Raw genomic sequence first — 144179 nt, forward strand, 5'->3', positions numbered from 1 at the left:
AAATTTTTATTTATTCAAATATTTAGGTTAATCAAATAATGTACATAACGAAAATTCAAATTTGGTATAGTACACACAAGACACATGTACAGAAAACACAATTAGTAGACATACTCAATATAATATTAAATAAGCAGTTCTATATAAACATATATATCAACATTCCAAAACATATTAATGTTGATATACAAAATATTTAACATCTAGAATTCATAAAAACGAAACTGAAACGAAGTGTTCATAGGTCCTACGTAATAGTTGCAGAGACAAAATATTCAGAAGACTAAAAGAAGCTAATTCTTCAATATATGGAAGACGCTCTTTTCTTCATTCTCCACAACAAATCTTATGCGATCATCGACAGCCAATCCATTTTCTTTGCAGAATTTCTTCCAACCACAGGTCAAATAACACTCATAGGCACTTCTGCCCGTCCAACAAATTTTGCAGTTCTAGAATTGAGATTGGCCATTCGTCAGCGTGTAGGTTTTGCGTCCCTTCATCAAGCATTCTTTTACAAATTTGGAATCCAGATACTACATTCAAACAAAACGTGTTAAGCCATCATAAATATGAACAAAATTATAAAAACATGATTATACATATAAATCTTACCAAAGAAGATGCTTTAACATCATAATTGCTTAATACTTTCTCAAAATTAGAAACTGCAACTGGAACTTGGGTGTTTGAAGCATTGGCCGAATTTCTGTTATAATCCATTTCTATTCCTTCGGCCGAGAAGATCCTATGAAGAAATATATTGTTTCCTACATAGTTTAAATGTAGGTAACACAGACCAGCCCTCTTGGTGAGAGGGATGTTATAAAAAAGTGCACTTTTTTGTAACATCTCTCTCCCCGAGAGCCTGTCAGGTCTGCAGCCCAATACATCCCAACCCCTCGCCCCAAGTGTCCCCCCACTTCGCAAGGCAGGTTGTTGTCAGTGGGTATCGAACCCCAAACCTAACCTTTAACACCCTCTCAACAAGAGAGATGTCACCAGTTGTGCTGCAGACCTGACAGGCTCTCGGGGAGAGAGATGTTACAGTCAACCCATAATATGTAATGTACCTACTGAAACCAAACAGAATCATCCTCAAAGACTCATCTGTATCGACGTATATTTCAAACATCTCTGACAGAGGATCATACAACTTGACCGCATAATTAAACGAAAGTTTATCCTCACAAAATATTTGGAAGTAATCCGGTAAAGTTATCAACAACTATGACAATAATCAAGAGATAAAATATATTAGCATGAATGACTATACAAATACAGTTCTAAATATAATAAAATGGATTAACATTGCATATCGTGGCTGGGATGAATTGCACCCTGAATGCTTGGAAAAACCTTATTGAGGACAAAGGGTTACATGCAAGAGAATTCTTTCTTTTACCAGGATACTCAACCTCCATCCAGTCCAAATCAAACACCCTTATACGAAAATAACAATCTCCCCAATAAAGGGTAGAGACGTAGTAAACATCGTTCAGGTTATAAAAGCACAGAATCTTCTGAACAACAAGAATCTGCCTCTGAGCCAAAAGAGCTTCTTTAAACTCTATATTTATCACATTTCCTTTCGGATCACTAAAAAAGTTGGTCCCCATCAGTAGTAATTTGCCCCATTGTTCATAAAAACCTTCTTCAAACTCGAGACACTCTTGACATATACCAAATGAGAAGGATTCATAAAAATCAAAACTTTGAACAAAAAATTTTAAAGATACTTCAAGCAGAACACCATCGTACAAAAAAATATACACTTTGGGCCAGAAAGTATGTATTCATATCGAAAAAAGCAAACTTTAACTAAATGAAAGAAGATAATCGACCAACCTCTGAGGGCTCCATCACCATGACTAAGTTCTGGTAAAAGTTTGTGAAGCTGATAGACCTGGATGAAGACATTTTCAGGTTTGGACCGTGCTGTAACTGCGAAGGATGATGCTTTGTTTCTTCCTTTCTGACCAAACACACGCACATTGATCCAACTTACCTTTTAAGGAAACCAAACGTAATGTTTGCACCAAATGAAACCTCCTAACGAAACCAATCAACGTGCTTCACAAAATCACCCCTCGATAAGACATGTAATAACTTCATATTGCCGGCATCTTTTCATATTCTGATACAAATATTATTTTTATTTTAATTATATTAAATTGGCAGAAAAAAAACGTTTATTATAGCATTTTAATGATGTGCTGTTAGGTTAAAGAATATCTGAAATCTTAATCGCAAAACATACAACATTTAACTGAAATTAACATTAAATTGAAATTAATTGTGAAATTAATAAAGCAATAAGACAATAATATTAGAAATATAACAACATTAATATATAAGCATAATTAATTCTACAAAAATTATATGAAAATTATATTTATTTAAGGAATATAATTATTACATATTCTTAAATTAAGATAAAAAGTCTTTAGAATCATTTAATTATAAATAGTAATGGGTTTATAAACAATAACTTTGAAATCTGATTTCAAACAAGAAAATTCAAAATAAAAAAAATTAAGACATGTTTTTTACTCTGTAATTTTTACTAGAAATCTAAACTTATTATCACAAACAATGTTTTGTTATTAAACTTCTAAAAAACATCATAGTGTCATTTCTTAATCCAAACAAAATAACAATCTATCTCACCACAAATTGATGATTTCAAATTACTTAAAAACACATGACATATAACACATAATATATATCAATAATTAATTATACGTAAATATATAATTATATCATTGTTGAATAAATCTTATCATTGAATATATTTAAATTGGCAATTAAAACTTTTAAAACTTTTAATTTAAATTATTGATTTATTAATAATAATATTAAAATCTATTTTCTAAACAAAAAAATTTTAAAAACCAAAAACACAACCCGTGTGTCCGCGCGGATCTCATGCTAGTTATACAATAAAAAAATATAAATTAATTTATACTATTACTTATTTTAAAAAAATTGTCTAAAGGTGTTAACATTTTTAGTGACGATGTTGTTCAAGAATGGAAAAAGGTTTGTGACCTGCATTTTAGTTATAGAATTCGTTATTTCTATTTAAAAAAACTCAAACGGTAATAGAAACTTGGAATTTGTACTCTATTCACTTAGATGTATTTAATATTCACAGGAAAGAGAGTAATAATTTAGAGGTGATACACTTCTTTATTTTTATGGATTTGAGAGAGGAAGAAAAGAAATAATAGCAAGATTTTTTTTTTATTTTCCCATTCTTTTTCATGGGAGAAGATTTAAAAGTGATACTTGCGAGATTATAATTATACCTTCGCTTCATTTTTTTTTAATTCAATTTAATTCACGAACATTTTTTTTGTAGTGGTGCACATTTCAAATAATTAATATCCAAAATTTTAAAATTGTTATAAAAAGAATAAAAGTTGAAAAAATAATTTTTAATTGTTATTTTTTTATTAAAATATTTTTTCTAAATACTTTTTTTATTAAAATATGTTATTTTAATTTATTAATTTTAATATTTTTTATGACATAAATCTAACTCATCTAATTATAATTTTAAATTACTTTCAAAATCAAGGATAATCTTGTTTTTTTTTCATTAAAGCTAATTTTTAATCTATCACATTAATCAAATCACTCATAAACTTTTACTAACTATACTTTTAAATCCACTCACTTTCATTTCCAAATCCCTTAAAGTGAACAATACAAACTTCATCATCTAATCCATTCAAATTCATTATTTTTCTTTCCCTCAAATCAATTCAATTTTCACAAGTGAACACCATTTTTTGAGAAGATGGATTTGGGAGAGAGTGAGTATAAAGTTGGATGAATATTAGTACATTTGGAGATGAAGTTTGTATTGTTTATTTTAATGAATTTGAAGGTAAATATGAGTGAATTTGAATGTGAAATTTCTTAGTGATATAATAAATTTAAAAAAGTAATAGATAAAATAGGAAAATTACAAAAATTCCCTTGTTAATATTATTTATTATTATTATTATTATTAATACTTCTCTTATTATTTATTATTATTATTATTATTATTATTTATTTCACACCTCACACTTCATCACCAGCTCAAGCCCAAACTAAACCACTAAACAGATTAGCCACCACTACCAAAAGAACATTCATGCTTTGCAAACGGATTAAGTAAAAACATTCTATATAAGCAGTAATTACTCTTGCCTCTCCTCATTATAGCATAATCTCTTTCTTAATGCATCCCACAAATCATTATCCTTGAACGCCCCCAAACCGTTTAAAACAAACACATAACTACTCACAAATCCATCTCTATAAATAGTAAATAGGTGAAAAAGAATACAACATAACACATAGTTAATACATAAGTGTTAATTTTGTCTTATAAGAGAAGTTAAGAGTAGAGAGACCAAATTTCTACGTTAGCATCTTTTGCCTTCGAAGTTGGAAGTGAAAGGAAACATTTCTGTTGCTTCCAAAACCCATTCTTAACTCTCTTACAATGTTTTCTTCTTTGGAAGACTCACCCACTGCAAGAGGCTATCTAATTGGGAGCACAATTTTTCAAACTGCGGCCAGTAACCATCTCTCGTACGAATCTTACTGCTGTGCAACAAATTACAAAAAGAGTTATGCAAAAATGGGAATTAGTTTGATACTTAACAAATTTGTATACATATTTTACCTTTCAATCATTCTTAACACATACAAAAGATTACATTTTTTAATGATCAAAATATTCTTAAAAACGAGTTAGCAAGTGGTGTATCTGGTGAAAAAATGCATTTGCCGATATAATTTCTATAAAAATGGACAAGTAGTGTGAAAAGGTTTTGGAGCATTCTTTGTTGTTTACTTGCATTTTCTTTTTCTCCATTCCAAATACATAGTCTGCATTTGGAGTTTTGTATGTACTATATCAAGAAATTATGTGGAGTGAGAAAGTAAGTATTGTCGAGCAAGAAAACTCCAACAGATAGTAAATTGAGATGGAAAGATGGTGGCAGTTGAACTGTACAAATGGCTGAAACGAAAATGTTAGAATTGTTTGGGAAAGTGACAAATTTGTTATGCATATAGGCTGCTGGGAAATAAAATATTCCAATGCGACCGCTACGTGACATGTGGCACTCATCTGCAATCCAAACGGTGAAACATCTGAAAAGAAAAAACAGAGGAATTTGCAACTAAGTCCAAATGGAACATTGTTGGGTATACAAATGAAAATATCAAAATCTTGTTTGGATACATTATAACAAAAATAACTTTTTGTTAAGTGGGTAGACAAAATCTTCCAGAGACATACATTTTCATGTGATTAACAACAATAAAAGTTGTTTATTTTGAAAAAAAAAAAATCTTTTAATAGCAATCAAATTAATTATGATAAATCGACAAAGTTGTTATAAGTAAAATTATATTTAGTCAATTTAAGTAAAATATAATGTTTAAATGAATGAAAAAGCGTGATTAAAATCTCATGATTAAGATCTCATATTTTATATATAAAAAAAGTACGATAAAAGTTAACTTTATTACAAAAGTTACACAACGAAACAAATTTCTATGGCGTCAAGTGTTTATAATAAATATTAAAACTAAGAAAATACATTTTCATCAAAAGGTTACTTTTGGAAAAATCAGGTGAACTTAACAAGAACAAGTGTGAGAATAGGAACTTCCATACAGATTAAGTACTTCATGTTAGGCCCAAAAGATTGGTTCTTTGTCCCAGAAAACACTATGGTGCATTGTGAGGCATAATAGAGTATGTGTTTCAGATATATACATTGGAAAGTGGCATATGATAAGGGATAACAAGAGTATACGTGTCCGAGAGTAATTTTGGATAAAATTAGTGATGGACCTATTATTTTTTACGAGTAATAAATATTTTAATATTTTTTTATAAATAAATTAGGTGTGAATATCTGTTATTTGCGCAAATTAAAATTAAAATCTAATTTATATTTTATTAAGTTAAATTTATATATATATATATATATATATTAATTTTACTTATATTTTATTTTAAAAATTTATAAAATATTTTTTTTCTAAATATTGATGGGTATCCATATATACTCATAAATTTTAAAAATTCAAGAAGATTTTTTAAATGGATATCTACATATGGGCCATTAGTAATAAACGAAAAGCAAATACTAACCTATCAAACAATAAAAAACTTCCGGAAAATATTTTTCTTAAAAGAAGGTGATTTTTAGAAAAAAAATTCTAAAATTATTTATTATATTTTGAAAATTAAATGAAAAAAAAAATGAATGAAGAAATGATGAGGCTCTAGGAAGAAAATGATAATGTGCAAAAGTAATTTCCGTAAAGGAAAAAAGTCAGCTACGTTTTCAAATAAATGGGTTGACCGGGCTTCACATATAAATATAAGTTCCAAACACCAACTACGTTTTTAAGTCTCACGGTTCAATCTTCTAGCACTCAGTTTTGCGTATAACATAATGATATACATACATGGTTTGGGATTTTGATAACACATCTAAACGAAACAAGTTATGCCATTGCATTGCACAATTCAAATACATCATATCTACCAAAAATGCTACAAGGGAGACTTTCGGGACCCAGTAGAAATTGAGGAGTATGGGGAGGAATCTTTGGTTGTGGTTGTGACGGCAGATGAAGTGTAGGAGAATTGGGTTACCTCCATGGGAGGTGCATAGTACATTGGCACCGGCAACTTCGATGGAAGACTTGGCAAAGGAGCTTCAAAGTTAAGCACACTAATCACTTGCCTAATGGAGGGTCTCATGGTATGATCAGGGTGACAACACCACAACCCCACAACCATCAAGCATTCCATTTGCTCTTCTTCAAATTCCCAATTCAGTTTCTCATCAGCTGCTTCCACTACTTTCCCTTTTCCATACAGGTTCCACACCCACTCCACAAGCCTAACTTTACCAGCCTCTTCTTTCACCTCCACTGGTTTTCTACCACATGTGATCTCAAGTGCCACAACACCAAAGCTATACACATCAGATTCCTTGCTTGATTTCCCTGTGGTCACACACTCTGGGGCTAGGTACCCCATCGTGCCTGCCAAAACAGTCGTTTGTGAACCCAGTTCATGGTCTACCAGCCTCGCAAGCCCAAAGTCACCAAGCTTTGCATTGAAATTACCATCCAACATTACGTTACTTGACTTGATATCTCTATGGACCACACACTGTTCCCACTCTTCATGAAGATAAAGAAGTGCGGATGCTAAACCTAAGGCCACCTTGTATCTCACCCCCCACGAAAGCATCACTCTATTTCCAAATAGATGAGAATCAAGGCTTCCATTTGGCATGAATTCATAAACAAGAAGAAGCTCACCTTGTTCATGGCACCACCCTATGAGTTGAACCAGGTTTCTGTGTCTCAGACGGCTGATTACTGTCACTTCTGATATGTACTCCTTTTTCCCCTGCTTTGACCCTTTCGAAACCCTCTTCACTGCCACTTCAAGGTTGGAATTCACAATCAAACCTTTGTAAACTCCTCCAAACCCTCCTTGTCCCAGCTTTCCTTCTTCGGCGAAGTTGTTGGTTGCGTTGCTTAGTTCCCTGTAGGTGAACCTCTTTGGACCAGTTCCTCTCTCAAACTCATCGTCTATGGAAGCATCAACACCGTCCTCGTTTACACCCCTTGGTCTATTTCTCCTTCTCCAAAAGGTAAACCATATTAGACCTGCAGCACAAGCTAAACAACCCAAACCAACGCTTATACCAACCACTAAGCCCACCTTGACCTTTTTCCCACCATCCTCATCCAAGGTTGAACTGAATGACCAAAGCAAAATGTTGTGTATCTCAACCCATGTTCCCGTTGCTGCAGAAAAGCCTATTCTAACAAACTCTGGCAACACGTCCCTCAAATCAACAACGTAAGAAAGACTAGAACTGCCATTGAAGGTTGGATTTTGAGCATAGGTAAGGAAGACAGAGAGAGTTTTGGATGTGGAGTTGTACCATATCCAAGCATTAGCAACAGACCCGTTCTTAATGTTGCTCTTCCAAGTGACGTTTGCAACTGATTGAATGGAGTTTACATTGATCCCTACGTGGTCTGAACTCGGATCCCATGCGTTCATGAAACTGTCGAACTCAACTGCCACCATCTGGTTTTTCTTCGTGTCGAATGCGGAATCCGGGCTGAACAGGCCGAGGAACCCACCAGCGGAATCGTTGGGAATGGAAGAATCAAAGGGTGCAAGGAAGAAGGCTAAGCCATCACCAACAAATGACTGGTTCACAGCTCTCATGACAAAAGAGAAATGGGTTGTGAAATCGGTGAGCTTCTTTGTTTTTCTATCCCAAATCCTCACTGGTTGTTCATACGAGGCTCGACCAACGCTATCTGTGATGGGGCCATCGAGTTGGTTCCTCGTGAGCTGAAGAACACCGTTTGAGGGAAAGGCATCACCCGTGAAGTTTATTTGGTTGTTCAAGTTTGATTGCTGGAAGCTGGAAAAGTTGAAGGAGACTGACTCTACAGTGTTATGGAACAAAGTGAAGAAGATGATACATATGAAGAAAGATGTTTGTTTCTGGGTTTGATCAGAGCATGAAGAAGAGGAGAAGAAAGCCATGGTAGAGAGGGATAGAAGACGAGTTTGATGGTGTTGAAGTGAACAAAGAATATAGCAACTATATGCATCCACGAATTCAAAGTTTGTCGATTAAATTAATGGAATAATGATGATAACAAAACATGTTTTGAACTGTTCCTAAGTAGGTATTAGGTGAATTAAAACTATGTTGCTTTCACTAATTAATTACTAACATATGAACATACAGACTCTTACACTTACTCTGGAGGAATCGTTCTAAGCTTTTATTGTCCTGGCCATAGACAACATGTTCGGTGATGCGAAATTTCACTCCTTTGTCTTTTCCCGTGTCTAGGGATAACCTGCCATCCTTTTATATATAAATCAAAATCAAAATACTAAACAAAAACATTTTAGGAATTATTGTTAATAACAAGAGTATTTTTTTTAAGTATTCGGTGAATTTTTTCATAAATTTTTCTTACACTTTCTATAATTGAATTTTAATATTTTTAAAAATCGCAATGATTAAAAATAATCTTTATGTTATAATATAAAACATAATATAAATTTCTAAACGTAATATATTTGTATGCTTAGGTTTTTCATTACAATAAATTTTAATTAAAATATATTTTATGAATTTAATTGTATTTATTTTTATAAGTTAACATCATTGCTAATAACAGCAATCATATAAAAGAATTAAAGTGATAAGTTACGAGTAAACAAAAATCAATGTTCTTTCTTTTATCAATTTCTTATTAAATATATTGGTTCCCTAAGCCACACATATAAAGATTAAACTAATTGATTGAGGGTATGTTTATGAAATGATCAAAGATATATATATATATATATATATATATATATATATATATATATATATATATATATATATATATATATATATATATATATATATATATATGGAGGTTATACATAGAGTTGGGTGAAAATTGCTTAGTAAAAATTGAAGGTGACATGTTGAAACGGACAAGTTCTAATTGCTTAGCATGTGTCTTCTTGTAAACTACTCCAAACGGATTTTCAATAAATAATATATAATAGACATCAATGTTTTTATTATAGTGATTGTATAATTGTTTATATTGAATTTTATTTATAATTTGTAGTGGGAAAAAATTTGTATACGAAATTCCATGCTAAAACTGAATAGAAAACGGGTTTATTTCATCAATGTTATTGATTTTATATTTAAATTTATTTTCTATTCCTGGTAATTTATTTTTCTTTCAATTTATATTTATTGTATTATTTCAATTCTCAGATTATTCTTGTTATACAGATTCTTCTAAGTTATATTTTATGATTATACTTTGTAAAAAAATTTATTGATCTCAAATTTTATTGTTTACTTTAATTTATGTAATTTTATATAATTTCATTTTTGTTTTTGAAAATAGGTCTGGATTGTCAATCTAAACAAAAACAATCCCATAAAGTATCATTTTTCTTTTGGTCGGATTACTTCAGTTTTAATTTTTAAATTTTTTTATAGAAAACAAATTGGCATTTTTGGTAGACCCAATGTTTTCCACAATTTGTTTTTTTTAAAAAACACATAATTTGACTAGTTTTGAATGTGTAGTTAAGATTGGATTTAGAATGTAGAGTGGAAAGATAGTAATGTGTATAATGGAATGTTAGGTTTATAAGGAGGGGGTATCACTGGGGAGATACAACACCAACCTGAGCTCAACTACATAAGACATTGCCACCACTCTCAACCCAAAACCTTAAGGCAGTGGGTTTATAGGTCTTTATTCTTATATAGTGCTCTATTTTCTCATTTCTGATCAATGTAGGACTTAGACTCACACTTGGATTCTTAACATGAAAAGATATAGTCCAAGTGTCTCGCACAAGTGTAGGTTAAAGTAGAAATGCACAAGAAAGTGTTAATATTAATTGTGGCTAATAGGTCCATTACTAGCTAGACCTCTCCATTAAATGAGGCCAAATCAATTATTTTGTGGACGATGAACCTTATTTTGACACAAATAAGACCAATTATGACTAAAAAAAAAGGATGAGAAAAACAATTAGGAATGAACCATTAAGAGATATGACCCAATTGGCATACAATGTCAAAAGAAACAAATAAATTAAATTTGGGAAAGAGATATACCATAAGTGAAGAAAGATAAAGTAGAATATTTAGAAACTCTAATGAATAATAAACAATTATGTGAAATGTACGAAGAATGATGTGTTTTACGTGGGGCATCCTTATGTACGTAATTATTACAACAAGAGGAATTTAAAGATAAAATGCTTAATCAATGCATCTAAAAGCTAATATATTTGTTATATTTTATTAAAAAATAAATAAAATAAGTTAAGTGATATCATAAACTACTTTCCTTTAGAAAAAAAGAAGAAGAAGAGGGAATGTGAAAATGTTTACGATCATTAGACTAACAATTGTATTCATTTCAAAAATATTATATAGGAAGCAATTGGACAAGGTCATCCCGATGTTTTAGATAATATCATTGAAGATTTATATGGATCCTGACTCAAGTTACTTGCAGCATTTGTACCAATGATGACTGATGTGACTCAAGTTCTCAACCTAAGCATGTGAGATTGAATTTTTAAAATGATGTAGATCAATAAATTTGGGAATTTGAACAAGAAAAAATAAATTTTCTCAAAAATTGGTTAACTACTATGTGAGTTTCTTAATAAAAAAGAAAGGTGATGAAAATCCCTGAGTGTGCATCATCATGTTTGATTTATCAACAATAAAGATCTTTGAGTTAGAGAAAGCTAAGAAAATGAATAATCACCTGTAAAACTATGATTTCAAGGGTGAAAAAAGTTAAAATGTTGATTCAATATAATTAAAAATCCATTATATAATGATATATTATGAATCACCGTAGTAAAATCATTAATTATTGAGAAGCAAAAATTTATAGATAATAATAAAAATTAGTCGATAATTTGAGTTTATTGACAATAAAAAATTTGTTTGTAAAATGTTCATCGATAAATAAAAAGAATAAAAAGATGTATCAGTAATTATTAATAACCAAAAATTCATTAGTAAATATTTATTGGCATTTATAGACAATCTAGATTTGTTGGTAAATATTTTTCGATAATTACTAACAGATTGATAAAATTGATAGATAAATATCGTGATTGTGTCATTTTTTTTCTTCTATCTCCTCCTTTTCTTCTTCCTCTCTTTTGTTTCCCCTTCCTCTTCCCTTTCCTTTTTCTCCTCTTCATCTTCATTTGCCACTATTATCATGCCCACTACTGTTACTTTACCTCTATATTGTTGTCTCCACAACTGGTTTTAGCTTCTTCTCTTCCTCTTTCTCTTCTCGTTCCCTTCTTTTCACCCATCTCATTCAAGTTATAAAATAAATTTCTTCAGTCTTGGTGAAAAATTTATTATTCCTTTTATCAACGAATTTTACTAGCATATATTACATGAATTGGTAAAAATTCAAATTGGAAAGTTTGTCACTTTTTTTTTTATCCATGGAATTTACCAACAAAACATTTGTCAATAATGACAATTATAATTCGCTGACAAATACATTATCGATAAAAATTTTATCGGTAATTGTTGGGTATTGGGCTCCCTTCCTATGTGGAGAAAAGGCCCAAAATTTGAGAAGCCCATGTCTCACTTAAACCTAGTGGAGAGGAGGCTATAAAATAAAGAGAGAGGCAGAACAATAGAGTAAGAATACACTGAAAGCCCTAACACATAGAGGGAGAGGTAGAGGGAAAATTCTGTTCACGTTTTTCATAGAGCTGTCGCAGTAAATTCGGCGCTGCGGATTCGTTCACCGTTGGATCGGGCTGAAATTTTTACAGCAGGTTCGGAACTCATTGCTCTTCATTCTGACCGGTCGGATCTTTGATACGAGGTCTGAGTTGGGAGATATTAATTTCGCACTGCAGCAGTGATTTGTAGAGGTTTTCCTCTCTTGTTCTTCTCTATTTGAAAGCTTTGTTGCTTTGTTATTTGGTTGGGTGTTGGCACTAATTTGTGCTATTGATTAAGACTCTTTTGTACTCTTGTTGATCATAGTGAAGCTATTTCTTTGGTCTGGACGACTCGTGGTTTTTACCCTTGATTTGAGGGGTTTTCCACGTTAAAAATCTTGGTGCCTTTATTTGTGCTTTTGGTGGTTTATTATTGCTGCTCTTTGATTATTGCTCCTCATAGATTCTTGCAAGTTAGGGGAAATTATATCCGCTGCATTCTCTGGTATATTGTTTGTTATTGTTTTCCCCATCAGAGTGGCATCAGAGCTCTTGGTTGGGCTATATTTACTTGCTTGAATGATGGAGGCAAATGCAAAGATGGTTGCTTTGAATGGTACAAATTATCATTTGTGGAAGGGCAAGATGAAAGATTTATTATTTGTCAAGAAATTGCATCTTCCGGTCTTTGCTACACAGAAGCCAGATTCTATGTCTGAAGAAGAATGGGACTTTGAGCACCAACAGGTATGTGGTTTTATTCGGCAATATGTTGAAGATAATGTTTATAATCATATTGCTAATGAGACACATGCCAGAGCTTTGTGGGAGAAGATTGAGTCTTTGTATGCTTCTAAGTCGGGCAATAATAAATTGTATTTGTTAAATTGCTTGATGAATTTGAGGTACATGGAGAATTCTTCTATTTCTGATCACTTAAATGAGTTTCAAGGGCTCCTAGATCAATTGTCAGGAATGGGCATAAAGTTTGATGACGAAGTTATGGGATTATGGTTGCTTAATACTCTACCAGAGTCTTGGGAGGTATTTCGGGTTTCAATTACAAACTCTGCCTCGAATGGTGTTGTTTCTTTTCAGATGGCAAAGAGCGGTGCTCTTAATGAAGAGATGAGAAGGAAGGCACATGGTTCTTCATCTCAGTCTGAGATGCTTGTTACAGAAGCTAGGGGGAGAAGTCAGAAAAAGGAACATAAAGGTGGTAGAGAGAAGAGTAGGAGCAAGTCCAAGTCAAGATACAAGAATTTAGAGTGCCATTTTTGTCATAAAACTGGGCACATTCAGAAATACTGTTTTAAGTGGAAAAAGGAGAACAAAGACAAGAAGGGCAAACAGAGAGAGAATGATCATGATGATGATGATCGTGTCACTACTGCTACAGATGGTGATCTTGTTCTTCTTCGTGACTTTGAGTCCGTTAATCTTGTATCTGATGAGAGCATGTGGATTATTGATAGTGGTGCTACACTGCATGTTACACCTAGGAAGGAGTTCTTCACATCTTACACTTCTGGTGATTTTGGAGTGTTGAAGATGGGTAATGATGGTGAGTCTAAAGTGATTGGTGTTGGTGATGTTTGCCTGCAAACCAACATGGGAGTGCAGTTGTTGCTTAAAGGAGTCAAACATGCTCCGGATGTCCGTTTTAATTTAATCTCTGTGCAGTTGCTTGATGATTGTGGTTATGACAATCACTTTGGTTCTAGTAAATGGAAGCTCACTAAAGGTAACTTGGTTATGGCCAGAGGGGAGAAACAATCTAAATTGTATTGGACTAAAGCTTTGGTTGCTAAAGACAGTGTGAATGCTATGTATATGGAGGCATCTTTGTGGCACCGGAGGCTTGGTCATATAAGTGAGAAAGGGCTTAACTGCTTAGCTAAAAAGGATGTGCTTATGGGATTGAGAAATGCAGAATTGGAGAAATGTTCTCATTGCATGGCTGGTAAACAAACCAGAGTATCTTTTAAGAAGCATCCACCCTCAAGGAAGTCAGAATTGCTTGAATTGGTGCATTCTGACGTTTGTGGCCCATTAAAGGTAAAGTCATTTAGTGGTGCACTTTACTTTGTTACTTTTATTGATGATTGTTCCAGGAAGCTATGGGTCTATGCTCTTCAGCGGAAAGGTCAAGTACTTGAAAAGTTCAAGGAATTTCATGCTATGGTTGAGAGGCAATCAGGCAAGAAGCTGAAATGCATCCGTAGTGATAATGGTGGTGAGTACCGTGGACCTTTTGATGTTTATTGCAGGCAGCATGGTATTAGACACGAGAAGACTCCTCCTAAAACTCCTCAGTTGAATGGTCTAGCGGAGAGGATGAACAGGACCTTGGCTGAAAGGGTTACATGTATGCTTTCAGAAGCAAAGTTGCCTAAGCACTTTTGGGGAGAGGCATTGCTTGCAGCTGTGCATGTTATTAATCTCAGTCCCGCAGTTGCTTTGAATACTGAGGTGCCAGACAAAATTTGGTTTGGTAAGAATGTTAGCTATGATCATTTGCGTGTCTTTGGTTGCAGGGCATTTGTTCATGTTCCTAAGGATGAAAGATCCAAGTTAGATAAAAAGACAAGGCAATGTATCTTTATTGGCTATGGTGAGGATGAATTTGGCTACAGGTTTTATGATCCTGTTGAGAAGAAGCTCGTTAGAAGTCGTGATGTACAATTCATGGAAGACCAGACCATTGAAGACATTGATAAGGTGGAGAAGACCACACCCGAGAAAGATAGTAATCTCACTGATGGTAATCCGATGAGGTTGCCCACTCACAATTTGGAGAATGTTGAAACGGAAGCTCAAGACAATGAGCAACATGGTGATGTTGATGATCAACAGTTTGGAAGTGGAGTAGAGGTTCCAATTGATGATGCTCAAGAGGAACATGATGATGATGACGATCTTGGTGATATACCTGAATCACCTCAAGTCCAACTCAGGAGGTCTAATAGACAAAAACAACCTTCTACAAGGTATTCCTGTGATGAGTACATAACCTTGACTGACGGTGGAGAACCTGAGTGTTTTGAAGAGGCTTTGGATAGTGAAGAGAAGAAACAGTGGCTGGATGCAATGCAAGATGAGATGAAATCTTTGCATGATAATCACACTTACGACTTGGTGAAATTGCCTAAGGGCAAAAGGGCATTGGAAACTAGGTGGATTTTCAGGGTGAAACAAGATTCAAATTCTACGCTTCCAAGGTACAAGGCCAGATTAGTGGTGAAAGGTTTCAGACAGAAAAAGGGTGTTGATTTCAATGAGATTTTCTCACCTGTGGTGAAAATGTCATCCATCAGAACTGTGCTAAGTTTAGCTGCTACTCTTGATTTGGAGGTTGAGCAGATGGATGTGAAGACAGCTTTCCTTCATGGTAATTTGGAGGAAGAGATATACATGAAGCAACCTGATGGTTTTCTTGTTAAAGGCAAGGAAGAATATGTGTGTAGACTAAGGAAGAGTCTATACGGTTTGAAGCAGGCTCCAAGGCAGTGGTATAAGAAGTTTGAGTCTTTTATGTGTGAGCAGGGTTACATGAAGACTACTTCTGATCATTGTGTCTTTGTTAAAAGTTTTTCTAATGATGACTTTATTATCCTGTTATTATATGTTGATGACATGCTTATTGTTGGAAAAGATATTTCCAAAATTGACAGGTTAAAGAAGACACTTGGCGAGTCTTTTGCCATGAAAGACTTGGGAGCTGCTAAAAGGATTCTTGGCATACATATCTCACGTGATAGGAGAGAAAAGAAGATTTATCTATCACAAGAGCAATACATTAGGAAGGTGTTGCAGAGATTCCAGATGGAAAATGCTAAAGCTGTGAGTACTCCTCTTGCTACTCATTTTAAACTGAGTGTTAAACAGAGTCCTTCAAATGAAGTTGAGAAGACCAATATGAGTAGAGTTCCTTATGCATCTGCGGTGGGCAGTTTGATGTATGCGATGGTGTGTACAAGACCAGATATTGCACATGCTGTTGGTACAGTTAGTCGATTTTTGTCAAACCCAGGTAGAGAGCATTGGAATGCTGTGAAATGGATTTTGAGGTATCTTCATGGTACAGTTGATATGAAGCTTTGTTTTGGAGGTGATAAACCTACTTTGATGGGTTACTCAGACTCAGATATGGCTGGGGATATTGATTCCAGAAAGTCCACTTCGGGCTATTTGATAAAGTTTGCAGGAGGAGCTGTGGCTTGGCAATCAAGACTACAAAGGTGTGTAGCGTTGTCTACTACAGAGGCAGAGTTCATTGCTATTACTGAAGCATGCAAGGAGGTGTTATGGTTGAAGAAATTCTTGCAGGAGCTTGGTTTTAGGCAAGATAACTATTCATTGTTTGTTGATAGCCAAAGTGCTATCCATCTTGGTAAGAATCCAATTTTTCATTCTAGATCCAAACATATTGATGTGAGGTATCATTGGATACGTGATGCTTTGGATGCTAAGTTGTTGGAGTTGGAAAAAGTTCATACAGATGATAATGGTGCTGATATGATGACTAAAGCATTGCCAAGAGGAAAGTTTGAAGTTTGTTGTGAGATCGCTGGTTTGGCGGTTATCTCCACATAGTTGTGAGGGGGAGATTTGTTGGGTATTGGGCTCCCTTCCTATGTGGAGAAAAGGCCCAAAATTTGAGAAGCCCATGTCTCACTTAAACCTAGTGGAGAGGAGGCTATAAAATAAAGAGAGAGGCAGAACAATAGAGTAAGAATACACTGAAAGCCCTAACACATAGAGGGAGAGGTAGAGGGAAAATTCTGTTCACGTTTTTCATAGAGCTGTCGCAGTAAATTCGGCGCTGCGGATTCGTTCACCGTTGGATCGGGCTGAAATTTTTACAGCAGGTTCGGAACTCATTGCTCTTCATTCTGACCGGTCGGATCTTTGATACGAGGTCTGAGTTGGGAGATATTAATTTCGCACTGCAGCAGTGATTTGTAGAGGTTTTCCTCTCTTGTTCTTCTCTATTTGAAAGCTTTGTTGCTTTGTTATTTGGTTGGGTGTTGGCACTAATTTGTGCTATTGATTAAGACTCTTTTGTACTCTTGTTGATCATAGTGAAGCTATTTCTTTGGTCTGGACGACTCGTGGTTTTTACCCTTGATTTGAGGGGTTTTCCACGTTAAAAATCTTGGTGCCTTTATTTGTGCTTTTGGTGGTTTATTATTGCTGCTCTTTGATTATTGCTCCTCATAGATTCTTGCAAGTTAGGGGAAATTATATCCGCTGCATTCTCTGGTATATTGTTTGTTATTGTTTTCCCCATCAGTAATACATATTCTAATATATTAATAGATGTTATCAACAAATCCGTTAATGATAAACATTTTCATCTATAATTAAAAGTTTTAAAAATTATCTGCAAAATTCATTAATAAATTTATATATAACTATAAATTTAGTTCCATTGATAAATTTCTGACACTAATTAAAATGTTCTTGTAATGGACAACTTTTGATCAAGTTTTAAATTTCTCAAATCTCAATGTTTAAGTTTTATGTGTGAATTTCTTTTCTAGAATAAAAGTGCTAGAGTTGGTCAACTAACTCATCATATTATTTTTTTAAAAATATATTTTTCACCTTTTATGTTTTCATTTCGCAAACACCATCCATTATTTGAATATATACGATTGACCTAATCCAAGACATCGATAAAAATTTTCCAACAAGCGGCCTGCATTTTGATTTTATATTTTGAAAAGTTTTGATGAAAACACACATCATCCTATATAGATACGCACAAGTGTGTGTGTGTATATATATATATATATATATATATATATATATATATATATATATATATATATATATATATATATATATATATATATTATAACTGAATGATACATGAGTAACCGACAAATTTATATCTTTTGTCAAGTTATGAAATAACTCAATGGAACAACAACAAGAAATAAATTGTAAATGTTAAGGATGGCGATAATCAAACAAATAAATCTAGTGCCGGCAATTTTTCTCTGACATTTAAAATAATAAATATAATGAAGTTGTTTTCTAATAGAAGCAGGTTTGCAAAGTTGAATACCATTTGTAAAACTGAGAATTGACTCTCTCATCTGAATATGTTTGAGCGGTTTTTCATGATTATTTTTTTGAAAAAACAAGAAGAAAGTAAACAATTTCTTTTAGTTAAATTTTTTTTATTTTATAAGTTAATTTATGTAATTTTTCATTATAATATCATAAGTTAACTTTAGCTTATGAAAACAAATGTTTATTTTTTCTTAAGAGTTTGTTTAAATATAGCCTAGTTCATGTATGCATCCATGTGGCTAGTTACTTACATTAATGTTATTTATATAGGCCACTTATTTGAGACTATAAATATCACTTTTTTTTTTCTAGACTCTTTCGTACCTTTATTAGACCTACATGTATTTTATTTCTTCAACTGGATTCTTCTACTCAACTTTTTATTTTTTGTTATATGCCGTTTTTTTAATTTTATTAACGTGAGTAGACTAGGATTTTTTTTTTTTCAAACTAAACCTTTTCACTGTTCAAGTACAATTTATTTTTTTGCGAAAGACTAAATTTTTATCATACTTTTTATAATTTTATAGATTTGTATATTTATTTATAATAAATTGCTTTATTAAGAATTTATAATTTTTTATAAACCACAGTGAACATAAATTTAAAAAATATATTTAATTTAATATTTTCAAATTAATTGGAAATTACAAATTTGAAGAGTGATTGTAATAAAATTTTAATATAGATCTTGTAGTTTTTGGACTTCAATATATATGTTGGACAGTGATAAAAAAATTCATGTCAAATTAGATTAAATTTTTATATTATAGTAAATAAAGTTTATTTATACAATTATAGTGACAAAATTACAGTATGATTGATAATGAGTTAGAAAATAAAAAACAATTATATAAAATATATCCAAATAGTATTCTATATGATAAAAATAAACAACAAATAAAAATATTAACAAATTATTAAATGTGTCTTAGAAACAATGTGAGAGACTATTGAATAAAATCACAAAAAGAATAACAAATGTATAAGTAGAGTATGATAAGATAAAAAAATATCTTAGAGATTTAAGAAAAATTTTCAAATATCATTACAGACAATGGTTAAGAAATAACGAAAATTATTTTAACGAAACAAAAAATTTCTTCAAATGAAACAAAAACTAATAATATATTAAAGAAGATAATTTTCTATATTACCTAGTAAATGAAAGATTTATGCTATTAAACACTTAAATCAATAGTGTTAAACATTCTCATGTGAAAGGAAATTAAACAATAAATAAAAATATTAAAAAAGAATAAAAATGTGTGAGACAGAGAAAATATTTAATTGACATACATTATTTAACATAATTGCATAAAGATTATGATAAGATGAAAAATTTGGAGATGCGAATGATTTTATAACAAACCAAACAATTAAAATAAATAAAAAGTAGAAAGTGAATATATATATATATATATATATATATATATATATATATATATATATATATATATATATATATATATATATATATATATATATATATATATATATATATATATATATATATATATATATATATATATATATATATATCATTCATCTACATTTTTTTATATTCTTCATCCATATTCCTTTGTTTTTTTTTTACATTCATCTCCTTAATTCATTATAATTATTTATTTATTTTATTCGAACTTTAAGATGTTGTATAGTTGCTTTAAAATTATTATCATTAGTGTCGACTAAGCTGATACAAATTAAACTAATAAAATTCTATAAATGATCCAAATCGACGCTAAATTACTTTAATTAAAAATAAATTTAAATATTAGTGATGATAAATTACCATGAAATTAAATTGCAATTCAATATCAAATTACCATGAATAAAGTGGAGAAAGGTCACTTTATTTGCAACTTAATAATAATAACTAACAACAAACTGGCTTCTTGAAAAAAATAATAATAAAGACACTAAATCAAACGACACACTTGTTCTCTTTCCCACTATTGTTCACACGTAACCAAGTCTAGTAGTAGCTAGAAGTGAAGGTCCAAGAAAGAATGTTGTGTATTTCAACCAATTGTCCTGTGGCTCCCGAGAATCCAACCCTAACCCATTCTGGCAGAACAGTCCTTAAATCAATCACAAACGAGAGACTAGTCTCATCCACATTGCTTCCAGGGTATGTTAAAAGCACGTCTAAACTTTTCTCCACAGGATCATAGCTCACACTGGCGAATGCAACAAGCACGTTCCCGGCAATGTCAGTTTCCCATTCCTCCGTTGTCACCGAAGCAATGGAGTTAACATCAATACCTACATGGGCAGAGGGAGGGTCCCAGGGGTTCCCACCGAAGGAGTCAAATTCCACAGCCACTATTTGATTCTGGTACACGTTTAGGGCAGTGTCAGGGGTGAAAAGTCCGAGGAATCCACCACTGGAATTTTGTGGGATGTTGGAGTTGAACGGAGCGAGGAAGAAGGCAATGCCGTCTGCGAAGAGGCCAGGACCGTTTGGCGCCACAACAAAGGAGAAGTTTGTGGTGAAGCCAGCGAGGTTCCCAGTTTTGGCATCCCAAAGGTGCACGGGTGCAGCATAGGACGCTCTTCCGGCGCTGTTCTGTGTGAGAGGTGTAAGCTTTATGGTCCCTTCTGAAAAAGAGGCATCACCTTCGAGGGCAATGGCGTTTGTGTACGACCCAAAACTGGAGAACGAAAAAGAAGCTGAGTTCACGTTTTTGGTGAGTCCGAGGAAGGAAACGATGATAGTAAAAAGAGACAGGAGGTTTTGAGTTTGGGTTCTTGAGTTGTTGATGGCCATGGTTGTGAAGTGTGAATATATTGATAAAGTTATTGGCAATGTTCCGCTTTATATAGACATGGTAGAGGTTTTGGGAATGTAAAATGAAGGGAATAAGAAGGGCCAAAAAGTTGATGAAAATAATGGAGGCAGGCCTGGGGCCAGCAAATATTGATTATCGTATGAAGAAGCCAAAAATGACTTGAATAGGACACATAAGATAGTGTTTGGAGCAGTGAAGGTGATTAATATAATGCTATTCTGACTTTGAATGCAATCAAGTTGGCATATATTACAAGCAAGAGTGGAAGTAAAAGTTAAAACCAAGCACGATATAACTGGACTTACAAAATCTATCTTCTTTTGTCTCCGATTTGGAAGGGTAAAAATATGACTAGTCTCATGGGGTGGTTTGCTTTCTGACATGGTGACACCTCTCCAGATTAAAAAGAAAAATATTAATAAAGATATTATATATCTCTTGCCTATATTTATATTTATATTTATATTTATATTTATATTTATATTTATATTGATAGAGATATCATATATTTAATTTTCTTTTATTATTATCAATTATTTTATTTTATTTAGTTTTTACTTTTTTCTCTATATGATGGAAGATTTTACTCTATATATTGAACAAAGATTTTAATAAATCAAGAAGCAAGGAAGCTCTTTTTGAGTTATTTTTCACCCAAACTTTTCTTGTGTTTTTTTGTAGGCATCCTTTCTTCTTTCTCTCATTGCTTACACATATCTAACATGGTATCAGAGTTAGATTAAAGCCTATCCTAACGAACTTTTTTGGACATTCTGTTCCACCCGATATTGGGTCGTTAACGGACTACCCACTAATTTCGTAATTCACAATATATCAGTGAAGTGCAAATCTCACCTTACAAGCCGGTTTTGTGGGGTTAAATAAGGTTTAAAGCCCACTTCAAACCCACTTCTAACATATATTACAGTTTAAATAATAATATTTTAATAATATGTAGATCAAAACTAGTACTTTGATATTTTTTCTAAACACTATATCAAATAACTTCTTTAAAAATATAATATCATTTTAAATTAAAAAAATAAAATAAATATAATTAAAATATTATTATTTTTAGTTGTATTATAAGTGTTTTTTTATGATGGCATCACTTTATATAGATCAATGTACTGTTTCAAAAATAATAATTAGTATTATTTAGTTAAAATACACATGATATAATTTATATATCACATCATTTAATTTTTAAATTATAATTAGTTTTACTAAAATAATTTAACTTTTAAATATGTATTTAAATTTTATTTTTAGGAATTATAATTATTAATTTCTTCTTAAAGTGTATAAAATAGTAATTCAACTAAATTAAAAAAACATTTGAAATCGAAATAAGGTCGGACTAATATTTTTTACACTTTACTTTTTAGTTAGATCAAATTATCCAGAAACTCATTTGAAGATTTATAAAATAATATAATTTTTACTCTACAAAATTCACTCTATATTAACCTTCATTTATATTATAGTTATGATGTACTTTATTGACATTAATTTGTATACGGATAATATAAGTCCTTGCTTAAAAAGATCTTATATCAGTCCAAATATGCCTTATATAATATATCATATTATTAGTGCCGATTCACAAGATCTACATTATACTTTAAGTTTTGTCAAAATTGTAAACAATAGGGTTGATCAATCCAACATATGTCTGTAATAGTATGTCATTTATTTTGCAATTTTGTAATGAGTGTTGATATGTAATATATATGCAACAACACTATACAATTATTCATATCGTAATATATTGTTATTTTATTTTCAGTAGTAATATACAGTTTATTTCAATTTAATATTAGGTATAATTACTGAATTGGTACCCCAATTTTTTGGTAAAGTTCAATTTGGTACTTATACTTTTGGTTTGTTTAATTTAGTACCTCAATTATCTAAAGAAATTCAATTTGGTCCTCTCCGTTAAGTTGGAGTTAACACCGTGTCCGTACAAGACACGTGTCAAGCCATGGAATTTTTAATCTTTTTTTAAAATTTTTTTTTTTTTCAAAAAATTTAAAACTGTCACGTGTCAATTTATCATCGTGCCACGTGGCAGCTTACAATCATGACACATGGCAGTGGTAATAGTTGTTTTCAATTTAGTATCCCAATTTAAATTTTTGATTCAATTTAGTACCCCAATTTGTTAAAATGATCCAATTTCGTCCGTTCCAATTTGAGACCAAATTAGTAACTAAGTTTAATTATAATTTATATATACATGTTAAAATAATTTTTTTGAATTTATACATCAAATCACTACACCTAAATATTCAAATTATTTTATTTTTTACAAGTGTAAAAAATTTCATGTGTAAAAAATTACAAAGGTTAAAATGTAAAAAATAAAATAATTTAAGTACTTAGGTGACATGATTTGTATATATTAGAAAAAGTTATTGTAACATATATATATATATATATACACATATATATATATATATATATATATATATATATATATATAAGTTGTAATTAAGTTTATTTACTAATTTGATCTCAAATTGGAGAGGACGAAAAAAAATTGGGTACTAAATTGAACCAAAAATTTAAATTGGGGTACTAAATTGAAAACAACTATTACCACTATCACATGTTATGATTGTAAGTTGCCACGTGGCACGATGATAAATTGACACGTGACAGTTTTTAAATTTTTTGAAAAAAAAAATAATTTTTTTTAAAAAAAAATATTTTTTTTTAAAAAAATAATTTAAAAAAAAAATAAGTTTTTTTAAAAAAATTAAAAATTTCATGGCTTGACACGTGTCCTGTACGGACACGGTGTTAACTCCAACTTAAGGGAGATGATCAAATTGAATCTCTTTAGATAATTGTGGTACTAAATTGAACAAATAAAAAATATAGATACCAAATTGAATTTTACCAAAAAGTTAGAGTACCAAATCAGTAATTATACCTTAATATTACTATTAAAATGATTGTTATTTGATTCAGAAAAGAAGTTGAATGTCAAGATATGATTTCACCTTTTTGCTATCAGTCGGTATATCCACCAAAATCAAAGTGTAAAGTTCCTAAGGAGTAGGATTATGTATGTGTTCATGGTGAAAGTTAAAACAAAATAATTTCATGAGTATCTGAAGAAGGAACATGTATTTTCTTTGGAAGAATTCCATTGAGTATGGAAAACCATTTACAATTATGGTTAAACTTTCATGAACCGAATGTCTATAAATATTTTTAAAAATAAATATATTATTAGAAACAGAATTTATTCGAGTGAAATAATACGTAAAATATATATAATTAAAATCAATCTAAATATAAAAATAAAATAATTAAAATTAATAAAAATAGTTAATAAAAAAACGATTAGTTAATCTGAGGGATAATTTAAGAACATACAATTCAGAATAACTTGAATATTTAAGGATGTGTTTGGCAGTAGTCAAATCTATATCAAATATCATGAACTTACGAATTTTTGAAGTGATTTTGTTACAGAAAATGAAGTATTACAGGTTTTAGCCGGAGGAAAAAAAGTTCACAAAAATTAACAAAGTAAAAACCATGACTATTAATTTAAGGGTTAAATATGTTTTTGGTCCCTAAAGTTTCAGTGAATTTTGAAATTAGTCCCTCATCAAAACTTTATACCAATTTAGTCCTTCATCTTTTAAAATGCGTGAATTTAGTCCTTTTAACCAAATTTTGTTAAGTTTATCTGACGTTTCAAGCGCATCTCATGATAGTATTTAAATTATTTACACTGTTTGACACATTTTTTTTTTAATGTTAACTTAAATACTATCATGAAATGTGCTTGAAACGTCTGATAAACTTAACAAAATTTGGTTAAAAGGACTAAATTCATGCATTTTGAAAGATGAAAGACTAAATTGGTCAAAAGTTTTGATGAGGGACTAATTCCAAATTTCACTGAAACTTGAGGGACAAAAACATATTTAACCCTTAATTTAATAACACCAAGCTTGGGCTTATAAGGAAAACATAAACACTCATACAGAAGACTTGGCCCTCTTACTTATTATAGATCATTATTCTCTTTAGAGGAAGTAGGTCTCCTAGATACGTGAAGCGAAAAACCAAGAGAGAATATCATGAGTCTCAACGCTGTCACCGGTGGCAGCAGAGAACCCAATTCTCACCCATTCCGATAGAACACCACTCAGATCAATTGTTTTTGATAACAGAGCAACAATGGGGGGATGAGTATTATACGAAACGCCCACGCTCAACTCTTTCTTCCCAGAATCGTAGATAATGCTACCTTTTCCAATCGAACCTTCAGGAACTGAATTAATAGGCCAATCTATCGTCTCCACAGACTCAAGACTGTTGATGTCCACACCAATATGCGGAGCAATGGCAACAGGCTCCGGATCCCATTCATTTCCGAAGCTGTCAAACTCAACGGCCACAATCTGATTCTTGTCGGCGTTGAAAGCAGTTTCGGGAGTGAAGAGTCCGAGGTATCCCCCAGATGAATTTTTGGGAATGCTCGGGTCAGCATCGAATGGTATGATGAAGAAGGAGAGGCCATCGGCGTGGATTTGTGACCCAGCGGAATCAACGACGAAGGTGAACACAGTTTCGAAGTCTGCAACTTTCCCTGTGCTTTTGTCCCAGAGACGGACGGGTGGGATGTAAACAGCACGACCAACGCTGTGTTTACGAATGATCGGAGCGCCGTATGATCCACTGTCTATTCTAGTCAATTGTATTGCACCGTCTACTGCGCGGGCATCGCCGAGGAAACCAATGTCGAACTGTGTTCCTGGCTCGAATTTCGAGAAGCTGAATGAAAGTGAATCTGACTTCACGTTGTTTACAAACAACACAAAACAGAAGGAAATCATGAGAAGGGGAAGTGGAGTTCGTGTTTTAGCCATGGTTGACACCTCAGAGAGATTACTTGGAAACTTAATTGATTGATGGTGCATGGAAAAACACAGAAATTTGAGTTATATATAGGCTCGCTGATCCCTGCTAAATCAGCAAACTGAATAAAAAACAACTTTCCCAACAATGCACCTTACTTAGTAATGTGTGGTCAAAACATAAAAGGTGAAAAATCCTAGGAATGATTTATATATCTCTCTCCAAAGATTTTAGTCAATATTACTTTGGATCACCGGCGCTTGTCCTAAATATATGTCATTCTTTGATCACTACAACAGCAAAAAGTGTTACATATTTATTAGTTTATCATGAACAAATATTTACCCAAATGAGTAAAAAAATGTCTACCGTTAACTATACTTAAATGAATAGGTACATTGTGAATGTGAAAAAGACTTCACCCTTTGTTCTAATCACCGTTCACCCACTTCGCTGCCTAGTGTAAACTATGTAAATCGTTTGGCCACTTCCTCTCCTGCACAATTTCATTTTCTCAGCTCAGCAAAAACATCTTTGTGTATATCTAGTGGATTAACATTTACCTTTCTCCAAGCCATGGCTGCTTTGTACAACACAAAGCCCGTTTTTCTGCTCCTCATCCCGTTCCTAATGCTGCATCGCAGTTCAGACACAAATTTCAATTTCCCCAATTTTTCAGGGCCATACGCTAACACCCTTATAACCTTCCAAGGCGATGCCTTTGCATCAAGGGGTGTGATACAACTAACAGAAGTCCTGGATAACGGCACAATCGTGCTCCACAGTGCTGGCAGAGCCACCTATGCTCTACCCGTGCGTCTTTGGGATGCAGAAACTGGTAAGACGGCAAGCTTCAGCACTACCTTCACTTTTCAGATACTGAATGCTCCAAATTTAGATTTTGGCGAGGGGATCTCTTTCTTCCTTGCACCGTTCCGCTCTGACATGCCCCGTGATGCAGTTGGTGGATACCTTGGACTTTTCAGTCCCCACACCGCTCTAAAAAACACCCGCGGAAACCATATAGTTGCCGTTGAATTTGACATGCACCGAGATGAATGGGACCCTCCTTTTCCCCACATAGGCATTGATATTAACTCCATTTCTTCTGTGACAACAGTGGCCTGGGAAAATAAACAGCTTGGGGTTGCAACAGTATCTGTTACCGTTGCCTATGATCCTGTGGCACAAAATTTAAGCGCGGTTGTAAGTAACGACGGACCTAGTATTGGGCACGTGATTGATTTGACGACCGTTCTGCCTGAATGGGTGAGCGTAGGGTTCTCCGGTGCCACGGGACAGCTGATTGAACTGCACAAGATTCTATCGTGGACTTTCAGCTCTAGCATCGATTAGGAAAATGGCGTCTGCTATGCTGATAACCAGATACATATGTTAACATTTACTCTATCTTATCTTTTAAAATAATAATCACTTAATGACAGTTTCATTGATATTACAACAATAAAACCTTTCGGTTTTTATATTAATTATTATTATTATTGCTATTATATTAAGAAAAATGATATTTTAATCTACTTTTTTTATCCACTTTTAACTCATCATTTTAATCATCATTAGATATTTTTTTTTTTTTAGTGATGTGATGATCTAATAACGATTGAAATGATAAATTAAAAATAGATCAAAAAGAAAAATGAAATTGAAAGAAATAGGAAGAGATATTTGAATATTACCGAAGAAACTTTAAATATGATGAAGTAATAAAAAAGAAAATGAAATGTATAACAAATTTAAAAAAAAATGTTGAAATATTTACACAAAAGAAAAAAATTCCCTTCATATGTATTATAGATGACAAGATCATTGAAGTAGTTTTGCATTTTTGTCTTCAGAAAGGAGGATGAGAAAATTAGAAAATAAAAACATTTAATTATTAAAAAACACAAAATTTAAGATATTTCTTCCCATAAAGAAAAATTTTACGAAAAAAACGAAATGTATAATTAGTTATGCAATAAAAATTAATAACACAATCAATTATATTAAAAATATAATTAAGTTTAAAAAATAATTGATGTGGTTAAATTATTATTAATATTTACATATTTTTAATATAAAAAAATAAAATATTAATGATACAAAATATTTTTTTTCTTTCTTAATTTATATGATAATATTTTCGGTTTTCTATTTTCTTTCTATTTTATCCTCATCTAAACAAAACATAAAAGAAAGGTTAATAAAAACACACACACATATATAAGTATTTCCTTTTGTTGAATTTTGAGAAATGAAACTGAAAATTAATTACTAGCAGCTGCCTTTTGGAAAGCCAGTAGCCTTTTGGAAAAGGCATGGTATTAGAAAGTTTGACTAGGAAGGGACACTTGAGCTTTTCCTCAAGACACTCGGTAAATTGTGTGAAATATTGATTAATATGAGAAAATTACATTAGTCATGTAGAGTTGACTTTTCATTGGTAACATAAGCTTTTAGCCAACTCTAAGTTGATTTTTTTTTCTTGCAGTGACCATTACCATTACAACCAACCATCATCAGCATACCAAACTGAGTACATTTTGTACGTTGGTTTTGGTTGAGATTTATAATTCCTTAATAAAAAATAGAATGTTAATTATTTCTCAAACAATTTTTTTTTTATTTATTCCCATCTTACTAAAATTAATTAACTTATAATTCCCATTCAACTATTTTATTTAGGTTATTATTTAAATATAACTATTTCATAATAGTAATAATAATAATAATGGATACACAAATTTATTTTCTTATAATTACGATACATTAGACAAGCTATTAAATGAGTCAATGACTGTTAATCATGAGAAGTGTAATATTTCTATCAATGATTATAAAGGATGTACCGATATGTCGGTAAATACTTAATAAAAGTACTAATATAATTTTCTTTATAAAATTTTTACAATGTAAATAATTGATAAGTCACAATATCTACTAGTTTAAAATACTTAATACTTTATATTATTATCTGTCCATAAATAACAATAAAATAAATAAAGGACAAGAATTTGATTTATACCTTGTATGTCACGTAATCAAAGTCAAAATATTACTAGTATAATAAAACTTCATTCCAATTGAACAACAATGAAAAGACGTTGGAAAAGAAAAATTAGAGTATTTCGGAGAACTGGACTGAAGCATGCAACACCTACGAAGAAGACATAGAGATGCATTTTGGGGGAACCTCAAAATTAATCCATCAACAAGAACAAGTTAGCAAGGCATTAGTTGGCATCTTAAATGCACCATTTAACTTATATAGACATTGATTTTTTTATCCCAAGAACCCCAAAGCAACACTTCATTTATTTTTATGCTTTATACATTTTTTATAGAACGATGATATTTTGACTACTAAATTTTGACAACTTTCTCTTACAACAAAATGATGTGTCATTTTTTAAGAGATTTTGAAATATTGAGAATGAGAAAATAGAAAAATGAAAAATCACTTAGAAAATATTACCTAAGGTTGTAAGAAAAATTTGTCAAAATTTAGTAGTTAAAAAATCATTTTTCTTTTCTATATATTTCTTCTTTTTTACCACTTTCTCTTTTCTTCCTTTTTATCGGCTTTTTTGTATTTTTGGGTCTTTTTAACCGGTTATTTGTAAAATGGCATCGTTTATTTTTTTTTTTTGTAAAATAGGATTAAGTCGTGGTAGGGGAGGATGACATTAAAGGTGAAGTCGTCCTCCCCTCAATCGGTTTCAACTTTTTTTTAAAAAAAAAATAAAGTCGTCAGGTGCAACAGCGGTATCTGAAAATCTGAGGTTGAAGTCGTCTTCACGGCTGACGACTTCTCCCGCTCTTTCTCTCACCCTCTCTCACTCTCCGCCATGGAAACAGACGAGAGCTCCGCCTCCACATCGGAGCCAGACTCCGACGACAACCACCGCATCCCGACCAACCACCACCTCAACCCTCCCTCCGGCCTCACACTGCACGAGTTCAGCTCCCTTGTCCCCTTCATCACGGAGCACCACACCTACCTCGTCGGCGCCGGCCAATGCCCTTCCCTTCTAGCCCAGCGCGTCCAGGTTCCACCAGAAGCCGTCTGGTCCGTCGTCCACAGTTTCGACAAGTCCCAAACCTACAAACGCTTCATCAAGAGTTGTGTCGTCAAAGACCTCTTCCACTCCTCGAAGTCATGAATCTGTGTCGTTCCACTCCCCGAAGTCGTTAGCAATGAAGACGATTTCAATATCAGATTTTTACAAACCGTGTTTGCATCTGACGACTTTGTTTTTTTTTTTAAAAAATGAAACCGGTTGGGAGGAGGACGACTTCACCTTTAATGTCGTCCTCTCCCAACGACTTAACCCTATTTCACACAAAAAAATTCAAACGACCCAATTTTACAAATAACTAGTCAAAAGGACCCAAAAATACGAAAAAGCCCTTTTTATCCCTTTCACCATCAATCATACGGTACGTACAACCCTAATGACTAATGAGTGTGAAAAAAGTCTTCCTGCACATCCTTGTTTGAATCACCTCTCTTCCTATGCGTCGTCAAGTGCCAACTATGCAAATAGTTTGGCATCTTCGCTACCTACACAATTTATTCAATTTTATTTTCTCAGCTGACCAAAATCTCTATCTTTATATGTAGTGTATAGACACTTCACCATTCTCAGTATCATATGATATAATCTTTTATAGCCATGGCAGCTTTGTTCAACACAAGGCCCGTTTTCATGCTCCTGGTTCCATTACTACTGCTTCATCGTAGTTTAGACACTTCTTTCACATTCCCCAATTTTTCAGCGCCGTACCTGAACAGCCTTTTAGCCTTCGAAGGCGATGCCTCTTCATCAAAGGGTGTGATACAACTAACAAAGGTCCAAGATGGCAGAGTGGTGCCCAACAGTGTTGGCAGAGCCACCTATGCTCTACCTGTTCGCCTTTGGGATGCACAAACTGGTAAAGTTGCAAGCTTTGCCACTTCCTTCTCTTTCAACATATCCTATGGTCGAATCAATGGAGATGGAATCGCTTTCTTCCTGGGAACAACCGAATCTACCATGCCCCTAAGTTCATTTGGCGGCTACCTCGGACTCTTCGATCCCAAATTTGCTTTTAGAGACACCGACCAGAACCAAATAGTTGCTGTTGAATTTGACATGCACCAGAATCCATGGGACCCTCCTTTTCCCCACGTAGGCATTGATGTCAACTCCATTTCTTCCGTGGAATCGGCGCAGTGGGAAAGTAATCCTGGATTGATAACAGCATTTGTGACCGTAACCTATGAAGCTGCTGCACAAAGTTTGAGCGTGGTTGTCAAGAACGGACCAACGATTAGCCTCATGATTGATTTGAAGACGGTTCTTCCCGAATGGGTGAGGGTTGGGTTCTCCGGCGCCACCGGACGGTTGACTGAAGTGCACCAGATTCAGTCTTGGACTTTTAGTTCCAGCTTCGATTAGGACAGTGGAGTCATAATGATGTTTTTATGTCTGGTTGTGTCTAGGGTTTAGGGTTACACTTTGTTACCTTGTTATGTCTCTCACTTTCTCGGCCAAAACACGTAAATTTTCTTTTAATTATCGAAATGGGTTAGTTTAGAAAAATATTAAAGAAGTGCGATAAATCTGGTTAAGGTGACACAACTTCTATATTTAGAGTACTTTAAACTAGAGTTATACCAACTTGTTTCCATTTTAACTTAAAAATACTTTTAATTAAAGTTGTACTATTTTAATATGACTTATTTTTAGAAAAGTTGTACCTTGACATGATTTATTCGCTTTCGTAATTTCTTAAAATTTGTCTCATTTTTATAATTTTGAATAAAAAAAATAGCACCATTTTTGGTATTTTTGTTCATTTTGTGAATGTTTTAAAACTGTTAGATGATATAGCTTAAAAATTTCCGAAAAAATTGCAAGGCACAAAATGCATAGCAGAATTAGAGACCATAACGGGATTGAATAGAGATGGGTTTCGCTATCCCTTACCTATTTATCCTAGATAATTTCATTCTCATCTTAGTATTTAAATTTAACGGGTATCAAATTTTTGTCTTGGTCTCCACTAGTTAATAAGCATATACTCGTATTTGTATCCATTTTCTTACTCTTTCAATATCAATTAATTAATTTTTATACAAAAAAATATAGTAAGAGAAACATAATATTATCAAATATTCAATATTAAAAATAGAATTATTTTTTAAATATCAAATATTTAGAAATAAATTATACGTGTATATATTTCAAATTAGAAGACCAAACAAAATTTCTTGAGAACCAAAACATTATTGAATTTGCGAACATTAATGAAACCTAGTTGATAAAATTTAAAAATATTTAAAAAAAATATAAAAGAAAACAAATATCCAAATTAAAAAAAATCTAATGAAATCTCTCTTTTTATGCACTAATAAAAGTTATAATACATTATTTGATCAAAATCACTTAAAGAACTAAAATTAAAATAATAATAATAATAAAATTTTAAAATAGATATTTTATCTTTTGTACACTAATATATGTTGAATGGTGACAAAAAAAATTCATTGACAATTACATTAAATTATTATATTATAGTAAATAAAATTTATTTATATAATTATAGTAATAAAATTTCTCGTATGGTAATGAGTTAGAAAATAAAAATAATCATATAAAAAATATTAAAACAATATTCTACATGATAAAAATAGACAACAAATAAAAATATTAAAAAAATTTATCAATTATGTGTCTTAGAAACAATTTGAGACATCGTTGAATGAAATAGCACAAAGAACAACAAATTTATAAGTAAGGGTATGATAAGATAAGAAATATATAGATATATGAGAAAACTTTTTAAATATCAGCATGGTCGATGATTGAGAGATAACAAAATTTGTTTTAGCGAAATATAAGACCTCTTCAGATGAAACAAAAATTAATAATATAATAGAATAAATAAGATAAATTTTTTATATTACTTATTAAATGAAATGTTTATTCTATTGAACACAAAAATTGAAACTATAAAATATTATAATGCGAAAAGAAAATATACAATAAATAAAAATATTCATATGTATAACATAAAAAATATTTAATTGACATATACATCATTTGAATATAATTACATAAAATTTATTATAACAGAAAAAAATATTTTGGAGATGTAAATAAATTTCATAACAAACCAAACAACTAAAAGAAATAAAAAATAAAGTGTGTAGTATATATATATATATATATATATATATATATATATATATATATATATATATATATATATATATATTTTAATAATTTCAAGAGAGATGAAACATGACAGGATTAATATTACGACAGATATGGAACATGAAATATTAATATACAACTTTAAATATAATTTTTTAAAATTTAATATTTTTTTTAATATATTTTATGTATTTGATATTCTAAATTTTTTTTATACATTTATATCTTTATATATAAGAAAAATTCTTTTTTTTTCACATCTATTTTTCAATTTTATCTTTTAAATATTTTTAATAAAATTAATTATTTTATTAATATTATATTTTAAGTGATCATTTGTTTAATTTAACTTTTTTTATTTGATTATTTTTTTAAACTTAATAATTATAAATGAAAATTAATTATATTAAAATTATAAAATTATTTATATTTAATTTTATAATTATAATAATAACAAGAATTATAATTTTATGATTTTTAATTATCATAAAATGTTTTTACTAGTTTATATAAAAATTATGGGATTACGGTTCTTATTTTTGTTTAAAAATATCAAGTTGGTCCTCCAACTTTTTTAGTCTAAATATGATTCCAATTTTTTAAAAAATGAAGCAATTTGGTCTCTCTCTTTTTTTTTTGTTAAATTTCTTGAATAGAAGGTTTTTTTAACAAGATTGAAGTTGTGAATAAGGATGATTTCCTTTGTTGGTGTAATTGATATAATCCTAGTGTCAATTTTGATGAAAAATTCTTTATTCGCTTCAAGAAATTTAACGAAAAAGATCAAATTACATCTATTTTTAAAAAAATCAGGACTAAATTAAAACTAAAAAAAACTAGAGGACCAACTTAACATTTTTGGATGAAAAAATATACCGAAAAGATAATTCAACCAAAATTTTGACACCCCAAAATATTGGCTGAAGATCCGCCATTGTTCTCAAGCTCCTTGAGATTCTCAAGCTCCTCAAGGTTCCCAAGCTTCTCAATATTCTCTTCATCTTACTACTCTCCAAAAGTGTTACTTCCAAGTTGGACCTTCATAACCTTCATGCCACCTTGAGAAGGGTGATCAAGATATCATATATTTTCTTGTTTTAATTCTATATTGATAGAGATATAATTTATTTTATTCTCTTTTATTATTATTAGATATTTTGTTTTATGATGATACATATTAGGTTTTATTTCCCCCCCCCCCCCCCTATATTATGGGATATTGTAGACAAGTTTCTAATAAATCAGTATGCAAATTCTCTTTCTTATACTTTCAATAAAATGTTTTTGTTCTAACTTTCTCCCACTTGTGTTTTATCAAACATTAACATAAACTAAAAATTTGCAAGTTAATGATATACTTCTTGAATTGAGCGCTTATCACAAGGTCACAAGTTCATTTCTCATGGGTAATTATTCAGGGAAAGATTATTGTGGGTTGCACAATTGTCCCATGGTAGAGATCAGGTGACCGAGTCACAACCCAAGAGAGGGAATCCTAGTGGGATAATTGTCGTGACATTTAGGCTTATGCTTTGACTAATTTTGTTACCGCTTTCTTATGAATTAAAGTTTTTAAAATTTAATCTATATCATTTTAGTTATATTAAATTAAATTGGATTCTTCTAATCAATTTAAATTCAATTCAATTCAATTTTATAATTAAAATTAAATTTAAATAATATTTAAATGTAAATTTGAATTTGTATGATTTAATTTTGATGTAGTCAAGCCGATCTAACATTGGTAAGACACCACGTAAACTCAATCTCATGTAAATCCAATTTGACCCAATTCTAACCTAGCCTAACATGGGCTTTACATGTCCTAGCCCAATTTAATTAACTTGGTTCAACCTTTACTCAATCCAACCTAACCTAGGATCGACCAAACTCAATCTAACTTAACTTAGGTCCAGTCCAACTCAACTTGCTTGACCTACCTAAATTTGGGTCGATCTGGATTGACTTGATTTTAAATTACTGAGACCAACTCAACTCGACATGTCTTAACTTGTACCCAATATGACATGGACCCAACTTAGTCGAACCTGACCTTAATCTGACTTGACTTGACCTAACTTTGACCAGACCGACTTGATCTTAGCTAAGCTCGACCCACCCAACCTAACTTAGACCCATTTCAATCCATCATGTTTGAGCCTAGATCAAGTCAACATGAATTTGGCTCAACTTAGCCTACTTCAACTTACATAACTTGGATCTAACTAATCCATACCTTTCCTGACTTAGGTCTCACCTGACTCAGCCCGATCTCGACAACTTGAGCTCTTCTTAAGCCAATCTTGTAAGACTTGACTTTGCTTTATATGGGTTTGAACTAACTCACCTTGACTTGGTCATAAGTTGGTTCAACTTGTCATAGGTCTAACTCCATCTAACCCAACCTTGCATGACCTCAAGACCTAGCATGAATTTGTCTCATGGAACTTGTTTAATCTTGCATAGCTTAAAGAAATTCAATCTCACTTAATTTAAACTTTTAAAATTCAAAATATTAATTAATAACTAATTCATATCTAATTTGTATCAAATCCAAATCTAATTAATTAGATTCGTTTACAATCCAAAATCATGCATTTAAAAAATATATAATGTAAATTTAAAATTAATTCATTAAAATGAACTGAAAGTAATAAAAACCTAAATAATGATAAATTGAATTTGAAATATTTGTTTGTTTTCACCTTTATAGAGTTAACTTTCAATCCTAGAATTTACTATTGAGACATTCACCTCTTGTCTCGCACTCGAACATTGGAAGTATCAGCCACCTCTTTATTAGATGTTGCCATAAACGACAGAAATGTTATTTTAAGTGATGATATTCTTTCTATCTAGTCTATATTAGAATATATTTTTTTTATAAATAGTTATAAAATAAAATTAATTTATAATGATTATTTGCAAATTTTTATTTTTAACTATGCATACAATTTTGAGAAGTTATTTTTATTCTTTATTTATTTATTTTTCAAAACAAGATATAAAGAAATGTTACGGTAATTAGATGAATATATTCTTTCGTATCTAGTATTAGGAGGAAATTTTAATAATTATTTCTTTATAAAATAAAAACAATTTATAAAAAATATTTTAAAATTTTAATTTTAATCTATGCATATAATTTCAAGAACTTGTCAAAACACATCCTCATTAAATAAATTTAATAAGTTAAAAGAGTTTTTGTATTTGACGAATGCCTTTCACTTAGCTGTAAAGACGTCGCCATTCCCACTTTTAATGGTTAACAAACACAATCCTTTCGTCGAACTTTCAAGGAGAAGTGGGTATTCACGTTGCAGTCCAAGAAAGATATATTTGAGACAAACACTAGTTTACAAAAGTTATATATATATATATTGACAGAATATTTCGATACAGACGAGAATATACGAAACGATATTTTTATTCATTTTGCCGATTTAGCAGAGCTCAGCAAGCCTATATATAGCTCAAATTTCTGGGTTTTGCCATGCACCATCAATCAACTAAGTCTCCAAATAATCTCTGAGGTGTGTCAACCATGGCTAAAACACGAACTCCATTTCCCCTTCTCATGATTTCCCTCTGTTTTGTGTTGCTTGTAAACAACGTGAAGTCAGATTCACTTTCATTCAGCTTCTCGAAATTCGAGCCAGGAACACAGTTCGACATTGGTTTCCTGGGCGATGCCCGTGCAGTAGACGGTGCAATACAGTTGACTAGAAGAGACGGTGGATCATACGGCGCTCCGATCATTCGCAAACACAGCGTTGGTCGTGCTGTTTACATTCCACCCGTCCGTCTCTGGGACAAAAGCACAGGGAAAGTTGCAGACTTCGAAACTGTGTTCACCTTCGTCGTTGATTCCGCTGGGTCACAAATCCACGCCGATGGCCTTTCCTTCTTCATCATACCATTCGATGCTGACCCGAGCATTCCCAAAAATTCATCTGGGGGATACCTCGGACTCTTCACTCCCGAAACTGCTTTCAACGTCGACAAGAATCAGATTGTGGCCATTGAATTTGACAGCTTCGGAAATGATTGGGATCCCAAGCCTGTTGCCATTGCTCCTCATATTGGTGTGGACATCAACAGTCTTGAGTCCGTGGAGACGATAGATTGGCCTATTAATGCAGTTCCTGAAGGTTTGATTGGAGAAGCTAGCATTAGATACGATTCGGAGAAGAAAGAGTTGCATGTGGCCGTTGGTTATGGTACTCAACCCCCCACTATTGTTCAGCTGTCGGAGACAATTGATCTGAGTGGTGTTCTGCCGGAATGGGTGAGAATTGGGTTCTCTGGTGCCACCGGTGACAGCGTTGAGACCCATGACATTCTGTCTTGGACTTTTGGTTCGCGTATCTAGGGAGACCTAGCTCCTTTAACGAAGATAATAATAGTGACGTACGTGAGAGTCCTCAACTCATTTCTACGATTTTTCAGTCTCACTGTTGTATGGATTATGCCCTAATCTGTGTTTCCTTAAATATTGGACCGTCATTAATCACTTTCCTCCTTGCTAAAATTTCGGTGCATGTGTGTGTCCATGAAACTTTTTTTTTCATGTCAACCAGAATTAAAGTAAGTTTTATATTTTAAACCAAGATGAATTGATAAATATATATTTTTTTATTAGCTTATAAATATATTTTTTTATTTTCTCTCTTATAAGCGTTGATTATGTACATGAATTATTTTTTATAAAATAATAATAAAAATTAGTAAGAAAAAAAATCAATCTGACATAATATAAAGAAAATTATACATTGCACTTCTCATATTTCCTATCTCTATCCCAAACCTTAGAAAATTATTTTATATTCTTCTTAAATTATTTTATACTTTTATTAGTCTTCTAGAATCAAAATTGCCATCTCTCACCATCTATCACAACAAAAATCAGGACGAGAAAAAAATCAAAACTAAAACAATATATATATATTTATATATATATATATATATATATATATATATAAGAGTTTTGGAGTTATCACCTTAATTATTTTGAAAAATCATAAATATAAATAAAAACAAATTTTGTGTTTGGGAGTCGGTTACACATAGGGAGGTGTTAACACCTATAACACTCGTCCTAAGATAATATCTTTAATTAAATATACAAATGAATGTAATTTTTTTAATGTTTATTCTTTCCAAAAATAATAAAAAAATAAAATTTAAAATAGATTTTTTTTTTGTTTATTTGGTCTGATAAGAATTAATTTTTGTTGATATGTATCTCCATTTATAATAGAATGCGTAATTCTTTATAGAGAAATTATTAAGAAAACTATTTGAAAATGATTTGATTTTCTTTAAGTGAATCTAATAAGGATTGACATTACTTTTACGTATCTCTATTCATAATGAAAAATCACAAAGTACATAATTCTTATAGAAATATTATTTGAAAAACTATTTTTTTATTTTCATTGACTTAATTGTTAATTCTGAATACATTTTTTTAATATTTTTATTGACTTTTTTTTTAATTCTGAAAAACCCTTCTTTAAATTTTGGGTATTTTAAAATATTTAAAATAAGTGTCACGCGACGCGAGCGGTTGTTGCAGGTGGCATCAATTGTCCCATGGTAGAGGTCAAGTGGGTCATGTCACAATCGAATCGTGGGGCTTTGATTGTTACACTCTTAAGTAAAAAGAGTTGCGTCCTAACTATTTGTTATAACTTTTGGTTTAGTAGTAAGCGTTCGATTCTAACAATTGGTATTAGAGTCAAGGTAACGAGTTTGATTCCTGGTAATCGGACACTAAAAATACACAAATAAAATTATTTTATTTCTTAATCCCTTATACTTCTTTTTCTATATCTTTAGTAGAAAGAAAAAAGATTTTCTAACAAGTGTCACGCGACGCGAATGGCCGAATAGACACTAAAAGAAAAATATTTTTTCATTTTTCTTAATTTGTTTATTATATTTTTTATCTTTTATATTTTTTTAGTATTAGGTGTCATTATTTTTAATCATCAATTTCGTTTTTTATGGGGAGTTTGTGAAGAGGTGGAGTTAAATTAAAAGAAAGGCAAAGATGGAATAAAAATAATGAGGCAGAATTAATAAAATGTAGGCTTAGATACCTTTTTCGTCCTCATTTTCGTAGTGTTTGTTGCGGATGGTCCTCATTTTGACAGAATGTTTAAAATGGTCATCATTTTTATCGAATGTTTAAAATAGTCCTCATTTTCGCAATTCGTGTTTTATTTGGTCATTTTCTGTGACGTCGTTTAAATCAGTAACAGAGCATTATACTGGTGACATTGTATTACGTTGCATTGGGGTGTGTTACGTGTACTATACAAGTGTGGTAATCTAGAGACCATGCAGAACATCACAACAATCCAAACACAAACAAACCCCAAAATAAAATTATGAAAACCCTAACCCACGAGCAAACACAACCCAGAAAACCCTAAACCCACTAACCTCGTTGATGATGATTAACTGGAAAATTAAAATAAAGAGCGCGACTGCAATCCAACGATGAAATGGCAAGTATTAGCTGCTTCATCTGCAAATTCGAGCTCAAGAAAGACGAAGATGAAGAAATCGCCTCCAACGATGAAGAGCGCGACTGCAATCCATCTCAAGCCCTAATTGCAAAATTTCCCCCAAATTGAAAAATTAACGTTAATTAGCCATCTGTACAGTACACTTAACACACCCCAATGTAACGTAATACAAACAGTGTCACTTGTATAGTGTTTCATTACTGATTTAATCGGCGTCACAGAAAAGGACCAAATAAAACACGAATTGCGAAAATGAGGACCATTTTAAACATTGGATAAAAATGAGGACCATTTTAAACATTTCGTCAAAATAAGGACCATCCACAATAAACACTACGAAAATGAAGACGAAAAAGATATTTAAGCCATAAAATGTATGATGTAATGAGTAATTAAATTAATGTGTAATAGATGTAATATTGATGAAAAAGATGATGACTGAGGGAGAATGATGAAGATTGCAGCATAATTTTGTACCTCTATACAGTATGAAAAATGTTAAAACAACAAGTGAATTTAAATCGCAGTATGAGAAGTAATAAACAAATCAATAATTCAACACATTATAATAAAGAACTTACGTGCAATGGAACTTGCTCAAGAATCCAACTTAAATAAAAAAAATGTTTTATTTATTATTTATTATTTATTTTCTATTTATTATTATTTATTTATTTGTTATTTTTTTTAAATAGATTTTTATTAAGTCAGATGAAATTGAATGTTCACAATTAATGTTGAGTAGGTGTAAAATAAAAATTTAAGTGTTGAAATATCATCACGCTAAAATAATATTAAAGCAGATTAAATTGTTAATAGTTTATTATTATATGAATAAAAGATAATAAAATTAGTTTTCTTAACTCAGAGAATAGTAAGAACAAATGTCAGACATCAGAAAAATATATTTTAAGAGTTAAAATAATATTTAAAATTTGTTTGAAAGACAGAAATTATTCTTATATATTCTGAAAGAAAACGGAAGTAAGAAATATCAACAATTTTTGAATGACTATTGTTCTGTTAAATTCCTTAATTAACAAGGACTACCTAGATAAGCTTAACTGCAAACTCAAATAATTTCTACATATCCAAAGTAGGAATGGGCATGCAAAGAAAAACTAACTTAATAGAGTAATAGAAGGGAATTAACATAATACTAAGGAAAATGATATTAATAATTTTAAAGGTGAAAACCTTTTTAACGGGAGCAAGGAAAAATTGTGAAATGTATTTCAATAAAACATCTTTATTATAAAGATAGAAATACAAGTAATATCGTTTTGTCAAGAGGATTTCCGAAAATCTCACAACTTTCGTATGGTTATCTCTTAGTTCTCACTGAAATTAGTGGAATATATTTTTTTTTTCAAAAATAGAAGATTTTTTTTTTAATGAAATGAATTGTAATTTTCTCTAATTTTAGGATGAAAAAATCATTCATGAGATGATTTTTTATTAAGAGCTGATTAATAGAAAATCGTATCATATTTACAATTATCTTGATGAGTATATCGTAACCGACATAATAAGTCATCATTAAAACCTATTTTTGTATTAGTGTACATCTAATTCTTCATAGGAAAAGACTTATTTAAAGCCTTATTGAGAGTAACTATTTTTGTCTTATCCTTCCTAATAGTCAACATACCATAAAAGTATGATGAAATTTAGGCATGTCAAACCAAGTCAAGCTCGTTGGGCTGCCCTGCCAGCTCGCTCTTTTGGCAGGCTGGGTTGGAGTTTCCGCCAACTTGCTGTGGCCAGATCTGCTTAGCCTGTCTTGGCCTATCGACCTGTTTTTTTTTCTTCTTTTATTTTTTTATTTTTTTATGTTTAAAAATTAAAAATAAATACATATTCTATATAATATAAACAAATATATATATATATATATATATATATATATATATATATATATAAAGAAATTTTATAAACAAAAATTTAAAAATAATTAAAAGAAAATTAAAATAATTAAAATTAAAATTAAAAAAAAAAGTAGCGAGCCCGCCGACAGGCCTATTCTGAGGTAGGGCGAGTTATAGTGTCTAACCCGTTTTTTAGTGGCGGGCCAACCTGTCCTAACCCGTTTTTAGCGGGCCAAGGGCGGGACGCGCCAAAACGGGTCGGATTAGTTATTTTTGCCACCCCTAATAAAATCTTTCTTTGTATACTTTATCACAAATTCACCATTTTTTTGAAAGTCTTCTTGTTTGTTCACTAGTATCATGTTATTTTAAAAATAAAGTATGTTGTTATTAGAAGTTGTTGTGCTCGATCTATATAGATAAAACACCAATCGAAAGATTTTGGCATCTTTACACTATAAGAAAAATAGTTTATAGAGGCAGATAATTGCTGGCCTTTAAAGAGAACCGACATTATGTTTTAAAAAAATTAAATTTTTAATGTATTTAGAGTCCTTTTACAACTGACGGGAAGTTTTGGTAATTTTTTCTCTTTCCCGTTACATCTTTGTTCCCGCTACAGAAGACCTTATTTTTTCCCTCTTCTCTTTAGATAAACATCTTTGCTGCAGAGGAGCTCATTCATTGTTGTCATCTGATTTCTTTCTCTATTGCTCATCAATGGAATCATTGGAAGTCATATTTCCTGCTCCGGATTGAAGTCATCCTCACAGCCATCTTTTTCTCCTCCTTTAAGTAAGTCATTTTGTCTTTCTTCTCCTATGGAATCATTTGTCTTTCTTCTCCATGTAAATCATTTTGAGTTTTATAAATCCTAATCCCATCTTCAATTTCTTGAACCCTAGCTTGATTTCTACCATTAAAATATACAAGAGCTCATTCTTTCATCTCAACAGAAGCCAAATTTTTTGCTCCCGATTGAATCCATCCTCTCTTATCTGGAGCCATCTTCTTCTCCTTTTGGTAGGTATTTTTACTATGTTTTTTTACTCTCTGTAGATTATTTTGAGCTTCTGTTTATAAATCTTAATCTTATCTTCAATTTGATGAACCCTAACTTGAATTTCTACCTTCCATGTGTGATCCTTAATTTTAGGTTTGATTAAGTTTTTCATTCCAAAAATTTAAGCTATTTTATCTTTTGTTTCTGTTAATAAAATCAGAATTATTAATTTTATCACGCTTTATGTTAATTTTCTTAAGTTTATTTATTATGTGCTCACTGAAACATAAGACTACATTCTCAAGTTGGAGGAAAACATGATAAAAAAATACTGTGAATTTTTTTCGGTTGAATTTTGGTTTGGTTGGTTTAGGTGGAAAGGCAAGGATGATACGATTATCATCAAATCAAAGGTGGAAGGAGATTCTCACTTCTTTTGGTTCGTAGTTCAAAGGTTTGATTTGGTAGTTGAATAATCACAAAAAACCTTATAATGTTATGCTTTAACAACTACTCCATCCACTGTTTGGTATTTAGTTGGCTTAGTGTTTTAGCTTTAACTAATAGAAAAATCATTAGGGAAATTATTTATTATTTATGATGTTATTAGCTATAGTGTTAGTTGGCTTAGTGTTGTAGGCCTAGTGTAAAGAGAAATCTGCAGCGTGATGGTTGCAGTTTTACTTGAAAAAAAAATAAGGGTTTCAAAACTAGGCACCTTAACAACACAACTTTAATACTTTTTTTCAAAAACAATGTAGAAAAAAGAATAAAATAAACCAAACATAAAAACATTTTTAACAAAAAGTGTACATGCTACAACCTCTCAAGTTCGATTTGGTTGAGTATGTAAGAAATAATCTCAGTAACTCTATACATCACAGAAGATTGCCATGCTTTTTAAATTTTTTCAAGTCAACCACTTTAAGTCCAAGATAGGTGATATTGCATAGGAGTCCAAATAAATGTTTGTGGCTTCCACCCAATAAAGGCAAAGTACTAATCATCATCACATCACCCTTCTAACCATAAAACTAATCTAGTCAGGTACATGTTTAAAACAAGAGAAATTTGAAGTAATCCTTAAATAATTATCAATTCAAAAAGGAAAGTTCTCTTTTCATTAGAATAAAATGAAATGGACAAACTGTTGGTAGAAAATTTACTCCCATATTAGTTAACCTTACCCTCATATTTGATCTGAAAAGTAAGTGTAGACAAACATACTTACTTTTAATTACAAGCAATGCGACTTTTAACCTGAAGATTTAATTATATGGTAATATTTAAACACTTGTGAGACATAAATTGAGAGTTTCTATTACTGATTCAATGAGGAAAAGCCAAAGATGAGTTTAATTAGCATGTGAGTTATATATATATATATATATATATATATATATATATATATATATATATATATATATATTGAGGGAATGTTTCGTGTATTTGAAATCAATCTAGAATGCAATCATTAAATAAGCACTAATTCATTCATACATTAAAGGAATGATCACTCCCACCTCACAAGGATGGAAACCTCATCCCTGTCTTTGCAGAATCAACTATTGAAATGGACTTGTTATGTCTTCTCAAGATGACAATTTAATGAATTGTCATTCCTTCATAACAGAGGCAGGAATGGTCTCTCTAATCATGAGTACCAAATCTTTCGGAAGGGAAGTCCGAAAATAAATAACAAAATTCTAAAAATGAATTATAAGATATCCATCTATAGAAGACATTAATCATATAGAAATCAAGATTCCATATGATACTTATTGCAATGTTTCCTTGGTAAAATAATATTACATAATTTAGAGCTTGCATTTTAGATTCTAATTTTGTATATGAAATTTAAATTTTTTTAATCTTATATCTCTTCCTTTCTAATTACTTAATGATTACACATGTTTATATTTAGAGATGGATAAATCTTGGATCAAGTTGCCACGCAATACACCAACGTATTTGGTGGGACTAAATAGCTTTTTAGATTTTGCCTTTCAACATGGAGCTAGTGCGAGTACGATAATATGTCCATGTAGTAAATGCGGTTTTAGGAAGTGGAGAACTCGACAAGAAGTGTATGACCATTTGGTTTGTAAACCCTTTTCCTCAAGGTTACACATTTTGGTGTCGTCACGAGGAGACAATGTTAGGGGAGCCTGTATTGGTGAATGGAAATGGCATTACAAATATAGAAAATGAAGATCCAATGCAAATAATGATAAATGATGCATTTGGATTATTTGGCACATGTACCAATGAAAAGTCATTTACATCATCATTTGAACATAGAGATGAGGTTGAAGGAGACATATTGGAATCACAACATGGAGGAAATATTATGCCTAAAGATTTGTTTGATTTACTTAAAGATGGGGACCAACCACTCTATGATGGATGCACAAAGTATTCAAAGTTATCTTTCTTGGTGAAATTATATCACATTAAAGTTTTTTGTCAAATTAGCAACAAAGCAATGGACATGATCCTTAAGTTGTTGCATGATTCTTTTAAACATGCAAACATCCCTTCATCTAATTATGATGCAAAGAAGCTCCTCAACAAGCTTGGCCTTCATTATACTAAAATTCATGCTTGTCTTAACGATTGTATGTTATATTGGGGAGAAGATGAAGATAAAGAGGAATGCAAAACATGTAAGAGTTCAAGATGGAAGAAAAAGGGTCATGAAACTACTAGTGAACACAATTTGATAAATGAGAAGCAACATAAAAAATTGCCAGCAAAAGTTTTACGGTACTTTCCGTTGATCCCACGGTTGAAAAGGATGTTTATGTCTTCAAAGACATCCAAGAGTATGGTTTGGCACGCTGAGAATAATACCAGTGATGGATTGATGAGGCACCCCAAAGATTCACAGGCTTGGAAGACTTTTGGTCTAAAATATCCTGATTTTGCTTCGGATCCTCAAAATGTACGATTGGCCTTAGCAAGTGATGGTTTTAATCCCTTTGGATCCTTGAGCAATAGTTATAGTATTTGGCCATTGGTTCTCATTCCATACAACACTCCTCCATGGATGTGTATGAAACAAACAAACTTTATTCTCTCAAGCATAATTCCTGGAAAGCGAATGCCAGGTAATGACATTGATGTTTACATGCAGCCCCTTATAACAGAGTTGAAAGAGTTATGGGAAAAAGGTGTTGAAACATACGATGCTTCAAAGAATGAAGTGTTCATGATGCGAGCATGTCTTTTATGGACCATTAGTGACTTTCCTGGTCTTGGGATGCTTTCAAGATGGAATACTTATACCGGCTTAGCTTGTCTATCTTGCAATTTTGATGCAACTTCACTTCGTCTTCCATTTAGTAATAAATGGTGTTTTGTGGGTCATCGACGATTTTTGTCTAGAGGGCACAAATTTCGATTGAACCGAGTCCAATTTAATGGAAACATTGAGGATAGGGATCCACCAAAACAATTATCTGGCTCAGAAATTTTGGAACAAGTCAAGAATATGAACATCACATTTGGGAAGAAACCAAAATCATTAGATAAACGAAAGAGAAATTGTGGAAAAAGAACCACTACATATCAAACGCAACAATGGAAGAAGAAAAGCATATTCTTTGAACTTTCATATTGGGAGTTTAATTTGTTGCGACACAACTTGGATGTGATGCATATTGAAAAGAATGTATGTGACAATATAATTTTCACATTGGTAAATGACAAAGACAAAAGAAAAGATCATGTTGAGGCTCGAAAAGACTTGCAAGCAATGGGTATAAGAAGAGAACTTTGGCCACCAAATGATGAGAAAAATTTTCCCGCAGCTTTGTTTACACTACAAAAAGAAGAGATAGACATTTTGTTGTACACCTTGAAAAATGTTAAGGTGCCAGATGGATATTCAAGCAACATTTCAAGATGTGTTGATATAGATCAAAGAAAGATTTTTTATATCAACTAAGATTTAACTTTTACGTTTAGTATAGTTTGTATTTTGTATAACTAGCCTTTAACTTTTTTGGTTGAGATTGTGTTTCAAATAGTTTAGTTTATTCAAATATATTTCTCCATAATAAATATTGACTTCCTTCATAGTATAAAATTAACAAATATATAAATTATAAAATTCTTGTAACCTTGACAATTATTGTTTTTACCTTTTATTTTCTAAAACACGTTGCATATTTCAAGAGTCAAATTCCTTTGAATATTGGTCGTTTATTTTAATCACTGATTGATCCTTTTTATATATAATATATATTACTTAAAAAAATGTTCATATTATTTTACTAAATTAAAAATAAAAATTATTTACATCCTAGATTTACAAGATTACCCGTTATTAAATTTTTTTAATTCTTAGACTTCCTGGCAGTTAAAACCGCCACTAAAAAATTTTAAATTCCTAGACTTAGTGGCGGTTATAAACGCCACTAAATTTTTTAAATTCTTAGACTTCCTGACAGTTAAAATCGCCGCTAAAATATTTTAAATTCCTAGCCTTAGTGGCATTTATTCTGACGGTTACATTAAACTAACGTTATGATGACTTTGTGGCGTTAAATTCGGTGGTAGTTAATTAACTGACGGTAGAGAAAATAGTGGTGGTTATAACCGCCACTAAATAACACAATTAACTGACGCGAAAATTCAAAATTTTAGTAGTGTTATAAATCACATTCTACTTATATATAATCACAAAAGTATTCTTAATCTTAACTCTTAAATAATATAAGAATAATAAATATATCGAAAAAACATGAGAATGAAAGTGTTTGCATATTTATAAAATAATCTTTCTATATTTTAGCATCTGAATTGATTGATAATTAATATTGCTGGTTAGTTTGTGAGATAATAAATTTACTTCAATGATGTTGATATATAATATGTAATTCTTCATAATTACAAATATAGATGAGATATGGAATAATAATTTCACTAAATTGATAAAAAAGTATGTGAGAGTGTGATTGGCTAGCGGCACACATGTTTGGAACGATTTCTGTGGCTGGCAGGTTTGCGTGTTATGGTATTTTGCGATGCCTCTTGTGCAGTTGGTTGTAGGGCGTGAACGTGGGCCAGGAGTTGCGACTTTGGTGCTACTGGCGTAGTCTTGGTGTGTATGTGTTGGGCTGCGGTTTTGGCTGCATTCAAATTTGGCAGTGCTAGAGGAACACTATTGGTTCGAGGGATAAGTATCTTTTTTCTTTAGGGTTTCATATCCTTTGGGGTTGCTTACAAGATTAGGATCAAGGAAAGCCTCATTCATCTATATCTTCTTCAAATATAAGGGCACAAAAAATGTACATTTTCCTAGGTTCTTAATAATGCTTGTGATATTCATTTATCATGATTACACTCTCCTCACATAAAGGGATATATGGTCTCGATCAAGATTGTTGAAGAAGATTATCTTGTTGGTTTAGAAGAGTGTAAAAATGATTTGCATGTGAGTATTTAATTAACAAAAGGGGATAAACCTATCTCGTATTTAGATCTTTGTAAGAAGCTTTATGTGGCCTAGAAACAATTAGGTCAACAGAAAGCGATTCTTCTTGAAAAAGTTTTATGAATTTGCTTTTTCTACACTTGAGGATATGAGAAGGGTTTTGGCAGTTGGACTTTAGAATTTATTTCCTAGAATCCTTCACATTTTTGCTTGGACTAAAGATTTGTTCCGACTTCTATGAAGCTCACGAAAATCCAACGTTGGGTGCACATGCATGATTTTTCTCTAGAATATTGGCAGTCAAAGGTGATTTTCTTAAAGGTTTGTGGTATTGACACACCCTTATCTTTAGATAATCACATCAAGAACAAGTCTAGAAGTTTCTCTACATGTGTCTTGGTTGATGTTGATTTGTTATCTGATTTGCCTAATTAAATTTTGGTGGAAATGTTAGAATTCACGTTTATTGTTGACGTGGAGTATGAGGATTTGCCTCCTCTTTTTCAAATTGTAAAATGACTGGTATGATCTATCTAATTGTAGACGATTACAACAAGATGTCAATATAATTTCTGGTGGATAGAAAAGAGTTGATGCAAAAATACAACTTTATCGTCCTAAGGTAGTTGGTACCTAGGATGGAAATAAAGGCTCTCTAGGTTCAGTTTTAAAGTGTTTGGCTATTGTGGAGTCTATTTTGGAGCCTATTGTGAAGTATGTGATGAAGTCTATGGTGGAGTCAATGGTTAAGCTTGTGGTGAATCCTATGGTAGACGTTGTAGTGGATCCATTAGGGGAGCTTGCGTTGGATATGGATGTTCAGCCTAAGCCAAATCATGATAATGTTTGTGTTGTACATGAATCTTCTATTGTTAAGAATATAAATATAGATGTTTCTAATGATGGTGGTGTGTTAGTGGATTCTGATTCCTTGACTCCTATGCCTTCTTTGGAGGATGTTACTCCCATTGTTGATATTTTACAGGGTTTACAATATTTAAATTCACCTCATTATAATTCTGAGGCAATTTCTTTTTTTTTATGTCTAACAAAGTTCTTTTTTTTAGAGGAATTGAAAATAATCTTTAAATGAGCTAATATGCTTGATGAGAGAAATATTCTAATTATAAGAAGGACGATAAGTCACTTCAAACTACAAGAAAATTCGATCCAGGTAAGTCAAAGCAAATTAATACTAAATCTTCCAAATTAAAGATTTCTAAATAACTATAATAAGTTTTAAAGTCCTTTTATGAATTGTGTACGAATTTAACATGTCGAAAAATTTGATTATTGAGTTTTAATTTTCTACTTGATTTACTTTTTTTTTCATCTATGCATATTTCTTAATTTTTTTATCATAGATATATTTTATCTATGTGTGCAATGTTATCATGGATTTGGTATGGTCTCCATATTTTCCTATTCGTTTTCTTTTTCTTTTTTTGTTTGATAAAATCTTCATTTTATTATGACAATGATATTTAACATTGAGCTTATGGGAAGATTTGACAACTGGTCTATACTTAGCACATTCGTTTGCACGTATCCTAATTTGGTGTGGTCACATGCAAATTCATAATAACATTATATTAGTCACCTTCACCACTCCTAACACCATGTTCTACGCAAGTCATTTGGCCTTCATACATATATGATATTAACATTTAAGTTTCTTATCTCTATCATTTTCATCAACTTGTTTGGCGAACACATTAGCGATGAGATGTATAAAATAGTTACGTGCCCCCATGATAAATGGAGGAATAAAGAATACCCGCATAAAATACTTACACATTATCTACCACCAAATTTTCATATTAGGAGCGTGATTCAAACTATTCCTCATATCATATTATATAAATCCAATTCTTACCGATTAAACCAACTTTAGTTGGCATCAAATTAGCTACACAAAAACATAATCCCATATTTAAAAAATGTTAATAATATAGTGTCTCGTCACATAGCACTATTAATTGATTCATTAAGTGTTGCCACACAAGTCCATTTGGACTAAATTGCTAATGCCACGGTATTTATTAAAACTATAGCGTCATCCCTCTTCAATTCCATGCATATCGTTACCACATCAGTGCATTTCTAAGCATTAAAATAAAACTTCAACTTAATTCTAAAGGTGCTTGTTTGAAACATAAACACATTTTACTAAATATTTTATACTTGTGTGTAGAAGCCTCATAAAACATTAAACGGAACTGTAGATTGCTAAAAAAACATTCTGAAAACAACTTTTCAAGAGTTTCAAAATGTCAATCTGCATCAAACCATTTTTTTTTATGACTAATATATATATTTTTACAAAAAATTCAAGTGTAAATACTTATGGTTGGCTATCAAGGTGAAGTTAGTTAATCACAATTAGCTTGGCAAGTTATTGGACTTACTAGTTTTACTACTAAGAATCAATATTGGTCTCTTATTTCTTAAAACAAATTGACCAAGTCAAAATTTATCAAAGCAATCTAAAATTTATGAGAACAGCGAAAATCAGTATTTTATTTTTACTTGAAACAATTTTAAGAAAAATGAAGTCAAAAAATTGAAAAAGTGTATAAATTATTATTTTATTTATTATCAATAATAATAATGATGATAGTTTATTTCATCTAAAACGTATGGTTTATACATTTATATTAATTTACAGTTTTTAAAATCTTAAAATTTTATAATTTATATATATATATATATATATATATATATATATATATATAATATCAATTTTTTTACTTTATCTGTAAACTTTTTATTATTAATAAAATTTATTTATTTTATTAAAATGTAAGCTTAAACATTGAGATATATTTAACTTACACTTTTTTATATGTATATTTTGAATATTAAGTAGCTGTCTATAACTGTAAAAAGTATCTGCAAAATAATGCTTCATTTTAGTTTTAAAGTTATAATCTTATGACATTATATTAATTTAGCATTATTTAATTATTAATAAATTTTAACAACTCGTCAATCATTGTTGAAATATAATGTCTTAAATGATTTAACAACTACTCCAAATATGTTGTTGATACAACCTTGTTAAGAATTGAAAGCAGTGAAATTCGTCAACAATAGTGAATATGAGTATGTGTATATTATAGTTTATTTTACTTAATATAACAAAAGCTGGAATAGCTCAGTTGGTTAGAGCGTGTGGCTGTTAACCACAAGGTCGGAGGTTCAAGCCCTCCTTCTAGCGTTTTTCAATTTTTTCCTTTATTCTGATTTCTTTTGCCTAGCGTTTTTCATCTTTTTGTCTTGATTCTGATTTTTTTTTTCCCCTGTGATTCTATTTTAATTGTATCTTATTAGAAAGATATAAAAAATAATTAAAAATTTCTTGATGAAATGCTTCTCTTTTAATCCAACAAATTATTACATTCATATCCTTAAAGGAATGGAACATTAGTTGGCAAAAGATGATGACTCAAAGAAATAGTTGAATGCATTGATGGCAAGTGGCAAAATATGTTTCAAGCATTTGAATTACCCTATCACCTTTCAATTTGTGGCCAAGAAACCCTACTTCTGGATTGGCCTTTCAAGGCCTACGTTATTTCTAATATTTGTGCATCTCAATTTTCATGCTTTCCATCATTTTCTTTTTCTTTACAAATGAACAAAAGTTTTTGCGTAGCAGAGCTCATCACCTCTAATTTTCTTACCCACCCTTATCATAGACTAATACCAAATTTCAAAATTTAGCAGATACTATTTCATATCAAAAAAGAATTAAGATTATCAGATTGAAGGCTCATCAACTTGTTCAATAATAAAAGAATATTATTAATAAAATTTAAGTTTAACAATCATGGTATAAAACATTGTCATTCCATTATAAATCATCGTAAATATGTTTGTTAAATACGATGATAGAATAACCCTTTTTACATTACATATAGTATTTGGTCATATATATTAGCCATTAATGCAACAGCCTCTTTCATTTCTCCTTCAATTTTATAATATTTTTTTTTATAATATATTTATGCAATATTATTATTTTAAAAAATAGCGAAAGGTCCAACGGAATCCAAAATCCGAAGGTGGGTCCCTCCCCGTGGCGCCAAGCGAAAAACCGATTGAGAGCAGTGATTGGGATTGGGATAACAAGGCATCGAACGAGTTCATCTTCACAACCACACTCTGTATCTCTCTGTGTACGAGAAATGGCGATGGCAATGGCGCTTCGCAGGCTTTCGTCTTCGGTTGAGAAGCCTATGCGCCCTCTCTTCAATGCCGGTTCCATCTACTTCAAGGTTCACTCTCTCTGCGTCTCTTCTTCTTGCTCTTAATCGCTTATCGTAATCTCAACTTTTCTTTTTTTCACTTTTGTAGTCGTCTTTGCCTGACGAAGCTGTCTACGACAAGGAGCGACCCGGGGTTACAGTGAGTCCATCTTTAGGATATAATCAATTTCACTTTCTAAAAGTATCTATATTCATGATTTCATGAAGAAAAATTGCGACTTTGCAGTGGCCCAAGCAGTTGAATGCTCCACTGGAGGCTGTTGATCCTGAGATTGCTAATATCATTGAGCTTGAGAAAGCTAGGCAATGGAAGGTATGCATATAATTATTTTATGGTCATGTATGAGTATGTGGTGTTTCCTCGTTAATTTAGGATTGAATTTGAAACTCTTTTCTCTTTTTGTTATTATTATAAGTTATGACTTATGATGTATAGTGTATATTTTAACTTTTTTTTTTTGGGTGAACTGTGAAGGGGCTGGAACTAATACCCTCAGAAAATTTCACTTCTGTGTCTGTCATGCAAGCGGTTGGGTCTGTCATGACCAACAAATACAGTGAGGGTTATCCTGGTGCAAGATATTACGGTGGAAATGAGTATGTTTGTCTCTCACCTCTTGCTTTTACATATTTTCATAGTAAAAAACTATTATTTTATTATTTTATTTTAATTAAAAAATAAAAAATTAATCAACTTTAATTCTACTTTTAGAAACTTTGTTAACTTTGTCAAAATCTTGTTTGTCAAAAGATAATTTCCCTTTTCATAATCAGGCTCTTCTGGGGTGAAGTGACTAACTAGAGAGGAAACCAAGAATTTTTAATTCAGGACAAAATCAATTTTTATATTTAGTGCACATGCCCAATAGAGAAGAGTTAGCAAACAAACAACTATACATTCTTATTAAAATTTATTGAAATTAGTTAGTGAAACTGAGTATAATCCATAGTTTTTGTGATTTCTGATAAATTTGAATTAACTTGTATAATCTTTAAAAAAAAAGTATTTTTCTTTATACATTTTTTTTTTCTTTTACAATCTTATTATTGATATATATTATCATTAATTTCCCAAATGACTATTTTTTATAACTACTAATTTTTATTGAACAATCTGAATGAACTGACTTTTTATTTAGTGAGATTTCCGTTTCTAACCATGTTTTCTTCATTCACGTTACTCGAATTCAGAACTTTGATCATGAGACCGGTGCCACTCTGAGAAATGACTTGTCGATGTACAAATATGAATTTTTTAGAAGATTAACAGTTAATTTTCTTATCAGGAGTATTACTTATTTTATCTTTACTTTCTTTAAAAGAATCAAACCCGGCTTCATAACTCATCGATCAGCACATGATGTATATATAGTTGTTGGCAATTGGGACTTTATTCTATGCCGAATGCAAATTCGAAAACTTGTGGATCTTTCCTTTTCAGGTATATTGACATGGCTGAAACACTGTGCCAGAAGCGTGCCCTTGAAGCGTTTAGATTGGATCCCGCTAAATGGGGAGGTAAACACACACACGACAAAAAAATAGCAGCACAGTAAAAAAATACCCTGTTTTCTATATTTTGGGCTTTAGCAGAATGTTGTACCATTTGTCTTTTCTGGTTATTAGCATGCAAGGGAATGTGTCTATGAGTTGCGACTTATATAGGTTTCTAGAGGTTGCAGTCTGACATGGGCTTTGGTGGTTAAATTTTGAAATGATCACCCAGGAGCTCTCTTGATACTCAATAAATTCATTGAATGTATTAGGTGTTTGCTTAAGTCTTCTGATGTCACTGAACCCATATAAATTGCAGTGAACGTGCAGCCTCTGTCTGGGTCTCCCGCAAATTTTCATGTTTACACTGCATTGCTGAAACCCCATGAGAGAATCATGGCACTCGATCTCCCTCATGGTGGCCATCTTTCTCATGGATATCAGGTACTTTGAAGTTTGAACCTCCACCATGCTTTTCATCATAATTTATTAACTAGCCCTACCTATATAACATTATTGTCTTTTTCTTTTTCTAAACCGTTACTTTTTAAACATATTTAACTATTTATATTTTTATTTGAGTCATTGCGTAAACTATTATTTTGTGGCAACCTTTCGTACAACAATCAACTTATCTTGTTTTCGTTTTCCAGATAAGCTCTCTTAATTATTTTCTAAATTCATGCTAGAAGTTCTCTCAAATCCAAATTCATTTAGTGTCTTCCGTTTATTTACAACTAATATTGCTGCCACTACTATGCAGACTGATACCAAAAAGATATCTGCAGTCTCCATATTTTTTGAGACAATGCCATATAGATTGGACGAAAGTACAGGATACATCGACTATGACCAGGTATCATTGCAGGGTATATTTTGTCTTGGTTGGGGTACCGTTGGCTACATTTCATAGATATATTCCTGTCACCTTTTATGCCATCTCAAGGATTTTGTTATGTGAAAATCTTGAAATTCAGTTGGAGAAAACGGCTACACTCTTCAGGCCAAAATTAATTGTTGCTGGAGCCAGTGCTTATGCACGCCTGTATGATTACGATCGTGTACGAAAGGTAACATGCATGCATAATTTGCAGTAGTATTTTATAAATAGATTGTATGATATAACATGCATGTATTATTTTTACCTTTTACTTTGAAGGATTGTATGGAAGTCCCAAGGTTAAATTCCTGAAACATGTTACAGGTTTGCGACAAACAGAAAGCTATATTATTGGCAGATATGGCACATATCAGTGGATTGGTTGCAGCTGGTGTTATCCCGTCACCTTTTGATTATGCAGATGTAGTTACTACCACAACTCACAAGTCACTTCGGGGACCACGAGGAGCTATGATATTCTTCAGGAAAGGAGTTAAAGAAACTAACAAACAAGGAAAAGAGGTAAATTCCAAGGCAAACTTAATTTGGCCTTCTTTTATTTTGATTTCCATACTCTTAAATTTCAATTCCATCTATAGTATAGTTTGTGTTGTTTCCAACTTGAACTGATCTAAATTCATAACAGTAGTTCTTCTTTTAATTTGAAGGTACTCTACGACTATGAGGACAAAATCAACCAAGCTGTTTTCCCTGGACTGCAAGGTGGCCCTCACAACCACACTATTACTGGTTTAGCTGTTGCATTGAAGCAGGTAAATAAACGGATAACATCACATTTTTAGACTTACCAGTATAGGGACAGACTGAGATGGAAGGGTTGTGTCACTGGCTGTTTTTCTTCATATTTTTGTATCCACTTACAGTTACCAATGAATTCTTTTTGTAGTAAGATTTTTCTCGTTACTTTATGCAATCCATAGAAACTACAAGATATGGCAAATGGATGGGGTGAATAAGTTATAAAATGGACATTAGTTTGTAGCTTTATCTAATGATCATGTATATCTCTTTCTCTTTGTGGTTGTGAATGCAGGCTACAACTCCAGAATATAGAGCATATCAAGAGCAAGTTCTCAGCAACAGCTTTAAATTTGCACAAGTACCTTATAAAAGAGATCCTCCTTTTCTTTATTATTTTGGATCATAATCCGCAAAGTGGTTTCAAATTTGCTTTACGTATCCAACAAATTAACCTAATGTGTTTCAGGCACTGAGTGATAGGGGCTATGAGCTTGTTTCTGGTGGAACTGATAATCATCTAGTTTTAGTGAATCTGAAAACTAAGGTAATGGGAATCCCCTTTGGCATTTCATCTAATCTTCATTGACTCTGAACGAAAAATCATCTCTTCAACTGCTCGTTCTTTGTACAATAGTCATAAAACTGATCTCAGTTATGAATATACTTCTCACATTTGTAGCTTCATTATGGAGAAATTTGCTAAAATAAGCAGTAATTAATTTGAATCTAAGGGGCCAGTAAAATAGACAATTTTTTTTTAAATGTGCAGGGTATCGATGGCTCCAGAGTTGAGAAGGTGTTGGAAGCAGTTCATATTGCAGCTAATAAAAACACTGTTCCTGGAGATGTGTCTGCTATGGTTCCTGGTGGCATCAGGATGGGTAAAGGTTCTTTGTTGTCTGTATTACAATTTTCATGTCTTAAGTCACTGAAATGATCTCTTTTGTGGAATTCAGGAACCCCTGCTCTTACTTCTAGAGGATTTGTTGAGGAGGATTTTGTTAAGGTGGCAGAGTTTTTTGATGCAGCTGTAAAGTTGGCTTTGAAGGTTAAAGCAGAGAGCCAAGGTTCTTAGATCTTCATTATGCTTCCTTAATTTGCGTTTGTTTCTTTATCTGGACTGAAATAAATGTTTTTAAGCTCATTCTGTTGGCTTGTTAAGTGTATACTAAGCTAATAAGTGGTTGCTGTTGAACTTTTCTAATCAGGAACGAAACTGAAGGACTTCGTGGCCACAATTCAGTCATCTTCTACCATTCAATCAGAGATAGCAAAACTCCGCCATGATGTTGAGGAGTATGCAAAACAATTTCCAACCATTGGTTTTGATAAAGCAACCATGAAGTACAAGAATTGAGAGAAGAAAATTTTCCATTAGGTATGTGTAATTCTTTACTCATTTTCTCCTAATTTATTCATTTTCGTTTATTTGGTCATATAACACAAGAGGCAGTTGGACACATATGAAAGGTGGTGCACTATGGATTTTGTTCTTGTCTCATTCAAACAACATTTCATTTCATATTGTCTACTCAAAGCTAAAATTTACAGTAAAAGAAAAGCAAAGCGATGCCAATTACTGTCATTATTCTCTGATAAATTAAAAAACTGATATAAATGAGTGATTCTTTTTACTCATTTGTATTGTCCGGGACAGGAAAGTTTTCAACTATTTGACATTTCTAGAATTAAATTTTCTCATCTAGAACATTCAATGTCTGATGTTCTCTAACAGATGTTGGTTTGCGTTGTGGCAGGTCATTCAATGGTCTTACTGGAAAAGCAACTCAACACGATCAATTTTCCTGATTCATGGTAGCCGTGGACGACAACATATGCTTTAAAAAAATGTCAAAAGCCTTTGTATGTATGAATCTAGAAAATCTTGATCAGTATCTTCTTGAAATGTATAGATACATATGTAATAAAGGCTTGAAATACCAAATTTCCTGAACAGATTTGTTGAACCTACCCCTTTTAATGTTACTCCGATCATAAGAAGTGATTGTATTTTCTAAAAGGTCAATTAGCCCTCCTCTGCATAGAATCTCGCTGAATACTGATGTTAATTCTTTGATCACCTTGATTATATTCCTTAAAATATGGAAGCAGTTATGGCAGTTTCAATGAGTTTGAATACCTATGTCTTCGGGAACCGTAAAGGTTAGCCATATTTGACAAAATGTAAAGAGGCTTGAAAGTAGACTTTAGATACTAAGAGAAGTAAACATAGAAATGAAGGAAAAAAATGAACGAAAATGCTGAAGGAAATAGAAATGCAGGAATTGAGAGAGATGCTTAAAGTAATGCTAGATATTTTTTGTCAATCAAATTTTAAAAAATCTAAATAATATTAAAGTGTATACATAATTTAAAATTTGTCCGAAAATATTTATAAAACAATATTTTAAAAATCTTATTCCTCATGCAATAATAGTATCGTTTTTCTTTTTCTTGAAAAAATAAAACTCATGTTATTATCTAATTCTCTGGTTTATTAGGAAGATTTTTTCATATATAAACCTTTTTCTTTTGTTCAATTTAATACAAATCTTTGACTCTAATATTACTTGTGAGTAAATAGAGAGAATTTATAGGAAGGTACATTAAAAATCAAACATATCTTTATTTTTATATAATACTTAACTTTCTCGTATTTAAATTTAAACTCACACTTATGACCAGCATATGGACAAATAAAATGAAGGATACCTTGAGCAGGTTAGGTATTTGCATGGAGTTAATCATTTTTACAAAGCACAGATATTGTCACTCCTTGAATACAGTGCTATAGTCCAAGCTCAATTGCTATTTCTACCAAAACTTTAGGGACAACGCCTAGTTTTTGTTTTTTTTTTCAATCTTCATGCTGCTGATTGGATAAAGAAATGAAGAGATGAATAATTGATACTTGTAGATATTTGGTATTCTGAAAATTTAATACTTGTTCATTATATTACCTATATCGTGGTATGGTACATGTCACCCGACAAAAATTAAATTACATTTTTATTGTTATTGGGTTATGAGATTTTTTGTTGCTGTTGGTATGAATGAAGTTCTTTTTTTCAGCTCTTTGTTATTGAATAGAATATAGATGAAGTAATCGAATAATATCTTATATTTTGATTGAAAGTGAGAGGTCACTGAAAGTGCGTTGAGGTTCTGTTGCAAGCTTTTTTGTTTTTTCGATTTTATCTGTATTTTATTGGTTTAATTAGTTGGATGGTATGCATTCTGGTTCAAATTTGTCAGTTTGTTACTTACTTTTAATGTGTTAATTAAGTCTCAACTTTTGAAAATTGTCTCAATTAAGTCCTTTTTACAACAAAATTATCACACCACTAACTTTATTCATGACTTCTACCACTAAATTTTAATATAGGTTTAATTACTCGCAAGGTATCCAGTTTGGGTCAAGGGTGTCAAAATGATATCCCGCGAAAAAAAAAATGTGTCAATTTGGTACCCAAATAAGTTTAAATGCATCAATCAAGTTCATTTTCATTAACACCGTTAAAGTCATTAACGTTGACCAATTAAAAGAGTCCGTTGACACAGAAATTTGACACGTGGAATATCAATTATTTGTGACGTGGTAATTTAAATAAAAAATAGGAATTTTTTAAATGAATTAAAAAAATTGTAATGTTCGAAGTGGCCCTGAGTCAAGAAAAAAAGAAAAGCATAGTGAGAAGTGAGAAGGTGATCGAGGTTCATGCGATTTGGGGGTTTCTGCAATCTTAATCTCATTTTGCTCCCATTTCCACCTAGTTTTCACCATCGACGCTGAATCTGTGAGTCCTAAATTCCCATTTCCTCTCCCTTCCAATTCATGACACAATCACGTTAGACCAAGCTTCTAATTTTTTCCTCTTTCATTTTTTTTTTCGCTTTTATTCTTTGAACTGTACAGCGACATTTATTGCCACAATAGGGTAATTTCGATTTCAATGTCAATTTCTAAATATTCTGAATTTTTTATGTTTCTTTTTAGGTTTGGGATTTTAGGGTTCTGAAGTTTCTACTCCTAACCCTGGGGGATATTGATTGGGAGGAGGGGGAAAGGAACTCGGGATTAGGGTTTCCTTGGAAGCTTTAATTTTATTGGGAAAAATCAAGAGGGTATATTTGGGACTATGAAGAGGGTTAGGTTTAGAGGATACACTATTTTTTTATGCCCACGAAGAACACGCACAACCCTCATTGCAAAATTGATCAGAAAACACCTCTACAACTACAAACCACACACCACGAAACCACCTCATTAGGTCAGAACCAGCAAGCAAATGGAGAGGAAGAAGAAGATGATAACAACCACAAATGACTTAAGGCAAATTCAAACTTCACTATTCATTAAATAATTTGTACACGTAATACTGTACCATTATTTTTTTACACATCTTCTTCTTTCAATGACACGTATCTGTTATGCATTGTCACGTCACCATAAATTTAACCCGTTTTTTACAATCTAATGGGATGCACCTGATTGATGCACTTAAACTTATTTGGGTATCAAATTGACACATTTTTTTGCGCACGGTACCAATTTGACACCCTTGACCCAAACTGGGTACCTTACGAGTAATTAAACCTTTAATATAAGTATAAATATTTAATTTTGTAAGTCATTTTAAATAACAATACTATTAATAACATTAATAAAAATTTTTTAATTGAGACATCATTTCAAAAGTTGAAACTCAATTAATATATTTTTAAACTTAAGTATCAAACTAACACGTCTAAATAGAAAATGGATTTCTTCCAACTAATTAGACCTATTTTATTTTAAAATGTACATTCAACAACATACTATTCTTTATTTATGTTAATCACTTTTCTAAAATACAAAAATATCAAACATATATTTTTAACTAATATATATATATATATATATATATATATATATATAATTTTTATTTTATGTTTACATTTATTTTTAATTTAATTTTTTAAATGAAAATTATTTAAAATTAAAATAATTATTTTGTTAATTTTATTTTTGAGTGATTGTTTTTTTAAATATAATTTTTTTTAAACTTGAAGGAACACATTCACAGATAATTAGTAAATCTTGGGGATTAATAATATAACATTTTCCATTAATATATAGTTAGTGAAAAATATAAAACGCAGAGCATAAATATGATTGGAAAACGTAAATATTCATGACGATAGTGCAGGTGTAGTTAGAAACCTTTGTAGTGTAATTTTCATTTCCAAACTCAATTCCCTTTGTTCTCGAACTCTGGTGGTGCTCATCGCGCCCAAACCGTCTCCTCAGTTCCATAGCCAATTGAATCTCGCCTAGCATTCAAGCTCACCACCCCTAAGCTCGCCGTGATCAGCAAGGTCGTCGCGACTGTCAAGCTCATCGCCAACCAGTACGTGCCGCCACGCCATGGTCACAACCTAACTCCTCGTCAAATAGCCAAGGTAATTCGATTAAAGTAGTTCATACACCCATTAGGTTTTACTGTGTAAATACCTTCTATTTCTGATGTTGGTGTCGCCACATCAGTCAATTGCTTGGTATTCGGAGTCACTTGCATCCTTGTTCTCTAATTTCTCAGTCACTGTGCCGACATTGTCCTTGGTTTCTGGATTTTTTAGTCCAGGTTTAATATGTACAATGTATGTCTAAAATTTGTATAGCAGGTTAGGAATAAAACATTTTTGTTTTGTTCATAGCATGCCAATGACCATTACAATCCTGTACCGCTATTTTTTTAGTTTACCTGCTTCTTTTTTGGTTGATAATGTTGTTATAATTCTGTCTGCAACATAAGATCTTTTTTATTAATAACATGGATTGATTCAACAGATATGAAGTGTAATTATTTTTCCTCATTATTATGGATTTTGCAAATGGGATGTTATTTCGACCAAAAGTAGTAGGAGAAGCAAAGTTTAGGGCTTTGTCATGGTTCAGCCCAGGGGAAAAAATTGGCAAATGTTAATATGTGCAACCCAAACTGTAGGGAAAGCTTCTCTAGTTTATTTCAGACTGGAGGTGGGTAGTGTCACTCTCCTACTAGGATGACTTTAAACTCGGAATTTTAGTTTTGCTGTTAGGAGGAGAGCCAAACCAAAGAAGAGTATTGATTATCAAAGGTGTGAAATTTGCACCTTGTGTTAGACCTAGTAATGCGTATAAAGTAAAATGCTATTCGTGTTGTCAATAGGGTTTAACATGTAATTTGACTAATGGATTTGTGTTTTATAATTTCAATGTAAGGTCCTCCATTTCTATTTATTACCCTATTTATGGCTAACAATACTCATGTGAACATGGTTATGTCTATGCAGTTTGTAAGTTGTGGGACAGAAGCAGCCTATTTCATCCAAAGCCCAGTTGACAATTTCATTGTTTCGGAGAGAGATGATGCTGCCAAGGGCATTGTTGGCTAGATTCATTCAAAAATCATCCACCGTTTCTCCTTTCCAATTCAATCAACAGGCATATTATTGTGTTTTTATTGTACTAGTGTCCTGTTTCAAAATCTATGCTTATCTCATGGATTTGGAAATTTTGCAGAGAGCATTGCATAGCAGGAATAAGAAAGCATTGGAATTCATTGCTAAAGGCTGGAATGCTTTGAAGGAGGTTGATAGAGTGATAGATTATTGCGAGCTCAATGATAAGCGCCTCATTCCTCTTCTCAGGGTAATGAGTGCTTTATCAACCTATAGCTATTTGCTTCTTTATTTGAGATTTCATATAAGAGAAACAAATAAGTTACTTATTTGAGGTACAATGTTAGACAGCTAAGGAGAATTTTGAGCTTGCTTTGGAAGCTGATAACACCAATACCCATGCTAGGTATTGGTTGTCCAGATTGCATATGAAGTACCATGTTCCAGGAGCTAATAAAGCCGTGTATGTGAATTCTCTCTCCTCAGCTTGTCTTTTCTCTTCCTCTCTTGATATACTCCATTAAGTGCAGAAATCTTATGCCACAATTTTATTTCTATTATTTATTTTAAATTAATAAGCACGGAGCTTATGATTCTCTAGAAAATTGTTCAAGTCAGGCTACTTTACTATGTGAACTTAGCTGAGTAGCAATCCACAAAGGCCAAGTAAACATTAGAATTGGAAAGGAATGGCTCAATACATTATAAATCTCATTTTTCATAGTATAATGAAACAGATTTTAAGAAATTCTCTATTGATTTTTTCCTTCTTGTCATCAATGTTGAATGACCAGTGTCACTTTTGAGGTTTTATTATTTAATGTGTTTTTTATCATTTTTTAAATAATTTCTGTTGACAGTGTAGTGTACCTATCCACTGATCAGTGGTGACTATTTTGAGTTGTTTTGTCCTTGATTGTTTTATTGATGTCAAATAAAAAAATATTTACAGTTCTATCTACCATGAATTCATAATCGGATTTTCCCTTTCCCCATGCAAACAGAGGTGCTGCTTTATTGGTAGAAGCGGCTGAAATGGGTGATCCTGATGCACAGTATGCACTGGGTTGTCATTTAAGAGTTGAGGTGAGGGCACTCTTAACCTTTATATTGTGGTGAAATTGATCAAGTATATATGTAGCAAGCTTTGCTAACTTTGAGTTTATGATTATAATCATTTGTTCTTGAATCGCTTAACGACTATCATTACTGTTAGTTTCTTTTTTCTTTTCTTGCCTGATTATGGAGCACCACTTCTTTAATTTATTGATCTGATCTTGATACATATGAGACAAAACCATGTATAATATGAGATAAAACCCTTAATGGACCAGAAATAGAAATTGTCCTCTTTCTGGATAATTTCTAGAAAGGAGTGTGATTTAATTCTATTCCTGTTTGTTTTCAATAATATTGAAGAAATATTTCTCAATTTGGATATACAGAAGTGGAATTATATATTAATGTTTTATGATTTTTTATACATATCTATATATTTACTCATCTTATATATATAATATTCTATATATTTGTGGAATAATTGTTCCACCTTACCAAATATATATCATATTGGATACATATATAGTCTTTATTTGTCATACACACACATATGTGTGTGTATATGTATGTATGTATGTATGTACGCATAGTTTATTTTGACCGATTGTATTACATTTTTACGAAGTATGTCACTCTTAAATTTTTTTTCCATATTTACATTATTGAATACATTGGAAGTATGAAGATCATGAGAACTCTTTAGTTTTTATTTTTTTACTAAAATATTTTCTCAAAAAAATAATTTGGAGACAGAATGATTATGTCCACTCTGATCAACAAGCATTTTATTATTTGGAGAAAGCTGTGGACCAGGTACGTGACTTTATGGAAGGTGTCTTCTTACCATGATTTAAGAATGTTCATCTAAACCTTACTTGGACTGTGCTATGTTCTAGTTGCATCCAGGTGCTCTATACCTTTTGGGTGCTGTATATTTGACAGGCGACTGTGTCAAGAAAGATATTGCTTCTGCATTGTGGTGTTTCCACAGAGCATCTGAGAAGGTGATAAGAAACACAATATACCAATTAATCAAATTTAAGCCACTGGTTTTCGAGGAAATGCTTGCATCTGGTTCTATATTTTTACTCACTGTTGATTTCTTTATGTTATTTTCTCATCTGTCTGGTCAATTAGACTTTGAGTTCAACATATATTAGAATTCAGATATCATTTGATCATATATGCTGTTGTGGTTAATTTGGTTCACATACTTGAATTTAGAGATGACAAAAAATCAGTGACTTTCATCTCAGCTGAAGTATATGTATATATATAAAAAAAGATCTCAAAGAGGAAGAAGGTTACAGTCTATGTTCCTTAGAAACTAGGTACCCAAAACACCTTTTATAAAAGCTGTACAACAAAATAATACACCTATTTCAACATCTTCCCTCGAGCTTGAGCTTGAGCATATAAATTGTATGTCTTAGGATATAGACTTTGATATCATCTTAAAAGATATACTTTAAGCCTAACGAAACTTTACAAACCAGTTTTGTAAGATGAGTTTTGCATCTTATGTAATAATTATTATTTGGTTATATCTTATGTAATAATTATTATTTGGTTATATCTTTAGTTGACGGAAGATCTCAAATAGTATACACTAAGCTTAGAAACATAAACTAAATTTTATGTCCTCTTGAAGACTTAGAATGTTTTCACACCGGTCATTATTGTTGTTGGTGACTCCAATACTAAGTTCCTTGGACAACAACTTTTCCCTAATGAAATGACAATTAGTCTTTGTGTTTGGTTCTCTAAGCATTGGATTGGAGACAATATGAAAGACAATCTGATTACCACGATATAGTTTCATTTCATTTGCTCAACTTCACAAAATTTCAAATCTAGTAGTAGTTGCTTAATCTACACAAGTTCATAGGTGGCCAGAGCCATAACAACACTTTCCCCAATCCACATCTAAATGATGCCATTGATTAGACCTAAATGAAAAATCTATCCCCGCTCAACTCAGCAACAACTATGCTGGTGAAGAGCCAGACAGAACCTTCAGCTCTTCTCAATGGTCACTGTAGCAAAGATGAGAATGTTGCAGTTGGTAGGTGCTTGACTAAGATGAACTGACGATACATGACACATATCTCGACACTACTGATATGTATTTTAAACGTATCTTGACACTGCTATGTTGAACGTATTGGTGCATCAAATCAAGGCGCTGGACATACTAGACATAATAAGATTTGGAATGAAAGTGTTGTTAGTTGAATATTAAATGCAATATTAAAAGTTGTTAGTAGTATATTAAATGTATTACTAGAAGTTATTAGAAGTTGTTAGAAGTTTTTAGAAGATTTTAGAGATTTCTTGTAATTATTACTTTAAGGTTTGAGTTCTCTATATATAGAGAGGTTGATGTACTGTTTTAGATGAATCAACAAAAATAATAATCTTCTTTCTTTCAAATTATTCCTTTCAAGTGAAGGCATTAGGGAATAAGCTGCGATAGCAATTATAGAAAAGATGACCAATGTGATTTGGGCACGTGACTACTTATAAAACCCAAATACGGACAGTAGATTAAGAGTAGTCAAATCTTTAGAAGTTGGTGACAGAAAAACTATAGATAAATAAAAAATATTTGTAGTCAATAATTTGTCTGTAGACATGACATATGACAACTTTGTTTCATTGTTTAATCCACGTAGCCAACTCCATCTAGTTGGAAAATGCTTGGGAGCTATATGAATGCGTCGTTGTACATTAGTATATGTATATATTTCTCATGATCAGGCTTTACCTAGCTAATGACTTTATTTAATTACTTCAGAATGATCTATAATGAAAATACATCCTCGCTTAGCCAATTTTAGCACTTAATGTTTCACTTTAAAAGTTTTATTATTGTAAGAGAAAAATTGCACCTGAATATATGCTCCTTGAAAATTGTTTGGCCTTATTAATCTACAAGAGTTTAACCCAAATAGAGGGTTATTGCCTGTGCTATTTGCACGTGTAAACATGATAAATGTTTACCTGCTTGTTTCAAGAGTTTGCTTAGGTTTCTGGTTTTACACATGTAGGGCCATGCTGGGGCAGCTATAGCATGTGGATCTCTTCTTCTTAAAGGTAAGTTTGTCATTCTATGTTACTCTCTACTTCCGTTCACCCAATTATGTGGTATATCATCGTTACATGCCCTTATGGTCGTAGTAAGTTCGTGATTGGCAACTGCAGGCCCTTTTAGCTCTACTAATGATAATGTCTACCTTAGAAGCTAAATTTCTTTTTGTACATTTAATACTAGTACTGATATGTGGGTGGATACATGTTTAGAAGAACAACATGCCATTGCCAATTGATCTCATACTCAAATACTTGTTTGGTAGAATGAAGAAGAAAGGGAGAGAATTCATATAGAAAATAATCTTTAAAAAAATGGAATTCGTTACGCTTTTTCTCATCTACTTTGTTCATTTCTACTTCCAAACATCTAAACGTTCAATTTTAGATTTTGAAGGATTTTAGCGTGGACGAGTAAAATAAATATCCCACCATGAGTCAGAGAATTAGTGCTGTTAGATATTTCATAGGCTCATTCAATGGTTGAGATTAAAGCTTATTTACTAGATGACATAATATATTGTTAAAACAAATAAATAAAAACTAATTAAGCAAGAAGAGAACTCTCTCCCTCCAAAGAATTCTACAAATGTTCTAAAATCTCACTTCATTCAATATAATCAAAGTTTCTCTAACAAAAATGATGTGACTATAGCTTACAACCATCTCTTAATGACATTTTAATGTGTCTAACATGAAATGTAAATGTAGAATCTAAATACTTTTAAGTGTGGACGAAATTTGAAATAGACAAAGGGAAAATTTAAATTTTAAAATTCAAATTTTTTCTAATATAGTCGTTATTCATGCTTCATTTACTTGCCGGGCTTCTTCTTGATCTTTCTTTGGCTTTGACTTCCTTGCTTGACCGAAATTTGAGTGGACTGATTTGGGCTAAGAATGATTGCTTCTCGGCTGTTCAATGTTGACACCCCTTACTTTGTTGGATTTAATAGCCCAATTAAGAAATTATTATTTATACCTATTTTAACAAATGAAAAAAAAGAAGTAAATTTTTAATATCTAAAATTTACAATCAAAATAGTACTCCACTCTACAAGTATTTTATCTATACCATTAATAAATGTATTCTTCCTTTTAGTGTAAATTTTTTCCAGTTTTATCTTTTTAGTAATTTTTTTAATTCAAATAATTACCCATAATAGAAAAATCATTTATACTATGACATAAAATTACCTATGGTAAATTTTTGCCCAAAACTTCCATTCTGTATCTATCCTCTCTTCCAAACTAAATTTAATTCTCATATTATTCATCTTTATTCATTATCCCCACCAAACATGGAATGAGTGTTGAGTCTATAATATAAGGCCCCCGCAGAACATGTAGAATGTCCATATAAAATGTATGTAGAAAAAAAAGCAGTTTTTATGAGTAAGGAGAAAACATAGGTTGTTGTTATACAAGTAATGTCAAATTCCGGTATAAGATTGATGGTCCCTGAAATAATTGACTGATTCCCTTTGAGTATGCCTTGTTCCGTGCAAAGAGAAGATAGGATTTACATACTGCACTTCTGGTTGGATGTTGTGGCTTGCATTGCGCACAACTTTTGATTATCTTGTATAGTGGTACTAACGAAAGAAAATATTGTGCGTCAGGTGTTGAGATTCCAGAATCGTTAATAAAATTCAGTAAGAAGAGAGGTGCAGCAGCTCATAGACGAGGGAAGAGTAAGGGAAGTGTTGCAATTGAGCCGGTAGAGATGGCAAGAGAAAAGTTTGAAATTGCGGCAAAAGCAGGGTGTAATCTTGGATTCAAATGGCTTGCAAGGTTGGAGGAGGAAGAGAGACGGGCACTCACGGAAGGGCACTGACAAGTGCGGTGCTTTTTTGTAGCAGAACCTATGAATATCATTTAGCTTCTCTGAATTATGTATTCTAGTCACTGAAAAAACAATAAAGCAGTAGATTAGTGATATTTTAGCAGGAGTTAAGCTCAAAAGGTGCCATTTCATTATTTCAATGTTCTGAAAATCTATCCTGAAAAGACCAGGTCTAGTCCCTGTATCTTAGGGTACATCTTATAATTACTACACCAATAGATATGATTGATGAATGTCTAATATGAGAATGTTAGTTATTTTAAACTATTTTGAAATTAATTATAGAAAATATGTTATATTTTTATCGGCAAAGTTCAGATATTTTGATATTCCAATTATTTTATATAACTAGGATATAATTGTTCTTAAAAATATTAAATTTTTAGTTATATCTTTATCTTTAGTGACTAATTTGAATATAAATATTTTATTATTAAAAAAAATTTATTAACTAATGTTTTTGTTTATTTTCGCATGAGTTTAAAGGAAAGAAAAATGAGTGTTTTCGTTTATTAATAATTAATATTTTTTTGTTTTTTATTCTTTTTTCTTAATCTAAAAACAATTTGGAGTATATTTTTCTTCTCTCATTTCCTTTTATATTCTCAAATTTATTCTGAAATCTATAAATATAACAAAACATGAGCACAAAAAACAACCCTTTGTCATATGTCGGGTTTTTTTTACTAAAAGGGTATTTTTTTTAGGTAAATTACTATAATGGACAGATTTAAAAAAAAAAATTATTAACTCTGAGATAAGAACACGACTTATTTTTGAAAGTAGAAATCGTGTGCACGGGAAATACTTGCTTCACTCAAACAATCTAGTGTTAAAAATGTACGCCGTATTAAATTTTAAAAAAGGGTTTATTATTTTAAAAAATACTAATTATTGTTACACAACACATAAGTTACATTATTATAACGTGAGGTTGGAAAAACTTAAAAAAAAAAAAAATCAAATCAATGGTTAAGTGGCTTAGTTAACAAATCAGTTTAAAAATTGGTCAGCTAACTTTTAAAAAATATATAAAAAAAGTACAAGAAAATCTATAGATAAAAAAAAAACAGAAACAACTAAAATTTAATAATTGGCAAATAAAAAAGGTCAAGTACATATCTATAACAGAAAAACAATATTAATTTAGTCTAGTTGATATAATTGGTAAAAGAATTTCAGGAAACAATCATAGAAGAGTTTCATAATTCAACGTTAAAAATATAAAAAATTCTAAAAACAATACATATATTAAAAAGGTTGATAAGAAATTGCATTCACACTTCACAACACATAGCCTGAAAAGTAGAGAAATTGTCAACAACACATGTTGGGTATCGGGCTCCCTTCCTATGTGGAGAAAAGACCAAAAACTTGAGAAGTCAATGTCTCACTTAACTAGTAGAGAGACGGCTGCAAAATAAATAGAGAAGCAGAACAATAGAGTCAGAACACACTGAAAGTGGGTAAGAACTTGTGGACCAACCCGGTCCATCATGGGTTCGGGCTGGGTTGGGTTAACATTTTTTTATAAATTTCAGTACAAGCTAGTTTTTGACCCAACCCAGCAAGAACCCGGATCACCCGGGTTGAACCCGTGGTGAGCCGGGTTGGCTCATCAACCCACCCGCAAATAAATGATTACACAATTGTTTTTTTTACTTGGGTTGGGTTGGGCTATTTTTTTTTTTCTTAGCCAACATATTGGGTTGACAAATGTAAACATAATATTTTTGTGATTTTGATTTGTGTTTGGGGTTGAACATATTTTGGATTGTATTGAAGTTTATTTAGATTTTAATTATAATTAAAATTTAGTTTTTCTTTTTAGACGGAAGAAAACAAAATTGTATTTTTTTAAATTAAGTGAGTCAGTGAGCCACCCGTTTAATTCACCAACATGTGGTTGTCGGAATAAGTTCAAATTTTTTTGACTCACTAACAAGTGAACCAAGTTGGATTGATTCACTAAGTGATCAACCCGTGGTGGACCGGACCAGACCGGCTGGATAACTTATTTTGATAACTCTACACATAAGGATCAAGACCATTAGCTCTTAAGCTAATAATAAATTTGAATCAGAGCAAATCTCGTTAGCTTTTAAGTTAATAATATTTTGGATAATGATGAATCTTCAAACTATATGTTATGGATGTCAAAAAAGATTTACAGAAGTTTTAAAGGATAAAATATACAAAATACATTAAAAATTTTTGAAATAATTTCATTGATATATTACTATACATGTAAGAAAAATTGTCTAACCATAAACCAAGCTCCGCCACTAATTTCAGTGCTGAAGCCCATCATTGGTTAATAATCAATCGAGATAGAGTCCATTATAGGCTAATAATGAATTGGTAATGGATGAAATAATTGAAAGTGTATAATGGAGAAAACATAGGATAGAAGAAATGAGAACGAAGGAAGGAGATGAAGAGAATAACGTGGATAAAGGAGATGAGAAAAAAATGTAGATGAATGCGCATAGATGGAAAAGATAATTGTTGACGAAAGAGATGAATATGTGTGAAGAAGATTAATGTGAATGAAAGATATGAGTGGAATGAGATTTATGAATGTGAATAAAGAATATGAGTGTGATGAATTATATAGAAAGTGAAAGAAAAGAATTATGAATGAGAAGATTTATTATCTTTAAATCTGCATAATTAGATTAAAGTGATCTACAATAAATATCCAATATCAAAAACCTATAACTTAGTGTGGCACTATCTTAAATAAATTAGGTTAGCGTCCACTAAATCCATCACTACAAAAAAAATGCGTTTTAGTGACCACCCATTTTGGTCGCTAAATGACCAAAAATTGATCGCAAATCGTTTAGTGACCGAAATAGAAACTAAACAAAATTAGTGGCGAAAATCCTAGTCGCAAACCACTTAGCGACCGAATTTAAATTTGGTCGCTAAATAGCCACTAAAATTATGGTCACTAATCGGTCACTAAAAATTTGGTCACCTTAAAGCATTGGAGACCAATTTAGCCACTAGAATTTCAGTCTCTAATTCGGTCGCTAAAAGTGACAAATTTTAATTTAATAAATCTATTTTTGTCGCTAATTCAGTCACTAATAGATACAATTTTTAATTTAATTAAAATAATTATTGGTGGCTAAATCGGTGACTAATTTACTAATTAAATGAAGATCAAATCAGTGAAATAATTGCTAATATATCTATAGATTACTAATTTAATTTAATAATTTAATAAATCAATTGATAATACTTGCTAATATATCTATAGGTTACTACTGATACAATTTTGATTATATTAGTTTTTTCCTACATTGTCAATTCTAAATATATTAGAATTTCTCATTAAATTAAAAAAAAACCACAATTGTAAAAAATTTATAATATATAATTAAAAGTAACAAATATTAAAAGTACAATGTTCATATTTAAATTTAAAGATACAAATAAATACAAAGATTTATCGATTCCTATTTTCATTAATTAATTTTTATTGTTGTGAATAGTTTAAGTGTTCTCCTTCTTCGATTCCTATTTTCATTCCAAAATCCTATAATTTAAAGTTAAATCACATAACAAATAACAAGGTAAAAATAATAAAAAATTTAAGTTAACCACAATAAAAAAAATTAATAACACATAATAATAAAATTCATTCACTAATTCAAAATTATAAAATATTTCACAACTAATCAATTACATACAGTAACTTCTAAATTTTGAAAAATAATAAAAAAGTACAAAACTCTTCAGCTACCAACCAACATCATTCATCCTGCAAGCACAACCACGCCGAAACGACAACTCTTCTGTCGTCACCCAACACCATTCATCTCGCAAGCACAACAACACCAAAACGACGACACCCACCTTTCACGGAGAACACTAACCACCATTACACAATCCATATGTACCTTGCCACCGTCTACAAAGTCAATGTAGTTCCCCAAACAAAGTCAAAAGCACTGGAAACCAAGCAGTGAGTAAACCCCTGCACAAAAGTGAAAGTGCCGGTGACGAAAGTGAGATTCAAGAAGACGAATAAGCAATTATATTGTGGAAGAAGACAAAAAATGGATGTTCATAGTGGCATTAGATGAACTTCCCATGGTGGCCAACATTGTCCACAACAACTTTGTTTGAACGAGGAAGGCTTGGTTGTAGGGTGTGGTCTGAGTGAGCACTGACCGCAAGTTTGAGACGTCTCATGAAGAATGAGTTGCGATGTCTGGCCACCTATTTTGGTTTGAGAGGCCGCAAAAATGATTTAGGGAAACAATAAAAAACCTTATACTATTAAAAAATATTGAAATAAATATTTATTTGTAATTAAAGTTATTTTTATCAATCAAATTTAAACAGCAATTACTTAAAAAGAATTATAAAAATAATAAAATATTAATAATTTATAGTAATAAAAATCTTATATTATAAAAAAAATTTAAACAAATATTTTTCTATAACTAAAATTATTTTCATAAATAAAATTTAAATGAATGAATTGATTAATTAACTCAAAAGTTAAAACAATTATAGAATATTAATAATTAATAGTTTCGAATTGGAGTGCGTTAAATTTGAGATGTAAATGGTTTCGAATTTTATTTTCTTTAAATGTTAGTAGAAGGAAATTTGAATAGGAGATGAACTAAGATTTTCTTTAATTTATAAATTTTAAAGAAAATATCAATAAAATTTAAAAATAATTTAAGTATGATTTTATAAAATTATAAACCGTTAACATACGAAATTTTTATTGCAATATTAAGTAGATTTTAAATTTAACTTTTAGAAATCTCTATAAAATATTAAAAAAAAATCTTAAAATTTATTCAATATTTTTAAGTAAAATAAATATAATAAAAACATTACTTATAAAATAAATAAATAATAACAGTGTACAAGTTAGAAATATGAATAATTTTGATTCTGAATGGTGGTGGTAATGTTGATTATGGTAGTGGTGGTGGATGTGGTGTTGGTGGTGGTAGATGTGGTGGTGATGTTGGTAGTGATGGTAATGGTGGTGGTGATTGTGAAATCAAATATATTATATTCATCTTAAATTTGTTAACACACATAAATCAAGTCCCAATATATTTTTCGTAAGATTTAGATTTAAAATATTATTTTAACTAATTGTCAACTTCTCCTAATTGGTGGTGGTGGTGATGTTGGTGATGAAGGTGATGGTGGTGGTGATAAACATGGTCCTGACAATGGTGATGGTGGTGGTTGTGGTGGTGATGTTGGTTATGATGGTGGTGGAGGTTGTGGTGGTGGTGGATGTGGTGCTGATGGTGGTGGTTGTGGTGGTGGTGATTTGGTTATTGTGGTGATGTTGGTTATGGTGGTGGTGACGATGGTGGTGGTGGTGATGGTGGTGGTTGTGGTGGTGGTGATAGAGGTTATGGTGTTGGTAGTGATTGTGGTGGTGTTAGTGGTGGTGATGGTGGAGGTGGGGAAAAAAACTTATGTGTAGCAGCAAATTGTAAAAGTAAATAATTTAGTTATTTTATAATTTATATTAAATACTAATTTAAATTTTTTATCATGTTAGTTTAATCTAATTACATAATTTTATAAAAAAAATGTATATGGTTTAACAACTAAAAATATTTGGTTGCTAAATATCATATTAAATATATTTTATAAAATAAAATTTATTTTGGTCACTAAATCGGTGGCTAAAACATTACATATTAAAGAATGTTTAGCGACCAAAAATATTCGGTGGCTAAATATCATATTAAATATATTTAATAAAAAAATATAATTTTGGTCGCTAAATCGGTGGCTAAAACATTACATATTAAATAATGTTTAGTGACCAAAATTATTCGGTGGCTAAATATCATATTAAATATATTTTATAAAATAAAATTTATTTCGGTCACTAAATCGGTGGCTAAAACATTACATATCAAATAATAATTAGCGACCAAAAATATTTGGTGGCTAATTACCATATTAAATATAGTTTACAGAATAAGATTTATTTTGATCGCTAAATCGATGGCTAAAACATAATATTTAGAGACTAAAAATAGTCGGTCGCTGTTTCGGTCGCTATATAAATAAAAGTTATTGTACATTTTTTCAGTCGCTAAATCGGTGGCTATTTGCGACTACTATGAATCGGTGGCTATTTCAGTCACAATTTGCGACTAAATTATTTCGGTGACTAATATCGGTGACTAAATTGCATTTTTCTAGTAGTGCATACTAGCCTTATTTATTTTTATAGTTAGTATTTGCTAAGTGATGTTAACTTAAATAAATAAAATATTAAAAATAAATAAGTTGACCTTATTTATTTTAATTTTTTTTTATATGTAGCATCTATTTAGCCAACACTAATTTAAATAAATTAAATATGGTTAGCATCTACTAAGTTGAAACTAAGAGTTATTTTTTTTTTTATAAATAGCACCCATTTAACTAATCAATGAGAATTTATGCAATCCTAATTCAAAATGCACATATCACATGCTCGAGAGCGAACGTCGAAGCACTGCAAAGAGATTTTTTATGGACAAAGGGATTTATGTCATCTTTTGATAGTTGATAATCTACTATAGATTAAAAGATTTAAATTATAAGTTACTATTTTCAAACTCAAACTCTATTGGAAGAAGAATATTGAGGTGATTGGAGCTCTATAAAAGCTAAACTATTGGATTTATTTGAAAAAGAAAAAAAAATATTTAATCAGCATGAACTTGAAATGTATTCTTATTGAATTTAAGATGTTAAGATATTCAACCTTTTCATTATTAGAAATTTCATTGTAATTTTCTTTGTATATTATGACCTCTATATATGAGAAGAATATTAAGAATGGATGTAAAATGTTAAGATTTTTTTTTTTTTTTTTGTATTTATAAAGAAAGAGAAAATGAAAGGTAAAATAGTGAATGTAAAATGGATAAAAATTTATTTGGTACTACATAAATGTTAAGAATTGCACTTTAAGTACAACTCAATTTTATAAAATTGATTTGTAAAATGAGATTTGTATTCATTTATAGACTCTCATATCATATTAAGAAGTGATCTTTTAAGTTTAACTTAATTTTACAAAATCAAGTTGTAAAATAAAATGTACATATGCTTATATATTATAATTAATCTTATTTCTAATCGACACAAGATATTTTCGACATGTTTATCTCTTTGTATATATTCTTGTCTATCTAGCACAAAACAAAAGAATTCCACACATTTGTTTACGATAGACTCACCATCTACTTGTTTATTTTTAATATTTTAGTCGAACTGCTTTCATCTGCTGCATAATATATTCTGTCCAACCGTCCAAAGAATTTTATATTTCACTGTTGTTGATTTATTACCCCATGAGATAGGCTTTCCCACTAATGACTATATAAGTATCGCTAAATTTTATGTTGTTTTTGTCTAGATTTATATAAATTTTAAAAGATAAAAAAAATCATATTGGTTAAAATTAAAGTTTGAAGATATAAGTTTGCTAATATCATCAAAAGAATGTCTTGTCAAGATCAATTAAACATGTCTTATTGAAGATTATTCCAAAAAATATTTGATTTAAAGTCAAATTAAAGATGTTGAAGTTAAAGTCAAACCAAATAAAAAACGAGATAGAGTTGTTTATAATAGTTTTTTAAAACTCCATCAACTTCTCCTTGCCACTCCTAGACAAATCTTATAAAATGATACAAATAAATAAAATCTTACCTAAAATCTAATCATGAACTTTTAGCACACAGTGATGAAACACATTTTTCTCTTATTTGCACCATCTTACTTTAAGGTACTAAACAATATTGAATTAAACTGGCAGTAAAAAAAACAAAGTTTAAAATTTGGTCTGATTTATTATAATTTATTGATGAACTGAGATACAAAACCCAATAGGAAAAACAAAAATAAGAAAGGAAACACTGTTACGTTGGAAGGCAGGTTTTAAGATAAACACAGAAAGAAAGTCTGCTGCTAATAATTCAAGCATTGGCCAAAAGGTAAGCCTCGATGACCTTGAAAAGAGCATCACTCTTGGCCTTGCCAGCTTTAAGCTCATCTTCATTGGGTGGAGCATCTCCTTTGCTGTGGTATTTTATACTCAGCTTTACCACTGAACCTCCGTTAGGAGCATCGCTGAGTTTGGAGTCAATCGTGATCTTCTCTGCAGTGTCTGGCAAAGCAGCACCTCCAACAATGCTGTAGCTGTATCCCAAGTTGGCCTCATCTATTCCTTCTATTTTGTGCAACACAAACTTTGTCTCCCCATCTGTTCATTCGTTCGTTCATTCACAATCACTGTCAGATAATGTTATGATGCAAATACAGAAAATATGTAGAAAAAGAGTGAAGATGTTACGTACCCTCAAGGAAAGAGATCTTCTTGATGGTTCCGGGGCCACCGTTTCCCTCAACGATTTCAACACTCTTGAAGGAATCAACGGCTTTTGGAACGATGTTGTCGGCATCTTTCACAAGAGCTTTGTAAAGGGTGGCTGGAGCCACGGGAGAAGTGGTTTGGTCCTCGAATGTGAAAACAGCCATAGATGAATTCTTAATGTATAATATGAGAATAGAAGGAGATGAAGATGATTGGTGTGTGAGTATTTAGGAGAGGAGTGGTCTCTATTTATAAGCACAATGCATAGCTCATACTATTTGGTATCATAACGCATCAAAGTGTGAAGCTGATATCAGGTTGTTGGGCTATTCATTGGCGGTTCTTTGTTAGCAGTTCTTGATAAACAATTTTCTTCAGAGATAGCATGTCATGGTGTATTGTTCTTTCTTATTTTTCTATTACCGCTTTCATCTTTTTTTGTGTTTGTCAAATATTGTGTCTGGAAAACTTTCTAAATCAAAAGAAGTCAAATTGCATACACGTCAGTTTCAACGATCAACCATGGCGACTGTTTGCTTGCGAGAATGGATAATTTGGGACAGAATTATCTTAAGACTCTCTCGTGTTTTCTTAAATTCTAGACATTTCCTTGATTTTTTATATATATTTACACCTCCTCAAATTCTAAAAATATTATATTTATACTTTTAATGGAAAAAACAGAGGTATGTATAAGTAATTTAAAAAAAGAAAAATAGGGTATGGTATTCTATATCTCACTCTTAATTTTGTATTATATAATAATAATAATAATAATAATAATAATAATAATAATTTTAGTTTATGGCTTACATCACATAAGGTTTCCTTGTTTATAAAAAAAATAATAAATAAATATTTTAACATACATCGTATATGAAATTTTATTAATTTTTTTTCTAAATATAATATTTCATTCTTTACAATTGGAATAATAGATTTCAGTCTTTACTATCATAAGTTAATATATGATAAATTGACACGGTTTATGTAATTAATAAAATATCAATCAAAGTATTCCTTTGACGGAATGTGGGATACCCCTGATGCTTTCTTTAGACGCCTTCTAGATGCTGTTTCTTTTAGGGATGGCAACGGGGCGGGACGGGTACGGGTATCATGATCCCATCTCCATCCCCATAATAAAAATTCATTCCCATCCCCATCTCCAAACCCAACGGGTATACAACTTTTGACCCATCCCCACCGGGTAACGGGTATTTTCTTATACCCATACCCATACCCATTTTTTTATTGTTCCATATATCAATTAAATATTTTTTATAAAAAAAATTTAAAAATCACACCAACGGAATCATGATACTATCAAAATATTCAATATTAAAATAACATACTCTTTTTTATTTTCATGATGTCAAATATTAAGAAAAATATTATAATAGTATAAATCTCAAATTAAAGTATCAAATAACAACTAAATAAAATTCAAATAATTATATAAAAGCTAAAAAATTACACATTACTAAAATTTTATAATAACCAAAATATTTATTAATTTTACAAATGATCAGTGGTTTCATTTGCATTCGATCCACCTACACATAGAAAAAAAATGAAAAATTAGATATGATATAATAATTGAAATTGAAAATTTTAATTACTAGAATATAATGTACCTTCTTCATCAGATTCATTTTCACTCATGAGAACATCTTTTCCTTTTAATTTTTTAACACCTACAAACACCAAATGTAGAATATTAGATGAGAATTCACAAAAAATACTAACAAAAAATATTAATAAATTTGAGAATCTTACCTAGATGGTTTGAGTTCCATATCCAACTTCTTGTACACATCAAAGCCTCTATAGTAATATGATGAAGTCGACTACGGTGAGAAGTTAATATCTGACCACCAGTACTAAAAGCAGATTCAGAAGCTACAGTTGTTATTGGAATAGCTAAAACATCCCTTGCAATTGCTTGAAGGGTTGGAAACTTTAACCCATTTGTTTTCCACCATGATAGGATATCAAATTCTTGTGTAACCGGCAAATTATCTTCTTCCAAGTAATAATCCAACTCTGTTTTCATAACTGTAGTTCTAGATTTTTTCTTTTTTGCCATAAACTCTAAAAATTCATTCGCATCATTATCAACATCCTTTCCCAACTCCAATGATGTAACTCTATAAGAAGAAGTTTCATTCTTTTTTGATTGATATTCCAAAACCAAATCATAGCACATTTGACGAATCCTACTAAGTTTCAGATCAAAATCATTACCATACAATTTATAAAAATAATATTCTAACATGTCCATCTTGTACCTTGGATCTAAAACTGAAGCAATTGCCAATATATCATGAATAACACTCTAGTAACTTTCAAATTTCTTTAACATTTGTATTGCCATATTTTGAATGGTTATCTCAGGAGATTTAACCCAATCATTTATTGCAATCTTGATCTCACAAATCTTTGGGAAAAAGATGTTGGCAGTTGGGTATTTGGAGCCAGAAATGATTTCTGTGATGTCATTAAATAATTTTAGCCTTCGACAAACATCCTTTGCAAATTCCCACTGCATATCAGTTGGCAAAGAAGTGTATTGAGCTTCACGTTGCTTTAACCTAAAAAACACATCCTTATAACATATGGCAATATCAAGCATCTTGTAAGTAGAATTCCATCTAGTTGGGCAATCCAAACTTAACTTTTTAGTGAAAGAAATTCGCAATTGTCTAGCTGTTTCCTCAAATTTTTCCATTCTTTTAGGAGTTGCTGTCCAATATGCTACACTTTCTCGAATTTTTTCCACCCCTTCTTTTAGGACGGCTAACCCTTCTTTCACAATCAAATTAAGGATATGTGCTGAACAACGCATATGAAGCAAAGACCCTTTCTTAATGAGTGTGTCCAACTTCAACTTATCCTTAATTTTTTCAATCATGCTATCATTTGTGCTGCAGTTGTCTAAAGTGATAGTAGACAATTTTGTATCAATATTCCAATCGAACAAACAATCAACTAATACATTGCAAAGTCGATCAGCTGTGTGAGGTGCGGGAACATAAATGAACCTATAAATTAAGCAATATTTTGTAAGACATATAATCTTTCTAGAGGTGCATAAAAAAAATTACTGGAAAATTTATAAATTAAAAAAGGTGTACCTCAAAATTATATTTTGCAATGTCCAATTGTCATCAATATAGTGAGCTGTAATAGACATATACCCTTTCTTTTGATTGCTTGCAGTCCACATATCCGATGTAATTGCTATTCTTCCTTTATTTGTATCTATCAACTTCATAACAACTTGTTTTTCATGTTCATAGATGCCGAGTATCTCTTTCTTTATCGTATTTCGTGAAGGAAGTTGAAATAATGGTTGAATTGTTGTCACGAATCTAATAAAACCAATATGGTCCACTATTGACAATGGATATTCATGCAATATAATCATTGTTGCAAGTTCCCTCTTGGCATTTTCTTCATTATAAGCTCCACAAGCCAATTCCTTTTTGCCACTTGAAATCTTAGAAAAAAGTGTTTTTTGTCCCCCTTTTCCTTTTGCTAAAGCCTTCTTTTGAATACATATGTTTGTATGATGGTGCAAGTGCTTTGTTCCATTCTTTGTTTCTCCACCAAGCAGTTTCTTGCAATAGTTACATTTAGCTTTGTATTTTCCATCAACTTTTATCTTTTCAAAGTGTTCCCACACAACACTTTTCAATTTCCCTTTCTCAGGCTCTACTTGTGTTGTTGAATGTATTTCATCATGAACTTCTGAAGGTGTTTGCGTAGATGGATTCAATGGAGATTGACTGTCATTATTGGAACTTTGAAAGGGAGTTGGTTGTTGTGAACACTGTGGTGGACTTGGTACCTGCAAATCTTGATCTCCTGTGCTCATTTTCTCTAGAAACTAACATACGTAACAAAAAAAAATCAAACAAAGTAAAAAGGTTAATTTCTTTTTTAACAAAATATAAAAGGAAAACCAATAATCAAGTTTAAAAATATTTCAAATATTTTTTATACTATTAAAAATTTATATTATACCACTTAAACGAAATGGCACAAATAACAAAATTAAATTAATAATAATTCAAATTTAAACATAGATTCTTCATCTTTTGATCTTGAATTAAATTAAGGATTTATGCAATTGAGCACTTAAAATTGAGAATTAAACATTATCATGAAACAAAAAATAAATAATAAATAAAATTATCATAAAGGAGTAAAGATAATTAAATGTGTGACCCAAATTTGAGAATATCCATTTGAACATAACATAACGGAAAAAAAAATGTATAATTAAGATTATGATAAAAGGAAAAGTACCTTGAAGATCTGCTTAAACCTTAAAGAACAAGCCAAACAATTAAAAGAGAGTAAAAAAGTGTATAACCAAAGTAACAAAAAGAAGAGCTACAAAATAAGAGTCAAACATTTTCATGAAAATAAATAAATAAATAAAGATAATCAAATGTGTAACCTAAAAATTATTTCATAGAATGAAATTGAGGAACACCTATTTGAACATAACCATGTACAGAGAGTAAAAATTATGTAATAAGAAGAAGAAAAATTACCTTCAAAATTAAATCTTGAAAAACAAACCAGACAATTGAGAGAGTAAACAAAGTGTATAACAAAAAACAAAGAGAATGAGAAATATGTTATATATATATATATATATATATATATATATATATATATTATATTATATTATATTATATATTATATTACTATGTATATATATATTATATGTGTGGATATCTTATGTTTATATATATATATATATATATATATAATTATTTATATATATTATATTATATTATATATTATATTATTATTACTATGTATATATATTATATGTGTGGATATCTTATGTTTATATATATATATATATATATATATATATATATATATATTTTTTTTTTATAGATATATATTTATTTTAAGTATATATTATATTATATTATATAATAATATAAATATAATAATATATATTATATTATTATGTATATATATTATATGTATATGCGTAGATATTTTATGCTTTTATATATATATATATATATATATATATATATATATATATATATATATATATATTTCTTTTAAATTTTTATAAATTTGTAATGTTATAAATTTGTTTATAAAAGATCTCACTAGTTAAATGATTAATTTGTTTTATACGTATATATTATATATATTATATTATATCATTATGTATATATATTATATGTATATTATATTATATTATATTATATTATATTATATTATATTATATTACATGTATATGTGTAAATATATATATATATAAAAGTATATTTTATTTATATGTATATATACTATATTATATTATATTATATTATATTATATTATATTTTATGTGTAAATATATTATTTATTTATATATATTTTTTAGATTATTTAATAAATTATAAATAGTTTAGTAATTTAAGCGGGGACGGGTATTTGGGCGGGTATATATATATCCCCATCCCCATCCCCATCCCTATCCCCAGTTGAAAATTTCGGGTATTACCCATACCCATACCCATACCCAGTCAAAGCGGGGATTCCCCGTCAAAACGGGGACGGGTTCGGGTGATACCCACGGACACGGGTTTATTTGCCATCTCTAGTTTCTTTTATAAAGAGTTTTTAAAAACCGGTTTCCAGAAAGTACTCTTTTGCATAAAATTAGTATTAAATACATTTATACTAAATATTTATATCGTTTTTACAATTTCATACCATATATATTTTAAATAAAAATTCTAAAATCACTTATTAATATTTTAAAATGTATTCCCCGTATTGATTTATAAAATAAATTTTACTGTAAGGTTTTCTATCACAAATGTTAATTTAATTTGTGTTAAGCATTTACAAATTCATATCCCACCATAATATTCTTGATCAGATATCAATTTTAAAAATTAAAACTAATTAATTATTATAATGACCAATTTATATATTAATTTATAAAATTAAAAATTATTGGTTGCTAAATTAATTATTATTATAAATAAAAAATTATAATTAATCATTAAATTAATCACTAATTAATTAAAAAATAATTTATTAGTTGGCAAAATTTTGATAATTAATTTTTAGTGATCAATTTAGAAATTAATTTATTTGGTAGCCAATATGTAACATTCCATTTAATAGTCTTTACAGCTACTAAACAAAATATCATATTATGATAGAGTAGAGCAGATAGTCAGAAAAGCCATACAAAAGTTTAATACAGTCATCCCAAAATAGCCTTTTTTTAAACCTTTATACTACTCTCAGAAGCAAACTTAAGGAAAGTTATAACTTATACATCCCAAAATGCTCTATTCTAAAAGCACGAGTCCAAAACAAAATGAACACCAGGAGCCACAGATCAGGTCCGGTCCGAGGGAGGAGTACCATCACCTGGATTCTTCTCTACTCACACCAAGTCGCAAGTGGTCATCGTAAAAGAAGACATTTAAGGAAAAACATGTCAGGCAAGAAGGGTAAGCTAACACTTCATAAAATAAGAGGAAAGTCATGAATAAAATGGATAAACAATTTCACACATATCATAAATTAATTCAAATCATCTCTACAAGACAAATAAGTACCGACGCTAACTCAATATCCGGATTATGTAAGCATATTGGATCTCTTGGTAGCTTTCACATGTGAAGGTTCCTAAACTCTGCAGAGTTTAGACTCAAGGGGTTATCACCCTATTAGGAATCCAAGTGTGAGTCTAAGTCCCACATTGACCAGAAATGAGAAAGTAGAGCACTATATAAGAATAAAAACCATAAACCCATTGCCTTAAGGTTTTGGGTTGAGAGTGGTGTCAGTGTCTTATGTGGTTGGGCTTAGGTCTCATTTGTGTTGTATCTCCCCAGTGATACCCTCTCCTTTATAAACCTGACAAGTGGTATCAGAGCCGATGGTTAATACCAGCTCAGACGAGTGCAGTACCAGTATGGTCCTAGTATCGAAAGTCTTCCTAGCAAGAGTCCCAAGTAAAGGTTCTAGGTAAGCGTATCCCGTTAAGAAGAACGGCGGTACAGAAAAGAGCAGAAAAGGAGTACTTGTGGTTTGGCAGCTTCCGTTGGAGGGGAGTGTACCAATGTGGTTGAAGGGACTCACCCTTGAGGGGGAGATTGTTAGGAATCCAAGTGTGAGTCTAAGTCCCACATTGACCAGAAATGAGAAAGTAGAGCACTATATAAAAATAAAGACCCATAAACCCATTGCCTTAAGGTTTTGGGTTGAGAGTGGTGTCAGTGTCTTATGTGGTTGGGCTCAAGTCTCATTGGTGTTGTATCTCCCCAGTGATACCCTCTCCTTTATAAACCTGACAAGTTGTTAGGAATCCAAGTGTGAGTCTATGTCCCACATTGACCGAAAATGAGAAAGTAGAGCACTATATAAGAATCAAGACCCATAAACCCATTGCCTAAAGGTTTTGGGTTGAGAGTGGTGTCAATGTCTTATGTGGTTGGGCTCAAGCCTCATCGGTGTTGTATCTCCCCAGTGATACCCTCTCCTTTATAAACCTGACAAGTTGTTAGGAATCCAAGTGTGAGTCTAAGTCCCACATTGACCAGAAATGAGAAAGTAGAGCACTATATAATAATAAAGACCCATAAACCCATTGCCTTAAGGTTTTGGGTTGAGAGTGGTGTCAGTGTCTTATGTGGTTGGGCTCAGATCTCATTGGTGTTGTTCTTCCCAGTGAAACCCCCTCTCTGTAAAACCTAACAAGTGGTATCAGAGCCGATGGTTAAAACCGGCTCAGACGAGTGTATTATGGTCCTAGTATCGAAAGTCTTCCTGGCAAAAGTCCCAGGTAAGGGTTCCAGGTAAGCGTGTCCCGTTAAGAAGAATGGCGATACAGAAAAGGGTAGAAAAGGAGTACTCGTGGTTGGGCAGCTTCCGCTGGAGGGGGAGTGTACTGATGTGGTTGAAGGGACTCACCCTTGAGGGGGAGATTGTTAGGAATCCAAGTGTGAGTCTAAGTCCCACGTTGACCGGAAATGAGAAAGTAGAGCACTATATAAGAATCAAGACCCATAAACCCATTGCTTTAAGGTTTTGAGTTGAGATTGGTGTCAGTGTCTTATGTGGTTGGGCTCAGATCTCATTGGTGTTGTTCTCCCCAATGAAACCTCCTCTCTGTAAAACCTAACAAGTGGTATCAGAGCCATTGGTTAATATCGGCTTAGACGAGTGTAGTACCAGTATGGTCCTAGAAAGTCTTCATGGCAAGAGTCCTAAGTAAGGGTTCCAGGTAAGCATGTCCCGTTAAGAAGAACGACGGTACAGAAAAGGGCAGAAAAGGAGTACTCGTGGTTGGGCAGCTTCCGTTGGAGAGGAGTGTACTAATGTGGTTGAAGGGACTCACCCTTGAGGGGGAGATTGTTAGGAATCCAAGTGTGAGTCTAAGTCCCACATTGACCAGAAATGAGAAAGTAGAGCACTATATAAGAATAAAGACCCATAAACCCATTGCCTTAAGGTTTTGGGTTGAGAGTGGTGTCAGTGTCTTATATGGTTGGGCTCAGGTCTCATTGGTGTTGTATCTCCCCAGTGATACCCTCTCCTTTATAAACCTGACACACCCAACCACTCCCAAGGTAAGTCCCCTTCGCGTCTATGACTGATCGGGTCCATAGACTAGGACCTCCTGCTACTCCTCACGACATAACCCATCACACTCTACATGAGTCTTAATGGATTATTAGAGCGTCAGGATGCCAACCAAAACTGAGTCCTTAAATGCTTACACACACTAAGTACTTTTCCTAGGAATTCTCATGAAATCCTAGTTCATCTCATCCCTCCACAATCCTCATTCCACAACCTTTCATCATACAATTATATGCATACACTACAAATCATTATCATCCAACATACTGTAAGCAAACATCATCTTATCTCAATCAATACACTGTTGTTCATTTAAAATAGAGAAGAAAACATAACCCTGTAGTGAATTTCGCCTAGGCTAGGGAGTAATCTCGCTTAGGCGGACTACTCTTGCCTGGGCGAGACCCCTTACAGTGGGCAACTCGAACACCTGAGCGGGTTCTCGCTCAGGCAAGACTGGTTCGCTTAGACGAGAAGATATCTCGCTCAGGCGACCCCAGCTCGCCTAGGCGAGACCTCGCGCAACAATCAGAGGCAACTCCCTGATACTTTCGCTTAAGTGAGAGCCATTCACCTGGGAGAAATTATTAGGTTTTCCACACTGTTCTTCACATGCAGTGTTACGAAATTCACACCACCATCCAATTACACACCACAGGCAGTTCAAAAAGGAAATTAAGCTAAGAATCATCCCATTCAAACATACAAGGATCCTAATTACTCAAAATTTAAGTGAAGGTTAGCTTCCCTTACCTCTTTTGCTAAGATTTGAGCTTGGTGGAGTTTTGAAATGGGTACCAAGGAGGCAGAGGTCTCAAATTAACCTAGGAGTTCATCATCAAGCCATAGAGAAAAGGGAAACTCATAATTAGACCCAGAATTCAAAGACAACCAGATGGACTCTAGCTAGAATTGAAATACAACTGAAAGTGGAACCTATCGAGGAAGAAGAGAGCTGAGGGATGAAGCACCATAGGGTTCCGTTGAGTCTGATCTTCCAGAATCTGGTCATAGAATGCAAGGAATTGGTGAGGGAATTTATCAAATAAGAGAACCAGAACAGGAGAACTTGAGAGCAGAGGTGGAGGGTGGAAGTTGTTGTGTTACTGGAGGTTTACAGTGAGAGAGAAAAAGATGGTTTAATTAAGGGGGTTTCACACAATATTTTAGTAATTAATTTTATAGACCAATTTAGTAATCAATTATAACTTTTTGCTTATAATAGTGACTATTTTAATAATCAATAACATTTAATTTTATAAATTGGTATCTAAATTGATTATTATAGTACCGACCATTCTTATGGCTAACCTTGGTTTTTATTTAAAAAATTTCTTTTAATTTTGTATGATTTCATGATTTCCTATATTGTATTATTATTTAAAATGGCTCCATAACTAATATCGATAATTTTTTGTGCAATGAATGATATTTTATTAAATATATAAATAGTTAACAAGTATTATTTGAAAAATTTTAGAGAAAAAATTGAAATGAGTTACCAAGATTAATATTTATCCAAAATGGAACTTACTATTTAAAAATAGATATTATAAACTTAAATATTAGTTATTGTAAAGCTAAACTAAAACAAGATTAAGACTGTGTTATGTAACACCTCATTTATTTAATAAAGCTAAATAAAGGATATGTCACACAATATAATATAAGAAACGAGGATAAGAGAGTATAACACCACTCCTACAGATATCCCAATTGCTTACAGGACGAATAAAAGAGATACACCACGATGCCGGGTACAAAGTACAGTAAGAGAATGAAAATGACTTAAACAAATTTTCGGAGAAAACAATACATGGGCCTTAGCCCTAAATGAATAGCCCAAAGGCAGAAGTCAACCCAAAGACTAAGCAGCGGAGCCATCACTTCCCTATTGACCACGGGTGTTCCTCGCATCTGCTCACATCAACAAGTTGATGATCATCGCAAAAGAGAGTACCACACAGCAGGACACACAACAAAAACAAAAGGGTAAGCTAGACCCAAAAGTGGTTTTATCATGCAATATGATATGCTTTCACAGTCAATCATACATACATCACTCAAGCATGTTATGACCTTCCAAAACAATATACTAAGACTTGACTCATCCGGATACATATAACCTAGTCGGATTCAGCAGATGCTTGCACTTGTGGTGGATAACTCTGCTCACCCCCGAGCTGCTCACCCCCGAGTTATGTGTTACAAGTGTTAGGATGCAACCTTCAACAACCTCCTACTACTCTCACCACAGGAGTCAGCCCGCTCTAGGTGAGACTAACTGACTCCTTAGAGTGTCAGGATGCAACCTTACCTTGAATCCTTACCTAGTTATACAGATGGGGCACCACCATGGGCACCCACTAACAGGGGCCATGGGATTACGTCCTGACCACGGAAGTACGACCCTGAAAATCTCACCTAGAGATCCCAAGGAATTACGCACTAGCACAGACCAACATTCTTAATCAATCAACAAGATTCAGCATGCATACACACAAATATATACACATATAGCTCATATAGTTTCTCATAATTCACAACCTTCGTATTCTCAACCAAACCATGCCAACTCCGTATTCGCGAACCCAGCACATGGAACTCCGTCTCATATCATTACCATGCCACGTTGATACCAACCCTTTCATGTCTCATGTCGAACTCATGCCAAACTCATCATTTCAATTTCAAGACTCATCTCATACAATTATCATGCTGAGTTCATACCAACTCATTACTCACAAGTTATGATTTACTTCGGACATGCATACCCATTTATCTCATACTTTCATCACAACACTTAAATTCAAGCCATACATTCACCAACCAAGTCAAGAAAACAATCACACCACGCCTTGTCTCCCCCAGCACCTCGCTCAGGCTACAGGGTCTCGCCCAGGCGAGGGGGACCCTCGCTTAGGCGAGCTCCCTTCGCCTAGGTGAGAGGTTGACTTCCAGCATATGAACCTTCCACGTGTTCTCGCTTAGGTGAGACCCTCCTCGCCTAAGCGAGACATTCGCTCGCTCAAAAGTACAGCGGGTCGCTTAGGCGACCGTTCGTGGCGAAATACTTAGGCGAGTCCCTGTTAACCTCGCCTAGACGAGACAGGCTCGCTTGGGCGAGTTTATCAGACCTCGCCACTGTTCCTCTCTGCCACCAACACACAACCATGCCCAAACAGTAATACAAATAATGCCATACACTCACAGTGACATACAAGCACGAAAATCATGAAATACCTTCAAAACAACTATCATCATACCAAACAATAAGGTTCTAGCTTCCCTTACCTGGAAAAGGGCCAACAGCTGGGTTCTTGGGTGTAAACAGAGAAAGGCAGCAGCTCCTAGAGCGATTTAGCGAGCTGGAAACAAAAGAACAGATGGACATGAAGCCACTTAGTACGACCCTAGTTGGAACTCGAAGCAACTGTGCTAAACAAGAGAGGTATGGGATGGGATGCAACTTACGTGGAACGAAACTGGCTCAAACAAGTGCGACGGAGCTCCAAGGCTGAACCCTATCGGAGAGGGTGACGGCTACTCAAAGGGGGTTAGGAAATCTGTTTCAACAAAGTGAGTGGAATGAGGTTTAGGGCAGACTTAAGGTTTGTTTCCCTTTGGGCCAACCCTTAGGCCCAACTCACATGGGGCACCCCTTTTAATTTAGGGCAGAAAATATTGGGTCTTACATTCTCCCCAACAACAAAAATTTTCGACCTCAAAAATTCACCGACGAGATGGGAAGGAAACTATGTTTTCCCCCATTTCGTCTGGCAACCACCACTTAGACATGACGAAAAAAAAAATGACTTCAACACCTATAGCCACTAAAAACTTTGCCTCTGTGCTAAGCGATATGTGTTCAACCGTGTGGATTTGTTTAGTCACTACTCTCGAAATAACTCTCACCCCGTAACCTTAAAACTAGATGCTCCTTCATGCCTGCCCAATGCTACCTCTTGTAGGTTTTTATCAAAGTTTCAAATGACTTCAAATCTCAATTAAAACATGTAGTTATCCCTTCACATCACTTTGTTCTCCCCTTTAAGAATCACTCTACTGTCTTGATCACTCTTGAGCTCTGGCCGATTGCCCCACCATCAACACTCTTGACCACTTTTACGCATAATGACACTCATAACATCTTATTTCCTTTGCTGGCTTCATCCAATAATTTATAAATCAAATATGTAACATCCCGTCAGGATATTACTAATTTATAAATCAAATATGGAATAAATAAAAACAGCGCATTTATTAATACCTCATTTTCCCAAAACGCGGGAAAATTTAAAGCTTTATTAATTGTGCGGATAAATTAAAAGCGTTCATTACAAAACTAAAACCTCAATAACATCAAGTCACCCCTCAGGGTTTACAAATGTTTTCAAAAACAAATAGATACATATGAAAGTTTCCCAGGTCAATCCCCTCTCCGCAACTAAGCTGCACCTGAGCCACCTGCATCACCAGCATCTGCTCCCGTGTACCGCGTACACGATCATCGCCACACACACGCAGATAGGGTGAGCTTAGCAGATAAAACACATATATATTCAAAGCTATAAACATATATATAAATCAGTATACATACACATAACATCACTTAAACTTAACTTTCCACATTACCCTATGTTTTTATTCCCTCAATTCAATCTCCAATACGTTTATTTGTGTTCTACATCGTCTGATGATTACTTCAAGGTGACTTGCTGCCATACCTATCGGCCACAACCGATAGAGCACGTGCGGGAAAACATGCTACGGATCATACACCGCAACGCCAGGTAGAGTTCCCATATACGAGCAAAGCCGTATCGTCCCAAGACTACCAAACTCGTCAGCCAACAACTGAGGAGGGCAATCTATCCGGACCCATCCGTACTGGCCACAACCAGCACACTCATACCAGCCACACTCGCCAACCCGAGCCACAACTCAAGGGTTTCTCGTGTTCATCCGCCATCCCGAGCCACAACTCAAGAGATGTTATTCCGAGCCACAACTCAAGGAATACCACGTGCTTAACCCCTATCCCGAGCCACAACTCAAGGGATACGTTCCGAGCCACAACTCAAGGAACTCCAGCAACCCCACCTTTGAAGCATCACCAAAAGCCTCGTAGATCACGCCTGGAGAATCAACAACACCAATACTGATGCAGTAAAAATCGTCTGGCGGGGGACACGTACCGCCAGGCACTGCCGCTTCCAGACCACTTGGAAGCTATGATGAGTAGAACCTTGGCTCACATTCAATAATTAACTTTTGGGGAATTTAATATTATTTTTGCGCTTACAAATTTGATATTAGTTGCATCAAATTTATCATTAGATATTCTTGAGTTTAATAATGCAAGTGTAATTTATTTTAGGTCCTCAAGGGTATAAATAATGAATGTTTTAATTCATAAATTAAGTCCCAAAAATAGGAATTTTGGAGAGAAATAGTTCAGGTACTAAATGCAACCCCAATTCTCATGTTTACACCCCCTTTTTTTTAAATGGAATATCTATTATTAAAATAAAATATTTCTAGAGCTAGCTGCACCCCCTGTTTTCAGGTTTACACCCCCTTCTGTAATTTAACATTTAAATTTCTGCTTTGCACCCCTCCTTTTTACTAAGCTGCACCCCTAATGTCACTTAAGATCTAATCCATCAGATTTCGCCACGTGGCAATCCTCCACTTACTAAATTAACCATTCACAGTTTGCCACATCATCAATCTTCCATTAACTCAAATCACCAATCGAAACATGCCACATCATCACTCTCTCTCTCTCCTTCAAACAACCAAAACCCTAACCCTAACTCTTTCTCTCTCTCTTCCGCACCAACCCACTCCGTAGTCGCCACAACCACGTCCGACCACCACTGGCCATGCCGGAAAGCCGTCGCCTGTCGCGCCCTCGTCGGAAACCCCATCACCGCTGCTGTACCAGGGGACCGCGACGTCTTCGTCTTCTCCGCGCGTCTCGCGACCACCATCACGCACCACACTCGAACCTGAACCTCCCGGGCCACCGTGAACCAGCCACCGCGTCTTCTTCATCGCGCCTCCGTCGCGCCTCCTTCTTCTCCACTCGTCCCGCTGTCCGAATCCCCCATGGTCGCACCATTCGAGCACGCCGGAACAGTCCAACATCTCCGGCAACACCTGCACCAACACTTCTCCATCCTCGCGAGTGAGCCGCCGTCCATCACGCGAAACCCCACTGTCACACCTGCACTCGCGCCTCTCCCTCTCCTTCATCCCGAAATCACCACCGTCGCTCCACCACCGAAAAACACAGCCCCTTCGTCTTCGCATCACGCCTGCATCGTCAGGCCAGCACCATTCTCGCACACGTTCGGACCCACCATTGCTGCACCAGGTCTGCTCGCGAGATTTGCAGTGACCAACTCAAAGCTCCGCTGTGTTGCCTTCGCCACCATCATCTTCGTTCAGCATAATGTGGGAAACACCATTGCAGCGGCACTCGCGGCATCTGCAGCAGTCACGGCCACTCACGGAACCACCACCAAACCCTAATTGCGGACAGGAAATCTGATTCGGGGAGAGGGACTGCTCCGACACGTGGCAGCCCCTAGTTGGGTTGTCAAAAAATCAAGACTGGTCAATCAGTCAACTCTAGGCAAGGATTTGGTCAACAGTGGTCAAATTATCTATTTTATGCTATATCTGGCAGGTGGTTCCTCTATAAGAACCCTAAATTGGCCTAAGAAGGAAAAGATAGCCTGGCGGCAGTTCACCACCAACCAGACTAATTCTAGAAATTTCCCAGAATCACAATCTCTAAAAATGGAATATACAAATCCTACATAATCATACCAAATTCAGCATACCAATCAGAATTAAATTAATCAACGCATGAATTACCCTATTTAGCATGCCAATCAAATTAAAAATAAAGTTAAAGCGTAAAAGCTCCCCTAACCTGGTTCCTTAGCTTAAATTAGAACAATTGATGAAGCTCTCCCTTGATCACCAATGGCCACCCTTGGTTTCCTTCAATTCTGCCTTCAACTCCCTCACGTCAGCCCTTCTCACTCACCCTTGCCTTTGTTTTTCTAAGTCTAGGTTCAGCCTTGCCAAAACCTTGCCTAAACTCCAACTTTTTCCTTTTAAACTAGTACTTTAGGTTACTTAAAAATATTAAAACGAATTTAATTTCATTTACCTTTTAATAACCCTCCATCTCTCATCATTAATGGGAATGCAGCCCCCCCCTTGGCCCTACTGCTTCCCATTGCCTCTGTTAACCTTTCCCATTTCCCTCTAAAGTCACCATTAGCAAAATAAAAACAAGCATAATTTCCATTTAGCCTTTCCAAGGTTTGAACCCATGACCCCATTGTTACCACTCAAGTGCATAACCATTTCAACCAATCATGTTTCATGCTAACCATCACAATTCAAGTATCATAACATACAAGAACATGTTTTCATAAATTTAAATAACAAAACCATAACATCAAAAGTTAGCATACATAGGACTCGAACCCAAGTCCTCTCGCACAATCAAAGTGCTCTCAACCATATGAGCTAGCACTTTTCCACGTCATACCAACCATAATTTAATGTCATAATTATTACCCCTCCCGTATTTATTAATTAATTATTTATTTAATTAATTAAATTCTACGGGTCTTACAGTTCATACCAACTCATTACTCACAAGTTATGATTTACTTCGCACATGCATACTCATTTATCTCATACTTTCATCACAACACTTAAATTCAAGCCATACATTCACCAACCAAGTCAAGAAAACAATCACACCACGCCTTGTCTCCCCCAGCACCTCGCTCAGGCTACAGGGTCTCGCCCAGGCGAGGGGGACCCTCGCTTAGGCGAGCTCCCTTCGCCTAGGTGAGAGGTTGACTTCCAGCATATGAACCTTCCACGTGTTCTCGCTTAGGTGAGACCCTCCTCGCCTAAGCGAGACATTCGCTCGCTCAAAAGTACAGCGGGTCGCTTAGGCGACCGTTCGTGGCGAAATACTTAGGCGAGTCCCTGTTAACCTCGCCTAGACGAGACAGGCTCGCTTGGGCGAGTTTATCAGACCTCGCCACTGTTCCTCTCTGCCACCAACACACAACCATGCCCAAACAGTAATACAAATAATGCCATACACTCACAGTGACATACAAGCACGAAAATCATGAAATACCTTCAAAACAACTATCATCATACCAAACAATAAGGTTCTAGCTTCCCTTACCTGGAAAAGGGCCAACAGCTGGGTTCTTGGGTGTAAACAGAGAAAGGCAGCAGCTCCTAGAGCGATTTAGCGAGCTGGAAACAAAAGAACAGATGGACATGAAGCCACTTAGTACGACCCTAGTTGGAACTCGAAGCAATTGTGCTAAACAAGAGAGGTATGGGATGGGATGCAACTTACGTGGAACGAAACTGGCTCAAACAAGTGCGACGGAGCTCCAAGGCTGAACCCTATCGGAGAGGGTGACGGCTACTCAAAGGGGGTTAGGAAATTTGTTTCAACAAAGTGAGTGGAATGAGGTTTAGGGCAGACTTAAGGTTTGTTTCCCTTTGGGCCAACCCTTAGGCCCAACTCACATGGGGCACCCCTTTTAATTTAGGGCAGAAAATATTGGGTCTTACATTCCCCCCAACAACAAAAATTTTCGACCTCAAAAATTCACCGACGAGATGGGAAGGAAACTATGTTTTCCCCCATTTCGTCTGGCAACCACCACTTAGACATGACGAAAAAAAAAATGACTTCAACACCTATAGCCACTAAAAACTTTGCCTCTGTGCTAAGCGATATGTGTTCAACCGTGTGGATTTGTTTAGTCACTACTCTCGAAATAACTCTCACCCCGTAACCTTAAAACTAGATGCTCCTTCATGCCTGCCCAATGCTACCTCTTGTAGGTTTTTATCAAAGTTTCAAATGACTTCAAATCTCAATTAAAACATGTAGTTATCCCTTCACATCACTTTGTTCTCCCCTTTAAGAATCACTCTACTGTCTTGATCACTCTTGAGCTCTGGCCGATTGCCCCACCATCAACACTCTTGACCACTTTTACGCATAATGACACTCATAACATCTTATTTCCTTTGCTGGCTTCATCCAAGGCAACAAAGTTCCCTACCGAGTTATTCCATTTTCAATTTAAAACCTTCAACGGTTTCCTTCACCATATCGTTTTGGCGTCCTACCTTCACATTTAATCCCCTAACCTGAAATCGTCATTTTACAGAAACCTCAGAACCCTAACTCTGCCTGACTTCAAGTCTCTAGTTTGATCTGTATCAATCATCTTTACAATACACCTCCAACTAAGATGGCCCGATTTGTCCTTTCTCCCAACCTCTTTTGAGAAACTCCTTCGTACTAGTCGAATGACTTGACCACTGAAATCTCTTCACCTATTTTCCTCCCAACTTGGACATTAACTTCTCCACCAACTCTTACACTTACCTTGCCAGAGTCTAAATCTTGAATTCTCTCTTAGAAATGAACACCGAATCTTACTTCCCTACTTCTAGGTTGGTACCCTAACTTGAAAACATAATTCAACTATCCCTCATTTCCTTGGTCCAACTTCCTTTATGCAATCCCATACTTCCAACTCTGAATGATCATTGTACACTTTTACCCGATACACACAAGAACGCAACCTTTGGCGTTTTTAAAGAACCGGTCTTCGTGGTAATCACTAGGTCATGAGTAAGATAGTTCTTCTCACGCACCTCTTACCATTTCTAAGCATCACCTGCCACCACCCCGCTGCGCTACTCTGATCCATACATAAGGTCACTTGTTTGTTTTCTCAAAATAATGATCCTTTCATGTCCGCCATGACAAGGAAGCAATTGCCGTTGAGAAACCTTCCTCGGGACCCTTATAAAACTTGAAGAATCCTTTAAACTCTTCTTTTGATAGCCTTAGCATTCCAATTTCTCAACAATGTATCTATCCTTTTAAAACCATATTCCTCATTAGTCACTCCAACCTTAGTCAATACTCTCCTTGAACGGCTTGACACACCACAACTTCTTTTCAAAGATTCACCAAACTTGCAGTCATCTTAGTGATTATACTGAGTTTATGACATTATGTCTCCATCGACTCTTTCGTTTGTTTCTCTTACTTCGCAATCCCAGCATAAAGCCTCCAATTAGAAACTATCAGCACAAGTTTGACTTCAAACCCAAAAGCAAAAGGGGACTTCACCACTCCAAAGCGAAAATTCTAATATTTACTTCATAATAAATCTATAACTCTTCTACCACTGAGATTCATTGCATCTATTTTTCGCTTACCTCCGTCGTATAACTCTGATTCACATGACACCTTACCCTCATCTTTCAACTTGATTACACCACTACTGACTTGTCTCTTTAATTCAAAGGATACTACTTCGTTGGGGATCACATCTCCTAAGAATGAGACTAAGAAAACAACCAGTTCACCCTTGAGATTATGCCCCAACCTTGCAAAGGAAACAATTCAAATTGGCTTTGAATTTAAATCCTTTGGTCACCATGAAACATGAAACACACCCAAGTAAACTTCACTTGACCGCCATTGCAGCAACCCGCTATCTCAAGTATCACTTTTTATACCTTGTATCCTCGAATTCAATCATTTGCGCTAATCATCCCAGCACTAACTATCGTATACACCATTTCAATTTCTTTAGACTTTTCTTCTCCTTCCATTCTTTAGTGTATTTTGCCCCTACTAGCTCTCACCATCCCTACAAGATCCAACACTTAGGTTTCTTAGTCTCGACCCAAGGTCAATTGTTCTGCTCCTGTGAACTACTTTTCCTTGTAACATCCTTCTATCAACTCTAAGGACCAATCATCTCCTTCTGACTATCCAACCTAGTACGAAACCTTTATGCCACTTCATTTTTATCCACATATTATATTTCCCTTTACTTAGGAAGCATCATTTCACTTGACTGATCCATAAGCTCTACTCCATCTTAGCCTCCAACTAGAAATTTGTTGTCCTTTTACACCCCATGGTCCTTATATTTCTCAATTTGCTCGATGCCGAGCAATTTCATTATTTTCTACAACCCAGGATATTGCCAATTACTTCTCTTCCACCAATCCAAGAAAACACTAGATATGGCCATACGAGCATATCTAATGACACTTCTCTTAACATCACATGTATCTATAGAATTCTGAATTCTGGTATTGCCGGAATGTAGAACCAAGTTGATTTTCCTCAAACGTTGTTACACTTGCATGCACTGATATCTCCCATATGTTTTAACCTCTAGATTCAACTCATTTCGAAAAACTTGCGGTATTTGATCCCAAACTTGTCCTTGAAGCTCCCTTAGTCCAATCATTGCTAAACTCCAACATATTTTCTCAAACTATTAACCCAAACTTAGTTTTCCTTGCTCAACGGTATACATCACACATCAACTTCCTATCTCTGAGGCAATAAGTTATCTTAGAGACCTCATCCAACACTTGTAAAGGAAAGCAGGCCAAGTTGGCATTGGATTTGCATTCCCTCATTTCTATAGACACCAAACACAGAGCACAAAGGCGCAGCAAAACAAACTAGATCATACCAAGCAACAGTCTATCACTTACAGACAACGAACCCCTTTTTGTCTGTCACCCCTTTTTTTGAACCATTAGAATTAAGAAAGGAAAACAACCTTTAATCTAGTCATGAGTGTGCACCCTCATTACTCTATCAAGGCGTTTTCTGTTCCTAAAACTTTTGGTTTCACTGACAAACTCGACTAGACATGACTACTTACGCCCACAAGGCACGACAAACCCACAACCTCAGGTCATCCTAAGGACGAACTGCTCTGATACCATTAATGTAACACCCCATTTATTTAATAAAGCTAAATAAAAGATATGTCACACAATATAATATAAGAAGCGAGGATAAGAGAGTATAACGTCACTCCTACAGATATCCCAATTGCTTAGAGGACGAATAAAAGAGATATACCACGATGCCGGGTACAAAGTACAGTAAGAGAATGAAAATGACTTAAACAAATTTTCGGAGAAAACAATACATGGGCCTTAGCCCTAAATGAAGAGCCCAAAGGCATAAGTCAACCCAAAGACTAAGCAGCGGAGCCATCACTTCCCTGTTGACCACGGGTGTTCCTCGCATCTGCTCACATCAACAAGTTGATGATCATCGCAAAAGAGAGTACCACACAGCAAGACACACAACAAAAACAAAAGGGTAAGCTAGAGTCAAAAGTGGTTTTATCATGCAATATGATATGCTTTCACAGTCAATCATACATACATCACTCAAGCATGTTATGACCTTCCAAAACAATACACTAAGACTCGACTCATCCAGATACATATAACCTGGTCGGATTCAGCGGATGCTTGCACTTGTGGTGGATACCTCTGCTCACCCCCGAGTTATGTGTTACAAGTGTTAGGATGCAACCTTCTGTAACCTCCTGCTACTCTCACCACAGGAGTTAGTCCGCTCTAGGTGAAACTAACTGACTCCTTAGAGTGTCAGGATGCAACCTTACCTTGAATCCTTACCTAGTTATACAGATGGGGCACCACCATGGGCACCCACTAACAGGGGCCATGGGATTACGTCCCGACCACTAAAGTACGACCCTGAAAATCTCACCTAGAGATCCCAAGGAATTACGCACTGACACGGACCAACATTCTTAATCAATCAAACAGATTCAGCATGCATACACACAAATATATACACATACAGCTCATACAGTTTCTCATAATTCACCACCTTCGTATTCTCAACCAAACCATGCCAACAGTGGCGAAACTTGGACTAAAATTGTAAGGGAGCCAAATTAGATTTGTTATATATAATTTTTCTTTAGAAAAAAAACTATTCATTTATTTCTCTTCATTTCTTCTCCTTAAAACACACACACATAATAGTAGAATTCAAAAAAATATTACTATCATTCGTTATTATATCATGTTATTATATCATGATACCAATTCATGAATACCATTTTAGATAAGTCATTCGTATCTCATCAATTTGATTTGGTGTTATTGTCAAATTTGATGTCATTTTTCCCATATCACGTTCTAATGAATTTTTAAATTCATTATATGTAACTCTGAGAACTTTAGAGATTTGTTTTATATTGCCTTAAATTCTTGGTTCTTATTAAATTTCTCAAGTTTAGTTAACGTAAATACATTTCTTTTTCATCTTCATCACAAATCTTCCTCTTTGAAAAAAAGGAATCAATTTTTTTACTTTTTATCATAATCTTTCTAATATAAATTTATCACCTCTCACCTATTTAGAAAAAATAAAATTTATATTCACAAATCACAATTATCACAATGCAAAACATAACCAAACTCATACTACTTTAATTAAATAAGCAATATTGTATAAATTCAAAACTTAAAAAAAAAATTACCATAAGTAGCGAAAAACCCAAAATCCCTAAATTTCATAATTAAGGGTTATAATAATTTAGGAAAAATTATAATTAGGGTTCATACCAATTTCATAAAAGAATCCCTAAAATCATAATTAGGGTTTATATTAATTTGGGATAAACTTAATTTGGAAGAAACATCCTAAAAAGAATCATAAACTAACTAACATACATAAATCATAATAAGATACTAACCTTGATTTGTGAGAGATCATGCAAGAATGTATACAAGAATCTCAATCTATGTGTTTCGAACCTCTATTTTCCAATCTATCTCTTTGTATTTATCTCTCTTCACACACTTTCATGATAATTTACATGGTGGAAAGATCTTATAGTAAAAAAAAAACCCTAATCTCTTTTATAAATTAATGTCTTTATTAAAAAAATTTATTTTATCTTTTATTATAATTTTCCATAATATAATCTTAATATAAATAATATATAATATAATTTTAAAAAATATATAAATATATATAAAAAAAATTCAAAAAAAAAAAATGGGGGAGCCGTGGCTCCCCCTTGTCATATCCTAGTTCCGCCATTGCATGCCAACTCCGTATTCGCGAACCCAGCACATGGAACTCCGTCTCATATCATTACCATGCCATGTTGATACCAACCCTTTCATGTCTCGTGTCGAACTCATGCCAAACTCATCATTTCAATTTCATGACTCATCTCATACAATTATCATGCTAAGTTCATACCAACCCATTACTCACAAGTTATGATTTACTTCGCACATGCATACTCATTTCTCTCATACTCTCATCACAACACTTAAATTCAAGCCATACATTCACCAACCAAGTCAAGAAAACAATCACACCACGCCCTGTCTCGCCCAGCACCTCGCTTAGGCTGCAGGGTCTCGCCCAAGCGAGGGGGACCCTCGCTTTGGCGAGCTCCCTTCGCCTAGGCGAGAGCTCGACTTCCAGCATATGAACCTTGCACGTGTTCTCGCTTAGGCGAGACCCTCCTCGCCTAAGCGAGACGTTCGCTCGCTCAAAAGTACAGCGGGTCGCTTGGGCGACCGTTCGTGGCGAAATACTTAGGCGAGCCCCTGTTAACCTCGCCTAGACGAGACAGGCTCGCTTGGGCGAGTTTATCAGACCTCGCCACTGTTCCTCTCTGCCACCAACACACAACCATGCCCAAACAGTAATACAAATCATGCCATACACTCACAGTGACATACAAGCACGGAAATCATGAAATACCATCAAAACAACTATCATCATACCAAACAATAGGGTTCTAGCTTCCCTTACCTGGAAAAGGGCCAACAGCTGGGTTCTTGGGTGTAAACAGAGAAAGGCAGCAGCTCCTAGAGCGGTTTAGCGAGCTGGAAACAAAAGAACAGAAGGACATGAAGCCACTTAGTACGACCCTAGTTGGAACTTGAAGCAACTGTGCTAAACAAGAGAGGTATGGGATGGGATGCAACTTACGTGGAACGAAACTAGCTCAAACAAGTGTGGTGGAGCTCCAAGGCTGAACTCTATCGGAGAGGGTGACGGTTACTCAAAGGGGGTTAGGAAATCTGTTTCAACAAAGTGAGTGGAATGAGGTTTAGGGCAGACTTAGGGTTTGTTTCCCTTTGGGCCAACCTTAGGCCCAACTCACATGGGGCACCCCTTTTAATTTAGGGCAGAAAATATTGGGTCTTACATGTTATGTGTTCTTGAGAGAAATGATTAGAGGGAGAATGAGAGGAAGAGATCGGAAGGATTAGAGAGTAAAGTTGGTGTTGTTTCTTTTAAGAGATTCAGAAGTAATTTTAGAGTGAATTAGGAAATGAAGTTTCTGATTGAATTAACTAATGTGATATATTAAAAAAAACATTTAATAGAAAAGAAGTTAGATTAATAAAATGTTCATATCGTTATACGTAATATAAAATTATATATAGATAATTTAAAATTATTTTATAAGTTTTATTGAATGATTGAAAATAAAAAAAAAGTTATTTATAAAAAATGAATAATACAATATATTTTGTAGAAAAATAAATTTATTATATAAGGTATAAAATAATTGAATTACATGGAAACCTTTTTTCTCTTTTTAATAATAATTTTATAAGTAATAAATTTTAATTATAACCATAATAAATTATTATTATAGTTATCATAAAATTAAAATAATAAACTGAATTAACGTGTATTATTTTAACAGCTAAATCATATATAACAAAAATTAAATAATAAAAAAATAATTTGGTACATAAAACTATGTTACCTTTAATCTTATTATGGATAGTGAGATTGAATTATAAGTAAATTTCTCTAATCATCTTCTCCTATCATCTTATATAACCTCTAAAATAACACGCTACATTCCTAATCATCCCTTACATCCATAAAATAAAGAAGCGTGTAAGTTATAAAATTGTTCATTCTTGCAAAATACAGTACCACACATGCAGTCGCCATCGTTGAACGTGATGTATGTGCCGTTTATTCTTTTTATGAATTATTTTTGAGGAAACTTTTTCTTTTAGTTTGAATGATTCAAAAATAACAGTAGTTGAGAAACAAATAAAATTGATAGTATTTAACAATATCAAATAAAAAAATTGGTCGAAATATATAGAGAAGCATGGATGGGTAGAAGCATTGTGAAAGGAGCGAGAGGGAGGCCTTGGTTCCTTATAAATAGACGGCACTCCTCTGCCAAAGAGCCACACACAACATAACACAGAAACAAACATTCTCTTTCATTCCATTGACCATGGCTGTTTTCACATTCGAGGACCAAACCACTTCTCCCGTGGCTCCAGCCACCCTTTACAAAGCTCTTGTGAAAGATGCCGACAACATCGTTCCAAAAGCCGTTGATTCCTTCAAGAGTGTTGAAATCGTTGAGGGAAACGGTGGCCCCGGAACCATCAAGAAGATCTCTTTCCTTGAGGGTACGTAACATCTTCACTCTTTTTCTACATATTTTCTATATTTGCATCATAACATTATCTGACAGTGATTGTGAATGAACGAACGAATGAACAGATGGGGAGACAAAGTTTGTGTTGCACAAAATAGAAGGAATAGATGAGGCCAACTTGGGATACAGCTACAGCATTGTTGGAGGTGCTGCTTTGCCAGACACTGCAGAGAAGATCACGATTGACTCCAAACTCAGCGATGCTCCTAACGGAGGTTCAGTGGTAAAGCTGAGTATAAAATACCACAGCAAAGGAGATGCTCCACCCAATGAAGATGAGCTTAAAGCTGGCAAGGCCAAGAGTGATGCTCTTTTCAAGGTCATCGAGGCTTACCTTTTGGCCAATGCTTGAATTATTACCAACGTCTTCGATTACATATATAACAAACTTTCCCTGTGTTTATCTTAAAGTTAGGCTTTCAACGTATTGTGTTTAAGTTAAGTTTTCTTGTAAGGGTGATCTTTGTATCCACTACATCAACCGTAGATCAATAAGTTACAATAAAGGAAAGTATTATATATTATCACTTGAAGTTTGTTTTTGTTTTAATATTTATGCAGTGAATTCATATATAGAAATTCAAATTACTCCATATTGGACTCTCATGGCTCATTCCTAAAGGTCATTAGCTCTTCCAAGAACGCTTATATGCATAACCAAAAATGTTAAAATGGGTTCTAATGCGTAATCCAACCCGATTCAACATAAGTTCGACTCAAGTTAGGTTGAAAATTTCTAAATTTTTTTAAATATGAATTGAACTGAACTAGACTCAGTTAACTCCACAATTTAAACAAGTTTGAATTAGATTAAAGGTGTATTGATCCACAATCTACCAACAACAATACTTTAGTAATTATTTTACCATTTTTTTTATGAAAAAATATACTTTGACTCCTATTTTTTGACTCTTATCCTTGATTCCCCGAGGTGCCTTAAGGTGGACCATTGATTCTTTTAAAGAAAAAAAATAGTAGTACATTAATCAATTATCCACACTAAGTCACGTCAAGAAATAAATAATAAAAGTCAAAAAATAAGAGTCATAATATCATTGTCCTTTTTTTATTATAATTATTTAATACTTCTAATTATATAGATTCACAATTTTATTATTTTAACTACTACAATGTTGTTCAATATAATATTTAAATTAGTTTAGATATGTTTAATTTATATGTTTTTCAAGTTATATAATATTTAAAAAATTAGGTAAACACTTTAATCTCACTACTATTAATGAATATAGTAAAACCACTTTCGTTGTCCTACAACAAATATATAAAATAAATTGTAAGAAAAAACATTACAAGTAAACTCACTAATCCACAACCTAGGGTGGGTCGAGTCAAATTACAAAATTTTTGCTCACTAAAAAGTAAGTTGGGTTGAGTTAATCTTTTTTAGCTCAACTCATGATTGGCTAACCCGTGTAAGCCGAGTTGACTCACTTCGACACTCTATGTATAACTTTGATTTTCTCCTTCTAGTGGTCCTATTCCACGTGTAATCCTCTCTTCCTCCTCTTATATCTGATGTAATTGTTACTTTTCCTTTATTTGTATCGATAATTTTTATATATACCGATAATTTCTTTCTTCATTGTATTTCATGAAAGTGGTTGGAGCAATGGTTGAATTGTTGTTACAAATTTAATATAATCAATATGGTTCTCTGTTGATAATGGATACGCATGTCATATATGTTGGAAATCCAAGTTTGAGTGTAAGATTCATATTAGGTAAAAATGAGAAATTTGAGCAATATATAAAGATGAAGACCCATAAACCTATTGCTTTAAGGTTTTGAGTTGGAGGTAGTGTTAATCCCTTATGTGGATTGGACTCATATCTCATTGGTGTTATTTATCTCCTCGGTGATCCTCCCTCGAAAGACTCATTAGTGGTATAAGAGTCAATGGTTAGCCTTTGTGATTAGCTCATATGAGTACAATATGATTTCTATATCGAAAGTCTTTTTGACAAAAGGTTCAAGAGGAGGAGATTGTTGAGAATCTAAGTATGAATCTAAGTTCCATATTGTATAGATATGAGAAAGTTGAGCATATATAATGAAGACCCATAAACTCACTGTCTTAAGGTTTTGGGTTGGAAGTGGTGTCAGATGAGGTGCAATCTGCGTTTAAAGGGGTGTAATTATTAAGCTTTGGACTTCAGATAAGGTCCCTATGCTTCTTGTTGAGGGGGGCTGAATGTGTAACTGAAGATGTGGTCAGTTAGTGGGCTTCTTCTCGGGCTGCACATCATTCCTGATTTGGTTTTTGAAATCATGGAGCTCTTCTGGTTGCATCAACATGGTTTCCCTCTATCTGAGTTCATCCATATCAACGACAGGTTTCTTTTAGAGGCTATCTAAGAAAGGGCTCGACCTTAAGGTCCTAACCATGTGGTGTGTGACTATGTCTAGGCTTAGCCCCCTTATTTCAAGCGCTATCTTCCTAAATCGTTTAATGAAGGATCATAGGGATTTTTCCTTCTCCTATTAGATTTTAACTAGACCGATGGATGTCAAATGGTGAGGTCGACTCATGGCGAGTTTTGCTCCAAACTTAGCAACAATGTATCAAAGCAATCCACTAATAAAGGACACAATCGTGTGAACCAGCTCAATGGGGCTCCTTTGAACAATGTGGGAAAACCTTACACATGATGACATCTTTCGTGGTGTATAGGCTAGCTTGGGTTACATAAATGCCGACATGCTCATGTGGGTTAGTAAACCCGTCATATTGGTCTACAGTTGGCGTTTTTCAACCAGATGGTAGTGATGTTTCCATGATTCCTTCCATAAAGGGGTGCCTCCTTATCGAAGCTTCGTAGTTTTAAGACGAAGGTTGGTACCCCATAAATGGATTGCTCTCAGGTATCAAGGATTTGGGATGGCTCTAGCTAGCGAACTTAATCAGCTCGTGGTCTTCGTTCATCAGCGTTGGTATGATGTCACTATCCTTTAGCTTTTTTTGTGAGCACACTTTTTTGACTCTCAAATGCTCTATCTTGTCAATTTTCTTTCTTTTTAACAACTTGAATGTTCACACACTCTCTTATATCTAAATCCATGTTCATCTTCTCAAGGTCTTCCCATTCTTTCCTGCGAGGCCCTTGTGCTTCCGATCTAGCCATGTTCGTCGTTCTCACCATTTAGTCTAAGTAGGGTTGTCCTCGACCCCATGATAAGTAACAAATGTTCTTAGAAGATTGGGATAGTCTTATAAGGCCACTGATACCCGATGCTTCAGGTGGATGATCCTTCTCTCGTCTTCTCTTCTAGTCGGTCTGAGTAGTAAAAAGAGGGAGGTACCTACAAAAGGTACTTTGATGCTTGAGTTAGTATTCAGTTGTTATCGATCTTGGACAAATGTGTGATTGGCTAATTAGAAAACATACCTTTTATCCTTACCACTATTGTATTTATAGGGCTATTTGGTGGGTATGTTGGTAATCACAAGCTAATCTCGATCAAAATATGGTGCAACCATACTAGTTACTTGTTCTTACAAAAAAATTACCTGATTGATCCTACATAAATTAGTCTATTCTTCGGAACAAGTGTGAGTTCTAATCTGCCACAAAGGAGAGAAGTCAGCCTACAAAGACTCCAACACTCAAATTAATAAAGAGTATTTGGTGAGTATGAGATTAAAGAGTGAGTATTGGATGAGTGTACTCCCTGTGATAACATACATATATGTATAGGCTTTCGTGGGCCTTTTAGTATGTAGAGAATAATAATAAATAAGATAAGTTCTTTATATAATAACAGATTAACATATATAATAACTAGATTCAATTTATTATAACTTGGATTTTGTTTATGTAATTACAAATATCATCTTTCCCTAATTTTGGGATATCACATTTGGATCTTGTGTTTATTGGACCGTTTTAAGTCTCACAATAATAATATATTTTGGATGTAGTATGTACACTACTAAACCTCTTATAATGGTTATGTTATTCCTCTTTAAAACCATTTTTGAGTTTAGTGTCCAATCAGACCAGTTCATATTGAATTGGGAGGAGGGTGGAAAGGAAAAGAAATGAGGGTAGAGAGACTCAAGAAGAGTAAATTTATGAATTGAAGAATAAATACATATATGTTATATTCGCATGAGAACCCGCTAGTTTGTAGGAACGGATTCTAAGCCATATTCATGTTCTCATGAGAATATTTTAGGCGATTCGTGGGATAACACTGAAATCCCATCTCTTTATTTTTGCGAAGATTTGCGAGAATAAATGGTAATTTTACCATTATATCCTTATCACATGACTGTTGCAACATCCACGTTGCTTCATTTTTTTGTTATTTTTGCTGATAGTAATTGAGTTACTAACCAACTATAGAAGAGAATTAGTTTCGTCACCGATTCTTATGTGCTTGCAAAAGATGTTAGAATCGATTAACTAACTCATTCCATGAGAGGTGTGGAATGGTGGGTGGACATGGGAGGTACCGATTATGGAACCAGTTCCTTAGGCACAATTCTATCTATATTTATTATTAGGTATAGAAGTGGAATGGAATAATGATGTTCCTTGGATTTATATATATATATATATATATATATATATATATATATATATATATATATATATATATATATATATTAATTTTTATTATAAAGATAAAATAATAATTTTATATTTTAATTTATTAAAATATAAAGATTAATCCATTCAAATATAATTGCAAATTTATCTTCACATTTTTTCTAAAACTATGGTACACCCTTAAAATTTATATATTAATATATGAATTTCATTATATATTAATATATTTACAGTATAATATGTAAAATAAAAATTATAAAATAACTTGATGTAAAAAATAAATTTCAGTTCAAATGAAATTTAATTACCGGTAGTGAAAACCTTGGCCTACTGACCTATTTCAGTTTAAATTATTTTTTAAGTTGGGAAAACATTATTGCTTGGGAAGGTCACAGAGTGACAGTGTCTAGATAGTCTTCCCTGTGGAGCAGAGAAAGAAGAGAGATGGAGCTTTCTCAGCTTGGTTTCTTAGATGAATTGGTGGCTCCAAGAAGAGAGACATGGAATGCTCTGTCCAGTGGGTTCTTGGAGCTATTGTCTAATGGTTGGAGTTTTGACACTTTTCTTGAGAACCCATCTTTCCCCACCTCTAACTCTCTGTTTGCTGCATTTTCAACACCCATAGACCGCAGATTTGAATGCCCTTTCACCAATGAACTACCACCATACCCTTTTCCTGATGCCTTCACAATGCCATTGCCGCACCTTCACCCTGCCAACGATGATCCCCCACCTCCACTTCCACCCACACTGGAGGATGAAGATGTTGCCTTTTATGACAACAACAACAACAACTTTGAAGAAATCAAGAGTGTCTGCAAAGTTGAGGAACAAGGTGTTGAGAATCCACAAGGCACAGAGATTCCACTCTTCAACACAGGCATGTCTGATGATGCAGAGAGGAAACAGAAGTCCAAAAAGCTAGAGGGACAGCCCTCAAAGAATCTCATGGCAGAAAGGAGGAGAAGAAAGCGTCTCAATGACCGTCTTTCCATGCTTAGGTCAATAGTCCCCAAGATCAGCAAGGTCATTTCCAAAACAATGTCTTTGCTTTTTTTTTTAACCCTTACTTTTCCCTTGTTGTAATGTCTGAATCAGTATAAGCGAAAGCGAAATTGGAATTCTCATGTTTGGCTTACATCTATAACATGACCCATACTTGGTTTCTTTGTTTTCTTGATTTGCTGTGTGACACTCTGAATTGAGCAATATCAACTTTAATTTAACAGATGGACAGGACCTCTATTCTTGGGGATACTATAGACTACATGAAAGAGCTCTTGGAAAGGATTGGTAAGTTGCAAGAAGAAGAGGGGGAAGAGGGCTCAAGTCAGATTAATCTGTTGGGAATTTCAAAAGACCAAGTGAAACCAAATGAAGCAATTGTAAGAAACTCCCCCAAGGTACTCTACCAAACCAAACCAAACCCCCTGACTTAAAGCATAATCACAGACCCACTTTCTCAATAAATGTATTTGCAGTTTGATGTTGAAAGGAGAGACCAGGACACCAGGATCAGCATTTGCTGTGCCACAAAGCCTGGATTGCTACTATCAACCATCAATACATTAGATGCATTAGGCCTTGAGATTCAGCAATGTGTTGTAAGCAGCTTCAATGACTTTTCAGTGGAAGCATCTTGTTCTGAGGTATGTATTCTATTTGGTCCCTTCAGTCTTAATTGCATGCTTGAAACTCTACCGTAAACTTACTCATTTCATGGTCATAGGTAGGTGAACAGAGAAATTGCGTTAGCCCTGAGGAGATAAAACAATCACTATTCAGAAATGCAGGGTTTGGTGGGAAGTGTCTCTAGGAGAAAGATGGAAAATTGATAAAACAATTTGCAGATGGTGTTAAAGAAGCAACTCTCCTTCTTTAGTTTGTAATCCATGGAATTAGGCAAGTAGAAGTTTTAGTGAGATTAGGAATAAGTTGGCTATGATTGACGATTTCCTTCTGAAAGCCACACCCTGCATTTTAACATATATTAGGGGGCTATCCCCTTAGCACATGCTGCAGTTTCACCTTTATAAAAAGTGTTCTTTTTTAAGAAGGGATCTATAATGAAGAATAATTATTGCAAAGGCCACAATTAAGTGGAATCAATTGACATGGTAACATGATTTTTGCTGTGACTATTATGCTAGGTCAACGATAAAGTAAAGCTTATTATGACCATCACTTTAATGTCACACAATCCAACAATCAGATTGTGGTTACTGTTTTGGCAAGTGAAATTTAGGTTTGTTTTCATATACGACCATGATCACTTATTTTGTTTCTCTTCTTTTGGCTAGATTATAATCCATATATTACTGTTACAAAGCACAAGGTTCGCATTACTGGTTTGTGGTCAAATAATTTGTTTCAACAAACAAAGCTCCTGTTTGGATAAACACTTAGTAGGTACTAATGAAATAAAAAAATAAATGGAAATAGAACAAATAAGACTTTTATATAGGTAAAATCAAGAAGAAAAGAAAGGTTGTAAACATTCAAAATGTTGCCCTGTAATGATTATCCTTCAGCAAAAGCTTGAAACTGCGGCTGAAGCTTCTGCTTCAACGTGTTCCTGCATTATTACATGGTCTTATGAAAACAATAGATGATAGCTGAAGTTGTTCAAAGAATTCACCGTTCAAAGGAAAGCCGTAACTTGATTTTAACTGTGAAAGAAAAATGAAGAAAAGGTATGCATGTATGAAGAAAGGCAAATGGCAGTGCAGAAACATTTTTGGTGTTGGCAATGCTGCAATGAAGAAAAGTCCAATTTCAGAGTCATTCCGTTTTTGTTTGTTTGTCCAGCCACGTCAGCTTTCACGAGACTTGTTTTCACTTTGGTGTGGTTGTTTTCAGCTGGCCAAGTTGATCTTAAGAGACCATTAAATCAGAGAAGGGAACTTCTTGAATTTCACGAGTCATTGACCATGAATATCTCTTTCGGTATTGGAAATGAAGAAATTTTAACATCAAAGACTGAAATTTTAACATCAAAGACTGCCATCGTAGACTGCCATTTAGTCCCTGAAAATTCCGTGAACGTATTTTTAACGGCCTTCTGTGTTTTAAGAATTTGGGTAAACTCCAAAATTTATGTGAGTTTATGGGATATGCTTCATAATCCAAAAAAAATTCAGTCAATTAATTAAAATAAATTTATTTGAGTTTTAACGTTATCAAGTTAATTAACTTTATATATATATATATATATATATATATATATATATATATAAACTCAATATTTTAGTTGGAAATTAAAAGCTAATCCTAAAATTAACGATAGGATAGGTGAAACAAAATTCATATTTTCAAATCCAATTCATAATTACAACAAGTTTATTTTAATACATTTATTTCAAATATAAATTTATATTATTGGATATTAAGTCCAATTCATTTAATTAGATTTAAATAAAATATAGATTGGATAATTTTTTAGATTTTGAAAATTTTAATATTAATGTGAGTTTGGATCATTTTAGATTATGTGAGGTTAGATTGAATTGCACACAAACGAACCCGTTGTTCAAGTTGAGTTCAAGTGATACAAGGTTGAGTAACGTTGAACTTAAGTCATACAATATTGATCTGTGTTGAGCCTAAAACAAGTTAAATCATGTCAAAATTAAGTCAAGCTAGGTCGGACTTAAATTACGTTGGATTAATTCAAACCCAAGTCAAGTTGTTAGACTACGTGAGATTTAATTTCAAGTTTGGAGGAGCATAAGTCAAATTGGGATAAGCAAGATCATTATTGGTTGTGATTCAAAATAATTTTTCAAAACTCAAATATACCTACACATTATAGTTTTATACAAAAGTTATTGATAATGAAAGTTAATTCTATCAACATTGTTATAAGAACACTTGTTTTCTTCTTCTTTTTTTTAATTAAGTGGTACTCAAATGTCAATTTCTAAAAATGATTTCATGGAATAAAGAACAAAGATTACATATTTTATGTATGCTTAAGAGTTGGAATAATATATAAACAAAAAATGATGATAATTATATAAAACAGATAAATGTTATATATGACACTATTTTAGGAAGAAGGGATTGGGGTGTGAGATCCTTGGTAAGGGTCTTACACCAACACTATTGAAATATTTTATTCTGTAAAAGTGTAACCCAAAGGATAACCAACTTAATATAGGACTATTAGTTGTATCAAACAAATAAGTTTCATTCAATACAATAGAAGTTTCTCTTATTTTTATTTATAGTGTATGAACATCTATTAAATGACATTTTAATTATCTAATATAAAATGTAAATATGGAATATAGTTACTTTTAAGTGTAGAGAAAATTTGAACTACACAAAGAAAGAAAATTTAAATTTTGAAATTTAGATCTAAATTAATAACTCAAATTTGTCTATATTTATTATGTTTGAGTCACATCTTTCAAGTTCATTTCCTTATAATGTAAAGTGCTGAATCCAATCTCCAAATATCTAACGGTGCACACTGGAATAGGTCTAATTTTTAATGTCTTTTTTCTGTTTTTTTTTTTCTGTTTTTTTTTTCTGTTCTAACAGATAATTTAAAGAATAAAAAAGACGAGGAAACATAGCAAGTAAAATCTAAAATTGAAAGTTCAATTCTATGGGAAATAGAAATAGAGAAAAGAAATTTGAAAATTATATAATTTGATTGACATAAGAAATAAATTGTATGTGTGGATAATATGATTCCCATTATATCCTTTCACTTTATATATACAGCAATTCAATATAACTTTCTATTTGTTTTTTAATCTTTACTTCATCTATCCAAACTAAATTTAATTCCCATATTATTCATCTTTATTCATTACCCCACCAAACATGGAAAATGTTGAGTCTATGTAGAATGATGTTTATATAAATGTATGTAGTGAAAAAGTAGTTTTTGAGTAAGGACAAAACATTGGTTTTTGATATACAAGTAACGTCAAAAAGAAACGTCCCCAAAATGGTTTTTGGTACTGTGGGCGCTTTCTGCAGTTTTGAATTATGTCACCTGCCAAGAGGTTTTGTAGAAATAAAGAAAGAGTTATTAGTTTTTAGAAAATGATAACACCTATATGTAAGTTTTTATATTTAGTTTGTAATTAGATTTAAAAATGAATTTAGAGAGTGAAAATTAGTGATGTGAGGAAAAAGAGATATGAACGTGATATTGTTTGGATAAGGAAAAGGACAGTGAAAAAACTAAAGAAAAAAATTTATTCAAGCGATATAATAAATTTAAAATATTAAAATTTATATATTTAATAAATTATTTTTATTAACACAAATTTATTTTAATTAAATATTAAATTAATTTTTTATTTGTTTAATTTATAATTTTAGTTTTATTATAATTTTTTGTTCTTAATATCTTTATTTTATTATTTTATTAATAGATTACATTTTTAATTAATTATAACATATTATATAACTAATTAATTTTAAGTTTTATTGTAATGATAAACATGTATTTATTATGCATATATCTTTTTGATGTTTTGAGATAAAATAAGTTATGAAAATTTTATCTTATTTTCTATATTTGAATTTTTCTTTTGCAATTTCTTCAACTTTCTTCAATGTCTATGATGATTCGAATATCATTGAGCTCATGCAAAGCATAATTCAAAAATAGTAAAACTAAAACAAGATGGATATAATATCTATTGATAAAACAAATGAACACAAAGTTTCTCTCTCTTTTTTGTGACTTTTTTTCTGTCTTTGTCTCTGACAGATGTGACAAACATTATGAGTGTACATTAATTTCCTTTTCTATTCTGAATATCTCTGTTGTTGAAGTTTATTGTCAGCACTTATGAGTGTTGTGTTTGAAACTCCAAGCATTGTTGGTTAAATTAAATGTTATCTTTAAAGCCTTTTGAGTTTGTTGTTTTGTATTGATTTGGTTTGTGTGGTTACATGGATAACTTTACCAAGGTAAGGTAGTATGCATGCCCTGCAACAACTAACCTTATGTTGGTATGGCATAAAGTAGTAAGAGTTGTTTTCTTAGGAACAAAAACTTTGGTTCAGCTTTCACTTTTATGTGATTTTCTGTAAAAGTTCTACCATAATAAAGGTGCAGTAAAAAAGTTGACAACAATTAAAAAGTTTCAATATTGAATATTCAAAAAAATAAAGAAGATTTGGATTTGAATTAAAGCAACCTTTTCCAAAAATGGCTACACAGACAAAATGTCATTGGATACGACAACATTTGAATTTTATAATCAGGACAAAGCATTTGATTCAAAATTCAACTAAATATAAGGGTGTATCCAACAAATTTTCTTTTTAATCGAATTATATATATATATATATATATATATCATTATTTGAATTTCCTTTATGTTTATTTTTAAATATATAATGTTATTTGTAACATCCTATTTAATAGTTTTTTACGCTATCAAATAAAACATTATATTATGATCAAGTATAGCAGATAGTAAGAAGAACAGTCATATAGAATATACAGCTGGTACAGTCATCCAAAACTAATCCTATGAATTCCCGATGATGAACATAGGTACTCAAAACATAAATCAAACATCTCAAAACTCCATGGTATCTAATGTAACATCCCTAGGGAATATTACTTAAAAATAAATATTAAAATAAATAATTTCATTAAATAGTCATCTCGATAAAAATCCCAACGCGGGAAAATTGTATTTCGTTAACATAGCGCGCCAAAACTCATAACAGAATACATAACTGATTGCAAGCTATCAAAATTCGTATTTTAAACATGAATTACAATTTATCAAAAACCCTAGCACTACTCCCATGCTAGCCCTCACTCCGCCATCTGAGCATCCTAAGCACCACCTGTATCAACATCTGCTCCCGTGTAACGAATTACACGATCATCGCCACACACAAACAGAAAGGGTGAGCTGAGAAAATAAAGTAATAAGCATATAATCACAGGACAAATCATTTACCCATCTTAATCATTATCTATAAATCTTGGCCAAGACCCTAACCCCAAGACTTAACAGTCTTCAAGTCACACAATTGGTTAGCCTTGGACTCGGGAATCTGATGCTCACACGAACCTGCCCGCTCGTGGTCCTGCCTCTACGAACCTCCCCGCTCGTAGTCCTGCTCTACGGACCTACCCGCCCGTAGTCCAACACATGTGATCCACCAGCCCCCGTACCTCCCCGCACGTGGCATCTCTCACGTGAGCACGGAACATACGAACCTCCCCGCTCGTATCCTCACGTGAGAGTAACTTGATATGAACCTCCCCGCTCATATCATCACATGTCACACTATCCATGAACCTACCCGCTCATGGCACAGCATCCCCCGATCCAAGCATCATTGTCAGTTTAACAAAAAACACATCAAATGCAAGAACAACAGCGTTTCCGCCTGGCCCGGCCCACACGCCGCCAGGCGAAATTGCTCCAGACCGCCTGGCGGTATTCACCTCCCGCCAGGCGCCAGCGTTCTCCCAGACCCCACTGTTTTCTCGTCACCGCCTGGCGGAGCACACCGTGCCGCCAGGCGCCTCTCAGTGCAGACCCTCCCACGCTAAGGCTATCGCCTGGCAGCTATCAGTAGACCGCCAGGCGCCATACCAGAACAACATTTTTCTGGTTTATGACACTCCAATTAATCCAGTTTATCATTTAAATCCCTTCCCTAGATCACATAAAAACCCCAACCTCAACTCTCACATAGGCGAACCTACAATTATCATATATACCCAAATACAGGTACCTCACCCCGAACAATCCCATCATTTAAGAACACAGTCCACAATTTAATAGCCTCAATTACATTACAAGTTATATTCCACTGTATTAAGTCATCCTTCTCTTAGAATCCTTTTCTCATAACCCCTCATGCAATATAACCTAACCAATTATCATCATTATTGGTTATACCGCCCCAATCTTTAACTAAACTCTGTTAATTCTAATCAACCTTAGACTGTCATAATTCCACATTTTTCCACGCTTCCAGAAGCCTGCTCTAGTAAGCACAATTCTTCCCTCTCCATTTCCTCCCTTATATACAACCCAACACCATGATTAGTTATACCTCTACTCTTTACCATCCCTTTAATTAATCCTCACAGTTATATTCCCCTATTTTCCATGTTGCCCAATTATCAATACCCTCACCTACCCCAAATCCTCACTCTCAATCCCACCACCAAGAACTCGCGAAATAGCCTCCTGCCCATGCCATCGCCTGGCGGATAGAACAGCCCCGCCAGGCGGCACACCAGACCCAGACTCTCTGAAATGCGTTTCTGCACTTCCCACAAACCTATTCTATTTTCCTCCTTCCCAGATGACCACCATACAGTTCCAACCTTTTCAGCGTCTAACTCAACACTATTATAATTATCACATTCCTCCATCGCAGTTGGTTCCTAATTCACGCAACAATCCCACTTACAAGACCCCGATATAACCCCAATTGTTCCCGCAAGGAGTATATGACAATAATCCATCAAGCAATCTTATACAATCATTTGGCACTCAATAGTTCATTACACTATTCTAATTTAGCATCAACGTCATCAAACAGAACACGATCAAGGTCGCGCCGCCAGGCAGGAACTCATCGCCGCCAGGCGACTCAAACCAAAACAAGAACACACGCTCATCCCTGATGAGCCGCCTGGCGCTACGGGATGAACCGCCAGGCGATTTCTGGAAAAATTCAGAAACCTCAATATAACAGTGCAGAAATGACACAGCGATCATACAATAAGCAAAGGCATCGCGCAGTGATTCAATACAATTAAAAAGACAGAAAAACAACTCCCCTAACCTGAATTCTTGGCCCAAATTCGAATGGATGTGCTTATACCTTCAACAAACCTTCTCTAGCTCTGACTTCCCACTCCAACCTTTTCAATTTCGACACTGCCTCACTCTATCAGCCCCCAATCCTCTGAAACAGATTTCTCTTATGACAACCACGACCCTAAATGCTATTTTTTTCCTCTCTTTTAACCCTCTCTCTCACTATTACTCTCACTTATTACCCAAATTAAGGTGCTAAGTGCTAAAAACGAAAATGCCTTAAGTGTCCTAGCTAATGACCACTCATGAACCACTATTGAATGATTTCCTACCCATTGGGCTGCCTTCATCTGCAGCTAGGTTTTTCACGTCCCTTCAATACCATGCAACCCAAAATTGCCAAAAAGAAAATTAGTTTTGTTCTTAGCAAGGATTGAACCCATAACCAACCAATTAACAATTTAAATACATAACCACTCAACCACCACATATTTCATGATGACTCCCCCAATTTTAAGGGTTTATCATCATCCAAACGAGTTCAATATATAAGTACACAAAAACACATAAATTAAATAGCATCCAAGTGGCACACATAGGACTCGAACCCAAGTCCTCACACACAATAAAGTACTCTCAACCACATGAGCTAGTACCTTTCCACATCATAATTCTTCACATTTATTACTTTGAATATTCTCATTACCCGTCCTAATTAAATAATTAATTAAATAACTATTTAATTTTCCCGAATCTTACATCTAACCCACAAGAACTACCACGAAACCGCTAAGCAACCAATCAACTCCTCTTAAGGAGAGGGGCATCTTCATCTGGACTCGGCTCTGCTCACGCCAACAGCAAGTGATCATAGCAAGGAGAAAGAACAAGGAAAAACAGACATAAACAAGAAGAGTGAGCTAACTGAAATTAAGAGAAATCATACAATTCATATCATAATCATCAATCACAAACATATCTCAATTATACATATACATACATATATATATATATATATATATATATATATATATATATATATATATAATTCTAGACTCGATATCCGAATTGTGTAAGCGACATTGGAGCTCTTGGTGGCTTGCACCTGTGAAGGTTCCCAAACTCTGTAGAGTTTGGACACAAGGGTTTATCACCCAACCACTCACAGGGTAAGTTTCCTTCGCGTCTAAGACTCGATCGAGTCCAAAGACTAGGACCTCCTGTTACTCCTCACGACATAATCCATCATACTCTATATGAGCGTGAATGATTATTGGAGTTTCAGGATGTCATCCAATACGGATTCCTCATGTCCTTACACACACTAACAAGCTCACATGAATTTCCCTTGAAATTCCATTCCAATCACAATTTATCATAATTCATATTCATCAACTTTTCAACACTCACTACATTTATAATAACATTTCAAACACACAGGAGATTAACTGCACCAAATTACAATACTACATATCACTTCACTCCTTAGAACAGGGCTTCAAGCAACCTACTACAGTGGCCCTCGCTCAAGCTAGAAAATCTAGCCTTGGCGAGAGGCTGTCTCGCTTAGGCGAGTCAATCTCGCCTGGGCGAGGCTTTAACAGTGGCAAAAATTAAAAACCTGGGCGAACTCTCGCTCAGGCTAGGCTGGTTCGCTTAGACGAAGGTAGCTCTCGCTTAAGCGACCCTAGCTCGCCTAGGCGAGACTTCGCGCAGGAACATGGGTGGGTTTTCTGGTGTTTTCGCTCAGGCGAGAGCCACTCGCCCAGGCAAAAATACCAGATTACGAACATGTTCCCGTATGCAAGAGTCCAGAGTTCTTCACAAGAGCAACATATACTAAAATCATGCACTTCAATCATCATTTCAACACTTAAACATGCAGTTCAAGCTCATCAAAATAGATTATACACGATTTTGAGTAAAAATTAGCTAGCTCCCCTTACCTTTGGAATTTCCACAAGCAATGACTCTTTCAACAAAGGGGACACCTCAATCTCACAACCCAAGGCACTGAATTACAATTGCCAAGGGTGAGAACAGATCCTACCTCAACCCAGAATGATGGAAATACCTAGAATTCGAAAATTAGAAGGCAAGGGAGGAATACAGGTTGACTTATGTGTAAGAAGGGAAGGCTCAGCTTGAGGAAGTGGTCCTGATCTAGCTCCAGTTCTGAATTTTGCAACAGTGAGAGCGATTTTAGACCTTTGGATGTGAACTTAGATTATTTCTGGTAGAGAGAAGGCAGAGAAGGAAATAGAGAAGGAGAGACTGCTAGGGTAAAGTGTGTTGTTTCTGTGAAGTGGGTGGCAAAGAGGGAGGGTTCTCACATTATTATCAAATAAAATATAATAAATGTGTGTATTTAATAATATCGTGATGAATTCGGGATTTGCTGAATAAATTGTTAAAGTATATAAGACATTGATAGGTTGTTTATCATTGACAGAATTTTTATAGACATTTTTAGATTTAATTTTTAATATATATATATATATATATATATATATATATATATATATATATATATATATATATATATATATATATATATATATATATATATAGGGTTAAATATGTTTTTGGTCCCTCAAGTTTCAGTGAATTTTGGAATTAGTCCCCCTTCGAAACTTGATACCAATTTAGTCCTTTATCTTTATAAATGTGTGAATTTAGTCCTTATTACCAGATTTTATTAAGTTTATCTAATGTTTCAAGCGTATTTCATGATAATATTTGAATTGTTTACTCCGTTTGACACACTTTTGCTTCAATATTAATTTAAATATTATCATAAAATGCATTTAAAATGTCAAATAAACTTAACAAAATTTGGTAAAAAGGACTAAATCCACACATGTCTAAAGATGAAGGACTTAATTGGTATCAAGTTTCGAAGAGCGACTAATTCCAAAATTCACTAAAACTTAAAGGACAAAAACATATTTAACCCATATATATATATATATATATATATATATATATATATATATATATATATATATATATATATATATAGTGGTGGATGTTGACAAAAAATATTGGAGGGCCAAAATAATATAATTTTGAAATCATTAAATTTGACCATTAGTATAATGTTTCAAAGAATGACTTCTCTACTAAACAATTTGATCATTAGTATAATGCTTCAAAATATGTAAAGAAGTAGAATCTATATTGTTTATTAATAGTTTCTTTTTTATCACTTTTAAACGATGGATTTCTTTTATTCTTTATCAATATATTCTTTTTTGTAAATAATATTAAAAAATAATTTATCATAATCTAATAAACAATTGAGACACGTAATTAAGTCACAATTAAAAATCGGTTATGAAAAAATGTATACATATTTTTTCTATATTCATACAAAAGTGAACAAAAAGCTAATGAGATAAAAAATAATGTTTTCATTATCAAGTGAGACAAGAGACAAGGAAGGAAGAACATAAATGAGAAATGAAAGCAAAAAAAAAGTGTGTCTAACTTTTTTTTCTTCAAGAAAAGAAAAAGAAAACATATATGAGTGAGAGATGATTACAAGTTGTGAAAAAATTAAAAAACACAATAAAAATGAAAATAAAATTTATTTTAATAAATATTTGGTTTAATTACTCTTTTGATTCATGATTTTGTTTAAAAATATTAAGTTGGTCCTCCAATTTATTTTAGTCTCAATTTTATCTAGATTTTTTAAAAAACTAATGCAATTTGGTCTTTTATCAATTTCTATAAATCTCTTAAAACGGATTAATGATTGTTTCATTAAAATTGAAACTTTTAATATGGATCATTTGCTTTATTGATGTAATTAATATAATCCTAGTCTCGTTTTTTTTTGACAAAAACAATGACTAAAAGAAAAATTAAACCTAAATATTTTTATTTTTTATTATCTATTAACATTAGACGTTGTGCTTTATAAAAATTTCATGAGTTACAGTTATGTCATCATATATACTTATGAATTTTAGAAAGATGTCATAACATTTTTAAAATGGCATCAAAACTCTTATTTAAGAGCTCTATTGCTTGTCTTTAGTCTTTTTCTTTTTGCTTTCACTTTTGTTCTCTATTCTTTTTTTTTCTCTTTCTTTCTTTCTTATCATGAATGAAGAATTTGTGCATTCTTTCTTTACTTATAGTTTTGTTTATCTTCATCCTAGTTAAAATCCTTCCACTTCCTTTGTCTCTTTTATTCTTAATTCTAATAACTATCATTCATGGAATAGATATATTATTAAGCACTATTATAACAAACTTGAATTCATAGATGAAATGGTTGTTGAACCTGTTAAAGAAGATTCTCCATATCAAACATAAAAAAATTGCAACAACATGGTTGTTGAACAATCAACTCCTGGAAGATCCACTAGGGCTAGAGTTGTTCCTGCATACTTCATGATTTTCATATTTCTCTTGCCAAATTATATCTTAAACAAGTTCTTGAACATGGAATATTCAATGAAATTCAATTCAAAGTCTTCGATGACTCAGATTGGGATGAATATTTTGATTTTTCCTGTTCTATTAGTAGTTACATAGTTTACCTTGACCATTTTATAGAAGTAAAAATAAAAAATAAAAAATAAGTCTTTCGAAATTCTTCAGAAATTGAGTACATAGTTTTTCTTCTACCACTTTGTGAAATACAATGTCTCACGTTGTGCAAGATCTTCAAATTACCAACAAACAACATTCCTTTTTATACTGTAATAATCAATTTGCTAATCTTGAATTATCGAATTTAAACTCGAAAATGGAAGTGGGCCAAGGTGTAGGAACGGTAACAATTAATATTTTGATGTTTATAATCCATTGACGTGAAAGAAAGGTTCTAAGAAAACATCACGGAAGAAGGGACCAATCTAAAGTAAATGGCTACTAGACACCAAAAAGAGTCCAAAGAGCGTTCCCGTGACTTCGTAAGAAACTTAAAAATAGGTTTAATTTTAATTTTGACGGAAGGATGAAAAGGAGTGGGTAGTGATGGGAAATGATGAAGCTGTATGACCCCAAAGCCTTTCAGAGCAGCACGTGAAAGCCTTACCAACTCATAATTACCTCATCTCTTACTTTATTTACCCCATTCTCTATTATTCTATATATTTTTTTCATTCATTTTTCTCTTCCCCCAACAACAACCATGGCCTTTCACATCACGTCATTCCGACCACCCAATCAACCATGTCCTCTCACAAAATCAGGCTCAAAACGGGAATCATAAACTCCATCACAACACTGCATGCACTTCATCATCGATCATTAACAACAATTTTGTTTCTAACACCAATCAAACAACCAAATTCCATGCGCAAATAGACAACGATGGTGGACCTAACAGCAATTCTGGTGCATGATATCAGACATTGACACACGACCCACTCTTGCTTTACATAACAACCTATATAGTTCCCAGAAATTGTATTTTGGTAAGAAATATGATAAAACAAAGTGTGAAGGTTGATTGGCGCTATGTTTGGTTTTGCAAACAATGATTAGCGTGTGATTGAAGTGAGTTAATGATTTGGTCACATGCATGGAGTGAGTGGTTGGCATTGAACAGCAGGAACGAAGGTTTGGCCCATAGCAATAGGGTTATTACTGTTACAACGACAGGTGAATGAATGATTCGAAAAGGCTGGTGATGATGATTTGAGCACATTGACATGTTCCCTAGCTAGTAATGCTGAATCAGCCACACATAGCTTCTCTCATTGAACCCAAGTGTGTTGGTATTGCACAAAATCTAGGACCATCATGCATTCATTTTATGTATCATATGTTATAAAGTTGTCGCCATGTAATAATAATATATGTTATATATCATATGGTACTTATGAAATTCATGTCTCGGGAGTGGTGAAAGAATTGTAGATAGTTGAGGGAAATTATATGAAATAATTTTGCTAGACTTAAAAACTGTGTAGGGCCAACTGTGTTGATGAGGATGGGTTCTTGTACCATTGTTGCCAGCTGAAATGAGTTAGAGTGTTGCACCAAAACAAAAGAAAGTTTCGGGTGCAATCATAAAGGAATGAATTTTTTTCAACACCAGCATTTGTTTCTACTGGCTAACAGAGTAAACAAGTGGAAGTTACGAGAATAGTGTAAACAAAAGGATTTTCTTAAGATTATTTAGTTAAAAATATTAGACTTCAAAAATATTAAATTTTTTTAAGATGACCTTATCCGTCATTCTCTTTATATTTCATAACATATAAGCAGATGATATTATAATCTTTTAATTTTTCTAATGGCTTGAATACATGTTTGATTTTTTTATTTTGGTTGTTTTTATTCAAGTTGATTTTTATTTTGGTTTAGTGTTTAATATTTAAATTTCGTCAATTTTATTATTTTTGTTAATAGTTTTTAAATAGTTTAATGTTAGCTACTGATTTTTATTTTTTATTTTTTTAAATTTTAAAATAATTGTCTAAAGTTATCAATATGTTACATGTTAATCAGTGTCATGTATTAGTTTGAAATTGTATTATTTCCTTTTGTTCAATTTAGTTACTACATTCCTTATTTTTGTTTAATTAAGTTTCTATATTTGCTATTTTACTTTAATGTAATCCCCATTTTGGTTAAAATGAAGTAATTTTGTCTTTTTCAAATTAAAATCAAATTTATTTTTTTTATGGATATTATACTAATATTTTTTCTAAAATTGAAATTTTTATTAATTATTTTTAAATTTAATTATAAATTATCAGATTTAATTATAAATCAAATATAATTCTTAGATTACATTATTAAATAGAATTAAATTATTTAAAATATTATTAAAATATAATTATTAAATATTTTCTTCTAGTAATTATATTCTAAAATACTAATATTTTTAAAATTAACATTTAATAATTATATTATAATCATATTATAAATAATTATATTTTATTTAACATTGAATCTAAGAATTATGTTCAATTTATAATTAAATCTAATAATTTATAATTAAATTTTAAAAATAATTAATAAAAATATTAGTATAATATTTATAAAAAATAAATTTAGTCTCAATTTAGAAGGGACAAAATTGCTCCATTTCAACCAAAAGTGAGACTAAATTGAACAAAAATAAGAAATATTAAATAAAAATAAAGAATATATGGACTAAATTGAATTAAAAAGAAATAACACACACTCAACACACTCACCTACTCAGACACTCAACACACTTAACACACTCACACACACTCACTATCAAGTCATGATAGGATTAACTTCACTAACTCCCTAAGTATGATAAAAAAAATATGTCTCATAGTAATCAATGTTAGTGATCAAAAGTTATTAGTCATTATAGTGACCAATTTACATACCAATTTACAAAATTAAAAATTAATGGTTACTAAAATAGTCACTATTATAAATAAAAAATTATAATTGGTCACTAAATTGGTTACTAATTAATTAGAGATCAATTTAGTAACTGAGTCATTTTGGTAGCCAAAACCTAGGTAGCTAATTTTTAGTGACCAATTTCTTTCGGTAGCCAAAACTATGGTAGCTAATTTTAAAAATCAATTTAGTGATCAATTATAATTTTTTATTCATAATAGTGACTATTTTAATAACCAATAATTTTTTTTCTTTGTAAATTGGTATCTAAACTAGTCATTATAGTGACTAACAACTTTTGGTCACTAAAATTGGTTACTAATGAGACATTTTCTTGTAGTGATTATACCATCTGCCAAGTGAAGTCTCATTTGACTCTCACCACCTAGATTATAGCATCTTCCTCTGTGTGAGTTGGATACTAGTTAAGTTAGAATAGTCTCACATAACAAATCTCCTTCAATACACTTTGACTCACCATAGATTGGCATTTCCCTTTGGAAATAACTAATTTGACTATTAATATCACACCAATTTTCACAAACATTCTTACATTTACCATTATAGCTCAATACAGTCACTATTACAATTTGTGACATAAAAAGAATAGCTATATAGTAAATTATAAATCACTATTCTAACAAGTCAAAGTCTTCTAATGGTTGCAAACCTCATGTAATCAATCCATATCAATACCACACATAATTCAAAGCATCAATTCAATATCCTCGTTCTATTCTAATTCAATTACACAAGTCCAATAATTCTCAACACATTGTCATGATTCACAATCCAGTTTAGTTATACATATCTAACCAATTCAAACCAACCAATAACTCATATCACATATATGTAAACCCAACAACACCAACCCTCTCCATACCTTTCCATCATCATTCAAACCAAACCAACAACTCACATAACAGGATATGTAAAACCAACATAACTCACCCTCTCAAAATATTTCTATCATCATTCGCAATAACATAGAAATTGGATATAAATTCTCAGTATAATCACATTCAACAATAAAATTTCATCATTTATTTTGCAGAACCCATTTAAGAAAATCACATTTACTATTAAGTTCAATAATGGTCATAAAATAAATCTCCATGTCATTGGTCTTATTCTTTCTCATTATTCTCAATCCATTTAACAAATTTATTCAAAAAAGAAAGAAAGAAAAGATGCTAAAACATCAATTATATTTATAAAGGACTAGTTTCCCTTACCTGATAAAGTTTATCTAACTTTGCTCTCATCCCTTAAACAACATTACACACAGAAATCACTATCTATAAAATCAAATGTCTGATTATAAACGATCAAAGGAAAAATTTTTAGGATCACAAACAGAGAGTGATTCATTAAGAACGAAAGAGGCGACAGGAAACTGAATATGGGCTTGCATGCAAGAAAAAAATGTTACTCTTAGAAAATGGGTAGAATTTTTGAATCACCATTAAGAAAAATTGATTGAGGATTTTGATAGGCTTCTTCGCGTAGAATACTCCAATATTTTTTATTCTTCAAAAGGATGGAAACTGATTCAAAATTTTAAAAAAGGAAGGGTTTTGGGAGAGCTATGTTTATAGAGAAGAAAAGGGTTTCTTGAAGAAGGAATTTTTGGGGTTCTCACACTTGAACTTTTACATTTCAATCTCTTTTATCCAATCAAAAACTTCTCTTCTTGGATATAAATGATATGTAAAATTGAGTTAATTTTTATTTTCATTCTTATATTTTTTTATTTCATTTTATTGGATTAAGAAAAGAATAAAAAAGAAACGAAATGAAGGAAGAGAGATTGAAAAGTAAAATTATGGCTTAATTAGTGATTTAGTCTATAATTTGTTGATTTGGTCTTCTAATTCTTTAAAAATGTTCAATTTGATAATTTTCGTTATGTTGGTGTTAACACCGTGTTTGTACATGCCACATGTCATTTTGTGGAATTTTAATTTTTTTTAAATAATTAAATTCTCACGTGTCACGACATGATCGTGCCATGTGTCAATTCATGAAATTTTTAATTTTTAAAATTCTTTTTTACTTTTTTATTTTGTTAAAAAACAAAAAAAAAATTGTCATGTGTTGTGCCACTGACTATTTCCAATTTAGTCCCTCTATTTACAATTTTGATTAAATTTAGTCCCTTAGTTTTAAAAGGATTCAATTTTGTCCACTATAATTTGATTTGAGACCAAATTAGTAATTAAGTTTGATTACAACTTATATATTCATGTTAAAATAATTTTTTATCATTTATACACTTCCTAAATAATCATGTTATTTTATTTCTTATATTTTGTCATTTGTAATTTTTTATACTTCAATTTTTTTACACATGTAAAAAACAAAATCATTTGAATAATTAGGTGGAGTAATTTGATTTATAAACTCTAAAAGTTATTTTAACATGTATAAATAAGTTGTAATTAAACTTAATTACTAATTTAAACTCAAACTAAAAAGAATAAAATTGGATCATTTTAAAAAATATGTTACAAAATTAAATCAAAATTGTAAATATAGGGACTAAATTGAAAATAGACATTGTTACTTTGACACATGGTACAACCATGATCTATCACGTGATAGTTTTCTTCTAATTTAAAAAAATTAAAATTTTTTAAAAAAATAAAATTTCACGAATTGACATATGGCACAACCATGATGTGACACATGACAATTTATTTTTATTTTTTTTTTAATTTTAAGAAAAATTTAGAAAATGAAAATTTCACAAAATGACAGATGGCATATACACACACAACGTTAATGGAGAATACCAAATTAAATTTTTTAAAGAATTATAGGACCAAATTAACTAAAAATTAATAAGATGAAATCAAACCAATAAATTATAAGGCTAAATCACTTACTAGACATAAAATTATCTAATTAAAAAAAAGTAAATAGATATTTGATAAAAAATTGTTATAGAGATATGACATAATGATGAATGTAATAAAAAATCATGTATTAATGTATTTGAAAAAAGAATATATAAAATTAAATTTTAAAAATAACTTAATGTAAAAAATTATAGGTGGCAATTAGGGTCTGATCCGTCGGGCCGACCCGCTAAAAAATCCGAGGCGGGCCAGGGTAGTAAGCTCGTAGGCTCGCATTGGTCCAACTCGCATAAGCCCGCAACCCGTGTGGGCTGGCCCGCGGTGCACGTGGGCCGGCCACAAGCTCGCATAAAAAAAACTTGCACTTGAGTATATTAATTACTTTTTTTATGGATTCTTGCATTAACACGTTTCAAATTCTTTTATAACTGGAAAAGACAAGTATTATGTATTTTTTTTTAATGTACTAAAATTTTAAATAATACATTGTGTATGTCATAGTATGAATATAAATATGATGAAAATGTTGAATTATCAATTTATCATCCAACTCCCCAAAGTCTATACTTAATTTTGTGAATTTGTAAAGTTTCCCAATTTTTAAACATTAAAAGTTTTATCATAAAAATTAAAAAAAATTAAAAAAATTAAAAAAAGTTAAAAAAAACGGGCCAGTCCACAGACCCGCAAGCCAAGTACAAGGCGGGACAGACCAGTGTTCACAGTCCACATAAATTGTGCAGGACGAAACGGATCAACCCACAATATGCGGATTGAGCCTAAACGGATCGGACCAACCCACGTTGTCATTCCAATAAAAAATAAATTTCAGTTCAAAAGGAAATGTAATTACAAGTAGTGATTAACTTGCTTATTAACCTATAATTTAAATTATTTTTTAAGTTGGGAAACATTATTGCTTGGGAAGGTCACAGAGTCAGTGTCTAGATAGTCTTCCGTGTGCAGCAGAGAAAGAAGAGAGATGGAGCTTTCTCAGCTTGGTTTCTTAGATGAATTGGTGGCTCCAAGAAGAGAGACATGGAATGCTCTGTCCAGTGGGTTCTTGGAGCTATTATCTAATGGTTGGAGTTTTGACACTTTTCTTGAGAACCCATCTTTCCCCACCTCTAACTCTCTGTTTGCTGCATTTTCAACACCCATAGACCGCAGATTTGAATGCCCTTTCACCAATGAACTACCACCATACCCTTTTCCTGATGCCTTCACAATGCCATTGCCGCACCTTCACCCTGCCAACGATGATCCCCCACCTCCACTTCCACCCACACTGGAGGATGAAGATGTTGCCTTTTATGACAACAACAACAACAACTTTGAAGAAATCAAGAGTGTCTGCAAAGTTGAGGAACAAGGTGTTGAGAATCCACAAGGCACAGAGATTCCACTCTTCAACACAGGCATGTCTGATGATGCAGAGAGGAAACAGAAGTCCAAAAAGCTAGAGGGACAGCCCTCAAAGAATCTCATGGCAGAAAGGAGGAGAAGAAAGCGTCTCAATGACCGTCTTTCCATGCTTAGGTCAATAGTCCCCAAGATCAGCAAGGTCATTTCCAAAACAATGTCTTTTGTTTTCTTTTCTTTTTTAACCCTTACTTTTCCCTTTTTGTAATGTCTGAATCAGTATAAGGGAAATTGGAATTCTCATGTTTGGCTTACATCCATAACATGACCCATACTTGGTTTCTTTGTTTTCTTGATTTGCTGTGTGACACTCTGAATTGAGCAATATCAACTTTAATTTAACAGATGGACAGGACCTCTATTCTTGGGGATACTATAGACTACATGAAAGAGCTCTTGGAAAGGATTGGTAAGTTGCAGGAAGAAGAGGCGGAAGAGGGCTCAAGTCAGATTAATCTGTTGGGCATTTCAAAAGACCAAGTGAAACCAAATGAAGCAATTGTAAGAAACTCCCCCAAGGTACTCTACCAAACCAAACCAAACCCCCTGACTTAAAGCATAATCACAGACCCACTTTCTCAATAAATGTATTTGCAGTTTGATGTTGAAAGGAGAGACCAGGACACCAGGATCAGCATTTGTTGTGCCACAAAGCCTGGATTGCTACTATCAACCGTCAATACATTAGAAGCATTAGGCCTTGAGATTCAGCAATGTGTTGTAAGCAGCTTCAATGACTTTTCAGTGGAAGCATCTTGTTCTGAGGTATGTATTCTATTTGGTCCCTTCAGTCTTATTTGCATGCTTGAAACTCTACCGTAAACTTACTCATTTCATGGTCATAGGTAGGTGAACAGAGAAATTGCGTTAGCTCTGAGGAGATAAAACAATCACTATTCAGAAATGCAGGGTTTGGTGGGAAATGTCTCAAGGAGAAAGATGGAAAATTGATAAAACAATTTGCAGATGGTGTTAAAGAAGCAACTTTCCTTCTTTAGTTTGTAATCCATGGAATTAGGGAAGTAGAAGTTTTAGTGAGATTCAGAATAAGTTGGTTTTGATTGACGATTTCCTTCTTAAAGCCACACCCTGTGTTTTAACATATACCGGGGCTATCCTTTAGTATGCTGCAAGTTCACCTTTGTAAAGGAAGTGTGTTCTTTTTTAAGAAGGGATCTATAATGAAGGAGAATTATTGCAAAGCCCATAATTAAGTGGAATCAACTTGATTTTCCATGGATTCCTATGCATGCTGCTACTTCAAAATATCCTTTTCTGGGACCTTAAAACAATAAATGTCTGTTACATGTTTCCTGTTGCCCAGGCTGTGACCACCACACACCAACCAACTGGATTTTCAAACTGTATGGGTCCTGTTCTCTGTCAGATATGTTGAGAGGTAAGGCTGTTAAATTTTGAAAGAATTGCAGAACATCCATTTTTAAAAAGAGTCAATCGTCAACCTTTTTGTGTTATTTTTTGAAGATTAGTCTATTATCACATTAGTCTTTTAAAGATTTCCACATGACATAGTCTTCTAAATATTTAAAATGTAATTATAATTGTTTTTATGAAGGATTAAACTAATGATTAGAAAGAATCAATCTTTCTTAAAAAATAAACAACAGAAGAATCAATGTAGTAACGTGTTCTGTGCATATGAAAAATACTATGGTGACAATTTGAACCATTAATACAATGAAAAGGTAATCTTTAGAATTAGAAGCATGATAAGACGATTATTTGATGAAAAATATTTTAGGGATTTACTCATAGTTAAATAAGTATTGTTGCATATCGCTTTTATGATTTTCTGTAATGGAAAGATGAGGTTTTCCATTCCATCTAAAGATCATGTTTCCATGTAGCAGCTTCCTATTTTGCAGCATAGCAATCAACATTGGATATAACCTTTTTTATGTCCACGAAAAGCCCAAAAGGGTAAGAATATACAACTATACTGCTAAGTGCAGATAACACAAGATATACGGAGAAACACTGAACCTGATTTTAGAAAAAAGTACAGAAACGATAGATTAGGTTCTGCAAATTGAAAAAACATGGTACTAAAGAATCTTGTATGGCTTCCTCAGTGGTTTGGTTCCATATGGTAAATGAAAGTAGCTAGTTGAAAAATGCGTTGCTGGGGTTGGCATGGCGAAGAAACAAGGTAACATGATTTTTGCTGTGACACTGATGCTTAGTCAAACCATAAAGTAAAGCCCATTATGAGCATCACCTGAATGTCACACAAACCAACAATCAGATTGTGCTTGCTTACTGGTTTGGTAAGTATTCATTTCTTCTTTTGATTCCTGGTGAAGTGAAATTTAGGTTTGTTTTCATATATGATCATTACCACTTATTTTGTTTCTTTTCTTTTGGCTAGATTATAATCCATATGTTAAAAGTTATTTATCTTTCACACAAAGCACAAGGTTACCATTTCTGGTTTGTGGTCAAATAATTCGTTTCAACAAATGAAGCTCCTGTTTGGATAATTCCTTGGTAAGTATTAATGAAATAAAAAAAATGGAAACAAAATGAATTAGACTTTTCTATACGTAAAATGAAGAAGTAAATAAAGTTTGTGAACATTCAAAATGTTGCCCTGTAATGATTACCCTTCACCAAAAGCTTGAAATTATGGCTGAAGCTTCTACTTCAATACCTGCAGTGGTCAATGTTTCAATTTTCATGTAACTGCATTAGTACACAAAGTTATGGCCGTAAAACCAAGTTTGCGTGTATTCAAACTGCAACCTATGATCACATGGTCTCATCAAAACGAGGCCTTAAAAGTTTATTTTAACGATCAAAGAAAAATGAAAATGAAGGAAAGGTAGCATATATGAAGAAGGAAGGGCCACAACGATAGGCAAATGAGCGTGCAGAAACATTTTTGGTGAATGGCAATACTGCAATGAACAAAAGTCCAATATTAGAGTGATTCTGGTTTTGTTTCACGTGACTTGTTTTCACCTTTGTGTAGTTGTTTTGAGCCAGCAAAGTTGATCTTAAAAAACTATTAAATCAGACACCGTGCTATTATAATAAGGGAAACTCTCTTGAGAAATTTCACAAAGAGAGAGGGACTCATTTATCACGAGTACGTATCCCTTCGTTACTGGAAATGAAGACATTTTTCAACAGTAAAGACTGATGTCATAGACTCTATGAGTCGGGGACATTATTGTTTATTTATAAATTATATCTAATATTTTTATTTCTTATTTATCTTTTTAATTTTTCAATTTTTAATTTCAAATGTTCAATCTAAATTCTTAATTCAATTGATAACATAAAAATTTATGTATTTTATTCTCCTTATTTTTTAACTTTAACTTCTGTTTTTTCAACAAGTTTTTTTAGATTTTCAAGGTGTTTTTTTTTTAATTATACTTTTCTTTTGTGATTTCGTTGTATTAAATCGTTTCTAATCATACATTTAGTCATTTGTCTTTTTTTTAATATTTTTATAATGTAAAATACTAATATTTTATATAATTATTTTTGTTTTATGACTTGTTTCAAATTGTTACCTAAGTTAATTTGTGAAGGAAATGGGCATTAAAGATCTAGATTTACTAGTTTCAAATGAGACAAAAATTTTATATAGTTAAACACAAGAATTAGATGAAATAATAATGATAACCGCAACCCAATTACTCCATTGTAATCCTAATTATGGAACAAATGATCATTTTGTACGCCCTAAATGTGTCTAACTAGATATTGTTCAACTTGAATAGGAAAAGAATAGAAGTTTATTTTTACTATTACCTTATTTAGTAATAGGCGGCGGCCTTTTGGAACTCCTTCATATGTCATTGGGCTTGAAATTATAAATCAGAATCGGTTGATTTTTTCTTAAACAGGTGAAGTCGTTAGGGTTGGTGTTAACATTCAGACCGAAGTCGTCATGATATAAGTTGGTGTCTTTTTCTTTTTCAAAAAGTAAAGTTGTCATTATATAGGTTTAGGGTTTAGGACTCTTAACGACTTTTGTCTTTTATATATATATATATATATATATATATATATATATATATATATATATATATATATATATATATATATATACACGAAAGTGATATCGTTATGAGTCCTAACGACTTCATTTTTCTGATATATTGAAACCGATCTATACTGTATCATGACAACTTCAATTTTATAAAAGAAAAAAAAAACAAACCGGATTGTATTATGACAACTTCAGTAGTCTTATTATCGTCACAGGTCCTCACGATTTTACCCTATTTTACAAAAAAGTAAAAATCTATTGACCCAGATTTACAATTTCGGATTCAAAACAACTTGAAATACAAAAGAGTCGTCATTATACCATAAGTATTAATTTTCTCTCAACAGTTCTCAAACGGTAACTGTACTGTATGTCCCATCGGTCAATCGGCTTAACCAATCCTCAGGCCCAACGGCCAAGGTCGAAGCCATGAAGGAGTTCGAAGAAATTACCATCCACCACTTTCCCCGAGCGGAAAATACCAGAGCCGATAGGCTATCTAAGCTGGCGGAAGGAAAAGAGAAGGGTCAGTTGAAAACAATTATCAGGCAAACCCTGATGAGACCCTCAGCAGGAGAATGCGCGGTGGCAGATCGGTCGGCAGATTGGATGGGGGAGGTCCGAGAACTCCTAAGAAGGTGCGACACGGGAGAAGAAGTGAAACCGATAGAGAGACGACGAGCACTCCAGTTCGTGGTCATCGGAGAAAACCTCTATAAGAGGGGCTTTACACTGCCGCTCCTCAAATGCCTATCGGGAAAAGAAGTCGAGTATGTTATGAATGAAGTCCACAATGGCATTTGTGGTATGCACACCGGTCGGAGGACGATGAAAGCGAGGATACTTCAGGCGGGTTATTATTGGCCGACCATGAAGCAAGATTGCGAAGTCATAATACGCAAGTGTGAAGGTTGCCAAGCCCATGGAAACGATGTCAAGAGGGCTCCGACCGAGCTACATAGCCTGACAGCCCCTTGGCCATTCGCATAGTGGGGTATGGACATCGTCGGGCCTTTCTCGGTCGGCCGAGCGCAGAAGAAGTTCATACTTGTCGCAGTGGACTATTTCACCAAATGGGTCGAAGCAGATGCCCTAGCCAACATAACCGCTCGGCAGGTCCATTCCTTCGTCTGGCGAAACATCATCTGCCGCTTCGGCCTTCCCCACGTCTGGCGATTATCACCGATAACGGCCGTCAGTTTATCGACAAGAAGCTGAAGGACTTTTATAAGCAAGTGGGGATACGCCACTTGACCAGCTCGATCGAGCATCCCCAGACCAATGGCCAGGCTGAGGCCATGAACAAGGTCATAGTGGCGGAGTTGAAGAAAAGGTTGGGAGAAGCCAAAGGAGCGTGGGTGGACGAGCTTTCGCAGGTCCTTTGGGCCTATCGGTGCACCCCGCACGGGACAACGGGAGAATCACCTTTCAATCTGACGTACGAAACGGATGTTATGCTACCGGTTGAAGTAGGGGAGCCGACTCTTCAGCGGGACATGCAAAATTTAGAGGTAAACTGTGGACGCTTGCGCGAGGAGTTGGATTGGACGACCGAACGCAGAGAAAGAGCGGCCGTGCGAGCTGAAGCGTGCAAGAGACTGATGGCAAGGAGGTATAACGCGAAGGTTAAACCAAGGAGCTTCATCCAAGGAGACTTGGTATGGAGGAAGACCAATGAAGCGCGCAAAAAGCCAGGGCAAGGAAAGCTAGCACCAAATTGGGAGGGCCTGTTCCGTGTGACCGAAAGCCTGCAGAACGGAGCCTATCGGCTGGAATACTTGAGCGGCAGAGAAATACCGAACACATGGAACGCGTCGCACCTAAAAATGTACTATAGTTGATGCTGTCAATAAAATGAGCGCTTCATGTAACTTCGTCTAACAGACTAACCGACAGGGCTCCCTATGGGACCTGAACAAAGCCTGACCGGTCAAGGCGCGGACTTTCAAGAGGAAGTCCCGCTCGGTCAGCACCGATCCAAGCGATCTAATTAACCCCATGGGTACATAAGTGACACGAGCTGTCTAAATCGATCGAGGTACGACACCTACGATCTAAACAATTAAAATTGAATGCGCAAATAAAGGTAAACCGTTCGGGTCAAATAATCAAGAGAACATTGCCAGAAACAAGTTGAACAAAGGTCCGACTGGTCCGATATCAGGCGCGGATAATCGATGAAAATAACTTACAAGTTAAACAATAAAATGGCCGATCGCCAGCGAGGAACGATAAAAGGAACGTGGTCGATCGCCAGCGCGAAACAATAAACAAAAGAAAACAATTGATCGAAATAAAAGCGAGCAGACAAAATAAGGAGAAGGCATCTAATATTTACATATAAGTGTTTGTCAAAAAATGGCCTAATAACCGATCGAACGCGATCGACCGCATGGCTGATCGGGCGCGATCAGTTATGTCAAAATACACTGAAATTTAAAAATTAAGTGTTTGCGGGAGGATCATTCATCTCGTCTAGCCGCTCGAAGACTTTCTCGAGCTTCCCATCTACCACCCCCAAATGCACATCGAACCGGTCGGGAGAACAGTTGTAGTAGAAGGCGGCCTGATCAACAGCACTCTGAAAACACACTTCATATTGAGCAAAAACTTGCTCATCGGCGACCCGCAGCTCCGCTTGATACTCCTTGGCCTTCTTCTACCAATTGGTGGCTGATCTGGCAGCGGCCAGATGCTCCAATGTCAAGTCGTCAAAGCGCCGTTGAAGCTTGCGCAATTCCTCGGCCGCCTCCTTGGCCTTAGTCTGCTCCTCCCTCGCTCGATCGTCGGCGGCCTTGAGCAGACCAGCGCACTTGGCATGCTCAGCCTTAATGCCGTTCAGCCGGTCAAACTGAACCTTTAAGTCCAACGCCGAGGCCTTCACCTCCCGGAGCTCCACCTTCGCTGCTGCGAGCTCCTTCTCTAGACTCTTCATCCTGCTCCGGTCGGGATGGGGAAACTTGGTGTAAATCGCAGCAAGTCTAAATGTCAGCTCCCCAGCCGTTCGGAGAGCCTCCTCCTCGGACACGTCCTTCAACATGTCCTTGACGCGAGGCCCCAAGTGAAAGGAGACCTCCTCGTCGAGCCAAACTTCATTGTCGAGGAGGGCAGTAGCCAGTGATCCAGAAGCCTCGACCTTCTTGCCCTTCTTGGACGACCGGCCGGTGGGAGAGTCATCCCGTTTAGACTTTTTTCCTTTGTCCACCGCAGCGCCAGCAGCGGCGGAACCGGGGGCCTTCACGATGAATCGGGGCCTGGTGGCGACGCCTGAGGCGCCGGTCGGAGCAGTGGTAGTAGGAGTAGGGGTTGTCGAAGGGGCAGCGGGGACGCTCTGGAGGGGGGCAACCTCCTCAGCGGCATCCTCTTCTCTTCGACGAGTCTTAGCGCGAGCCAAAAACTCAGCATTGGAGACGGTTGTCCGAGCCATAATATCTGCGAAACAAGAGAAAATAAGTAAATCAATTGCAACCATTGAGACGACCGAGAAGATCAGAACAACTAACCATAAAACGCCCTCGGCAAATCCGGGGAGCGGAGGCATTGGATCAGCGGCCGCGGGGGAATCTTGTCGGGCAGGGTCTTGAGGACGACCAGGTCAGCCCGCTCGGCAGGAGTCAAGCGGTCTTCAGCCCAAGGATCGGTGGGAGGGGGAAAAGCCGTCCAGTATAAGGGGAACTTCGGCCGACCCTCCTCATCGAATATGTATTTTCTTCCTCGACCAGGAATCGCGACCTTAAAAAAGCCAATTTTTAAACCTTTGTAGGAGGCGAGGTAAAGGGTGAACAAGCTCTTGTTCGCCCCAAGAAAGGATACCCACCCTTTCGAAGCCGTTGGCCGGGTCTTGTAGAAATGTAGAAACAAGGGCATGGTCGCTGTCAGACCTGCCGCTCGGCATAGAACGTCGAACGCCTGCATCGACGCCCAGGCGTTCGGGTGTATCTGGGTCGGCAAGCATTGGATTTGACGGAGGACCGCCATCTGCAAGTCGGCAAACGACACAATCAGACCCAAGTCATGGAAGAGACAGGCGTAGACGTAGAAGAACTCTAGCTTCGCCACTCCCTTTCCGTGGCAGACTCTCTCGTTGCTGGCACACACCTTGACCCGAAGGAATCCATCCTCCACCTCGTCGCCAAAAACTTTGGTCTGCTCGACCAGATCCCTAAGGTCGTTGCCCCATCGGAACCTCGTCGCATGCGTACGCGGCTCATAAGGGGCCCAATCATATCCCTGTATCTCTGGCAGATTAGCTTGTTCCCCCTCATCGTGAACGTCGATGCTTATGACGTCCCCACTCTCATCCAAAGCAACGACCTGATCCGCCGCCTCGGCGACCGGTTGCTCGGTTTCCGGGCTGCCGCTGAGAAGGATGGGAGAATCCGTTGAGCTCGATACTCCCCCGAGCGAAGTCCCTGAATCAGAAGAGCTGAACAAGGCGGAGATCGACCCGCTGCCCTTGGACACCCCGACCGTTCCGCCCGACAAACCATCTGAACTCGATGCACTGGAGGAAATTTTTTACCTACAAATAGAAGAAATCGATCGGAGGCTCGGCTAGAGAGAGAGAGGAAAACGTGAAAATAACGACAGCCACACAGACCTATTTATAGGAGGACCCAGTGACACGTGGCAGCCCCAGAACCATACGATCACACGCAGATCAACGACCCATACTTCGCGACGCTTCAAATCATAACTGTCAGGCACGATCTACGATGCAAGATAACCGTTGAGAGACCCCGACGGTCAACCGGCATTACGGTCCTGGTAAACCTCCTCGCTTCACTTCCATCGCTCGAGGCTGGGGGGGCTTGTGTACTGTATGTCCCATCGGTCAATCGGCTTAACCAATCCTCAGGCCCAACGGCCAAGGTTGAAAAACTCGTACATAAAACACCATCGGTCGAACGGCCTGGTAAATAAATTGCGTAGGACCATCGGTCAATCGGTTCTACAAACAAACCACATAGCATCGTTAAAAGACTATCGGTCGAACGGCCTAGTGAACAAACTATAGGACCGTCGGTCAAACGGTTAAACAGATAAAGCACTACATCGTAAAAAACAATCGGTTGATCGGGGTTCGCAAGCCACCCACATTCAGGCCCATCGGTCAATCGGTAACGCACAAACGAGTGGCATTCCGATCCCTAATGTGACATCGGTCGATCGGCCCCCCATGAGCAGCACCTTAACCTAATAAAGGGCAATCATTCGATCAACCATCGGGTCGATCAGTCGACTAATCTCTAGAATCACAGTCCTTTACATACGTCCATCGGTCGATCAGCCATACATGAATTGTTCACTTGTTAAAAACAGGGGATAACTAATCCAGTCAAGTGGTCATCAGTCGCACGGTCGAACCATCAGTCAGTCAGGTTAATTAACGATTAAGCAAGTCAGTAATCTTGATTAAAAGATCATTGGGCCGTAATTAAGGAACCCTAATCACAGGCCCACACCGAAAACTATAAATAGGGCCCAAAGGTAAGTTGGTGGGTATCTTAAATGCGCATTTATTACAGCAGTTACTCTGATATACCGATCGGTTCACTACTGACTTAAGCATCGGAACCTTTTAGACAGGCACCCCGATCGTCATCCTAGCCGATCGAGCAAAGGAGTGGATTTTCTTGGAGAAGAAGTTATCGCTGCAGTGAGAAGTGAAGTAAGTTCGAAGAGATTCTTTTGTAGGTGCTTGGCCCCTATCCCCGAGAGTAAAAATTACCTTCAAAATTAAATCTTGAAAAACAAACCAGACAATTGAGAGAGTAAACAAAGTGTATAACAAAAAACAAAGAGAATGAGAAATATGTTATATATATATATATATATATATTATATTATTTATATATATTATATTATATTATATATTATATTATTATTACTATGTATATATATTATATGTGTGGATATCTTATGTTTATATATATATATATATATATATAAATATATATATATATATATATATATATATATATATATTTATAGATATATATTTATTTTAAGTATATATTATATTATATTATATAATAATATAAATATAATAATATATATTATATTATTATGTATATATATTATATGTATATGCGTAGATATTTTATGCTTATATATATATATATATATATATATATATATATATTTCTTTTAAATTTTTATAAATTTGTCATGTTATAAATTTGTTTATAAAAGATCTCACTAGTTAAATGATTAATTTGTTTTATACGTATATATTATATATATTATATTATATTATTATGTATATATATTATATGTATATTATATTATATTATATTACATGTATATGTGTAAATATATATATATATATATATATATATATATATATATATAAAAGTATATTTTATTTATATGTATATATACTATATTATATTATATTATATTATATTTTATGTGTAAATATATTATTTATTTATATATATTTTTTAGATTATTTAATAAATTATAAATAGTTTAGTAATTTAAGCGGGGACGGGTATTTGGGCGGGTATATATATATCCCCATCCCCATCCCCATTCCCAGTTGAAAATTTCGGGTATTACCCATACTCATACCCATACCCAGTCAAAGCGGGGATTCCCCGTCAAAACGGGGACGGGTTCGGGTGATACCCACGGGCACGGGTTTATTTGTCATCTCTAACTGTGTTTATCTTCTTTATTTTAATTTATCTTTTACATTTTATTTATTTTCTAAAAGATTCAACTTGAAATAGTCATTACTTAATTTTTAATTACATCATAAATTTACATATTTAATTGAGTTTTTTTCTTTAATTTATTATATTGTGTATTAGACATATTATTTTTTATTTTCATTTAAATATTCGTATTTTTATTTTGTCATTAATTGACTGAATTTTTATCTTACTCATTTATCAACTTGTCTTCTTTTTTTCTTTTAATTTTTTATAGCATTTCAATGAATTCGCTTTTAAGGATAAGCGAACCAACTAGATTCAAAGGAGATGGATAAAAATAATAAGCAAGTTGATAAAAAAAATAAAAAATGAAAAGATATCAAACAACATGAGACAAGAAGATATTAAATCAAAATAAAAAATAATCAATGAAATTTTTAATAAAATTTAGCTCTAATTTATAATTGTTAAAAATAATCTAAATGTTAATTAAAGTTTAACGTTAAATAAAAAAATACAAAATCAAACATTATATAAAATAAAAAACCCACAATTTTACTGTCCTAAAGTTTTGAATTAAAAATAATATCTAATATCTTATATATCAATATTTTATTATATATCAATATCTTAATAACTATAACTCATACATTAAAAAAAAATATAAATCCATCAAATATTAACTTCGTCAGCTCCGGTACCTCCCGTGTAGAAATTCAAGAATGTTATTGTCGGATTTGAGGTTTAATGATTCTCGAGAATATTGTTAATTAGATAATTCCAAAAAATGGGAGTTATGTTATGACTTCCCTTCCCCCACCCACTCCATACTGATATAAAAGCATATAAAAACAAGATACACATGCAAACCACTACGTCTTTCTTAATCAGCAGCATCTTTTCTTTGCTTATGTTAAGTTCCCTTCGTTGACCACACTCGGGCACTATAAAGACCAGACACCAAACATAAACATAAAGACCAGAAACAAAGTTTAACAAAAAAACTTCTATAATAAAAATTTATATATAACAATTACGAATCATAATCTAAATAACTAAAGATTAATATTTATATAAAAAACAGTATATCAAGTATACTTTATAATTTAATAAAAATCAACATGAACAATTATAAATAAAAAACAAAATCTAACAAAAAAAACTTTTGTAATAGAAATATATATAGAAAAATATATTAATTATATAATCACATAAATTAATGTAATAGAAATTAAATTATTTAAACATAAAAAATAAAAAATGTCACAAATTAAAATTAATTATAATATAATATATTATATACGTTTAAAAAATATTAAATTATTGATTATTTAGTGTTATGTTATATTTTTAATTTTAATATCGTTATTGTAAAACATAACTTGAAATTTATTTGTGTTTCTTAAATAAATGTTTAGTTTATTTTTCAGTACTTCCGTATCCAATATAATTTTTGAAAGTGTTTTTATAAAAACTCTTTCTCTTTACTTCTACTTTCCTCTGCAATCCTATTTCTCTTTGCAAACCTTCAAGCGTCGCTGCGTCACTCTCGAAAAGGGATAGAGAAACGGCCGTGTCTTGTTACCGTGTCCAATAACTGGGCCGTGTCTGGCTCAGAGAAGAGTGTCCGACACCGCGTCATACACGCTTCCGACGAGTGTCCGCGTCCGCAACGCATCGGAAGCAGGGAAGCGCCGTGTCGGAGCTTCACCCCGAAGAAATGGAGAATGGAAGTGAGAAGAAATGGAATTTTGATGGGAAGCAGAAGCAGAAGGGTTCATCCGTGTCCGTGAGAGGAGCCTATAACATGTTGATGGAAAAAGTGAAAAACAGAGGAGACAAGAAACCTCTAATTCGTCTCTGTCGTGTAGATCCTACAGACAACCCACTCTATCGGACAAGCCTCGATGCTTCTCAAGCTGTTGCAACTGCTGTTCACTCTTATAACTACAACTCTTACTCTCCCACCGTTGGCTTACCCGATGCAAAGAGGTTTCTTCACTTTCAACTCTTATCTATACTAATTCAAACTACTCTCTCATGTAATACTAAGCATTTCTAATAACAGGGCCATTGCAAATTATCTCTCTGCTGATCTTCCATACCAGTTATCACCTGAGAATGTTTTTATCACTGTTGGTGGAACACAAGCTGTAGACATAATCTTACCAGTTCTTGCACGCCCTGGTGCCAACATTCTCCTTCCAAGACCAGGCTACCCGCAATATGATTCTCGTGCTTCTTGCTGCAACCTTGAAGTTCGTCACTTTGATCTTTTGCCCGAGAGAGGTTGGGAGGTCGACCTCGACTCCCTCGAAGCTGTAGCGGATCACAAAACAGTGGCTATGGTCCTCATCAATCCTAGCAATCCTTGTGGAAATGTGTTCACATACCAACACTTAAAAAGGGTACACATATATAGTCTTTAGTGCATGTTTGTTTCAGTGTTGGAAATGAAATGTGATGATTTCTCAGTGGTCTTGCAGGTTGCTGAGGTTGCTAGGAAACTTGGAATCTTTGTTGTTTCTGATGAAGTTTATGCTCATATAACCTACGGAAGCAATCCATTTGTCCCCATGGGAGTGTTTTCATCAATAGTCCCTGTCATTACAATTGGATCTTTATCAAAAAGATGGTTGGTTCCCGGTTGGAGAATTGGTTGGATAGCCACATGTGACCCTCATGGAATTTTTCACAAAACTGGGGTTAGATTTCTCCTTAATTATCATTTTCAACACCAAATGGAATAAATTTTTCTCCTTATCATCATCATCATATATTTGACTGATTATATTGTATGAATTTTGCAATTGTTTTCTTTCTTTATCAGCTGGTGAAAAATATGATCGACAATTTGGAAATCTCAACTGACCTTCCAACCATCTTGCAGGTAATAACCAATGAAAACCACCATAAGCAAAATAACATTTTTGTTTTCTTCTGAGCATAGATTAAATTCAAAATTCCATTTTGTTTACCCACGAAAGAAAAATTACAGCTAATAAGTTTACAGGCAGCAATACCTGACATCATTGGCAAAACCAAAGATGATTTCTTCGTAAAAAATCTTAGTATATTGAGGGAGACAGCAAATAAGTTCTATGATTTATGCAAGGAGATTCCTTGCTTAACATGCCCAAACAAACCAGAAGGAGCCATGAGTGTGTTGGTAAGTGGCAAAGAGCTTTAAGGTTGTCATCATGTTATTGCATTAACACTGGATCACATATGATCAATTAATAGTAAATTGAATGGGGCAGGTGAAAATTAACTTTTCGCAAATTAAGGACATTATTGATGACATGGATTTCTGTGCCAAGCTAGCCGAAGAGGAATCTGTCATTCTTCTTCCTGGTAATATGTTTTTCTTCTTCTGCAATCTTAGTTTCATTACTTTCGTAGTAAATTTGTCTCTATTGATGATGATCATTGATACTAGGTGTTATGGTTGGACTGAAGAATTGGGTTCGAATTAGTTTTGCTGTGGATCCTTCCGATATTGTAGATGGCTTCAGCAGGATAAAAGCATTTTGCCTTCGATATGCAAAGATGTCATGAAGTCATCTCAGAAAAAGCCACCAAATTCGTCATGTTACATGGTAAAGGGTGGGAAGTGTTGTTTTCTTATCCATGTTATATTTATGAACATCATTTATTTGACAAAGAAAAAATGATTTGTTGACTACTAAATTTTGATAACTTTCTCTTACAATCTTAGATATCATATTTTAAGTGGGTTTTCACTTTTCCTTTCTCTCATTCTCAATATTCCAAAACCATTTAAAAGATGACATCTCATGTTATAAAAGAAAGTTGTCAAAATTTAGCAGTCAAAATATCATTGTAATTTGGCAAAATATATATGTATGAAGATACTCACCTCCTTTTTTTTTATATTATCACTTTAATCCATTTTCTAACATATAAATTGTTAAAAATGTGATTATAAGATCGATTTTTTTCTGTAGTAGCACAAATACAAAAAATAATCACCCAAATAGCACACTGTATATTTTATTAATGGATCAGAATTTTGTTCTCGAAAATCGAAATTCTGACCTTGTTTTTTTCTTAAATTGTTCCAAAATCAGTTAGACTTCGATTAATCGAATTTTGAGCTGAATATTTTTTCTTTAATTTTCGGTTTTTTTTAAAAATTGAAGAGAAAGCTAAAATTTTTTTTTATTTGTTTAGTTTTATTCCTTTTATAGGGAAAGGAAAAAAAATTAATGGTAATAATTATAATAAATTAATTTAGTAATTGTTGATGATAATTCATGTAATTCTTTGAAACAATTAAATATTGAAAAATTTATAATTATATTTTGAAATAAATTAAGTTTAGTATTATTGTAATGTATAGATTATTAAAAAATATATGTTCAAAATAGAGGAATAAATAATCGATTGAAAAGTTGTTGTTAAAGGAAAAAAATTTTGATTGTAAAATTATATTGTAAAATAAATTGATTTTATTATTATTTTGTTGTTGTTGAAAGTTTATAAATTTGGCAGTGATGATTTGTTATTCAAATTTGATGTGTGAAGTTTTAAATAATTAACTGTTTTTTAAGTAATTATTTTTAGTTTGAATTATTGTACAATTAAGTATTTTTCTACTTCTACAAATAATCTTCGATCAATCACTTATTCCTTGATTTTTAAAATATAATTTTTAATTATGTATATATTACATGTCAAATAATAAAAAAGTTAATTTATTTTAAAATATAATTAAAAATATAATTATTTAATAAAAAAATTTAATGAAAACGAAAATTAAAATTAAAAAAATTCAGTTAAGAATTCGATTTCTCGATAACCGAATTCTTACTGATTTTCAAGTTATTTTCAACAAAAATGAAAGTTAGGATATGATTTTTCATAAACCAAATTCTAAACCAATTTCAAAAGTGTGCTACTCCCGTAAATATTAGGCACAGTAGGTAAGAAAATAAAAAGGAAAACCGTGCTATTTTAGAAAAAAAAATCTTATAAGATCATTTGCGAAAGCAATTCTTATTAACTTTTATTAAATAGATCATTTTTAATTTACGCCTAAACTAATTTTTAATTTGAAAATAAATGCTTAAATTATATAACAAAGACTTATTTAATAAGACTTGAGATGTGCGGTAAGATTAACTAAAACAAAGACAATTTTACATCTTTGTTTACAACTTTATAGGATTCAATATGAGACTTTATTATGAATTAAGTTTCTAAGTACATATTTTTTCTAATTTTTAATTCTTATGTTTATCTTTCTAATATGACGACTTAAAATATTATTTTTTTACACATTATATATGGCTCTAATAATACTAACAACTTTGATTATATTCATAAACACGCAAAAACATATTATAAATATTATAATTTTTCAAGCAAGTGTTTCTTTTATCATACTTAACCTAAGTTTCTTAAAAATATAAGAAAATTATAATTAAATAACTAATATTCGATGAAGAAATTGTTAAATTATTATCAAAATTCTGTGTAGAGATAATTAAAATTCATATTATTCTGGTCAAAAGGTACGAGGTCTCACCAGCTAAAACATTTAAAGTATTCTATCCCTCCAATAGCTTTATTTATATTCTCTCTTCTGAAAAAGAGACATTAAGATGAGGTAATTTGATGATATCTAGGTCAACATTGAGCAAGACATTTGGAAATAAACCAAAAAGGCAACCTATTATGATTCTAACAATGCAAGAATTTTCATCGTACATAATCGTTTGATTAAAAAAGTTGTCCATAAGCTTTTTGAGACCAATCAATCTCATCTTTTAAATGGTTGTCCAATTTAAAGGTATCAAATAGTTGGTTTTAACCCTATGATGGTGGTCATATTTTTAAGAGAGTGGGAAAAAGAGACCCCATGAAAGAGATCTAAATGCAGATCTTTGTTACCTAAATGCATAGTCACAAGAAAAAGTGACATATTGAGAGAATATATGTCGAATTTTCTAAGTTGAATAGGACTGAAGATTTCAATCTTTTCTAAATGAGGTTTGAACCCTTTTAATATCTATTTCTATTAGTTAGTTGTTCTTCTTGTAGTGGGACTAACTGAATTACTACATGAGATTTACCTACTAATTTTTATATATGGATTTTATATATGGATTCCATCTCTTTGACTCATTAGATATTCTTATATTTGAAGATGTTTTTCTAGATCATGTTCCAAACAATTACTATGAAACTCTTCACCTGTAATTCTTTAAACCTTAAAGAGAGGGTTCATCCAATTGAACAATTGGATTATTAGTATCATATTTGAAATTATGTGAAAAAGTTGAATTTGTCCTGTTTTCATCTTCACAATTAACTTTCATTCTATCACTTTTAAAAAATGAATCTTTTCTTTTATTATTCACTAATTTATGTATTTAGAAAAAAAAATTAAGACTAAATATTAATTTATCATAATTTAATAAAAAATTGAGAGACGTAAATACTAGAATAAAAATATATGATAATCAAGTCACAATTAAAAATTGGTTATGAGAAAATACACAGTACAATATTTATTCTTCTATATTCAATAATTAAATTAATATCTTTACTATCAAATGAGACGAGATATAATTACTTTTGTTTTCAAAAATGGAAGATAACATATAAGAAATGATAACAAAAATGATGTGTCTTGTTATGTTGAAAAACAAAAAAAAAAAATAGGTGAGACCAGGAGACAAAGATAATTTATGAGAAACTCCAAAGACAATGAGAGGAACAATAAAAATATTTTAATAATATTTTTTTTCTTTATTATATTTAATTTAATTATTTATTATTTATTAACATTAAATATTGTACTTTATAAAAGAAATAAAAAATATTTAATTTAATTCTAATCAATTCTTAATATACTACACATAATTTAAAAGTTTTCTAAATTTTTTGCTAAACATAATTTAAAAACTTTTACTCCTAATCCTCTAAAACTCCTCTTTGCTTTTCTCCTCTTCTAACTCCTCTTCCTCATCATCCTCTCCCTCCTCCTCCTTCTTCTTCTCTTCTTTCTTTTGTTCTTTTTTTTTTCTTCCACTCATCTTTAATTAATTTATAACAAATATTTTATTAGATTTGGTGATGTCTATTTTGCAAATAGATTTTA

The 144179-nt window shown here is 33.0% G+C and overlaps 13 protein-coding genes, 1 non-coding gene and 2 pseudogenes across 16 annotated transcripts; 12 read left to right on the plus strand and 4 right to left on the minus strand.

The window, feature by feature from the left end:
* Positions 1 to 6515: 6515 nt before the first annotated feature.
* LOC114177298 (L-type lectin-domain containing receptor kinase IX.1-like) lies at positions 6516 to 8626 on the minus strand. The gene has a single exon (XM_028062579.2). It carries the CDS (start codon positions 8609 to 8611, stop codon positions 6578 to 6580), a length of 2034 nt encoding a protein of 677 aa, XP_027918380.1. The 5' UTR covers positions 8612 to 8626; the 3' UTR covers positions 6516 to 6577.
* An 11743-nt stretch (positions 8627 to 20369) lies between these two features.
* Positions 20370 to 21185, minus strand: LOC114175413 (lectin 7-like). Its single transcript, XM_028060179.2, has one exon. It carries the CDS (start codon positions 21183 to 21185, stop codon positions 20391 to 20393), a length of 795 nt encoding a protein of 264 aa, XP_027915980.1. The 3' UTR covers positions 20370 to 20390.
* A 4092-nt stretch (positions 21186 to 25277) lies between these two features.
* Positions 25278 to 26105, minus strand: LOC114175412 (lectin 5-like). The gene has a single exon (XM_028060178.1). It carries the CDS (start codon positions 26103 to 26105, stop codon positions 25278 to 25280), a length of 828 nt encoding a protein of 275 aa, XP_027915979.1.
* Positions 26106 to 26670: 565 nt separating this feature from the next.
* LOC114175411 (lectin 7 pseudogene) lies at positions 26671 to 27450 on the plus strand (annotated as a pseudogene).
* A 3320-nt stretch (positions 27451 to 30770) lies between these two features.
* Positions 30771 to 31535, plus strand: LOC114175410 (lectin 7 pseudogene; annotated as a pseudogene).
* A 5295-nt stretch (positions 31536 to 36830) lies between these two features.
* LOC114175109 (lectin 5-like) lies at positions 36831 to 37826 on the plus strand. Its single transcript, XM_028059867.2, has one exon. It carries the CDS (start codon positions 36841 to 36843, stop codon positions 37666 to 37668), a length of 828 nt encoding a protein of 275 aa, XP_027915668.2. The 5' UTR covers positions 36831 to 36840; the 3' UTR covers positions 37669 to 37826.
* Positions 37827 to 44858: 7032 nt separating this feature from the next.
* On the plus strand, positions 44859 to 46652 carry LOC114175409 (uncharacterized). The gene has a single exon (XM_085670451.1). It carries the CDS (start codon positions 44859 to 44861, stop codon positions 46650 to 46652), a length of 1794 nt encoding a protein of 597 aa, XP_085526577.1.
* A 4637-nt stretch (positions 46653 to 51289) lies between these two features.
* Positions 51290 to 51363, plus strand: TRNAN-GUU (transfer RNA asparagine (anticodon GUU)). The gene has a single exon. It is a non-coding gene; the product is annotated as a tRNA-Asn (tRNA).
* An 838-nt stretch (positions 51364 to 52201) lies between these two features.
* On the plus strand, positions 52202 to 57570 carry LOC114176110 (serine hydroxymethyltransferase, mitochondrial). Its single transcript, XM_028061042.2, has 16 exons — positions 52202 to 52423; positions 52503 to 52553; positions 52641 to 52727; positions 52890 to 53011; positions 53856 to 53932; positions 54228 to 54352; positions 54672 to 54764; positions 54886 to 54978; positions 55113 to 55310; positions 55457 to 55561; positions 55843 to 55908; positions 56017 to 56094; positions 56320 to 56431; positions 56507 to 56617; positions 56759 to 56928; positions 57308 to 57570. The coding sequence occupies exons 1-15, from the start codon at positions 52334 to 52336 to the stop codon at positions 56905 to 56907; spliced, it is 1557 nt and encodes a 518-aa protein (XP_027916843.1). The 5' UTR covers positions 52202 to 52333; the 3' UTR covers positions 56908 to 56928; positions 57308 to 57570.
* Positions 57571 to 60741: 3171 nt separating this feature from the next.
* Positions 60742 to 68208, plus strand: LOC114175649 (binding protein). The gene is made up of 9 exons (XM_028060419.2): positions 60742 to 60992; positions 61866 to 62016; positions 62095 to 62223; positions 62321 to 62436; positions 62978 to 63059; positions 63786 to 63845; positions 63929 to 64036; positions 66083 to 66128; positions 67745 to 68208. Exons 2-9 carry the CDS (start codon positions 61939 to 61941, stop codon positions 67957 to 67959), a joined length of 834 nt encoding a protein of 277 aa, XP_027916220.1. The 5' UTR covers positions 60742 to 60992; positions 61866 to 61938; the 3' UTR covers positions 67960 to 68208.
* A 7596-nt stretch (positions 68209 to 75804) lies between these two features.
* LOC114177001 (pathogenesis-related protein 2) lies at positions 75805 to 76623 on the minus strand. Its single transcript, XM_028062216.2, has 2 exons — positions 76332 to 76623; positions 75805 to 76237 (listed from the first exon to the last, which is right to left on the minus strand). Exons 1-2 carry the CDS (start codon positions 76510 to 76512, stop codon positions 75951 to 75953), a joined length of 468 nt encoding a protein of 155 aa, XP_027918017.2. The 5' UTR covers positions 76513 to 76623; the 3' UTR covers positions 75805 to 75950.
* A 24515-nt stretch (positions 76624 to 101138) lies between these two features.
* On the plus strand, positions 101139 to 101929 carry LOC114179096 (pathogenesis-related protein 2). Its single transcript, XM_028065314.2, has 2 exons — positions 101139 to 101350; positions 101445 to 101929. Exons 1-2 carry the CDS (start codon positions 101170 to 101172, stop codon positions 101729 to 101731), a joined length of 468 nt encoding a protein of 155 aa, XP_027921115.2. The 5' UTR covers positions 101139 to 101169; the 3' UTR covers positions 101732 to 101929.
* A 4389-nt stretch (positions 101930 to 106318) lies between these two features.
* Positions 106319 to 108063, plus strand: LOC114174896 (transcription factor bHLH93-like). 2 transcript variants are annotated; one of them, XM_028059631.2, is made up of 4 exons: positions 106319 to 106980; positions 107184 to 107357; positions 107436 to 107603; positions 107688 to 108063. In XM_028059631.2, the coding sequence occupies exons 1-4, from the start codon at positions 106399 to 106401 to the stop codon at positions 107721 to 107723; spliced, it is 960 nt and encodes a 319-aa protein (XP_027915432.1). In that variant the 5' UTR covers positions 106319 to 106398; the 3' UTR covers positions 107724 to 108063. The 2 variants fall into 2 exon arrangements, with proteins under 2 accessions (XP_027915432.1, XP_027915430.1); XM_028059629.2 differs by having other exon boundaries at positions 106320 to 106980; positions 107684 to 108063.
* A 17785-nt stretch (positions 108064 to 125848) lies between these two features.
* Positions 125849 to 127574, plus strand: LOC114174895 (transcription factor bHLH93-like). Of its 2 annotated transcripts, none has more exons than XM_028059628.2 (4): positions 125849 to 126506; positions 126710 to 126883; positions 126962 to 127129; positions 127214 to 127574. In XM_028059628.2, the coding sequence occupies exons 1-4, from the start codon at positions 125925 to 125927 to the stop codon at positions 127247 to 127249; spliced, it is 960 nt and encodes a 319-aa protein (XP_027915429.2). In that variant the 5' UTR covers positions 125849 to 125924; the 3' UTR covers positions 127250 to 127574. The 2 variants fall into 2 exon arrangements, with proteins under 2 accessions (XP_027915429.2, XP_027915428.2); XM_028059627.2 differs by having other exon boundaries at positions 125851 to 126506; positions 127210 to 127574.
* A 3243-nt stretch (positions 127575 to 130817) lies between these two features.
* On the plus strand, positions 130818 to 131378 carry LOC146887884 (uncharacterized). The gene has a single exon (XM_085670452.1). The coding sequence runs from the start codon at positions 130818 to 130820 to the stop codon at positions 131376 to 131378; it is 561 nt and encodes a 186-aa protein (XP_085526578.1).
* A 7159-nt stretch (positions 131379 to 138537) lies between these two features.
* Positions 138538 to 140762, plus strand: LOC114176302 (nicotianamine aminotransferase 1-like). Its single transcript, XM_028061288.2, has 7 exons — positions 138538 to 139042; positions 139119 to 139458; positions 139537 to 139755; positions 139881 to 139940; positions 140064 to 140219; positions 140311 to 140404; positions 140490 to 140762. The coding sequence occupies exons 1-7, from the start codon at positions 138771 to 138773 to the stop codon at positions 140606 to 140608; spliced, it is 1260 nt and encodes a 419-aa protein (XP_027917089.2). The 5' UTR covers positions 138538 to 138770; the 3' UTR covers positions 140609 to 140762.
* The last annotated feature ends 3417 nt before the right edge of the window (positions 140763 to 144179 follow it).

This window comes from Vigna unguiculata, chromosome 3, assembly GCF_037176805.1.
Source record: "Vigna unguiculata cultivar grain cowpea cultivar isolate G323 ecotype 2 chromosome 3, ASM3717680v1, whole genome shotgun sequence".
Lineage (NCBI taxonomy): Eukaryota > Viridiplantae > Streptophyta > Magnoliopsida > Fabales > Fabaceae > Vigna > Vigna unguiculata.

Coding starts and splice junctions, on each gene's coding strand:
- LOC114174895 (XM_028059627.2), top strand. CDS start 125,925: ATGGAGCTTTCTCAGCTTGGTTTCTTAGATGAATTGGTGGCTCCAAGA. Junction 126,507..126,709: donor TAGTCCCCAAGATCAGCAAG/GTCATTTCCAAA, acceptor TTAATTTAACAG/ATGGACAGGACCTCTATTCT. Junction 126,884..126,961: donor TTGTAAGAAACTCCCCCAAG/GTACTCTACCAA, acceptor ATGTATTTGCAG/TTTGATGTTGAAAGGAGAGA.
- LOC114175649 (XM_028060419.2), top strand. CDS start 61,939: ATGATGCTGCCAAGGGCATTGTTGGCTAGATTCATTCAAAAATCATCC. Junction 63,060..63,785: donor GTTGTCATTTAAGAGTTGAG/GTGAGGGCACTC, acceptor ATTTGGAGACAG/AATGATTATGTCCACTCTGA. Junction 66,129..67,744: donor TGGATCTCTTCTTCTTAAAG/GTAAGTTTGTCA, acceptor ATTGTGCGTCAG/GTGTTGAGATTCCAGAATCG.
- LOC114175409 (XM_085670451.1), top strand. CDS start 44,859: ATGTTAGGGGAGCCTGTATTGGTGAATGGAAATGGCATTACAAATATA.
- LOC114177001 (XM_028062216.2), bottom strand. CDS start 76,512: ATGGCTGTTTTCACATTCGAGGACCAAACCACTTCTCCCGTGGCTCCA. Junction 76,238..76,331: donor GAAGATCTCTTTCCTTGAGG/GTACGTAACATC, acceptor ACGAATGAACAG/ATGGGGAGACAAAGTTTGTG.
- LOC114175109 (XM_028059867.2), top strand. CDS start 36,841: ATGGCTAAAACACGAACTCCATTTCCCCTTCTCATGATTTCCCTCTGT.
- LOC114174896 (XM_028059629.2), top strand. CDS start 106,399: ATGGAGCTTTCTCAGCTTGGTTTCTTAGATGAATTGGTGGCTCCAAGA. Junction 106,981..107,183: donor TAGTCCCCAAGATCAGCAAG/GTCATTTCCAAA, acceptor TTAATTTAACAG/ATGGACAGGACCTCTATTCT. Junction 107,358..107,435: donor TTGTAAGAAACTCCCCCAAG/GTACTCTACCAA, acceptor ATGTATTTGCAG/TTTGATGTTGAAAGGAGAGA.
- LOC114176302 (XM_028061288.2), top strand. CDS start 138,771: ATGGAGAATGGAAGTGAGAAGAAATGGAATTTTGATGGGAAGCAGAAG. Junction 139,043..139,118: donor GGCTTACCCGATGCAAAGAG/GTTTCTTCACTT, acceptor TTCTAATAACAG/GGCCATTGCAAATTATCTCT. Junction 140,220..140,310: donor AAGGAGCCATGAGTGTGTTG/GTAAGTGGCAAA, acceptor TGAATGGGGCAG/GTGAAAATTAACTTTTCGCA.
- LOC114179096 (XM_028065314.2), top strand. CDS start 101,170: ATGGCTGTTTTCACATTCGAGGACCAAACCACTTCTCCCGTGGCTCCA. Junction 101,351..101,444: donor GAAGATCTCTTTCCTTGAGG/GTACGTAACATC, acceptor ACGAATGAACAG/ATGGGGAGACAAAGTTTGTG.
- LOC114175413 (XM_028060179.2), bottom strand. CDS start 21,185: ATGGCCATCAACAACTCAAGAACCCAAACTCAAAACCTCCTGTCTCTT.
- LOC146887884 (XM_085670452.1), top strand. CDS start 130,818: ATGAAGGAGTTCGAAGAAATTACCATCCACCACTTTCCCCGAGCGGAA.
- LOC114175412 (XM_028060178.1), bottom strand. CDS start 26,105: ATGGCTAAAACACGAACTCCACTTCCCCTTCTCATGATTTCCTTCTGT.
- LOC114177298 (XM_028062579.2), bottom strand. CDS start 8,611: ATGGCTTTCTTCTCCTCTTCTTCATGCTCTGATCAAACCCAGAAACAA.
- LOC114176110 (XM_028061042.2), top strand. CDS start 52,334: ATGGCGATGGCAATGGCGCTTCGCAGGCTTTCGTCTTCGGTTGAGAAG. Junction 52,554..52,640: donor AGGAGCGACCCGGGGTTACA/GTGAGTCCATCT, acceptor GCGACTTTGCAG/TGGCCCAAGCAGTTGAATGC. Junction 52,728..52,889: donor AGAAAGCTAGGCAATGGAAG/GTATGCATATAA, acceptor TGAACTGTGAAG/GGGCTGGAACTAATACCCTC.